Source organism: Pteronotus mesoamericanus, unplaced genomic scaffold (genome assembly GCF_021234165.1).
Source record: "Pteronotus mesoamericanus isolate MK-2021 breed Mesoamerican mustached bat unplaced genomic scaffold, CSHL_Meso_final contig_24, whole genome shotgun sequence".
In the NCBI taxonomy this organism is placed as follows: Eukaryota; Metazoa; Chordata; class Mammalia; order Chiroptera; family Mormoopidae; genus Pteronotus; species Pteronotus mesoamericanus.
Window position 1 is genome coordinate 8,099,868 of NW_026555100.1, and position 142,357 is coordinate 8,242,224.

General features: G+C 50.9%; 3 protein-coding genes across 6 annotated transcripts in view; 2 read left to right on the forward strand and 1 right to left on the reverse strand.

The window, feature by feature from the left end:
* The window catches only part of TBATA (thymus, brain and testes associated), a 12,020-nt gene extending 6,167 nt beyond the window's left edge, over positions 1-5,853 (forward strand). For all 3 annotated transcript variants that reach the window (XM_054572417.1, XM_054572416.1, XM_054572418.1), the window contains 5 exons: positions 1-71; positions 1,959-2,040; positions 2,843-2,987; positions 4,604-4,656; positions 5,717-5,853. The exon at positions 1-71 is cut by the window's left edge and continues 103 nt beyond it. In XM_054572417.1, coding sequence (XP_054428392.1) covers positions 1-71; positions 1,959-2,040; positions 2,843-2,987; positions 4,604-4,656; positions 5,717-5,799 — 434 coding nt within the window. In that variant the 3' untranslated portion in view covers positions 5,800-5,853. The remainder of the gene's footprint in view (positions 72-1,958; positions 2,041-2,842; positions 2,988-4,603; positions 4,657-5,716) is intronic.
* A 12,337-nt stretch (positions 5,854-18,190) lies between these two features.
* Positions 18,191-103,616, reverse strand: ADAMTS14 (ADAM metallopeptidase with thrombospondin type 1 motif 14). 2 transcript variants are annotated; one of them, XM_054572420.1, is made up of 22 exons: positions 103,535-103,616; positions 101,463-101,908; positions 75,299-75,455; positions 69,338-69,528; positions 49,068-49,151; positions 48,179-48,326; positions 45,542-45,647; positions 43,606-43,749; positions 42,884-43,016; positions 41,679-41,792; positions 39,737-39,885; positions 37,449-37,624; positions 35,039-35,172; positions 34,537-34,660; positions 33,147-33,227; positions 28,905-29,068; positions 27,071-27,239; positions 26,455-26,587; positions 24,624-24,831; positions 20,995-21,124; positions 20,747-20,857; positions 18,191-18,687 (listed from the first exon to the last, which is right to left on the reverse strand). In XM_054572420.1, the coding sequence occupies exons 1-22, from the start codon at positions 103,614-103,616 to the stop codon at positions 18,191-18,193; spliced, it is 3,681 nt and encodes a 1,226-aa protein (XP_054428395.1). The 2 variants fall into 2 exon arrangements, with proteins under 2 accessions (XP_054428395.1, XP_054428394.1); XM_054572419.1 differs by having other exon boundaries at positions 48,170-48,326.
* Positions 103,617-130,279: 26,663 nt separating this feature from the next.
* Positions 130,280-132,945, forward strand: PRF1 (perforin 1). The gene is made up of 2 exons (XM_054572421.1): positions 130,280-130,818; positions 131,703-132,945. Exons 1-2 carry the CDS (start codon positions 130,280-130,282, stop codon positions 132,829-132,831), a joined length of 1,668 nt encoding a protein of 555 aa, XP_054428396.1. The 3' UTR covers positions 132,832-132,945.
* Positions 132,946-142,357: the final 9,412 nt, after the last annotated feature.

A 142,357-nucleotide genomic window follows, 5' to 3' on the forward strand; every position in this document is an offset into this window, starting at 1 on the left:
GCCGAGGGAACTATCCTTCTGGCAGAGATGGAGGAGTCCAGGCCTATGTCCTGCAGGATCAGGAGCTGCTGGTGAGATCCTGGGAAGGTTGGGGGCTGCGACCCTAGAGAGGTGCTAGTCTAAGGACAGAAAAGAGGGTGGCATCGCTCCTAGACTTATAGCGATCCCAGCTAGGACTCCTGTAAACTACTAAGTGTGGACTTTCCCAGAGATACCTGCACTTAAGACTGTAAGACATGAAAACTCCAGACCTGGGAGTCAGGAGCCTAATCCCCTGCTGCTTCCAGGTTTCTGTGTAAGTTTTTCCCTCTTTTTAAAGTCCTTTCTCCTCTTGAGGCCTTAGTTTCATGATTCAGCCACACTGGGAGCATAAAATCATTATCACCAGGTTCTGTTCCAGCTTTGGCACTTGGCAAGTTAATGAAGGGAGCTTCAGTGGTGGAATGAGGAGATGAAATGTGTCCTCGGACCACGCCCTGGTGTGTCGTGCCCTGCAGCCTGCAAGGCTGGTCCCAGCCTAGTCTCTCCATGCTGGGAGAGGCGCCTGGTCTGCGCTATGACAAAGCACAAAACCCACCTCCTCCACATCCAAGTTTCCCCCTCAAGCCCTGAGATGAGTGCACGACTCATCCCAGTAGGGTAAGGCATTGAAAGTCCCTGTTAAAATGCACACGTGCTCTCCAGGAAAGGCCAGACCGTTAGCCAGAATCTCACACCTTCCCTATGACCAGTGCGTTCAAAACAGTCCAATTAAGTGAGCAGAGCAGACAGGGCCCCAGATCCCCATTTCACAGATTGGGAGGCAGGGGCCCTGCCAGGTGACCTTTTGTGGCCCAGGTCCTATAGAAGGAGCAGCATAGCTGGGACTAGAACACAGTACTTTCTCCACCATAGGGCGGCTTCACCTTGCCTGGAAATAGGTTCTCAGGTTCCTTGGGGAGGGTGCACAGGGCAGGTAAGTTGGATGCAGAGGGAACTGAGAAGGACCCTGGGACAGAGCGGGGCGCGGTCACCGCATAGGGTGGGTACCTGGGGGCAAGGGCGGACACCCTAGCAGGCACAGGCCTGGGGGAGCGGCAAGCCCAGGGTCCCCTCTGACCACCACTGGTTCAACTGGCCTCTCCTGAAAGAAGGAACCCCACTTTCCTAGGACCCCAGGTGCTCCACCTCCCATCGTGGGCTCAAACTCCAGCCACCCATAGACACAGCTGCCATCAGCATCGTGGCCTAGGGAGCCCTCGTAGCCCTTTCAAGGCAGAGCTGGATCTTTTCGCAATGATCCTTGACTGGAGAACGCAGGGAGGAAAGGGCCCTGAAGCACCAAAGATGGCAGAGGCCGAGGACACGGCAGCAAGCAAAGCGGGCGTGCTGCTCAGTGGCAGGAAGGAGCCCCGAGCTGAGCAGCGTGCAGAACCAGCTGGCCCCGACACGCGGGCTGCCCACTGGGATCACCCCACCTCTTCCCTAACATCTCCAGACTCTGAATATGGGAACTTCAGGGTGGGCAGGCTCATGGGGTCCCTGAAATCCCCACACCAAGGACTCGGGCATTTGGGACTCGGTGCGTCTCTGAGGAGCTGACTGTCCAGCTCTGACTTTGCCTTCCCAGGGAGGGACTTGGGGGAACCACCAGCCCAAGCAGGGCTCATATATCTGTGTCCACATATCTGATTCTGGGGGTTAGTTCTGCCTCAATCTCCCTGCTAGGTTTCCTCCTCTCTCAAGGCCTCAGATTGCTTAACTGTTCAGTGAGCAATATAAGAATCTCCCTCAGGGCTGTTGGGAGAGCAAGCCCTCTGTAGAGTGCAAAGTCCCGTGCAGAGAGGAGGCAAGGACCATTGAGGGGAGCAGTTTAGCCAAGCATGTGGCTCTGGGAGCCCATTTCGGGGGACAGGTGCCTGCGTTGCCGACTGGAACAGGCCGTCCAGCCCACTGACCCAGGTCTGTCCTGCCCACAGATCTTGGAGCTGCTCTGTCAGATCCTGCAAACAGACTCCTTGAGTGCTATCCAGTTCTGGCTGCTCTACGCTCCTCCCAAGGGTGAGACACAGCCCCATGCCGGGGTCATCCTCGGAGTGGGGGCTGCTGAGGGCCTTGTCTGCTGGTCTGCAGCACTCACATGTCACTCGGCTCTCCGCCCAGGGCCTTCTGCCTCAGTCTCATCTCCTTTTTGGAGCCCAAAACTAACATTTTCCAGCTGGACATCAGCCGCCTCCTCCCATTCCTCAGCCAGGTTTCCACCACCCTGCTCCTCAGAAGGGACCCCTCCTCTGTGCTGACCAGGCCTCGGCACCTGGGAGGGAGAAGTCCAAAGACCAGACTTAGCAGACACGGCCCCTCACCCACCACTGTGGGAAATGCATGCACACAAATGCAAACACACACATGTAAGAACACACATGTACATACGTGTGAGTGTATGAATGGATATACACACATGCACTGGGACGGGGGTAGAGGGCACATCTAAGTGGGAAGGTGAGGAGTGATGAGAGCTGACGGGGAGGCCTTCCTGATGGGAAGAGTGAAGGGGGAGGAAGAGGGGGCAGCTGCCCTATAGGCTTCCCAGGGTGGGCCAGAGCGTGTCGTGGGCAGGTGGGCCAAGAACCAGGTACCCACGAGAAGGTGTGGAAGGGCGTGGCACACAGCACACAAGGGACAGGGAGAAGTGGGATCTCCCCATGGGGCCCCATGGGCAGAATGTGAGACGTTTCGGGAAAGCTGCCCTGGGCAGGATTAGGCAGAAGGGCTGGAGGCCCTGCTTCCTGCGTGTCCAATCTAGGGACTAGACTGGGGCTGGGGTCGTGCCCCTGAGGGCTCTGCTCCCTGGCTCTGCTTACAGAGAAAGACTTGGCACTGGGGCTCCTGCAGGCAGCAGTGGCTCAGCTGTTTCCCCAGGCTCTGGTCTCCATCCCAACAGAAAAACTCCTGAACCAGCTCAAAGAAGTCCAAGAGCCACCTCAAGAAAGGCAGCAGCCACCCTACAGGTGGGCTTCACACCCCTCATTTGCCCCTCTGTTCCAAGAACTGCTCCCTCACATTCAGTACCTGTCCTCCCAGGTGGGGCTAGGGGGGCTCAGAGAAGGGAGCCTGGTACTGGCCGGAGCCTGGGCTGACTGAGCCCGTCCTGGAGGGAGAGGCCAGCCTCTCCCACGGGACCCTCCAGGGCCGCTTGTGCTGCTCAAAGACCCACTCTGCCAGGCAAGACTCCAGCTGCCGGCTGCGGGCATGCCCGAGGGGGTGATCTGTGTCAGTTGTAGCAAGACAGGGCTGGGGAAGCCCCTGCTAGCCCTCCAGAGGCTCTTGGGAAGACACAAGTAGAGAAGGAAAGCTAACACAGGCAGGCAGCTGTACCTCCATGTTAGTATCAAGGGCCCTGGATGGCTGGAGAGAAAGAGATTAATTCCAAGTGGGGAAGGGGAAGGTGAGGGAAGGCCTCACAAAGCAGGTGAGTAAGATCTGACAGCCAGCACTGGAGCCTGCAATATTGAACGCCCATCATATCTGCCTGACGTCACTGGGTGCTTTACATATTTCTAGTCCATACAACCACCCATGGAGGTCCCATCATCTCCATTTAACAGATGAGAAAACTGAGGCACAGAAATGGTTGAACGACTCCAAGTCACCTGGCTAGTCAGCAGAAGAGCTGGGATCAGACTTGGACTTGCCTGACTTACGTGCCTAGCTGTGCTCAGATCCACAGCAGAGCTTATTAAAAGTGAAAATTCCTAGGGAGTCTAAAACAGAAGGTGGGGTGGGAGCGGGGTACACAGGGGTTGTATGTTTTTAACAACCACCCAAATACTTCTGATAGAGCTTGGAGAGCACTGCTGGGTGAGTGGGATTTGAACGAGGAAAGGAGGGGGCAGGGAGTGTCAGGAATGGAAGTCAGGAATGTGCACACCTTAGAGGATGTTAAGTTTTGGGGCAGTTGCAGCGCGATGGGCCTGGGGAGAAACGGGCAGGTGCTTGTGCTCCCTTAGGTTTGTTGACGGTGTGGGTGCTTGCCCTGGCCCTGCACTTGGTTTTCTTTTCCACGTGGGGAGGCCAGGGGAGGCCAGGAGGAAGGCAGCCTTGCTTCACTGAGGCCTTGGTCAAGCCACCTCCCTGTGCGAGCCTCAGTTTCACCTCTCAAAAGCTCCTCTCCCATAGTTGTAGGAAGGAAAACTTACACCTGATGCATAAAAGGGCTTGCTGACGTGTACAGCTGATGCAAGATAATCTACGAGCATTATTCATGCTTATAAGTAATTTATCAGGGAAGCAGGCCTCGTCTTCTCTGTTAAGGGGGAAGACTTCCTGTCTGCGAGGAAGCGAGAGGCCAAGGGAGGGCCTGGGGTAGTGTCAGCACAGCGGCCTCCCTTACAGCTCCCAGGACAGGAGTGCCTCAGTTCCCTGTGGCCACAGCAGGCAATGGAGTCACAGTTGTCAGGGTCCTTCTTGAGGGATGCCAGCCACAGACAGACGCTGGTTCTCAGGGAGGACTGGCTCCTGCCTCTTCCTAGAGAACCTTCCTCACCTCCCCGCCCACCCTGCCGCTCTGCTATGACGCGCTCCAATCTGACCTTCCCAGACCTTCTTTCCTCTGTGTTGGTTATAGCCAGTCCCTGAAGATTTCAAAGACAACACCTCTACCAAAAAGCGAAAAACCAGGTAAGATTCCACATGGCAGGTCACCGGAGGCCTGCCAAGGCCCACCCTGGCTGGATTCCTTGGGGGACTTAAGAATCCTTGGAGATGGGTCTCTGTCCAAAGAAGCCGTTCATCTCACCCATTCATCCATTCACACATTCATTCATTCAGCACTTATTTAGCACCTGTGTGCCAGGCTCTAGGGATCGCTGGGGTAGGATTCAGACAAGTTCCTGCCGTTGTGGAGTTTGCATGCTAGGGGAGAAGTGTGCAGACAACAAATAAAAACCTCTGAGGGGCACACATGCTGTAAGGAAAATAAAGCGGGGTGATGTGATGGACAGTAAGAAGGACTAGCAAGGTGAGGAGAGGGCTCCTTGAACTGAATGACGGGAAGGATTCGGCCCTAAGCAGGCCAAGGGAGGGCCTACAAATAGGAATCCTACCTGCCTGGTGTGTTGGTGAAAGAGTAAGCAGATCAGGGTGACCAGAGGCTTGCGGGTTGGGGATAGTGGTAGGAAATAAGATGAGACAGGTGGACCTGCTGTGTGGTCTCATGCAGAGGACACGGGGGTGCACTGGAGGGTTATGGGCAGGGGTCCCCTGGCTTCTGGGTAGAGTATGGGACTCTTGGGGGCAGAAAGTCAGTGAGGGAGATGAGAGAGGAGGCTGCTGTAGTCACCCTGGTGTTTTAGACCAAGTTTGGGGGGGAGCGGGGCGTGAGGGGAGAGAAGACAGTATCCGCCATGTACTATATTCTCCTCTACTAGACTATAAAGGGTCCTGAGTGGCTGGTGGAGTGCCTGCGTCGAGTAGGCACTTCATAGATATTTATTACCTGGATGTAGAAAGAAGCGGGTGGTGGCGAGGCTCAGAGAAGAGTCCCTCTCCCAGCTACCAGCCGAGCCCAGAGCAGAAGCAGCGTTGACTCAGTCAGGCCTTCACGCGCCTCCCCCTGCTCTTGTACATCTGCCTGGGGCCTTGTGGAGACAGGGGTCTCCCAAGTCTCCCGGGCAGCTCCTAGGTAGGGGCCTGGTCCTTCCTCACCCTCTCCCACCCACTGTGTCTCCCCTTCTCCCAGAGCACATTGGAAAAGCACAAGTTCTGCGGATGCATTCAAACCAGAACGCAGAAGAGAAAACGTCAAGCCCAAAGGCAGAGTGATGAGGAATCTGCGCTGTTCTACCTGCCCTGCTCTAGAGGCAGCCCAGAGTTCACGCTTGTTTTTGCCTCTGCCACCTCAACAGCAATACATACTTTCCTATCACACAGAGTCTATTAAAATAGGGTCTTCCTTTTAAGAGGACAGTTCCACTCTCCTATCAACAGCGGGTCTGTGCTTGGGTTGTTTCTTCCTGGAGAGGGGGGTGAGCTGCATGGAGCGACCCCCAATCCCTTGGAGAATGCCCGGATGCACTGCCCACGTGCAGCTCACCTCGTTCTTTTATCTTCCAGGAAACAAAAGAGCAAATAGTGGCAGGTGTGGCTGGAGAAAGCTCTGCTCCTCCTTGAACTAAGGCACACAAGGCTCTGGGCAGGTTAGAGCAGAGGTCAGGAACCCGCAGGCCTCCCTAAAATAATCATCGATACCAGGCACGGAGGCAGAGACTTCAGTAAATAGCTAATGATGAACACTGTTTGCTGACCCAAAAAAGTCAGGGGGCTTTGGCTAAATGTAAATGACACAGGTTTACTCAAGGGTCTTAGGGTTTGCAAACTGGAAACACAACTAGGCAATACACAGAGTGTTTCAAAGGAGAAAGAAAAGCTAAGTGTTCATATAGCAAAAAGTACATTCAGTTCTGCACTCTTAGCCCCTGGGTTGATCTTAAAGGGTATCTTTCAGGTGTCTGGTGGTCTAGGCAATGGAATATTTTCTTCTTGAGGTCATTCAGATGGTTCACTGAAGGTTGGATGTTATGTCCAGGCATTAACGCATAATGCACTCACGTGCACGCAGGCTTTGACACAGAATTGGAAAGTTCAAAAGTGTAAGTTCCCAGAGTCAGTTAGAACAGGAATAGTAGTTTACTCATGCTTCAGCCTACTTAATTTTTATAATTTTGCAGCTTGACAGTAATGACTCCATTTTATTTCTTCACTCTATTCCTCAAACACTATGTGAATTGTTCTTTTACCATTGTAACCATTTTTATATATAAAATACCACATCCTTTATATATGGTACTATATTTGATTTCCCCAAAAGCTCTATGAAGTAGAGTATTAATATTATAACTCCCATTTTATAGATGAATAAGCTGAGGCTCAGAAAGGTGAAATAAGTTATCTGAGGCCACATAATAAGCAGCAGAGCCCAGATCCAAACCCAACACGCCTGGTTCTAGAATCCCCACTGCACTCTACTGACTTGCAAACAGCAACCCTCACCGAAAGTTGTGGTTACATCCCTGAAAAGCAAAAAGGTTAGTAAGATGATGGCTTGGCAAGATAAGGAGGAATGGGGCATCATCATACAAATGTGACTCAGATGCACCCAGGGTGTGTCTGTCTTATAAGACCTGGAGAAGATGGCTTTGACCCTCTTCCCGTGAGATGTCTGCAAATTCCCTGAAAGGTGCAGGGGGGGAAGGCACTGAGGCCTTACAATGCCAAGGTCACCTGTGGCTCTGAGCTCCTACTTCCACTGAGTTCAGTCCATGGATTGCGGCTCCATTCCACATTTGCCGTGCTGCTCCACCTCACATCAGCTCAGGGGGATTAAGTCCCTCTACGTTTTCCCAAACACCCCATTCACAGAAAAGTTTTGTGTGCAGTAGGCTTCAAAGGAGAGCAGGGCTGGATGGGGATTTGCTGTAAATCCAGCCAACAGCTTCATGCTCAATGTTAACTAGCCTTGGTTTTGAAAAGTCCTTGGCTACACTCTTACTGGGGATTTTTTCTTGGTGGCAGCCTCTTGCCATATCGCTGGACTTCTCTTTTCTCTCCCCTGACACCAGTTTCCCCCTGGAAAGCCCACATTTTATTTTTTTTCAATTTTCTTATTGTGGTAAAACATATATCACATAATATTTACCATTGTAACCATTTTAAGTGTACAGTTCAGTGGTATTAAGCACATTCACGTTGTGGTGCAACCGTCACCACCACCCATTTGCAGAACTCTTTATCTTGCAAAACTGAAGCTCTGTGTCCATTAATAACTCCCCATTCTCCCCTCCCCCCAGTCCCCGGAAACCACCGTTCCTCTCTATGAACCTGACTACTCTAGTATTTCATGGAAGTGGAATCAAACAATCATACTTATTTGTCTTTTCGTGTCTGCTTTATTTCAGTTAGCACAATGCCCTCGAAGCTCATCCATATTGTAACATGTCAGTGTTTCCCCTCACATTTATTTTTTTTTTTTATCGATGCAGCAGTTCAGTTTCCCCCAACCTCTCCAACCCACCTTGGCCCGTCCAACCTCACCATAGGTCTGTTCATGGAATAGTGTCCTTGCCCCTTGGCAGTTGTGGTTATGAGAATGTACCCCTCCTCCACTGCAAGTAATTTCACACAGCAAAAATTTCTAGAAGATAGCTACTTCCAAAATAAATCACACTTGTTTGCACAAAAAAAAATCTGGCTCTTTGGGTAATCCTTCTACCTCACCTTTAATTTTTCAGGAAATATCGCCATGAGATATTTGCCACTGCAGCTTCTCACAATTTTCTTATTCCATAGAGTGTACCTCTCATCAAATTTGCCTAGTCCATCCTTCAAATGTATGTATGTTGCTTTCTTCCCCTCTTGTTTGCTTTTGCAAATCCATGCAAAATGCCGGAGTTACTGCCTGGCTTTTGCACTCATTGTCATTGCACTTAGAGACCAGATGTTCTAAGGCCTGGCTTCTAACCTGAATATTTTGAGGGTAGATTGTGAGCAGATCTTTCTTAACAGCCCTGCAGTCTATCAGGACAAAGATAAGGACACTGAACTGAATCATGTACTCATAAAAACACTGTGGAAATAAATGTTGTGATATGCAAATGGGACGCTATTGCAAAAAAAAAAAAAAAAAAAGTAGGGCCCAACTATGGTTGGATGGGATAACTTGACCTCATCCAATGCTCATGACAATGCATAAGGTAGGTGTAATGAGCCACATTTTACAGTAACGTGTCAAAGTTTACCCAGCCAACAAGCAGTGGATTCAAGCCCAGGGTCAGGGGCTCTTCAGTCAGTGCTCTCTGACACACTGCCATCCTGCAGGCCACGCCCCAGAATCGACTGTCTCCAGACAAAGAAGTGGACTCTTCTCTCACTCCCAGCTACATCACCCCCTTTTTCTCTCAGTTCCTCCTTCCCACCTCTTGGATATGGGGATACTGTGGCCTCTGACTCCCAGGCCCTCTTCAAAGTCTCCCTACAGGAAAGCATCCTTTTTCCACGTCTTGAGTCATTGCTAAACTCCAGGGGGAGACAGCCTGCTGGGGGGAGTTGAAGGTTCCAGGCATCTGAATGAGCCCTGGTCAGAGTAGTCACTGGCCTTTCTGGAAATGCTGCCTTCCTCGTCACCTGCGCTGGACCATCTGTGCCCCTCTGATCTTGCGCACGTTTGTCACTAGGCTGTGGCCCGTAGGTCTGTCTGGCTTTGCAGAGTCTCTGTGCTCTGCTGAGCAGCACTCCCTGTCTCAGTGGCTCAGTCCCCATTTGACTTCTGCTGGGTGTCAGGACACTTCTGGGTTACTCCTAGGTTTTCCCTAAATCCAGGCCCTGGAATTTCTCTTCTTACCCTCTGCTTCTCTGCCTGAAGCATGAAGACAGATTTTCCCTTTCAGTTATATCCATGGCATCTTGGTCTTGATGTGTTATAGAATTTTCTCATACACAAGAAGATAAATAAAAATGTATTAAATCATTCCTCCATGTGCCACCTAAGCTCATCTGTTGTACTGCCAGAGCATATTCACCACAGTGCAAGAAACAGTGACTAGAACAGATTCCAACTTGAAGATGAGAGAGCCACCCCTGGCCCTTGGCTTAAGGACACACGTGAGGGTCAGCTGCCCTGTGCCCAGTTTGCTGGCTCAACAATCTCCCTGCCCCCCTACCCGCCCCCTCCGCCAGCCATTCCACTTCAATTGATCAGAATAGACTGGAGACCCATTTCAACAAAGGCAGGGAGGAGGTTGTAACCTCACTACTAGGACCTTAGAATCCCATTATTGAGATGTCCCTCAGAAGCTCTCTAGCCAGAGCTCTCTAGCTCTCTGAGCTCATGGGAAACCCCACTGCAGCACCTAAAACATGGAGCCCGACTTCAGCTGAGACACCTACAGTAACAGAGATCTCACCACCTTTCCTAGCTGCTCAAAATTTAGCTCAGCGGCAGAGCCACAATGATCAAGTCTTTCCTTCTTCCCCTGGCTAATTTTGCCCGTGTCAAAACTCTTCAGTAAATCTCAATTAGACCACCTGTCCTTTCAAATCTTTTATACCTTTTCTATTTTAATTTTTCTTATTGCATTAGCTAATACTTTCAGAGTATGATGTTAAGTAACAATAATGATAGTGGGCATTTTAATATTTTTAATGGAAATGTCTGTCATTTTTCACAAGTAAGCATAAGTTGACTCTGTTTATATATCAAATGTATATCAACTGAAATACATAAGTGTTTAATTCTTAAGTGTTTAATCCACATTGTAACCTTATGTGTTTAATTCTTAAATGTTTAATCCACATTATAGCCTTATAAGATAGATACTGTTACTACGACAATTTTGCAGATAAGGAGCTGAAAAAAGAAGTAACTTGCTCGAGATCATACGAATAAGCAGACTCAGGATTCAAACCCGGCAGCTCAAGTGGGCAGTGCCGATTCTCTTGCCCATGTCTGTCCCATAGTAACTGCATGTGGTAGATATTGGTATTAGCGCAACTTTATAGATGAGATGTCAGAAGAAAGGTTAAGTAGTCCAAACTCAAAGAGCTTGCAAGTATATCCTTCTCATGGGTTCACAGGGTAGTTTCAGAGTTCACCTCTACTGCACATGGGGTTAATTTCTTCTGCATGTTGTATGATTTTTCTGAAATCTGTCTTCCATTTCACTGCCTTGGTTTCCAATTATACCCTTGATATTACTCTATTCATTAACTCTGTGATGGTGTTATTTTTGTCCTTGGCTTCTTTTCTTAGTCCACACAACCTCCTTTTCAACTCACTCTATTCTCCACTTCGAACTCTTATTTCAAATAATTTATCTTTCATTTCTTGAGAACACACCACATTGTTTATGTGGTATTTTCTTCTATTCCTGGGAGCGTCTCCTTCCAGACTGTATACCTCATCTTTCTTTTGCATGCTATTTTCCTCTCTCCCTTTCCTTCCTTCTTTGATTCCTTCCTCCCTCCCTTTTTTCCTGTAGAATTTTTTTCCCATGGGTACAATATGTACAAACCGTGGCTTCCTGACCCTCCTCCCTGTTTACCTGTGCCCTCCCCTCTGAACACGAGCTTGAGAGCCGAGTGTTGCTGGTTTACAGTCTCCCTGTTTTCCTCGTCAGCTGCCTGGGACAGAGGGTCGGAGAAGGCTGGGTCCTGGACAACCAGGAAATCGATTGTGTCTCTGTTTTCTTCATCTACAATATTTTTTTAAGTAAGCTTTTATTTTAGAACTGTTTTCGATTTGCACGGAAAAAAATTGAAAATAGTAGCGTTGCCATATATCCCACACGCAGTTTCCCCTATTTTTTAAATATAACAGCTTTATTGAGATCTAATTCACAAACCATAAAATTCACCCACTTAAACTGTACGATTCAATTGTTTTTAGTATTCCCAGAATTGTGCAACACAGTCAGTTCCAGAACATTTTCATCACTCCAGAGACTTGGATACCTGTGAGGAACCCTCCCTTTCATAATAGTCCCGAGTCACTTCCCATTTGCCTTGAAGCTCCCCCTGCCTACACAACCACCACCTAGTTTCTGCCTCTAAGGATTTGCCTATTCTGGCCATTTCATAGAAATGGAATCACACAATATGTGCTTTTCTGACTGGCATCTTTCATTCAGCGAAATGTCTTCAAGGTACATCCATGTGGTGGCATTTGTCAGTATTTCATTCTTTTTATGGCCGAATAATATTCCATTCGGGATGGAATATTATTTGATGGACATTTGGGTTGTTTCCATAATACCGTTTGGCTATTGTGAATTGAATAGTGCCACTATGAACATTCATGTATAAATTTTTTGTGTGGACACGTGTTTTCAATTCTTGGGGGTATCTACCTAGAGTGGAATTTCTGGGTCACATGATTACACTATGTTTAATTTTTTGAGGGGTGGCTATATTGTTCCCCGAAACAACTGCACAGTTTTATATTTCCACTAGCAGTGTATGAGGGTTTGAATTTCTCCACATCCTGCCAACACTTGTTTTATCTGTCTTTTTAAAATTATAGTCATCTTAGTGAGTGTGAAGTGGTATCTCACTGTGGTTTTAAAGTGCCATTCTCAGATGGCACATGGTGTTGAACGCCTCTTCCTGTGCTTATTGGCCATTTGTGTATCTGCTTGAAGAACTGTCTATTTAGGTGTTTTTCTCTAAACAAAACGCCTGTTTTGTACATGAGGACTTTCCATCCTCTCTGGGACTTTCCTAGTTCTACAGGGGGTGTCCTGCAAGAAAAGCCTGCCACCCGTGTTGGTCTGAGGATCTCGAAGTTCTGTTTGCTTTTTGTAGCCAAGCAGCCTGTTCCTTCTACCCACATAAGCTTTTGTTTGCCATCAGAGATTATTTATAGAGTCGTTATTGCTGACATACTTTCTTCCTGCCAGCTGGGAGAGGGAAATTGCATATTAGTAACTCTTCTTCTCCACCTAGGACGCTCTCTACCCCTGAGGGGGGATAAGTACCAGGTGCTACCGTGCCTATCTGGCCACTCCCCAACCCACAGTCTCTTTTCCACCAGACTCGGGGCAAACCCACGAGGTCTCCAGATCTCTCTTAGCCCAACTGCTATCATTATACTACTGTCAGGGAACAAAGCATGTGTTCATTCCTAGAGCTTTCATTTGGTTTGGCCTCAACCGTGGCGTCTCTGGGTGAGCCTTCCTGAAGCACGTGGTTGGTTGATACCCTTCTCAGGTGTCTACATTAGTGACCCGTTCCTTGCTATTTTCATTTCGTCCGGGCCACTGAAATATGCAAAAAGAAATACCAATAACCACCAAGATGCTATAATGGTAATGGCATTTTAATTTTGGCTAACTTGGTTGTGAAGGAGTAAAAACCTGAGTAGGATACAAGCACAAAAACCAACTCAGACTGAAAAAACACACAGCCCTGCCATTCATCAGGCAGGCTGGGGACAGACGCAGGGACAGCCGCTGCAGAGTTAACCGGAAAGGCTGTTTTCCCTCAAGGTCCTGCAGTAGTTGTAAAATGCCATAATCACCCCCTCTTTTACTAACTGTTGCTTTCTTACCAGAGACCCCAGAGCCCTCTTGCTTTTTGATTTATTCCTGGATATCCAATTGCTAAACCACCCTTGCCTCCTGACAGCACCTGACCCCCAATTAACCCTCACCTCCCCTAATCCTGCCTCAGAGAGTCAGCAGTCCAGAACTGACCCCTTCAATGGAAACCTGAACCTTAGGAGACGCCCCTCCTCCCTCTTGCCCAGTGGCACTCGTGCCTCCTCTCCGCACCAAGTCAATAAATTTGATTTTGTTGAACCACAGGCTTGTCCTCTGCGGTCTTTGGCTGTTTAGCTTTTAAGAGCTGGTATTAAATTGTTGCAACCCAGCTCTGTTTTTTCCATTCAGCTCAGTTTTTGTTTGCCATCAGAGATAACTAACCCAGGGTAATGATTGCTTAAGCGTTTCTTTCCTGCCAGCGAAAAAGGGGAAAACTAGTGCTTATTAGCAGCTCTCCCAGATCTGTCTACTTCTTCTAGGATAGGGTGGGTCCCAAACATGGCTGCCCACGCAGGACGGTGGGCAGTCGTCCAGTCCCAGCCACAGACAGCGCTCAGATGAAGGGCCAGCGATCGGTGTGCACATCCCAGGGTCTCTCCCCAAACCCTGCCAGGGAACAGCCATGTGGCACTTGGCCCTGCCCCCAGCGAGCTGTCTGTCTCGGGCGCAGGAAGTCCCCGCTCTCTTTGGGCCTCCAGTCTCCCATCAGCTCTCCTAGGCCAATTCTTCTTACTTGGACAACCTGTGAGTCTATGTTCAAACGATACAATTAAGTGGGGAATCTCTGTAATAAAAATCACTAACATTTGTTAAAAGCTTTAAAAATTTTTTTAAAATTCTCACCCAAGGATATGTTTATTGATTTTAGAGAGAGAGAGAGAGAGGGAAATATTGCTGTGAGAGAGAAACACTGATCAGTCGCCTCCTGCATGCACACCAACCAGGGATCAAACCCTTTTGGTGTAGGGGGACATTGTTCCAATCAAGCCACCCAGCCAGGGCTGTTAAATGTTTTTGATGTCCCTGGCACTATGCTTAGCATTTAATACATACTATCCCATTTAGTTCTTATAACAAGATTAAATATCACTAGTATCACCATTTTTTTGTTTAGGTGAATAAACAGAGGCAAAGAGAGGTTAAGGAACACAGCTGGTAAGGGGCAACCAGGCAGGTAATCAGCATAGCATACTGTTTCCTCACATATCACAGAGAGATCAAAAAGAAACTGAGGCACAGAGCTAGACATGACCCCCCTCAGTCACACAGCCAGAACCCAGGTCCCCGGCTTCCAGGCCAAGGCCCTCTTCCGGCCTCTCTTTCTAGAGCTGCTAGCAGGGCCCCTCCAAACCAGGGTAGCCAGAGTAAACAGAGGGCTCTCCTTGCAGGGCCCTGGCCCTTTAAGTAACCTGACCAGGAGCTGCACATCGCAGACATGAAGAGAAAGGGGGAGGAGTTGGGGTCGAGGGGCTCCAAGCAGATGTTTGTGCTGGTGGCTCTGGGAGGTCCAGGCCAGCCCGCCTTGGTCCAGCTCAGCAGACCAGAGGTGGCATGCAGCTAGGGGACAAAACCCAGACCATTGGTAAATTCTGTTTGAGCTTTGGAGTATTTATATTTCCCCATCTTGCAGGTGATAGGTCAGGTGAAGCACTGATAGTCAGACATGAAGACATAAAGAATTGGGCTAGAGCCTGGATCTTCTGTCTCCAGAAACAAGGTTCTGCCCCTGCACCCTGCTGACTACTTAACGAGATGATCAGCTGGGATGATTCAGAAGGCCTCTCACATATCCTAGGCTCCTGGGGACTCCACTATGAATGCCAATTCTTGCCATGCAGACCACAAAATCAAAAAGTTCTGCTAATACCTGTTGTCTTTTGGGATGCCCAAGACTTCTTCTGTGAGTGTTTTGAGAGATGATGAAAACCACCATTTTTAAGATTTGGCTTACAGTACCATTACCCCATTGCAGAGACTAAAGTCTGAACAACTTTTCTGGAGGCAATTGGGGAATATATATGAAGTTTTACAATGTCTGTAAAATGTGGTTTTGGCACCTTTCCCACTCCATTTCACTTCTGGAAAGCTCTCTTAAGAAAAATCAGGTAAAAATGAAAAGTTTTACCTCACATCATTGTTTATGATACCAAAATTTAGAAACAATCTAAATGTATAGTAACAGGGATTTTGGTTAAATAAATGGTCATTTAGCTATAAAATGGGTACTATGTGCCATTAAAAATGAAGATGTAGCCTGGCTGGGCAGCTCAGTTGGTTGGAGCAGCGTCCTGTACACTGAAAGTCTGCAGGTTTGATTCCCAGTCAGGGCACATGCCTAGGTTTCCGGTTAGATCCCAGGTCAGCGACCTCTCTTCTCTCTTCTCTCTTCTCTCTTCTCTCTATCTCTCTCTCTCTCTCTCTCATCAATAACCATATCCTTGGGTGAGGACTAAAATAAAATAAATGAAGATGTAGACTAAAATAAAATAAATGAAGATGTAGCTTCACAGGTCTCAGGATGGAAATACTGTTTCTTATTCTGCTGTGGGGCCGTGGGGGAGGGAACCATAAGCTCCTGTTTCCATGTGTTAGTCCTGCCTCAGGCAATGTATCAAAACCGCTTTGAGGGGTACTCTTAGGGCTGCAAACCATGGCAGGGGCTGCACGGCACCACCTGGGACCTGCAATCCCCCCGTGCATCTCTTTGTGAGCTGCCTTCTGGGTACCTGGGCCCACAGAATCCAGGCCTGAACAATCCAGGATGCAATTCTAGGGCCTGTGCTAGCATCTCCCTAGGTCAGTCCCCCTAAGGTGTGACTGGGTTACCGTGTGTGCACCTCTAGGCTCAGGTGGTAGCTTTTTACAAGGGGTAGTTCCCAAGGGACGGTGGTTCGCAGAGAGATGTAAATGGAACTTGAACTTGCAGGCTACGATGCCCCCACAGGCATGTGAGGTCCCTGGAGGCATTCTCTGTGCTCCTGTCCTGGGCCCCACAGTATTAGGGAGGGACTTGTGACACACCAATCCACACACTCAGTGACGGATTAACAATGTCTGACACAGCAGAGGGTTAGGTGTGGATCGGTGCTTTTAAAATGTCCAGCACATGTTTCACGTCAGCCCTCCCTTCCCGATAAGATGCATCACAATCCTCCCACCACCAGGCCAGCATCCACGTTCCATTCAGACTTTTTCAGGGAAAGAGGACTCGCCACCTTGTACGTTTGAACAGTCTGGCTAACTAGAATGTTCTTCACTACGCAGACCCCGAAACTATCTCCCAGGCACTTCTACCCTTTGGATCGAATTCTGGATGGCGACTTGCCCAAGGCCACACAGCTACTCAGTGGCGAAGCCCGAGTGGGGCCCCCAGCCCTGTCCTCACCTCTGCACCCTGAGCGGATGCTCAGAGGAGCCCCAGAGCCAGTGAGACCAAGGCAGGGAGGCTGTGGGCCAAGCCTTCCCGTGTCCCCAGCCTCTCTCTGCCCAGCTCCCACCCCATCATCTTGCTACAGCCCCACCCCGCCCATGGGAGCTCTGCCTTTGTTGTCCCCGTCCTCTAGAACAGAGAGGAAAAAAACCACAACACAACATTTTGGGGTCCAAAACAAAACACCATGGACAATGTTAATAAATACATAAAAATTTAAAGATCTGGATTTCAACCGCAGAGTTTACAGCCCTTAACACAGGCAGGCTGGGCCTCAGGAATGATTCAGTGTGCGCCCCAGCATCGGGGCAGGGGGAGGGGCAGGCAGCAGGTGGCGAGGGCACCCGGGAGCCTCTCCAGGGCTCTCTTCTCCAGGCTCTTACGGGCCAACCCACTGTTCCTATGCCTCTAGCCTGGCTCAGAACAGCCCCTCACCCTCGGGAAGGAAGAACTAGCAAGCACCTATATCACCTGCTGGAGTCTGAGAGACTCTCTGCACGAGTCAGAGCAAGGGCCCCTTGGGTACGCAGGTGGCTTCCAGAGAGCCAGAGGGTCTAGGGAAGTTACCTGCCCTTGGAGGTAGGGGGAAAGGGGCAGCTGAAGCACCAGAGCACTGAGGGTCCATGTCTACTCCCCACCCCAGCAAGGGGCAGAGGCTCATATCCTGCCCTGGGGGGCCCCTGTCACCCCCAGGGCCCAGCTATGAGTGGACTCTGGTCCTCAGCCGTGGGGGCTGAACCCCGCACCCCATCAGCACCACAGACCTCTGGCCCAGCCGGAGCCAGCTGGGGGAAGCTGACCCCTAACTCCAGTAGGAGTGGTCTTTGGCAAAAGGGCAATGATTGAAAGGACACAGCCTGAGAACCCATGTCTTCCTCTGCGTCCCACAAAGTGCCCTTCCAGGCCGTCCCCGCCTCATGCCCTGGCCAGATGACAAAGTTGCCATTTCTGGTCTAGCCAGAGCTCGAGCACCAGTTGGGAAACCTCTGGATGGGGAAGACACGTCCTAGAGTGTTCAGAGCCCCATTCTCAGGTGAGCTGGGTGAGGCTGGGAGGCCCCAGCAGTAATAGAAAGTGCTGCCCGCTGTGGCAGAGGTGGCCACCAACACTGCCCTGCAGCCAGCGGAGGCAAGGCGGACTCCGCGCCTCGGCCTTGGCTGGAAGAGCTGCACGGAGCCCCAGCTGCAGAAAGCTGGGCCTGAGCTGAACGCGCCTCCCATCTGCCCCGGCCCTGCAGCCGAGGCCTCACGGCCACACTCACCCCCGGCTCCCTTGCTCGCTGACTGCCCTGTGGACAACCCTCGCCTGGCTCTGATTTGCCTCTCTGGCCAGGTAGATAGGGCCTCCACAGGGGCCCCACAAATCTGGCAAAGGCGGGCACCAGGGGCTGTAAGGACAGGGCATTCGCAGGCCCTCGGTCCTGGCAGGGGAGACAGACGGGAGCACCTGAGAGGTTCAACTCAGTCACCTGGGCTGCCTGCTGAGGTATCTCAGGTTAGGGCTTTCCCTGATTTTTTTCTTCCTTGCACACCCACTTCATGGGTGAAAAGTATCACAGACCAAAGCTAGAACAAGAAGGCAAATAATTTAAAAGGAAGCCTGTGCTTGCCCCTGGCCCGCTGTGTGTCCCCTGAGCCGGGGGTCTCGAGCCCACAGAGTGTAAACTTGACTGGCGGGATGGGCTGGGCAGGGTTCATGTCACAGGGGAGGTGTCAGGGAGGCTGGTGCCAGGATGTTTCAGGTCTTCCCTGAGCTGCCCTTTATCCTCAGAGGCTGGCAGAGGTGGGCCAGTGGTCCAGCCCCAAGGCAGCCACTGGGTGGCGCTAGGGGAAGTACCCCGGAATGTTCCAGGGCTCAGTTTCTGGGGAGTTAAGCGGCGCTGGGTCACTGGGGAGCTTGTGCCTAGGGGTCCCGGGAGCTGCGTAGGTCGACCATGCAGATGGTTGTCTGAGTCCGTTGGCCCCACAGTGGGCTCCACAGCATCTGGAGGGGCTGTGGCTTCTGGGGACGGGCTCCCCCGAGTGGAGGAGGGCGGTGGTGCAGCCAGGCTGGGGCCAGGGCTGGCGTCGGGGCCCGAGGCTTTCTTGGTACAGGACTTACAGCACAGCCGGTGGTAGCCAGGGATGGCGCAGTAGCGGTCCTGCATTTCCATCTGACAGAGAATGGACCTGTCCTCCACGCAGGGCTCTGCTGCACACACAGCACAAGGACCAACGCCAGGAGGATATTCATTAGTGGGCGACACCAGGACACAGCCCCCGACCTCCCACTCAGCCCACCAGCTGCAAGCCCTTCTCCTCCTCCTCTGGCTGGACTCACTATAAAGCTTTCTCCCCGATGGAGACATGAGGCTGCCTGACAGGAGAGATAGGACTGAGTAACAGCCCTTACTGTGCAGTGGAGGGACTATACCCCCGAGAGCACTGGTTATTAAGGTGGGGCCCCCACACCTGCAGCATCAGCATCACCTCGAAGCTTGTTGGAAATGCTAAGTCTCAGGCCTCATCCAGACCTCCCGAATCAGAAACTCTGGGGCTGGGGCCCAGTTCTGTGTTTTAATAGGACCTTCACAGTGATGCATGGGGAACTCGGAGCCACAGCTCTAGGTCATTAGTTGTCAGGCTTGGCTGCCAACTGGAATCACCTGGGGAGCTTCACAAACAGCCACTGCCCAGCTCCCACGCCCGGGAGGCTGGGCAGTCTGGATGTGGCCTGGGCACTGGGCGATTCTCACCTGCAGCAGAGCTTGGGAACCCTGTTCTAGATGGAAGTAGGAACCCTATCCTCCTCCCAGTCAACCCAAAGGAGTCTGATCCACTCCAGCCAGGACCAGGCGAATGCCAAGCTAAGTCACACTTATGACAAGCTGCTCAAAGAACCTGCCACAGACAGCACATTTGGAACACTAAGCTGTCCACCAATAAATTTGGAATCAAGCAGATCTAGATTCCAATCAAGGCTCCACCACTTAAAAGCTGTGAAGCCTTGGGCAATCCATGTCTCTGACCCAGTTTCCTCATCTGTAAAATGGGGATAATGCTGACATTTACCAATGAATAATAATGTTACAAATAACAGTTATAAAGTTCCTGGCCTAGAGGGGTGCTCACTATACTACTTTTGTTTGCTTTGGTTAAAATATTTTAAAATGTTTTTGATTTTCCTGTGCTAACAGAACGTGAAGGAAGGGGCTTTGTGGCCTCTAGATGGCGCCAGAATTCTAGGACCAGAATCAGAGACTCACCCTTTGCTCTTGGGAGGAAAAGGGAAAAAAACCCAGGAACCTGCGCAGCCTGAGCCTCGGCACAGAGGCAGAGAAGAGAGCAAAGCTAGAGCCAGAAAATCCTCTGAGGACATCTAGTCAGACCATTTTACTTTACAGATGAGGTTGTTGAGCAACGTTCGGGGATTTGCACAAAGTCACACAGCCAATTGGTCTTCTAGCTAGGGGTTAGGGTCTGTGATCTTTCTGCTATTCATCTTCTCAGACCCTGATGCTTGGGAGGGCAAGGAAGACAAAGAGAGGAGGAACCTAGGAAGGGCACATAGAACATTGATCTGGTACATAGCAGGTGCTTAGTCAGTATTTATTGATGGATGGGTGGATGGATAGATGGGTGGGTGAATGGATAGGTGGGTGGTGGATGGATAGATACATGGGCGGGAGGGTGAGTAGATGGACGTGTGGAAAGAACTGATCATGAAGCAGAGAGAAACTACTATTTTGGTTGTTGTTAGCCAATAGCTGGAGAGGAGTGCCTGCATTATCTCATTTAATTCTCTCAACAGCCCTGTGAAGGCAGCTCAGATCTACAATTGCTTATCCAAAAATCTTGGAACCAGATATGATTCATAATTCAAAACTTTTGAGGTTAGAAAAGTAATACTCACTGTATTCATATTATATAATATCCCCAGTGGAGATTGGGATATCACCTTCTAACCAAATATGGTAATGTTTTTATAGCAGGATAACTGATCTGTTAGTTCAAGTCAGATTTTGCTGCCAAATGAGTCTGCACCAAATTGAGGTACCCTTTTGCAGCTTTTAGCACTTTAGAATTGCAGGTAAGAGACCATGGACAACTACTAGCATTATCCCCACCTCACAGCTGAGGAATCTTAGGCTTTGAGGGGCTAAGGACACACGGACAAACTGGAAGCTGGGTCTGCCCCACTGCATGCCCCGTGTGTGTGACACTGACCGCTGGGAAGCTGGAGGGGCTGTGGGGCCCGGAGACACACTTACTTGATGGTATCTTGTTAACAGGATGTAGCGGCCCAGACTGTGGCATCCACTGGCCCTCTGGGGTCACAAGTTCCCGGACGTCAGCCCCCATTGTGGAGTTCTGGAGACTGCCTGTGAACAGAACCAGCAGCTTTAATATTTGCTATTTCTCAGAGGCCAGCACGCAGGCTGGGCTAGGCCTCGGATCAAGGCCACAGGGCCTGGGCCTGCCCGGCTTCTGCCCCCTCCTCGCAAGGTATCTGGCTCACCTCTGCAGGCAGGCAGGCTGCAGACCTGGATGGTGTCCGGCTTGTCCCCCTCGCACTGCCCGAGACTGTTGGCATTGGTCCGGCACACCACCTGCCGCTGCTGGACGCCCTCTCCGCAGGTGGCAGAGCACTGCCATGAGATGGCCGGGGCCAGGCCAGGCCACAGGGGCCCGCGGAGAGCAGATGGAGAGACAGAAGAAGCAGGCAGTGAGCTCCAATCCAGCCAATGCCCAGGATACAGAGAAAGGTGCTAAGTCCCCACTTGACCAGAGGGACAAGCAGGGAGCGCCTCTACATGGCCTCATCGGGACAGCACACCAGGGGTCAAACACTCCTGTCTTGGGTGGTAGGAGGCCACTGCCCTGACGTTAGAACCCCAGCAACCCTTCTACCCTCTCATTGGCTAACCCCATTCCGGCAGTCCTGCCTGCATCCACTCTGGCTGGTCTGAGCCTGCTCCTTAAATATTTTGTGTATCACCCTGGCAAACTCCCCTCAGTGATCCACCAGCCCTTGGGACTCAGGGCGGGTCCATTTACTTAATATCTTGGTAATAGGATCCAGGGAACTGGATTGAGGCATCTGCTAAACACAGAGCTGGGTGACAAGGTTGCCACAGATCCTTCTAGCTCTGACATTCAATGACTCTGAGGCTCAGTTTACCAAAACTCAGCTTGCAGCAGCGTGTTCAATGTGCCTTCTTCCTCAAGAGGAAAAGGCGTGGCTACAGGAGCAGAAGGCGAGGACCACTTGTAGGGGCTGCCGTTCGCAGCCTCTGCTGCACCCCACACACATCTTCCCCTGATAAATGGGGGCAGCGGGTGGGGCCTCCTGGAAAGCAAGACCACCCAACGTGGCCAGGCCAGTGGGTTTCAGGCCCTGACCACAGCCTCTCCTAGGGGGACGTGGGGGGGCCTGCAGAGGTCCGCTTCGCATTCTGGGCATGGGACAACCCAAGGGGCACGGGCCACACAGAACCATGGGACAAAGATGGCTCATCCTCCTGGGACGAACAATTATAAACAGTTGCTCTCAAGTGCTTGCCAGTCTTATAAGGGGCAACTATCGTCTACCGCATCACTTTTCTGTTAGATTTATCTACGGGGTCTTTTGTGGGAACAGCAATCTTTCTGTTTTATATTCAAACACATAAATCTATGTATCAGGAGAATATAAAATCTCTATGAGTTGTGTGGGGATTTTTGGTTATTTCAAAGTACTCTTTGTTACGCAATTTTCAAGCAAACAGAAGGGTATGAGGAAGTTGTCACGGAAACCTGTTCAAATACCATCACCAGTTTTAATAAATCAGCATTCTGGCATATTTTCAAATATGGGTGTTGTGCCTTTTTTAAACTTTAAGTAAATTGGAAGTGCTTTGTTTCTTCACACATCCATGCTTTTTCTCACCTAAATTTATTTTTCTGAGGTTTATGATGATATGTACAGTTCAAGCTTATTTCTTTTTCTCGCTATAGAGTATTGCATGAACAGACCATGATTTGTTTTCCCCAGCCTCCGATGGATGAACATTTAGGATGTTTCCTAATTTTTTGCAATTATGATAAGCACCATCGTGCTTCCCTCCTTGATCAAATCTTTTTATACTGTGGTTTTTTATACCGCGGTAAGTATCACATGACATCTGCCATTCCAACCACTTCCGGGGCGCGCAGCCGCAGTATAAGCACATCCACACTGTTGTGCCGCCCTCCCCGCCGCCGCCTCCAGGGCCCTTTGTGGTCCCAAACCACGCTGTCCCCGCAACCAACTCCCCAGTGGTCCCTCCCCTGCCCTGGAAACCACCATTCTCCCTTCTGTCTTTGTGAATTTGACTACTCTAGCACCTCATATAAGTGGAATCATCCAGTATTTGTGATTCTGTGGCTGGTTTATTTCACGTACATAATGTCTTCAAGGTTCATATCAAACAAATTTTTAAGGGATAACCCAAGACATCAAAAAAAAGATCCAATGGCTACTCGCAGGGCCTGCCCACAAGCCCCTGGGCTATTCCTCAACCTTCTTACTGTTTCCCTCTTTCTATCCTGATTCCCGACAATGAACTTTCTACCAAGTTGCCAGAGTGAGCCTTTAAACCTGAAATCAGGGTGTGTAACACTCACATAAAAATTCTGCAAGAGCTACCCACGGCTCTGAGGATACGTTTTAACTCTTCGCCAATCCTGGCCACCTTTCCAATGTCCTCCCGCAGCCCCTGCCCCTTTCCTGAAGCTCCAGTCCCACCGTCCTTTCAGTTTCCGGAAAGTGGCAAGATTGTTCCTGCCTCAGGGGCTTCCGGTGGCGCATCCCTCAGATCTCAACTCAAAGATCACCTCCTCAGAGAAGCCCTCCCAGGTACAATAATCCACTCACTTCCCACACAGCTCCAACCACAACCTGTAAATGCTTTTGTTACAGGTTTCTTTGTCCCTTATGTCTCCCTCACTGGACTACACGCTTTATAAGCACAAGAATCAGACTCTGACTAATGGATTCCTGCATTCCGAGTTCACTGTGCCTGGTATGCAGTTGGCACTTAGCAAATATTTCTTAAATGTAAGAATATGCTTTAATTTGCTCATCTGTGACATGGGGATATGAGCCCATGTGTCCTGGTGCTGCATAAAGGTCAAGGCACATAATGAATGACTGCAAAGGCCTAACCCAGACCCATGGCCCAGTGTACACGGGGGCTGTTCCACTTAGTTTTGAGAAAAACCAAATCAGATAATGATACAGAGATCTGATCAGATCACTGGGGAGAAGTAGGGAGGAGGCAATGGTAAACAGCTTAGGATGGGACTGACGGAGAAGCTGAAAGCCTCTGGAGCGCATGGAATTATGGGTTAGAAGATCTGAAGTAAAAAGGGCTGGGTCTCAGGCTCCTTGGCTCCTTGGTGGGCTCTCTCTGGCTCTCAGACTCTTCTTCCTAGAGGATGCCTGGATGATCATGCTGCTGCGGCCTGTGTTTCCTAAAGGACAGTATTTTGGATGGGAAGGAACTCTGGGCACAGCCCGAGATTGGACTGGTCTGGCAGCAGGTGGCAGGTTTATTCTTTGGGTGTTTTGGAGGGAATGAGCTCTGAGGCAGAAGCCTGCCATTCTTCTGAAATTGTGTAGCTTTTGTATCTTCCAAAATTGCATAGCTTTTGTATCTTATATTGTTTTGGTTTGTAAACTAACCCTATAGAATTGAGATACCGTAACTAAAAACTAACAGGGGGAATGCTAGGAGAACCCAGGTATTTAGAGTTTAGCCTTAATTGATATGCTTACGTGATTAAAGCTGTAACTAAAGAGTTAAAGAATTTAGCCTTAATTGATAGGCCTAAGTGACTAATTCTTGTGGAAAGCTGTTATTCCAAAACTGTGAAGCTTTTGGATAAAGACTCCTTTCCTTTATCACTAAGGCTTTGCCTCTAGAATTTTGCCTAGTGGGTGGCGGCGAGCAGCAGGACCCCTAACTTGCTGTTCAGAAACAATAAGGGGAGGAAAAGTCAGCCGGAAACTACCTACGAGCAGCGCCAGATCTCTCAGCAGTTCCCCTACCCAGACCAACCTCTTCCAACTCCCCAGAGAATGTGCCCCACTGGCCCAGCCCCTGCCACCCTCTGAGGACAACCCACCTGGGACCAGGCTCCCGTCCGCCACTGGGCTGGGCAAGGCACTCGGAGACAGGGCCGCCGAGCCTCGGGCCGATCTCCAGGGCAGGCTTTGGCTGGCATGGCCTTGTGGGTTCCGTTGGAGAGGGGCAGCAGGCACTGAACTCCCCGCGTCTGCACCCCCAGCTTCCCACAGCTCCGGCTGCAGGGGCCCCACTCCTCCATCACCCACCTGGAGACAGACAGGGTAGAAGGGGGAGGGGAGGTGGGACCATGGGGACATTTCTTCCCAGGGTCATTTTCACCCACTGAACTGCAGGCCTGAGCCAGAGAGTGGGTTTGGGCTTCAGAATGCTTGGGGCCAGGACAACTGTCCGTCTGGCTCTGCAGCTGCCAGCCCGTGTGGCCTCAAGGAGGTCACTTAATCTCTCCTCTGTCTCCTCATCTGAAAAATGGGTATAATGCATATTTAAATCCCAGCACCCTGCATATCCTTGGGCAAGCTATTAACCCCTCTAAGCCCCGGTTACCCCCTCTTTCCATCAGGAGCCTCTCAACACCTCATAAATGTTTGAGTGCCTACTGTGTGCTGGCACTGTCCTAGGCGCTGAGGTACGCCAGTGCACAGGACAGATGAGAGCCACAACTTGTCTAGTGGAACCCCCTCCCATGGGGCCCTAGGGACAATGAAAGGACTTGATATATGTAAAGCACCTGGCAGGGTGCATAGCACACAGTAGGCATGTAGTAAATGCAGGCTCTATTACTATCATCATCAGTGCCTGCAGAGCTTCAGCTACACTGGTGGTAAACCAGGGCTCTTTCAGCCAGCCCCTTCCTTTAAAGCCCCAAAACTTCATCGGGCAATTTTACAGACAAGCCGGAGTGGCTGACCCATTAGCCTTGTATGCTCTGTGATCATAGACATTTGTGGGGAAAGTGGCCTGAATAACACTGGACAGTAAGACATAAAAGGAAAGTGCGGAGGGCTGAGGGACTGCGGATCACAGCCTGGGCCGGGCACAGGGAGGCTGCGGCGGGCTCTCGCGCTGGCCACCAGCCCTGGCCCTGGCCCTGGCCCTGGAGCTCCCCTAGCCCGACGGAGCAGGGGCTGCTGTGAATCAGCTGCGAGCCGGCTCCTGACCCCCACCCTGGGCGGCTGCTGGGAAGGCAAGAGATTGGCTCTCTGCGGTTTCCCGCTGCCCAGTTACCAGTGCTGAGCTGGCTCTGAGAAAGGCTCAGAGGCCTGACCTTGAATCTGCCACAAGTCACAGCTCTTTCCTTTCCCCAAGGCTCCCTCCAAATAACCCCAAGAACATGACCCTGTGCTCCAAAGAGCCGGTATCCTCAGGCCGGGGTACCCCAGCCAGGGCTAGACCGCGGCTGGGGCTGGCAGTCCAGGCCAAGTCCATGGCCCAGAGGACTGGGCCAAGAGGTGCTGGGGGCCAGCATCCTGGCCTGGGGCGTGGAGCCTGGAAACAGCAAAATCTGCTTCACCTCCATGGACCTCCCAGATCATTGAGGGAAAGTTGTGTCTCCAAACTGGGCCTGTTTCCCACTCTGTGAAAGAAAGCTGGGAGTGACAGAACAAAGGAAGCATCTTCCCTCTGGGAGTAAAAGTTAATCTGGAAACCCAGGGGGGACAGAGGGACAGGAGGGCAGCGCTGGCCGTGGGCAGAGCCTGGTGTGGGCTGCCTCCGCTCAGGGACCCCTGCCTGCAGGTGCTGAGCCTCCAGGCCACAGGGCTCGGGGAGCAGGCTCCGCAGCCTCTCCTCCAAGGCCAGGGCTGAGAGCAGGTCTGCAACACCCCAGACGGGCGTGGGATCGGGCTCCTTGTCCCTCCCCGGGCACTCACTCAGGCTGGGGACACTGGTGCTGGTTGCAGCGCCGGCGGATGGGCTTGGGCCTCTTCTTGTGGTCGCACAGGTGCCGCTGTACCATGTGGTGGTCTCGCCTGCGCCGACAGCCGTATTTGGTGAACTGGATACCTGTGGAGAGGGCAGGCTGCCAAGGGACTGGTCCTGCCAGGCCCTCACTGGCCTGCCTGGGGCCTTGGGGACAGTCAGCTCTGGAGAGCCTGGAGGGCCAATCCCATCCCTCAGCGCCTTTGCACTCTGCATCTCCCTCCCTCCCCCACCCCGCCCCCTGTCACTTTCTAAGAAAGACTTCCTGATCAGCCTATCTTTCATGTCCTTGGGGTAGTGTGGGCGGGGACTGGCTGAGGATGGCTGCCTCTCTGCACAGAGACCCTGCCCTAGATGCTACTCCTGTCCTATCCCAGAGATGCTACCCAGGCAGGCTTCCATACCCTGAAGGTCTTCAAGGATAAAGTGAGACATGAGCTGGGGACGTGTTGGGTAGAGACAATGTCAGCCCTCTGGCCACTCCTGCTCCTCTCCTTTTGAGAGGCCTTGGGCTACCCCCAAGGACAGCTGGACAGTTGGGGCAGCCGGGCCCAAGCGAGCCAGTACCTCCTCCACAGGCCTTGGTGCAGGGGGCCCAGCTCTTGAGTGCCCACTCGTAGGTGTCCGTCTCCTCCAGGAGAACATTGTTGCTCCCGATGAGGGGCAGCAGGTCCTCGTGGATGACGTACTTGTAGGCCAGGTTGCTGCGGGGGCCACCCTCAGCCGGGGGGAGCACCTAAAGGGAGATAGAGGAGATGGCACAGGATTGGAGAGCAGAGAAGCAAGGCCAGCATCAGGGGAGGGTCAAAGGGAAGAATGTGAGGTCAGAAGCAGAACTGGTAAAAGCCAGCAGGAGGCCCTGGCCGGTGTGGCTCAGTGGGTTGGGCGTGGTCTCACAAACCAAAAGGTCATCAGTTCAATTCCAGGTCAGGGCACAGGACTGGGTTGTGGGCAAGGGTCCCTGCTGGGGGTACACAGGGGGCAACTGATTGATGTTTTTCTTGCACGTCAAGGTTTCTCTCCCTCTCTTTCTCCCCCCAATTCCCCTCTCTCTAAAAATTAATTAATTAAAAAAGCCAGCAAGAGGATAGCACTCAGTATCGCCTGCGGAGGCCAATCGGACCAGCGGCTACACAGCAAACTCAGCCTAAGCCCTTACTGTGTGTCAGGCCAGAGCACAGCCTGGCGCTTTCCCCTCCCACAGACCTAAGCCTTAACAAGGGCGCACCAACATGTCTGTTGGTCTGTCTTGCTCACCAGAGCACCCACACTGCCTGACTCTAGTAGAAAGTCAATGCATATAGACTGGATATTGGACTCTTACCAGATGTTTGATTACAAACATTTCCTCCTGTTCTATAGGTTGTCTTTTCACTTTCCTGATACTGTCCTTTGATGTGTGAAAGTTTTCAATTTCCATGAAAATCAGTTTACCTATTTTTTCTCTTGTTGCTCATGCTCTCAGTGTCGTGCCTAAGACTCCAATCTCGTCAGATTCATCCCTGTTTTCTCTAAGAGTTCTACGGTTTGAGCTCTCATATTTAGGTCTTTAATCTATTTTGAGCTCATTTTTGCATATTATATCAGATAGGGGTCCAGCTTCATTCTTTTAGCTATGGATTTTCAGTTGAGATTATTCTGTCCCCATTGAATGGCCTCGGTACCTTTGTTGAAAATCAATTGGCCATAGTTGTATGGGTGATCGATAAATACAGGGTGAATAGAAAATACGTGTTGGATTGAATTAACATGCTGACATCAGCAGGCCTTTGACCCCCGCCTCCAGGACCTCCTTAACAGTGAGGGCAGCACCAGGAACAAAGCCCGTCCATGTGCTGCAGCCAGCGGAGCCAAGGGCACTGTGGACAGAGCCCCTCCTGCTCTGCTGGGTTAATGGTCCCTATTCCGTAAGCACTGGCCTGTGGTCTAGGAAGAAGGGCTTGACAGAGAGGCCCCAGCCAGGACAGTGGTCCTGTTCCCTTCTCAGGAAACCAGCAGTGCCAGGCGGGGTCCGTTGCCAACTCACTTGTTGGCAATGCCATAATGCACGCTGACGCTGGACGATGCCAGGACAACACAAGGAACAAACCCAGGTCCCTCCCGCTCCTTCCAGGCCCCATTTCTGACCCTACATTAAGGAGAACAAACTCCCTGTGTGTGGCATCTCTGCTCTGACAGTGAGACACTGTTTCTTTTTCCCTTCTCCCTTGCCCTCCTGCCAGCCTTTAAGCACAAATGAGGAGCCGGCCTGGGATGGAGGGCACCTTGGCTCCTGAAGACAGTGGAACGGGAGGATTTCCACCAGGCTTCTGCTGGCTCAGCGGCGGAGACAGTGAGCGAGGAGGACCGGCCTGGGTAGCAAGGGGGAGAGCAGGGGCCCCAGTGCAGGGTTGGGGCTCACCAGGACAGCGATGGCTTCGGGCAGGGGCCCGCCGGTCTTGAGGCCCGCCTTAGCATCCTCCACCGCATACTCCCACTCCAGGCCCAGTGCGGTGAAGGTCTTGCTAGTGGCTTCCTTGCCCTTGGGGTTGAAGATGAAGCTGCCTGTGACCTGGTTCTTCACCGCTGGCCAGGGCGAGAGGGACACAGAGATTTCTGTTCCCCTCCAAAGAAGCACAGGCCAGACCTTTTCAGGGGCCTCAGACCTTGACAGGGGTCCCCTCGGGGCTCCCTATCTACCTGTTCCCCCCTGAGCCTTTTCCCAATCAAACAGGTGCCCACAGTCCCCCCCGTCCCCCGCAGTGTCATTGCCTCTGGATCCTGGCGGACACCATTCCCCTCCACCCTCACTGTGTTCCCTTCTCCCTGCCTGACTGAACTCCGCCCACATTTAAGGCCAACACAATTTCCCCCTCCTCCAGGAAATCTTTGATTGCCCAGTCCTTGGGGATTTACCCTCCCTAGAACTTCTATAGCAGAGCACAGGGGTTAAGAATACAGGTTCCAAAGTCAGATTGATCATGGGGAAGTTCCTGAGCCTCCCAGCGCTGCCTTAGTTTCACCCCTTGTAAAATGGGAATGACAATTGTACCTAGCTCACAGGGCTGCTGCCACAGGATGATAATCGAAGTCCCCCACCCCCACCCACCTTCCCTGGGGCTCTTGGGACAATGAAAAGAGCTCATACATGTAACGAACTAGGAAGAGAGCATGGCATGCAGTAGGCGATTAATAAATGATAGGCACTATAGCTCTCAACAGAAAAGCACCTGACTTTAGCACTGTAGTGATTATAGATGTCTCGTGTCTCCCACAGCCTGTCAGCTCATTCCTCTTTCTCGGTTTCCTCGGCCCAGCACATAGCCTGGCATGGAGTGAGAGTTTCTAAAATATCTGTAAATTTCTACTCCTTGAAGTCCTAGTCCATGAATAACTCACAACTTGCTACTAAGAGGCCAGTTGGGAGATGTGTAGGTGCAGACACTCTAGTAAAGTCCTGAGTTGCAGCCTCAGCTGCCCTGGAATCAGCAGGGGTGGGAAGGGCTGCAGCCTGGGACCTGAGCCCCTCAGCCAGGTGGGGCAGCAAAGGCTCCAGAGCCCTGGGGTGGCCCCTCCACGGGCAGATTCGAGCCATCCAGCATAACTATAACAGAAGAGCTAACACGCTTGAGCACTAACCACGTGCTGATCACTCGCTAACTGCCTCAGTGAAATCCTCAGCCACGTCCTGAGGTTGGTGCTGTTATTAATCCAGATGGGGAGTCAGAGGCTCCGAGACGGGCAGTGGGCTGGTGGCCCAGTTCTCTGGAGCAGCAGTCCCCAGCCATTTTGGCACGAGGGACCGCTTTTGTGGAAGGCAATTTTTCCACTGCCGAGGGGGGCAGGGCAGGGTGGGGAGACAGGAGGTGGTGCTCAGGTGGTAATGCAAGTGAAGCTTTGCTGGCTGGTCCACCGCTCACCTTCTACTGTGTGGCCTGGTTCCTAACAGGCCACAGACCCCTAGCGGCCCAAGGCCCAGGAATTGGGATCAGCCTCCCTGATGAGCAGGAGAAAGAGAGATGCCCCCTCATCTCTGATATCTCTCAGCCTTCAGAGTCACCAGAATGTCTAGGCTAGAGATGGGCAGGTTCTCGGGCCGGGCCCAGCCTCAAATCTTCCCGCCGACCCTAGTCTGCTCCCACACCTCACAGCAGCCGCCGTCCCCTCCCGCTACGGTACAATGCTCGTTCCAAGAGGTGGTGGGCTGGAATGAGCATGGACTCTACCATCAGGCCCAGCTCTGAGTCCGGGCCCTGCCGCTGACCCACTCTGTACCTTAGGCAACTACCTTAACCTCTTTCCCTAGCCACAAAATGGGTCCTAACAGGAGCCTCCATGGATCGTCCCAAGGCTTAAGCGAGATAATATATGGAAAGTGCCAGCTCAACGGCCAGCACACGTAGACATATAACAGCATACTTTCTCTTCCTTTTAAAGAGTCCATGTCCCTAAATTCCAGGAGAGGCTAAGCAGTTTGGACAGGGCCTTGGCCTTCATTGCCAAGGCTGCCACCTGGCTTGGGCTGCCCCAGAGAGCACATACCATCGGGGATACACAGGCTCATACAAAGGCACATATGCACACACACAGATAGTTTACACATCTCTACTGAGGGCCCGCCATGTGCCTCACCCATGAAGAATCACACAACCTGTGCCAGTGCCAAGTTCCACTCCTCTCCCCGCCCTGGCTCCGGCAGAGCCCCGACCTTCCAGGGAATGTATCCAATAAACACACAGGCGAACGTGCATGTACAGAGCCCACCCTGGTGCTAGAAGCCTCTGTCTCATCTCTACAGAAGCTTCCTGGATCTCTCCCTCCCTACAGAGGATCAAGACGCTTGACTTCCAGAGACAGGGGTAGAAACAACGGGAGGAGGAGGCCCGAGGAGCTGCTGGTATTAAGGAATCACCCATAGGGGAGCAGTAATAGCCTGTGAGCGCCACGCTTTTTCTGGAGTAAATGACCCTTCTCTCCTTGCTCCCTCCTCTCCTCTGGCTCTATTCCAGCAGGATTCCCAGGGCAAGTGGGAAAGGAGTTGCCTGAGCCAAAGCCCTCTAAACTTGCACTCCCTGTGCAGAGTGATGCGGCTGCCAAGGGCCCGGGGCAGGAGACAGAAGACCCAGGCCCAGGCTGGCTCACCCTGTAGGTTAATCAGGGCACACAGAGGGCCCACAATCCACTTTGGGTCTCAGTTTCCTCTTGTGCCTATTGCCTGTTCGGGCTACACCCTCTAGGTGCCTTCCAGACCAGTTACAGCAATGTTAATGAGGTTGTGCTTTCCAAGGGAGATAAGTTATCTGGAAGACTTTTAAAAATGTGTGGATTACTTTGAAGATAATCTAAAAATATAAATGTCAGCATTTTTGTGATATAAAAACCTGCTTCAAGAGGTGTTGTTTTGTGTTTCTGTTTATGATGAATCGGGGCCAAGCAGTGTGACTTGGTGGGCACAATATGTAAGAGGGGCCTAAGTGGCATTGTAGCCCACGTGCCTCTGGGAGGGGGCTGAACACAGACAAGTATGAGAGAGCCCGTCCATCGCCCAAAGTGCAGGCAAGAGCCCGCTGTGTACCTCCCTGCCAGGGCCCTGCTCTTAACCATGTTTATGATTTTTAAATTCAGGTATAACTCACAGACCATACAATCGAGCCTTTTAAAGTGTGCGATTCAGTGATTTTTAGTATAGTTACAAAGTTGTGCAATCATCACCACTATCTAATTCCAGACCATTTTCATCATCCCCAAAGAAATCTGAAACCCATTAGCAGTCACTCCCCATTGCCCCTCCCCTCAGCCCCTGACAATCACTGACCTGTTTTCTATCTCTATGGATTTGCCTCTTTCAGACATGCTCATTTTTTGACTGCCAACTTAGTTTCAGCAAAAACACAACAAACAAACCAACAACAACAACAAAAATCTCTCCCATTATAGTAATGTTTTTCATTTGAATTCTATTGATTTATTTGGAGGCCCTGATTCTTAATCTGCCTTGGCTATACAGTTCTATAACTGTTATAACGAGTAGGCACCTAGTTTAGTGACTATGTGTTTGTCATTATCAAAATAATTTAAGGGTCCATGTGGTGGGCTGTAAACATGGTACAGATTCCTCCTACTCCTGTATACCTGCCTCTTTGCTCCGTGACTCTACCGTGTTTCCCATCAGGAGATGGTCTGCTTCTACACCCTGAGTCTGGGCTTGGCCACAAGACTTGCTGGGCCAACAGGACAGTAGAAAGCATGATGCAAGCAGAGACTTAAGAAAAGTGCTTGCACACTGGGCTCGCCTGCTCTCGCCACTCCTGAGGACCATGTGACAGACACCACGTACATAACCTTGGGCTAATTCTTGGGGACACAGCCCTGTCACCCCCATGACCCCAGCTGACAGCCAGTACCAACCCAGTCCCTAGAGACCCACCCGCTGACCGCATTTGCATGAGTGAGTCCAGGCAATGAGGCACATGTGGCCCCCAGCTCAGCCCAGCCCAAATGGCAGAACCACGGGAAAACAAAATAAAAAGGGGTTCTCTGCCATTATTCAAACTTGAGACACCCTCCCTGCATTGGAATCCTCTCCTCCACTCTCCCAGCTCCCCTAAACCTGTGGGCAGGTCCCGGGGCCTGGCAGTCCGTCTCCCAGCACCCCGGTACTCACCAATGCGGTGGGGGGCCTTCTCCAGCTCTTCAATCTGGATGTGCCGGGCACCCGCAGGGATCTGTACCAGTTTGAGAGCCCCTGCCAGAGGAGGATCCCGAAAACCTGTGAGCATCGTGAGCTGGTGGCCCTACTGCCCAGCATCCCCTGCCTCGCCCCCGCCCCTGCAGGTACCCAGGAACCTCAGTTTCCTGATCAGTAAAACAGGCGTGGGCCCCTCCCCACAGTGATGACCAGATCTGCTGTAGCTAAAAATGCTCTGTGAACCCTAAGGGGCTCTGTGTGTGTGTGTTTCAGTTGCTATTATTTCCCACATTCTTGACCCTCCCCTTCTCTCCTGATATTCTCTCCTCCCTTTATGTTCACACCTTTAGCCACTGCAGGGATTTAGATGAAGCAGGCCATGAAGATCCCGCATGGCCGCCCTAAGCCCTCACGGCCCTCCTGGTCCAAGGCCTGGGAATAAACCTTCCTCAGAGCAGCCAATCTTCTCCCGTCAAGGAGAGGCGAGGTAGGGCCATAACATCCCCCAAGGAGAAATGGATCTAGTTCATACTAGAATGTAAAGGACTAATTAATATCTGGCCTTTCCACAGCAAGTGTGGCAAGATTGCAGGTGGAGAGGGAACCGAGGCACCCAAAAGTAACAAGGATTCAGAGCAGGAGGCACCACAGGTGCTTTTTTTTTTTTTTTTTAAATCCTCATCCGAGGATGTTTGTTGATTTTAGACCGAGAGAGGGAGGGAGGGAGAGGGGGAGAGAGAGAGAGAGAGACAGAGAGAGAGAGAGAGAGACAGAGAGAAACATCATTGTGAGAGAGAAACATCAACCTGTTGCCTCCCATACACTTTCCAACTAGGGATCAAACTCCCAACCTAGGTATGTGCCCTGACTGAGACTCAAACCCGCAAACTTTTGGTGCACAAGGCAATGCTCCAATCAACCAAGCCACCCAGCCAGGGCACCACCGGTGTTTTTAAAATGAAAGAGCAAAGAGGAAAAGATAATTCCCAGCTCAGTCTGGGCCACGCTTTCAGACCTGTCTGACCCCTCACTCCCACCAACAGCCCCAGAGCCAAGAGGTGGCTGACCTCCCATCACAACACACTGCCCAGCAGGAAAATGCTTCTGAGCTCCTGGCCCCAAACACAGGCAGCGGACCACCTAGAAAATGAGGTGGTCTGCTACTGCGTCTGGCTCTCCAGCCCTGGGCACCCTGGGAAGGTCTGACGACAGGCTTTAAGGTCCTTTCTCCCCACCGTAATCTGTGGCCCAGCTCAAGGAGGAAGGGCCCACCGGAGGGACAGCCCAGGCCCCCGGATCCTGGCTGGGCCAAACCCCAGTCATTCCCAGTCATTCCCAGTCATCCCTCCGGCCCCAGCCTGCTCACCTGACTGCTTGGAGGCCTTGCCCAGAGTCCCCTTCACAGTCCGGCAGTGGGAGTTGTCACCACCACAGACGCCACACTTGTCATCTGCCTTCATGGACCCCACCTCTTTGTCACAGCCGACGGGCTGAGGTCAGAGATGGGGTCAGTGGAGGAGGCTACCATGTCCTTATCACCGTCCTGGGGTCAGCAGCCTGTGGTCCCCTCCCTGGACCCCAGCCCCCAGACATGAGAGACTCCGAATCAAGAGGCATTCCTGGACAGGAGCTCTGTCACAGACTGCATGTGACATGGGCAAGGTCTTAAAGCCAGCCCACTCCTCTCCTCTTGAATGGGGCTGGGTGATAATCCCTTTCTAGCAACCCAGGGCTGTTGAGGACCAACGGATGTCATGGTGGGGACAGTGAGGCAATACTTGTTTTTGTAGGGAGCAGAAGGGGCAGGCAGTGGAGCCCTCCAGTCCCCCAGGGCTGCCAGAGTGGGTGGCCTGGAGGGCATCACCTACCACACACTCGCCGCGGGCACAGACGCTGTAGGGGTCCCGGTAGCTGCAGCGTGTCCCATCATGGACCACCTGGTTCATGAAGACCACATCCCCTGTGTCCTCTGACCTGCAGATCAGCTCGCACTTCTGAGTGTCTGTGGGGAGAGGGGCCTTGCTGAGCCCCCGCTGGGCTCAGAGAAAGTGGGCTGGGTCAGGATGACATCGCACGGGGACCAAGCAGGAAGCTCCGGGTCCAGCTCTGGGCAGCAGAAGGAGCACGGGGGCTGAGGCTTAAAACCCCTGCTGTGTCACTTATTTATTAGTTATGTGACCTTGAGCAAATGATCTGACCCCTTTGAGCCTCAGTTTCTTACTTATTATCCTTGATCAATAAAACGGCACATCAGGTTGTTGAGAAAAATCAAGTGATAACAACAATGAGCCAACACTTAGTTAATGCTTACTATGTCCCAGATACCTCCAAGTTCTTTACACGCTCTTGATATACAACTTTAAATGTTTTTTGTGAACTAAGTCATTTAAAACACTCAATACCCCAAGGTTCTAGCAAAGTAGGTTCTAGCAAAGGAGAAAACCAATGACCAGAGAGGTTAAGGAATTTGCTCAGGGCCACACGGTTAAGTGGAAGAGCCAGGATTCTAACCCAGGCAGTCTGGCTTGAGTCCTGCTCTGACCTTACAGACATTTCCCCAGTCATACATATGATAGTGTATCTTAACCTGCTTGTAAATGTTACAAGACTGTGTGGAAGGCAGGCACAGCAATAATCTGTGTTTGGGTTTGTAAATGGAACAGCAGTGAAGGGGTAAGGGGGTCCTTTCTAGTTCTAACAAGTAAATGTTCTATTCTCTATCTGGGCTATTGATGTCCTAAAAAGGAGGTCTCAGAGAAGATATAAACATTCACTGTGTTTCTTAGAAAAATGGGAGGCTGGGACTTAGCTAACTTCCTGGAATTTGTCTAAAAGTCTTGGGAAAACCCAAAGTCCAGTTGACCCATCCCCTCCACACCCCCAGCTACAGTGGCTTGTTTGGATTCTGACTGCATCTGTAAGGCTTTCAAAGCAAGCTGCTCACTCAGCAAAATTTCTAAGGAACCATCAGGCTCCCATCCTCGTTCCTGGGTTCCCAGGATGCCTAGCGATGTCGTGCTCCAGCACACAGGACTCGAGTCTAGAGCCACAACATCCAATACCACTTTGGATTTCATACACAGGAGCCAGATTCCTGGTGGGACCTGGTGAGGCCAAGGGTAGGGGCTCCAACCATCCCAAAGACAGGTAGGACCCTGACTGCTATGCCCTGGGCAGGCTGGTCTCAGGACAGCTGTGGAAGCCAGTCTATGGTGGCAAGGGAATGGTGAGCTCCCCAGAGCAGGTGGAATCCAAGCAAAGGGAAGACACTCCCTGTAAACATGTTCCAGAGGGCTGAATGCTGGCAGGCAATGGACAGGCTTCTGGGGTCCCTTCCATCTTGAAGACTGTCATTCTAAATGTGAGTGGAAGCAGAGGGGCCTACAATTGACACTCTGGAATCAGAGCTACAAAGAGGCAACCAGAGCTACAAAGAAGCAGCCAGAGCTTGGAGAGGAAAAGCTGTTCTAACCCACGGTATCGGAGGCCAAGGGCTGCGTGGCCGCAGTGAGCATCAGTCCGTGGAAGGGCCACGGAGGGAGTGGCGGGGGAGGTGGGCTCAGAGGACTGTTAAGGGCCCTTCTAGCCTGAAGGCTCGAGGGCACCGTGAACCCCAGCCCTTCCCTGGGTCCCCTCAGCCACTACAAGAGCCATCACTGGAAATACTCCCCAATAGACAGGCCCTAGTACTGTCTTGGTCCCCCTACGTGAGTTCCAAGGCCTTTGTCCCAGAGCAGCCTGGAGGGGTTCTGTATGAGGATCCCTAGGTTCCCATCCACCTGCCTTTCAAATCATTCTCCTTAACTGCTGAAAGGGTGGCATAATCAGTAGAACTTAAAACCATGGCCTATGACAGGACTGAACTTCTCAGGACGCTGGTTTTGCAAAGCCTGCACCTGTACTGTGCCTTTCCGTACAGGTGAGGGCAAGGGTGAAAGGCAGTGACCCCAACAGCCAGCAGAGCTGGCAGCCCCACAGCACCTCGGGGGGAGTGGCCTTGCTCAAGACATTTCCTTGCATCTCCAGAAAACAGTTATTGTAAGTATATAATTCAGGGATGACTGCATGAGGACAGAGGCCTTCCCGAGGTACCCACAATGTGATGGCCTGCACAGACGTATGTGGCAAGCCTGCCGACGGCAATCTCCCTTCTGGTGCCCCCACTCTCCCTCTACCTTCACTGGTGGGCCCAGGCCTGGAAGGCCCTGCCTGGCCCAACATGAACCCAGTAGATGCTCAAGGATATGGGGAGGTGGGAGGGGAGAAGGGCCTACTCACCGTCATCAGGCTCGTGGGGGACCCAGCTGTGCTTGGTGTTCTGATGGATGTAGTAGGAGTTGCGCTTGGCACACTGCTGGGCCCGGAAGTCCTCGTAGGGCCCCGGACACTCCTCACTGTTGCAGACCTGGTACTGGAACATGGGCCCGGAGCACGGGCGGCCTCCGTAGGCTGGGCTGGGGCAGTCACAGAGCGACCTGGTGACCTTGTTAGCTGGGAGGGCTGGGGAGGGCTGGGCTTCCCACATGGCAGCTCAGCCTGTTAGACTAGCTTAAAGAGGGGCTCTACTAACTGATAAACTGCAGAGGGTCCCCCACTGTGGGGACTGCTGAGTTCAGAGCCTGCTGGATCAGTGGCTCCATCCTTCAAACATATGCTACCTGTTCCACTAGGGGGTGGGGCAGAAAAGGGGGAAAGAGAAGGGGAAGGAGAGGTAGGTGAGAGATGAGGAAGATGGGAATGACTAATCCTCCCGACTGGGCTGGAAATCAGCCTTATTCATCTTTGTACTATATTCTTTCAACTGTTACACAGGGCCGGACATACAGTATGGACCCAGTAAATAACTCAACTGTTCCTGTAACCCCCAGTCCTGACTGCAATATTGGGTAAGTTACTTAGTTTTGCTATGCCTTAATTTCCCCTTTAAAGGAGGGACCATAATACTTCTTATTTTACCTACCTCCTGGTGTATCTGCGAAGAATAAATAAGAAAAGGTATTTTAAAGCAATCTGTCTCTGGTTGGGTCACTGTTCCATACACTAAAGGGTTATGGGTTTGATCCCTGGTCAGGACACATACCCAGGTTGCAGGTTCAATATACAGGGGCATATACAGAAGGCAACCAACTGATGTTTCTCACATTGATGTCTTGCTCTCTCTCTCTCCTGCCCCCTCTCTCCCTTCCTCTCTCTCTAAAATCGGTAAACATATCCTTGGGTGAGAATTAAAAAATGAATAAAGCAATAGGCACTCTCTTCTCCATTAAATTCAGAGGATCAGTTAAGATTATTAATACAAAGCATTCGAATGCACCAGGCTACTGGTACTCTGCTCAGAGGTGCTGGGAGGATTACGTGGGTTTACATAGGAAAGTGCTTCACATCCCACCTGGCAAAGAGAAAATGCTCCAGAGACTGAAATAATTACAGCAGATGTTCTTTATTAGTGCTTCATCTGTGCTGGGTATGGTGCTGAGAGTATACATATTTATTTCATTTAAGCCTCGTAAAATAAAAAGTTATTATTACAGAGAAGTCAATAAATGGAGGCTTTGATTAAGGGTATAACTATCCATCGTGACTGAAAGGTAGTTTACTCAGAGTGGGCACCACTGGGCCTTGCTCTAACCCCAGCTTCCGTACCCCCAACAGGTGGAAGTTACGAGGCAGTGCATTTTAGCTCATAGGCGTGAGAGGTCAGTCCGGCCATCTGACACAGGGACCGGCTGCTCCAGGAGGTGGTGAGCCTCCCATCACTGGAGGTTAACTGCAGAGTATGTAGGACCTATTCTGAGGATGCCAGAGCGGTATGTCTGCTCCCGAGCCACTGTGATGCTAGGACCCTGCCATCTTACAGTCCTCGTCCCATCGCTCATCGTGTCCCTGGAGCTAGCGGGCCCCCATGCCAGCCCCTGCCAACTCCCATCTCTCATAAGGCTGTTGTAGGCAAGGTGTTTCAGCCTGGGAGACGGAGTCCATGCAGAGCTGGTGCCCGGAAATTCCAACACCATGGGAGGGGTCCCCACAGAGGGGATAACAAGGGAGAAACAGAACGGTCCCTGAATGCTGAAAGTTGGGTGGGGGGACAGTGAGAGGGGCGATTTGATATCAGAAAGAGGTATATTAGGAAAATTAAAAAAGTTCTGTTTCATGCGGTAGAAAACAAACTTGGGGAATTTATTCTCCCAAGACATGACTCCTAAGCGAGTTAGATCAGTGTTTTCTCAAAGATTAGCCAGAGGAGACCAGGGTCACAGGAGGGCTTGTTAAACCAGTAGAGCCCTGGGCCCCAAACTCTGCAGGAAAACCTCTGCACACAAGTTTGGCAATCGCTGGTTTAAACCGATTCTCAGATGTCAGACCCCATGGGAGATGTTACTACACCCTAGTGGGAGTGATCCCCCCGCCCCGCCCTGACAATTTTGGGTCATCATGCATTAGAATGCACAGCCACCTGCAGCAGCCCTTCTCTCTTGTGCTCTGCCCCCCAGTGCCTTCCCCTCCAAGCCCCTCAGGCCTCAGGAGAGGGATCCCCCGCTGTGCCCACCCCAGCCAAGCATACTCACAAGGGATTGTCACAGTTTCGGCTACGGGATCGCACTCCGCCCCCACATGACCGTGAACATGACCCGAAGTTGGTCCAGGAGCTCCAGCCACCATCCTGGCCGTAAGTCTGCTCTGGTGACTTCCAGATACAGTGACCTTTGAAGCACCACTGTGATGGAGCAGAGGGCATGCGGTCACTCAGGGGCCACTGCCATCTAGCCTGCCATGGCGGTGCCCAACAAGGCACATGGTGCAGCTGGTGGGCACCACAGTTGACCCCAGAGAAAGGGGCATTAAGGGCACAAGCCTCGGGTTACACAGAATCCCACCCCTGCCGTGGGCAGAATGATCTTCAGCAAAAGGGCTCTCCTTTCTGAGCCTACTCCTCAACCGTGCCACGAGGATAATGGCACTTGGCCACAGCGCTGCTGTGAGCATTCAGTGAGATCGTGCCTAGTGCACACAGCCCTCCAGAAATGGCAGACAGCGCTATTAATTATGATAGTTATGTGCTTACTTATTCACCACATGGGAGAAACAAGGGACTGATGTGGGAGAGAAAGCACAGTCTTCCTGCACTTGGCTGTTCTAAGAACTGAAGGCAGTAACACCTACAAAGGGCTTAGCATAGGGCCAGGCACAAAGGGGCTCCACTAAGATTAGCTTCGTGCCCTTCTCCACTAAGGCAACTGGAAAGAAATAGAGCAGAACGCTCCAGGTCTTTCTCAAGAAACCAACTCAGTGGTTCTCAGCCTTGGAGTTACTGTGGAACCTTCAAAACCCTAGATGCCTTGGCTTCACCCAGACCCACTGAATCAGAATCTCTAGGGGAAGGAACTTTTTTAAAAGAATCCGTAATAAGATATATACTTGACATACCATAAAATGCACTCATTTCAAGTCTATAATTCAACGATTTTTCATAAATTTACAGCGTTGTGCAACTGTCACCACAATCCAATTTTAGAACATTTCCATCACCCCAAAGAGACAGCTCATCCCCATATGCACTAACTCCCTGTTCTGGGGGTGGGGACTTTTAAAGCTCCCCAGATGGTTCCAATATGCAGTCAAAATTGAGAACCACTGATGAACTGTTATGTGACATTTGACAGCAGAGGGCCTGGAAATTTGATAACAGGTGGAGCAGGCAGATTCAGTCTCCAGAACAACAGGCTGTGGGCCGGGAGCCTGCTGGGCCTGTCGGAGGCTATGGGAGGCCCCAGAGGTGAGTGGGAGGAGCCTGGTGAGGGCAGCGGGTGGAGCGCAGAGGAAGGACAGGCCTGTCGGGGTGGGTGCCCTGTGTTTGAGCTCACAGCTGAGGCTGAGTAATCATCACATCTGCTTCTTCCGAGCTCTCTCATTGGTTTGGGCATGGCTCAGTAGCTTTAGAAACACACAAGGGGAGGAAAGTGCATGTGGTCAGGGGCCAGCAGGGTCCAAAGAAGTTCAAGAAACGAGCTAAGGTCACAACACAGTGACTGGAGCAGGGCCGGCAGTAGAGCAGAGGTGGGATCGAGAAGCCAGCTCAGGGCTCTCACACCTGACTACAAGGCCCTTGACGAAGGAGGCCTGGGCCCGCACGTATGCACGAGGGAGCAAAGACACACCAGAAAAATACACGGAACGTCAAGCATGCAGGGGAGAACAGGTGTGGGAGGAACAGCACGGTGAGGGGTGGGACAGTAGGCAGGGTGTGAGTCCTCCCTGCGTCCCTTGCCAGCTCCCCTTTGTGACCTACACAAGTTGGACACCAAACCCTGCCAACTACAGAAGCACAGGCTGTCGTGTGGGAGAGAAGAAAGGGTGTGAGTGTGCGGAAGTTCATGCGAGGCTTCCACGTACACAGGGCTCACACCTGCTCTCTAGCAGATCCCCCCCACGCACACGTTACACACTCGGTGAGGAGGCAGGAGCTCCCCTGGGGCCTGAGCCCAGGGAGGCCACTCCTGCTGCAGGTACCTTGCCTGGCGCACACTCGGTGCCGTCCAGCGGGGGCCCCTTCTTGGTCTTGCAGAAGTACGGGTTGTCAGGGTGGCTGCACCACAGCTGCTTGCAGGGCTCAAAGGTCGTGAACTGGGTGGCAAGGGGAACAGGGTCAGCTGGCTGGACTGGCTTTCCAGCTCTGACAAGGGGGCAAAGGGCAGTGACAGAGGGCAGGAAGTGGAGGAAGCTGGGAGCGGGAGGGGCCTGTCCAGCCAGAGCCCCGCACACCCTAAGCCCAACCCTTCCCCGAGTGCCAGTGGCTGCCAGCGACCCCCCCTCTCCCCAGCAGGGCACCAAGAGGAAGGGGCCAGCCACAGCCCACACTCCCCTCATCTCCCTCCCCAGGCCTCCCTCCCTGCCCTTGCAAAAGGTAAACACTTTGTCACTGAGTGGGGAATAGGGTTTGAGACTCTAGGAAAGCTGGGCCCAACAATAGCCCTGAGCCCTGTGCATGTGGGTGGCATCGAGGGGGCTGCGGGCCCAGCCCACACCCTGCAGCACTTAAGACAAGGTTGGGACTGCCATCTCCCTCCAGGCTCACCCAGCCATGCCACAGGTCGGTAACTGCCTATTTCAGATTGCCCAGAAAGGTCCCAATGTCCTTGTCTCTCCTATAATCCCGTGCTAGCCAGACAGCTGTCCTTACACATAGAGCATTGGGCATTGAAATCCCATATCCCAGGCTGCTCCTCCACCCCCAAGCAGAGGCCACGTGTCCCAGGGTAGCCTGGGCAGTGCGGAAGGTGACCACGCACAGGGCCTCCTGGTCCTGCAGAGCTGAGGAAGGGGCTACTTTCCTGGACAGGGGATTTGAGGCACTCAGTTCAGCGAGTCACCAAGGCCTGATCCCTCAGAAAACCCCTGCCCTGGGACATCTCCTTCTCTGAGCCTCTGCCTGGGCCCTGGTTAGCGACCGCTGCCATCCTTCCCAGGGCTGAAGCATTCTCCGGCCACTGCACTTGCCCACCCCTACAGGCAGGACCGGGTGGGGCAGGTGTGGAGCAGAAGGTGGCAGGGCCTGGGCCCTGGTCACCCTAAATCTCCCTGATGGAACCGAGCCTGCGAGCCCATCTCCATACCACCAGCCTGTCTGGGAAGAAGATGCTCTGAGGATGACTAGCCTAGGTCACAGAAGGCCATGGTCTTGGTGAGCTGGCTGGCAGAGGCCCATGGGAACTCACCGCGGAGCAGGTATGGTACCCGGTGCCGAAGTCAAAGCGGCACTGCTCGTCCAGGGAGTAGTCAATGCCAGGAAGCTCCGGGGGCTGGGGCCAGGCAGGTGCAAAGGGGTCATCAAGGAGGCAGTCGTAGGAGCTGCCAGTGAAGACAGGGCAGTGAACCAGGCCGAGGCCATAATTCTCAAGGTTTCAGGAGCAGGAAGCCGTCAGAAACCCACCCGCTTCATCTCACACAGCCCCTCATGTCCACCACCGACTGTGTCCAGGGTGCTCCAGGGCTGGGGCACCCAGGGTTGGGGCTAGGAGCTCAGCGTGTAGCTATATTATGGGCCAGTTTGCCTACGTTAGAGGGACGCGCTATGGCCAAGGTTAAGGGTTGCTCCATGGACGATTTGAGGGCTTGCTGCCCTGAGGGTAGAAAAAAATGTCAGCCTGTCATGCAGGACACAGGATGCTGGGCCCTGGCCTTCTGCTGTTGAGGTTAGCGACAGAATCTCTGCCCACACCTGCCCCACCCAAGTCTACTCTGTGCTCGTCCTCAGTGTGGCACCCTCGAGGTGTCCCAGGCCTCCAGGGGCATGGAGGCCCATGAGCTAACCAGAAGAGCTTTGAATTGAGTGTGTTTCAGAGGCAGCATGGTATTGGGAAGGGGGATGACTTGAGGGAGATGAAGTGGCAGGCTGCGTGTTTCCCCATCCTGGGCCCCAAAGAGGGGGGTGACCTACGGGAGGTAGCGGCTGAGCTCCAGCTTGCTGCAGCGGGACCAGTGGAAGCGGTGGAAGGCGGCCTGCACCAGGGGCGCCATGACGCTGCCCAGGCTGGTCTCATCCGCACAGCCGTTCCCCTGACCGTCGTGTTCCATGCCGAGCCTGGAGGATCGGGGGAAGACAGAGGGGAGCCTTGAGTCATACCCAGGGAGCCCACCCCTGGGAAGGCAGGTGGGTGGGCCAGCAATGGGAAACCCTGCCCTGACCAGGCTTCAGACTGTGCCCCTTGGCCCGTTTCCCAACCACGCAGTGGGGAGGACCACCACCCTGGATGGAAGCTGAGGACGCACTCTGTCCTTCAGTAGAGCCGGACTCAGTCTTCCCTGAAAGCCTTGCCCCTGCTGTTCTCTATTCCCAGACACTCCGCCCCCTCCTCAAACCCCACCCATGTCTTCACAGCCTCCAAGGTCAGCTCAAGCCCCATTCCTGCCCTAAGGCACCCTCCCCTGCTGCCCAGCCCATGGGCTGACCTCCCACAGCAGAAGCCACCAATACCACCGTGGACAGCATTCATGCATGAGCTATCTTTCCCCCAGGCCCAGGACCTTCAAGTGCAAGGCCAGGTCTCATTCAGTTCAGTTGAACCTCATTTACTGAGCCCCTCTGGGCCGGCCTCCCAAGCTTCTCCAAGACCCCACAGTACTCAGTACACAGCTTTGCATATGGTATGCTCCTACTATATGAGAGTTTAAATTTTAAAGTTTGCTCTTCATACTCGATATTTGACACCAAAGCCCAAAGGTTCTAAATTCTTGAATATTTTCAAGTGCCTGCCTGTGGCCTTGACCACTAGACAGACACAAGATCCTCTAAGCTTCACCTTATCTTTCCCCAGGGAGAGGCCTCTCCTCAGTGAACAGTAGGCACTCCCTGCCCTGCCCCGCGCTGCTTCATAAAGGAAGACAGACTCCTGACTCCAGAACGTGTGAAACCATCGGCTTCCAGGGTGAGAAGGAACCTCAGAGGTGGCCCTGGTGTCCGCTTCCACATTGCAGATGAGGAAACCAAGGCCCAAGAGTAGGTGCCACCCGCCCAGTGAGGGGCAGAGCTGGGAGGAAATCCGCATGGGCCTCCTGTGCTGGCAGGGATGATGCAGAGAGGGGCACAGAGACCGTGGATGGCAGACCCCCCTCTAGGGCTGGCCTACCCCTCTCCCTCCCATGTCCCTCAGGCTGCAGAGAACAGCTCTCACCCTGTGTGTGGGCTGGAAAGCATGTCCCTTAGCTCGGCCCCTATGGACAGACAAGGCTGGGAGGCAGGAGGGTGGCACATGCATGTCACCATCTGACACATTGGATGGAGGTTTATTGGCTTTCTCCCAGTATGTAGCTTCTTGTCTGTCCTGTTCTCCACTGAGGCCCCAGTCCTAGAACTGGGCCTGGGACACGGTAGGTACTCAGGAAATACTGGGTGAATGAATGAATGAGTATGCTCTATACAGAAATCCAGGCTCAAAGATCCGGCAAGCCAGCCACCAGCCTGGGCGGGTACCCTGAGTCTAAGCGTGCTTGTTTATGGGCTCAAGCCAGCACTCCAGTGTGGAACAGGTCTCAGAAGGGCCTCAAGGTGTGGATAAGATAAAAGGATAGAGACCACCCAGAACGCTGACTACTGCCTATTGATGGGACACTGCCGCTGACCTGCCCAAAGACAGGGCCACATCTGGTCTCCAGCCGCCCCGGGATTTGGGAGAACAGCAGGGGCCCCCAAGGCAGGCCCAGAACGGCTGTCTGAGCCCCTGGGCTCTCTCCCCATCGAGACAGAGCCTCACGGAGAGCAGCTCCTCTGGCATCTCCCAAAACACTGGGACTAGGACCCAAACTGGACAAAGCCTCCCACACCCGCGGACCTCCTCAGAGCTCACGGCACAGCCCACCCCCTCCGTGCCACTTACACGTGACCAGTTTCATGGGCCACCACGAAGGCTGACGAGAAGCCATCCTCATGGTTAAGGGCACAGCTTCTCAGGGGGTGGCACATGCCAGTGACAGGTGCATACCCTGTGGGGAGGGGGAGGGAGGGCAGAGAGAAGCAATGCACAGTGAGATAAGACACGCCAAGGTCTGTGCCCAGCATTCCCACGGGGACATCCTGGCCACTGCTAGCGGGTCCCTGGAGTAAGGAGGATCCTTGCCAAGTCCCACCTGCAGCAGAGCAACCTAGGCCAAGCTGCCCCATATTCTAACGCTGAACAGCAGGGGTGTGCAACCTTTTGAACTCTCTGGGCCACACTGGAAGGAGAAGAATTGTCTTGGGCCACACATTAAATATACAAACACTAACAAAAACTGATGAGCAAAAAAAAAAAAAAAAAAAAAGATCTGTGCATAATTTTCGTGATATCCACCACCGCAGATAAGCCAAAAAGTCCTCACGTAATAGCCCTAATTATGTAGCAGCAATAATCTTTTAAAATCATCAAGCAGGTCCCAAGTTTGTGATCACTAATATAGAAAATGTACATATCTAAATAATAAAACATGGTATAAAACCTAGTAATAATACTAAGTAACATTTTAAGTAAATTCACGATTTTTGTGTCGGGCCGCATGCATGGCCTTCCTGGGCCGCACGCAGCCCGCAGGCCGCGGGTTGGACACCCGCCGCCCAGCTTCTCTCCTGGCCTGCACCCTCTCTGCACCTGTCAGCCCCTGCTCTAAACCAGACGGGCCCAAACCTGCTCATGCCCGACTTCCATGTCCCTCCAGCCAGCTGGTCAGTTAGTCAGTCAACAAATAAACTTAAAAAAAAAAATGTGGGGATAGGAGTGGCACTGTGTTAGATTCTATGGGAAAAACAAAGGAATCAGGTCCAAACCCGCCACCCCTCCCTGCCACACAGCCGCACATGAAGGAGCAGGCAGCATAGCGGGGAGTCTTGGACTTGGACTTGGAGGTTAGCGCAGCTGTGGCTTAGCAGGGCCAGTTCCAGGAGCACAGGGGGCAGTGCAGGGGTGATCTGCAGGAAGGGGACAGATTCAACTGAAGAGCTTGAGGAGGATCCGGAATGACTCAGGTGGCACAGAGCTGGGCCTGGAGGACAGGTGAGACGATTCTCCAGAGATGGGGGAGAGGGCACATGGCAGGGAGAACACAGGCAAAGGTGCAGCAGGCTGCGCAGGCCTCCGGGAGCAGTGGGGAGCGCAGCGGCGCTGGTGCGGACCAGCAAGCGCCGGGCCAACCAGCATTTGCTGAGCTGCAATTGTGGGCGAGGCCTGTGCTGTAAGTGGCCTGCTTCTCAGCCTCCCCTTGGGGCCCAGTTATGGGCTAAGGGGACAGACTTGACTAGGGAAGGCCTTCGAGGAGGGGACGACGGGAGACAGTGCTCCCCGCCTGGGCCTGCTGCCGACCAGACAGCGAGGCCCTGTGTTCAGGACTGCTGAAGTGCTCTTTTATCTGAGATGGTTTGGGGGCTAGTGATATTATGATAGGCTGCAGTGGGGAGGAGCGTCCTGGGGTCTCTATTGTCCTGAAGGCCTGAGATGTCTCCACACGGGGGCAGGTAAACACATGTACAGGTGTATGTCTGTGCCTGTGTGCATGTGTCTGCATGTGTGGTATGTTTGTGTGTGCACATACATTGATGTGGCTGTATATGCGTGCATGTGTTCGTGGATGTGCGGGCATGTTTCTATGTGTGTACATGTGTCTGTGTTTGCCCATAGGCCTGTGTATGTGTATGTGTGTGTTTATACATGTGTGTATGTGTATCTGTGTGTGTGTGCGTGCAAGCTCACATTTGGGGCTTTAGGGATTCAGACAAGGAACACTTTGGGCAGAGGCAGGGCCGGCTGACTCACTTCTAGCATCAAACCAGAAAAAATTAGAAAGCCCTCAACTTGGAGCCTAGACATCCTGGCTGAGTCTTAGGTCTGCCTCCTCTCTACAGTGGGCCATGGGCAAGCCTTTTCACCACTCTGTGCCTCGGTTTCTCCATATGGAAAATTGCGGGTAGTCAAAGCCTCATGTGTTTGCAGAGTGCTTACAGTCACACTCTGTCACAGACATTTCACATATCCCCTTGGCCCTTTTAGCAGCCCTGGAGTGGAGGAAGGCAAATACTATTATTTTCCCCATTTGTCAGTTGGAAGAACCCAGGGAGATAAAGTGAGCTTGGGTCACTGGGCTAGAGAGGCGTGCAGCTGCGGGGAAAGCATGGACTTCCTTTCCCAATTCCACATGTGCCTCCCTAGGTGCCCACGTGTGTGAAGACAGATGAATACAGTGTGGGCAGCGCACCTTGAAGATCACAGAGGGTCTTCCAACAGCCGGGCCCTGGGATGGCAAGCCCAGAGCCTGCGGCAGGCTCAGCCAAGACAGCAGAGACCAGAGCAGAGACCCCTTCACTTCTCCTGGTCCCCAGGAAACCAATGCAAAGCTTGCCCACCTGTCCGTCCAGGTCCTGTCTCCTAAGTCCCATGGACCCCTTTGCTGACAGGGAAGCCGGCCCCAGAGCGAGCAGAGCCCCGAGCCTGGGCCTCTGCCCTGCAGCCGCACACACCTGGCCAAGGCCAACACAGTACCTGGCCTACCTGAGGGCCCGAAGTCCTGCCGGGTGAGGAAGATGACGTGGTCGTGGTGCTCTGCATGGCCGGGGTCCTGGCGCTGCTGGGAGTGTGCCCAGCGACACACCTGCTCCAGGCTGCGAGAGGGGTTCCCACGCTCAATCAGGCTCAGGGACTGCGGGGAGCCGGAGAGTATCAACAGCAGCGTGGACGGTCGGAGCCCGCAGACCTCAGTGGGCGTCCAGCGCTCCCTTCCCCCTGGCAGTGGGGAATACTGAAGCCCACACGACTGCAGTGCCCGTCCCAAGGTCACTAGCTGTCCCAAGGTCACTGCCTCTGGCCGCGGCTGGCACATAGCCCCCTGTTTTAGGGAACATTGAAGTGCCAAGCCCTGTGCGGGCACACCTGTCTGCTAAGAACTGGACACACGTTATCCCTAATCCCTTAACTAACCCACAAGGTGGGTGTGGTTCTGAGCATTTCCTCTAATGCATTCACTGTCTTATTTAATCTTCACAATAGCCCCTGCGGGAAAATTTGGTTGTTACCCCCATTTGGGGGAGAATAAGCAGCGGGTCTAAGATGGCAGAACCCAGGGCCCCCGGGCCCGACCATAGCAGGACTTGGTCACTGCCCCTCTCTAAGCCCCACTTTCCCCATCAAAGAGGGGGACCTTCAGCGGTTAGGATATAGGATTGTCCATGTGTCAGATTGGAGGGAACCCAGAGTCCCCGTTTTCTATCCCCAAATGCCTCTGCCACTGAAGCCTCAATTTTAATGGTCTCGGGTCTCTGATGCAGGAGATCAAATGTTCCCTAGATGCTGCCCCTGCCCCACCCCACACCACAGCTGGGACGATGCATTGGCCCCACACCCCTTCTCCCTCCAGAGCCTGCCTGCTGAGCGGGGGGCTTACCTGTCGGTAGCCCACCATGATCAAGCGGACAAGGGCAATGTTAATGTGAGCCCCCAGGGACTCGTCATGGTAAATTTCATTCACCTGCAAGGAGAGACAAGCATGTAGTTTTAACAGACATAAATGTTCATTAAGGGCCTAATATGTAACAGGTACTGGGCCAGGTACCTGACATACCTCGTCCCATTTTATCCTCACCAGCCTTATGAGCAGGCATTCTTCTCTCTAACTTATGGGTGAAGGAACTGGGGCAGAGAGAGACAAAATGACCTGCCCAAGACCATGCAGCAAACAGGCTACAGAGCCGGGATTCAAATTCTAATTCAAACTGTGAGCTCTCTCCCCAAAGCCGAAGTGTGAGGGGTCTAGTCTCAAACTCAGCCACTCTGATGAAGACTCTTATCTTTCCACATCTCTAAGGAGACCTTCTAGAATGTCATGGGTCAGGACGCTCATTCTCACACTCTTGTGTACCTTTCCGAGTGCCACCCGAATCATTTATCTGCCCTGTAGTGCCTAGGCTCTCCGCCAGGGAAAAGCCAGGGGGAAGTACTCCAGGACTTTGGACCAGCGGCTTCAGCATCCCCTGCAAACGTGTTAGAAATGCAGTCTCAGGCCCACCTCCCAGGTCAAAGTCTGCATTTGAACTTGATCCCTGTTGCTCCTCAGGCACAGTCAAGTTTGAGGAGGACTGGACTGGGTAGCTCCCTTGTCCCATAGCCCAGGGACCTATGGGGCAGTGCTTCTGCGGTTGATTAACAAACATAGTCCTTTCCACTCCCCTTTCTCACCACTTCTGTCTCTGCATGCACTTCAGCTCAGGAGCAAAGTAACCAGCCTACAACCCACAAAGGGACTGCTGTCCACCAGTGGAAAGGTCCGGTGAGGCCAACCTCCATGCGAGACTCCCTCAGGGACTGCAGGGCCAGCAGGGGGACGGGAGGCCTGCCCCTGAGCCAGCACACCCCTGCTGGGCCAGCCAAGGGCAGAGCCAGGCTGTGGGCGCAGGGCTGCAGCAGCGAACGCTGCGGGCAGCGCGCAGCCCCCGCCCACTCCCCCAGGGCCCAGAGCTGGCAGCTGCCCCGACTCACGAGTGCGAGTGCGTGGGCTTGAGAGCTGCGAGCAAGAGGCTTCCACCAGGGTCTGCCTGGCACCTGTGTCTGGACCCGAGTGAGATCAAAGACCACTGACACTGTGGGACAGCAGGTCCCCACAAAACCCCGTCACAGGGAATGATGAGAAGTCCAACAGGAGGCGGTGCTTCCTTCCACCCTCCTCTTCTCCCCAGGAAAGAGGAAAGGCATCATGGAAGCAAAGTGCTCAGACGCATAAAGTCAGGGTGTCCTTCTCATCCCACATGCTCCTGACTCACCCTAAAACTGCCGGGTAGAGAGTGTGGGGTCCAGTCAGACACATGCACATTTTTCTCCCTAACAGAGTTCCAACCTAAGGATTCTGTGCTGATCTGCAGAAATCATCACTGATCTGCAATAGAATGACTCTTAAATAACCCCAACATCTCAGCCCCTTCCACACTGGGACAGGGGGCAGGGTCGGCGTCTCGGAGCTCCCTGACAGGCCCTGTAGGCATGCAGACCGAGGATGGGGTCGTGGGCAGCACACACTCTCCATAGCCACATCCGTGCCCCACACGTACACATGTAAGCCCACCAGTCGCCCAGGGACAAGGGAAGAGAGTGGCTGTTGGGAGCCCTTGGGGGGCACACCGGCAGGGACTCTGGTGTTTGGAAGTACCCCAGGGCCACTGCCTTCCTGTCTTCAACTCTCAAAAATGGACCAGGCAAGCTGCTGTCAGAATGCTATCACGTTATTCACTTCTGTCCCCACGCTCAGCAGGCCAAATTTACCCTCCAGTGACCCTGCTCCAGTGGCTTCAATCTCCACCCCGGGACACTGGGAGGTCCTCACCAGGGGACTGAGGAGGGGGCAGCTGCACCGTCCTGAGCAGCCTGAGCAGGAGGGAGGATCAGAGCCTGAGTGTCCAACCCTGGGGGCAGGTTGAGTGGGGCCTCCTGACCCCACCTCCCGCTCCTAGGTACCTGGACTAAATGTAAATCCTGAGCAAGCAGAAAAGGACGTGCCATCTGCAGTGACCACTCAGCTGTCTGAAATAACCTGCAGACCAAAGGCTTCTGGAGGCTAGTGTACCAGGCTCTGCGGCATCTGTGCCATACTCCAGGAGCTGGAGGAACAGAAGGGGGCGGTGTGTGGCCTGCAGGGATCAGGAAGGGCTCCCTGGAGGAGCCGGAGCGAGAAGGTCATGGACCCTCTGAAGGAGAGGGGCAGAGGCCAGGTGCAGGGGGGAGCAAGGCAGAAGCCACTAAAAGAGCTCCAGGGTCATCGTCAATCAAGATAACTGAGGCAAGCCCCCCACATGACAGGGAATTTCTTACAGCCTGTGCTCACACACTCCCAGTAACGGGCTGCCCTCTGTGCCATGAGCACCACTCAGCCTTCCCATCCACCCCCTCCTCTGGCCTCGTCTCCCTCTTGACGTTTCACTGTGCACAACTATTCCATTTCTGGGGACAGATAGTGGCCAGTAGCTCCAGGACCTCGGTCAGAAAAAATCTTACAAGCAGCAAGAGAGAAGACAGATCACTCACCATGGAATGACAATTGGGTTGAGAATAGGTTTTCAACAGTAACATGAGGAGACAATGAAGTGACACCATCAAAGCACCAAGATTCTTTTTAAAAAACCCAAAAAAATTGTCAATCCAGAATCCTGGACCCAGCACACCATTTTTTAAAAACCATGATGAGCCCTGACCGGCATGGCTCAGTTGGTTGGGCGTTGTCCCACAAAGAGAAAGGTCGCCACTTCGATCCCGGGTCAGTGCCCATGCCTGGGATGTGGGTTTGGTCCCGTTGAGGCACATGCAACCAATCTGTTTCTATCTCACATGGATGTTTCTCTCCCTCTTTTTCTCCCTTCCTTCTCCTCTCTCGAAAAATAAATTAAAAAAATCTTGAAAAAAAAGAGAGAGAACCACGATGAAATAAAGGCATTATCATATAAAAAAAAACAAACCAACTGAAATAGTTACACAGACCCCACTAAAGATCTGCAGAAAGGAGGAAAGAAAATGACTCCAAAAAGTTGGCCTAAGGTACAAGAGTAGATGAACAGTTTTGAGGTTCAGGATTCAGCAATGAGATAGTCTGGTCTTTTCTTATACTAAAGAAGGATAATAAAAGTAAAGCAGTTCTATTTTACTCCCTGGTTCCCCCATTGAAAATAAAGGTGGGACTGGCCCGGCCATTCCGAGTGCCCTGGTCTGGTCTGCCTCTGGGGCCCTGGCACGCTGATCTGCACGTACCCCTGTCAGCACCAAGCTGGTGCTGGAGCCACAGCTAGGAAATGCGGCCACCTGAGAGGCCCCGGCCCAAGGCCTCTGGCACACACACACAGGCAGCTCCCTGACAGGCTCCCGCCTGGCTGTGCACCCAAGGCCTGGCTCTGTCAGCTCTGCCTCCCAAACGCCAGAGGTGAGGCCAGTGAGCAGCTCAGGGGGAACAGGAATTGCTTCGCATGGCAGTGCGTGCAAGCATGGCAGCCTCGACACACACCCACAGGGCAGAACAGAACAGTGGGTCTGGTCTCTTCGCTGCCGTGCCGCAGCCAAGTTCAGGGTAGTTTGCCAAGGCCCCCAGGTTAGGGTTCAGCATCCCATGTTGGTCTAGGATGGCCACTGGGTGTATAGCAGAGAAACAAGCAAAGGTCAGGACCCTCTCTGTCCAAGGGGAGACAAAACAGAAGAAGAGAGTGGATGGCTGGGAGAGTGTTGAGTTGGCGGGGCGAGCTACTATTCTCTGAACATGTACTGCGTGCCAGGCTTTGCTGTGCTGAGGGCTTTGCATACAGTCTCCCAGGACAGGAACGATTCCCTTTTCATAGGTGAGATATCTGAGGCTCAGAGAGATTAAGCAACTTGCCCAAGGTCACCCAGCTGGAAAGTGGGAGGATCAGAATTTGAACTCAGATCTCTGTGACTCTTAGCGACTACGCACAGCTGCTGTCCAGAACCAGCTTCTGTGGCAGGCTGGCTGGGGTGGCTTTCTCGGGGCTGGGACAGAAGATGAGGGAATTCACAACTCAAAGGGGGAAGGCAGGCTGCGGGCACCTCAGTCACCTGAGCCCTTAAGACTGGCTCAGCTGACCATGGCGTCAGTGGGCAACAGACAGAAACTGAGCTCCTGGGGGCCTGGGGTTTGCCAGGCAGCCCTGATTGTAGACACTCTGTCTCCATCAGCACTCTTGTGCCCTTCGATCCATATTTCTTCATCCTTACTTCAGAAAATGCCGTCCCCCTTGTTAGGGTAGGAATATGAAAGAGGCCTTGTTCTCAAATAATTTACAGTCTTGCTAAGAAGATATGAGCTGCTCTGTAAGATCTGAAGACAAGGTTCAATGGAGGTAAGATTAGAGCAGGCCAAAGGAGTTGGGGTAGGAGAACCTTAAGCAGGGCAGGCTACGGAGGGGCAGGGAGCAGTGGGGTATCATCTAAGCCAGGGATGGGGAAGGACAGAACTGCCCAGCAGCCAGGAAGCAAAGGGCTAGAAGCAGCTCAGCAGAAGAAGGGGTAGAGAGACTGGCCTTTCTGATGTCTCAACAGCATTCTCTGCACTTTCTAGAACCTACTTACAAATATTCCTCCTACATGCACCCTAACTTCTGAATCACAAAAAGGCTTTGTTGGGACCAAATGCAGGATGGAGATGTGTTTCCACAGCTAGTAAACAGCAACGCTATCAGCCAGGGAGTCTTTAGAAGAACCACTCCCTGTTCTGGGACCCTGCATGGCCAAGCCTCCTGAGGGCCTTGTGGTCAAGCCCCCGGAGCAGGAGGAAGGGAAGGAGGGACAATTGCGGTGGGAGCTTTCAGTCTGCTTTCCTGCCCACAGGGAAGGTCGGCCTCTGGGTGCCTTCGGCAGGAATGCCCTGCCCCCCAGCCTGTGGCTGGAGCGGGGAGCCAGGCCCCCAGGGAGCTCATGGGAGGACAGTGGGCAGACCTCCCTTCAGGACCCAGACAAGACGGGCTTCTCCTTGGCAGGGAGGAGCTGGGGAACCCAGCAGAAAACGGTCCCCAGCCAACCTCAAGTTCCTCGCTCCCAGGGAGCACGGTCCCGAGGAGGTAGGGAGCAGAGTGCCCATCTATTTCTTGGCAGGCAGGTTCAGGCAGGTCTCAAACGGGTGGGGCAGTCCTGAGAAAGCGAGGCCCTGGGGTCTTAAGACCACCCTGCGCTCAAACAGGACAGATCACCCGCTGTCTGTCAGGGCTGGCGCAGCCCCCTGTCTCCCTGCATCTCCCCACCACACCCTCCTAGCACCTGCTTGGGAGGAGGTACTATCCCTTCTTTACTTTTTAACTGATAAACTTTAAAGTTCAGAATAGCTTCAGATGTACAGAAAAGCCGCAAGGGTAGTCCAGAGGGTTCCCATATGCACTGCGCCCACTTTCCCCTTTTGTTAACAACTGCCATTTCTATGGTACATTTGTCACAACCTATGCACCAATATTGACATATTACTATTAACTAAAGCCCACACTCTATTCAGGTTTCCCTCCCTTTTGCTTAATGCCTTTTTTTTTTTTTTTTTTTTTTTGCCCTGGGATCTCACCTAGGACACGTTTAGTCATTCTGTCTCCTTGGACTGCTGCAGGCTGTTTCTCCTCCTTAACGTTCCTCAAACTTTCCTGGGTTTTGAGGACCTAACTGTACTGGTGAGGCATTTTGTAGACTGTCCTTCAACATGGGTATGTCTGAGGTTTTTCTCGAGGCTAGACAGGGGTTGTAGGTTTAGGAGAAGAAGATAGGTGAGGTGCCATTCCCATCACATTATATTAAAGGTGCGCGCTTACCAACGTGACTCGTCACTGAGGATGTTGACCTTGCTCACCTGCTGAAAGAGTGTCTGCCAGGTTTCTCCACTATAAAGTTACTCTCTCCCCTGTCCCCTTCCTGTCTGGGCTCTTGAAAAGACAGTCACTGCCCTGACTGGTGTAGCTCAGTGGGTTGGGTGTCGTCCCACAAACTGAAAGATGCTGGTTCGATTCCTGATCAGGGCACATGCAAGGGTTGCAGGCCAGGTCTCCCACCCCCCAGCCCCCTGTTGGCGGCATGTGAGAGGCAAACAATCAATTCTTTTTTTTCTCTCACACATTGATGTTTCTCTCTTTCTCCTTCCCTTTTCCTCTCTCTAAAAATAAATAAAATCTTTAAAAAAGAAAGAAAGAAAAAAAAGAAAAGAAAAGAAAGAAAGGAAGGAAGAAAAGAAAAGAATGCACAGCCCACACTCCGGGAGTAAGGAGCTGAGATCTATCTCCTGGAGAGCAGATTAGCTCCATCAGTTATTTGGAATCCTTCTGCACAGATTTGCTCCTCCTCCACCTTCTATTCAATGTTCCATTATTTATTTTGTTGGTCAAATTGTCTCAGCTTAGACACTGGAAGCTCCTGTGGTCGGCTCCTGTGTCCCTTTAACACACCCCAACCTTTTGGGATTGTTGTTGGTGGTGGTTTTTGGTTTTTTGAGCCCTTTCTTACTTTCTGGCACTACAAGATGCTCAGCCTGGATATGCCCTGCCCCAGTTCTAGGGTCAGCCATTCCTCCAAGGAGTTCCAAGGAGCCTGGACCGTGATGTCTATTCTCATGGCGAGAAAAGCAGCCCATAGTTATGGAGGAGCTGCCTAGGAACAGCAACCACAGTGAGAGTTCAGGCCCAGCCTCTGCTATTGCACCCTCCCCAGACCCTCACTGCCCTTGGACCTGGACGGAATGGGTGCTGCACTACTTGGAGGCAGGGGGTGGCCACAATGACCTGCCTTGCCCTTTCTCAGTCTCAGACCCTGGGGCCAGCCCTTCTGTCTCCCCAATCCTGAAGCCCTTCTAAAAAACAGGGCACGTGGTGACTGCAGTCAGGTGCTCCAACACCCTGAGGCACACACTGCATTTCCTGAGTCTAAGACACTCCTTTTCCCTATTTACGATTGCAGTAGACCAGGTGGAAGTTATGGGGTATTGTCACTCCCTCTGCAAGCAAGAACCTCTGTTCCTTGTGTCTCCCCAGGACAACTGTAACCCCTTGACATTACAGACAGTGAGTCATTCAGGGACAATCTGAGGAAGGAATGTGTGTCTTCATTGTCTGAAAACCTCCGTTGCCATCTTCCGGTAAGATCAAGTCACCCACATCAAAGCTTGCAGAATGGGTGTCTGTGGCTGGGACAAAATCCCAGACTAAGAGCAGAGCACTCAGCAGCATCTCCCACACTCTTGATGGCACAAGGGACAATACTATGCAGAAAAGCACAGACTGATGGCCCTATGCTGAAAGTGACCTGGATGAGTAACACTCTGAATGTGAAGCAGTTATGGGAATTCCTTGAGTTCTCATCTTGCCATATGTATGTATGTACAAGAGTAATTGCTGATAAAAATCAAAGTCTAAATAAGGCAAAAAAACCTCTGTGACAAGTGAAGATGCAAGTGATAAGAAAACCACATCAAAGTTCAGTTGGTAGTACTTTTTCTCAAGCACACAAAATAAACAAAGCATCTGACAATCAATGGGGGTCCTGGATTTGATGAAATATGCTAGTATGTGTTCACAGATATGTGTGAATTCCTGTGTGCACACCTAATTTGTTCTGGTACATGCAGGTGTATGCATCTATGCACACACCTTTGTGTTACACATATGGCGACTAGATGTGTGCGCATGTATATGCATGTGTGTGAACACACGTACTATTAGTATATGTGCACACATGCACTGTGTGGGGGTGTAAATCACAAAATTACTGTTGCCTGCAGCCTGGGATCCCTCCCCTCCCCAGGCCCTCAAAGGCTGACCAGTGCAGCAGCCAGAACTGACCGCTGGTTTCCCCTGGATCAGAACACTGACACCTCACCAGAGTGTGACACTCACAGGCCATGTGGGCAGGCCCTCCCTCTGAGGTCCCCTGTGAGATCTTGGAGGCTGAGGCTGCTTTTTGGGTGCTGGGTGGACAGCGCCAAATCTCCTGACCCCTTTCAGTTGTCACAGGCTCAACTACTCCATCTTATCCCCACAAGATAATGATCACGGCCTGTATTTCAAAGGGCTGGTGTAGGCTACAGGCAGGCACCTCAGGCTGCCTTCTGAGCACCACGCTTCAAGGTGTGGCGCTCTCGGGGACTCACTGAAGGCTGCACGCTGGCCTGGCTGGTTCCCTGGGGCCCAGCTACTCAGCCCTCCTCACGCCCAAGCTGCGTGTGCAGGGTGGTTCCAGAGTGCACAGGAAGAGACCACCCAGCCCAACAGGGTGCCTCTCACGCACCCACAAGGCTCAGCATTTATCCCTCGTGACCCATTTCCAACAGGCGGCAGCCTTGATGTCCTAGGTTGGCCTGCCTTTGTGTTAAGAGAGCTGTGTGGAGGCGTGGAAAGAGGCAAGCTCTGCCATGTCATCTCGCCCTTTGGGCCCAACTCTCCTCTCTGTATGTGGGCGCACAAACCTTGCAGAGGCCTGAGAACGGAAGGTGAGCAAATGTCAGTCAGTGACAGCTGCCAGTTTCGAACTGCTTCTTCCCATTTTGGGAGCTGAGGAGTGGCTTCTCGGATCACCCCAGGAATAAGATTTGGGGAATCTAACCAAAATGTCTAGTGTGATGCTGGGTACGAAATTGTTTTGTGAACTGTAAAACTCTCTTCACACAGGAGGGTTACTCATTATTGTCTCTCTGCCAAGAATCCCAGCATGAGTCCTTCTGTGTTAGATGCCCAGGGTTCTCTGCCCAGTGGGCTTGCTCTGAAATGTAAATACCTGTGTGTGGCAAGGAGCTACCCGCTTAGGGCAGGCTTCTTAGACTGGCCCTGAGGGACACTTTGACGTTGATGATTCTGTTTGGGGTCCGTCCTGTACACAGGGATGGCCTTCCCCTATTATATGCCAGTAGCAGCCACCCTCTCCAGCTGTGATAACCAAAAAATACCTCCAAGCCTCCCTATATATCCCCCTGGGTAGCACAATTGCCATCAGTTAAGAACCACTACCTTAAAGTGAGTGAGTTTTTACTTTGTTTTGGGGTTCTCTGAGTGACCTAAAAGCAGTGGGGAGCTTTTTTAGGGAAAAATTTAAAAAGGCAGAGGGTCAAAAAGAGGGAGGAGGAGGGTGTGCCCATCCAGTGAGCAGAGCAGATGGGCTGCTTTAGAGGCTCACGTGCTCCAAAAGGAAAAGGTCTGGCAAAGCAACAACCTCTGATACCAGGAAAGCAGTTTCTATGGTATTCCAAGTAGTCTTTATAAGGAATATTTAACATATGTTATGTGCCAACAGAATCCCACCCTCCCAGGCTGAAGCCATCAAGGTCCTCGTCTGACAGGCGTTGGCATCCAAACCTCCCAGGTCTAGAAGGGACACAGAGCTTTTCCAGGCAGGGCCTCTGGGAGGCCTCAGTGCTCTAAAAGGGGCCCTGAGGTGGGTCAGAGCTGGGAGGACCCTCGCAGCCAAGCCCAACACCTTTGAAGTGTCAGCCCAGCCGGGCGGGCGGGGTGAGGAGCAGGGTAGGCAGGGAGCCCACCACCAGGGCAGTGGGCTGCCAGGAGGGGTCAGGCTGTAGACTGGCTCTGTGGGGACTGAAGAAAGAGCCTCTTTGTCTCTTCTCACCCTCCCCCTGCTCCAGGCCCTAAGAGGATCCTCATATCCTCGCCCCAGTGACTCAGTGCATCGCCCCCTCACAAGGAGAAGATTCTTGCCCTGCCCCCTGCTGGCAGGCCCAGCCACAGGGGAAAGGGTGTGAAGCTTCAGGACCCGGATCCTGCTGGAGAGATCCATCGCAGGAAGAGGGTCCTCCATTAAGGGGCAGCACTCTTCCCACCTCCTAGGCTGGGAGCCCAAGGACCACCGTCTCCTGCTTCCCAGAGCTACTTACCAAGTTCTGCCGCAGTGGCAGTGGGGGGAAAGCAAAGACTTTGGAGTCAAACAGATCTGGGTTCAAATCTTGGCTCCACCACCTATTACCTGTGCAGATTCTGAGCAAGTCACTTGGTTTCTCAAGGCCACAGAGGTCAAGGAATGTCGCCTGCATAAGGGTACAATGAGGATTCAAGGAGTCCGTCTGTCAAGTTGTCAGCCCTATGCCTGACATGCGGTAGGTAATGGAATGATACTGTGATATTTGAGATATCCAAGATAGATCAGAGAGTCCCTGCTTCCTGGGCCTTTACGCTGGCCCATCACAGCTTCAGCTGGGCTCTGGTGTCCACCCTCTCTGCCCCCAAATCCACCTCAGATGCCACCCTCAGGCACTGTTCTTCATACATGTTTCCCCACACAAGAGCCCGTGCTACTGCCTGATGGCATGTCCTGCCATAGCTGTCTCTGAGATTTCTCTGCACACCCAGGACAACCCTCCCATTCCTGCATCCGCAGCCCTGCCCCGCCACCCCCCAGCCCGACCACCACACTCCCCCTGCCTGCTCTTCACCTCCCCAAACACCCCCTCCCCCAAAGGCTGGCTCAGCTCCAACCCCCACCAGAAAGCTTGCCTTTCCCCCCAGGGCACAGAGACGGCCATCTCTTCTCAGCTCCTTCAGCACTGTTTTCAACGGTTCCCAAGTTATTCCACAGGACTAAAGCTTGTTTTTGCAGCCAGGCCAAAGCCTCTAGAACAAGAGCCTGTCTGAAATACTAGGCACACACCATGCACTTACTAAATGCTGAACACACCGCTCTCATATGTCAAAGCTCTCAAATGGCTCCCTAGTCCTGAAATTTGAAGAAGCCTAAGGAAAATGACCCAGTGCATGTGGGTAAACCAAGGCACAGAGAAAAACAAGTGTACCCAGAGCCCACCAACCTGTGAGGGAGGGGTGAACAAGGAGTACTTGCCCACCCTCTGGAGCTGCATGAATATTTATAGTGCATCCCAGGTCAATGCAGGGAAAAAAGATAGAGAGGTGGGGAAAGAGTGAGAGAGAGAGAGAGAGAGAGAGAGAGAGAGAGAGGGGGGACCCTCAAGAGCTATAGTAACGAGGACCTGCCATCTTTTTGATTCTTTCACTGACAGCTTCTGCCCCCTCCTCCCTGGGTTAGCACAATGGGGCTCTCCATTCTGGGAACCCGATCTCCTCTCTCTAATCCCCTGAGCCAGCTTTGGCCCTGGAAATCAGGATCGGAAATGGTCACAGGCAGGCACCGATGGGAGAGTAAAGGAAACCCTTTTACTGGCTTCATGAAATCCCTAAGGAAATTAGTGCTTTAAACATCCCAGACAAATAAAAGTTCCCAAACAATGCCTGGGATGAGCTGCTGGCCCCCTGGGAGGGAGAGGCTGTCGGCCGCCCATCCGCTCATCTCCACGGGCCGGAACTTGGGCTGGCTGTCCTCTGAACGTTGGGAAGCCAGATGCCGCCTGCCAGCTTTTCCTCTGTGGCAGCAGCAAATTTGCAAGGCAACAGCTCCCTAAGCGCCCCGGCTCAGGGCTGTGAGCCTCTCTCCCCGAGAGGAATGGGCCGCTCTCATGGGAAGCTCTACCTCAACTGCACCCCTCACATATCCAAGGCCTTTTCTGTTCTCACATTCACAAGGGCAAGCCAGCAATGAGCACAACCAGCTTCAAACACCCTTTGGGAACCTCTGAGCACAGATTTACTCTCCTCCTCTCCTACTTTCCAGTAGGCTGTGGAGGTAGGAGGGGGGAACCAACACTATGGGAACAACAGTTCCCAAGGCAGGTGCTCCTGGTAGTCTTTGGTGAGGATGAAATGGAGGAGCTCCCTGGCCAAGACTGTCGGTCATGGATCAAAGTTCAAGGGTCAGAAGTTGGAACACATTAATTTGAATTTGAAACAGGTCACAGGCTTTCTCTCTTCCTACAGTAAATTTCAAGGGACATGAGGAGGGACTCTAGGGACTGGAGGGCAACTGACCTCCACATTGCACACATCAAGAACTTAGTAGAGCTTCCCACCTGCTCCCCACCTCCATCCACATGGTCTCTTACAGCTCCAGGGCTGCGGGATTTAACTAGATCCTTCTGAATTAACCGCATTTCAATCTGGTCAAAGCCATGGGATACCCAGCTCCAAAAACACACTTTTCTCTACAGAAAGAACTAGCTCCTTATGCAATCCACCAAAATACCTCTTCTAAGTTTGCAAAGGAAGGCCCCGTATTCTGTTTGGGGAACAAGATCTTATTGACTCTCCCCATCACCTTCTTAACTTCACTGCCTTCAACCCCACACCTCAGGGTCCAGCTTTTGCCAAGGCCCCAAAGGGAAGCCCCTCCCACCTCCAGGTCACCTGAGCTGACCCTGTCAGAGGTTCGGACTAGACCAGTCATTCGGTCTGGTGGGCGCCTTGCCAGGGGCTCTCAGTGGCCCAAAACGCACAACAGGTGGGTTTCCACCATAAACAGGGACTTCAGGGACTGGCACGGGGTCATGGCCGCTCTAGGACATGCACACACACAATCCTCATTTCCTGGGTTGCTCCTGAGGTCCTGGCCCTGGCCTGTCTAGGGAATGACTCAGAACCCAGAGTTGGTATGAAGTTATCATAAGCTGACATCATTTGAGATTTAATAGATACAGAAAGAAGCTTTCTCAGATATTCTCTCATGTGACAAAGCAGCAACTACTGGGGAACAAGCTACTATGAACCCTTTAGCCAAGGGAATTTCAGGGCCATAAAAAAGAATGAAAGACCACTTGTACCTGCTTAAACAAATATTATCACAAACTTTCTTATTTCCTGTTTATTCTCCTAAAACCCCATTTGTCTTTCCTAAAGAAACCTATTCGTCCTTCCCATAGAAGACTCTTCTTGCCCTTATTCCCCCTATTAAGTTAGACACATAGGCCTCAAATTCTTACCCTTTTGAGTTACTCATCGGTGATCATTCCCATGGGTATGCACCTTGCACACATACGTGAACTCTTTTCTCTTGCTAATCTGTCTTTCTGTCAGTTTAAACAGCAGGTCCCCAGACACTGAGCCCACGAGGGTAGAGGAAGAGTTGCTTTTCTTCTCTGTGACCTGAGTCACCAGCCATGGGCAGCACCACCTGGCACGAGGCTACAGACCTCTGTGCTGAGGCTGTGGGGAGAGAGTGGGCTCTGAAGCTGGCAGAGCAGCACTCGGACCCTAGCCCCTCGGCTGACCAGATGGGAGACCAGCAAGTTACAACCAGCTCTCTGCGCCCCAGTTTCTGTATAAGGACACTGGGATACTCAGAATTCTCACAGGGTTATGGGGAGACATGAGTAAATGAGGTCATACTTATAAGGAGTCTGGCTCCAAGTGGTTGCTCAAAAACTGATTCTAATGATTTCTACGGTGATGTCACTTATAATTGTTTGTGGACACACAGCAGCATAAGTGCTCTGAGGGCAGGGACTACGTTTCCTACTGAGCCTTTCACTGCAGAAGCTACTCCTTTGTCTACAAGCTTCTGTGAACAAAACGGGGGCCACATACTAAATCTGACAAGCTCAGGGGAGGCTTGCATGGTGGCCTTGCAGACGCAGAGACCGAAAGCAACCACGTAGGATGGTCTAAATATAAACTTCCTAACTAAAAGTGAGTCATTGTGGGTAGTCATGTCCTGGCCTATAGTTCCTTGACAAGGTCAATTTTTACTTAGTGAGCCTGTCTACTGTCTTTTCACATCTAAGATAACATGCCTTCGAAATGTCAGCGTCATCTCCTTTTACAGGCCCCTCAGGGCACACCCACCACAGCAGAGCACAAGACCACAGAACCCCTCAGTGTTAGCCTGTTCCCAAATACCATCTCTGTGTGTTGTTAATGTTCATTGTTAACTGTCCTGTGCCCACCAATGTAAAAGATGCATCTCTCCATGTTATTTTTTATCCAGTTTCAGAGATTTCTCCGCTGTGCTTTTCCCCACCCCTTTAACTTACCACCATTGGATTCTATGTAACCCTCTTTATATTACGTCTCCTCCTTTGATTGTAATGTATAAAATAAGCTGAAAAAGAGCCAATCTCCAGAGCATTTTCTCAATTAATTGAAATTTTGCTCCCCAGGAATTGTTGTCAGTTGGGCTCAAATTGGCTCATAAAAATTATCTACAGGTTTATATATTTTTTCAATTATATTTTATTGTTTATGTTATTACAGTTGCCCTAATTTTTCCACTTTTGTCCCCCTCCCCCCAGACCCCCCACTTCCTCAGGCAATCTCCATACCATTGTTCATGTCCGTGGGTCATGCATATATGTTCTTTGTCTACTCTATTCCCTGTGCTATACTTTACATCCCCATGGCTATTCTGTAGCTACCAATTTGTACTTCTTAATCCCTTCACCTTTTTCACCAATCCCTCTAACCCCCCTCCCATCTGGCAACCATCAAAACATTCTCAATATCTGTGATTCTGTTTCTGTTCTGCTTGTTCATTTATTTTATTTTTTAAATTCAATTGTTGATAGATATGTATTTATTGTCATTTTATTGTTCATATTTTTTATCTTCTTTTTAAAGAAGACCCTTTAACATTTCATATAATACTGGTTTGGTGATGACAAACTCTTTTAGCTTTTTCTTGTCTGGGAAGCTCTTTATCTGTCTTGATTCTAAAGGATAGCTTTGCTGGGTAGAGTAATCTTGATTGTAGGTCCTTGCTTTTCGTCATATTGAATCTTTCTTGCCAATCCTTTCTAGCCTGCAAAATTTCTTTTGAGAAATCAATTGACAGTCTTATGAGAGGTCTGTGTGGGTAACTAACTGCTTTTCTCTTGCTGCCTTTAAGATTCTCTCTTTAGCTTTAACCTTTGACATTTTAATTATGATGTGTCTTGGTATGGGTCTCTTTGGGTTCATCTTGTTTGGGACTCTCTGCACTTCCTGGACTTGTGTCTATTTCGTTCACCAAGTTAGGGAAGTTTTTTGTTATTATTTTTTTCAAATAACTTTCCAATATCTTGCTCTCTCTTCTCTTTCTGATACTCCCATGCTAATGTTGGTATGCTTGAAGTTGTCACAGAGGCTCCTTATACCGTCCTCATTTTTTTAGGTGTTTTTTTCCTTCTTGTTGTTCTGATTGGTTGTTTTTTGTTTCCTTACTTTCCAAATTGCTGATGTGATTCTCAGCTTTATCCACTCTATTATTGATTCCTTGTAAATTGTTCATCATTTCAATTAGTGTATCCTTCTTTTCTGACTGGATCTTTTTTATGCTGTTGAGGTCCTCACTAAGTTCCTTGAGCATCTAAACCAGTTAAAACCAGAGTTCAAACCAGTGTTTTGAACTCTGCATCTGATAGATTGCTTATCTCCATTTTGTTTAGTTCTTTTTCTAGAGTTTTGTTCTGTTCTTTCATTTGGGCCATGTTTGTCTCTTCAAACTCTTTGTGTTTGTTTCTATGCATTAGGTAGAGCTGCTACATCTCCCTGGCTTGACAGAGTGGCCTAATGTAGTAGGTGTTCTGTAGGGTCCAGCAGCACAGCCTTCCCTTTTACCCAAGCTTGGTACTCAAGGGGCACCCACCATGTGGGGTGTGTACGGTTTGGATGTTTCCTGCATGGACTCCTCACTGCCTGCTCTGCAGGAACAGATCCTGCTCCACCTTGCCCCCACATACCACTAGGCTCCACTGGGGCCCCAAGCCAACCCTCCCATCTCAGCAGTTAGTTCAGAATGTCCACATGACCCAACCTAGGCCAATCCTCCCTAGGAGAACAGGAAGGATCCCTTTGCCTTTGGGTCTTAAGAGCAGAAGTATCAGAATCTGGGGTTATTAGGAGCCCCATCTCCCACCATGGGTAGAAATCCTGGCTCCTGTCAGTTTATATCACCAGGCACAGACAAGGGGCGGGGAGAAGAGGAGAGAGTGTCCTAATGGGCCTGAAACGCTAGTTCCTGTGGTCCCTAAAGCTGCCCTGTCCCACAACTCTTGTAGGACTCTGTGGGCACTATCAGGGCATAAGATCACCTCTTTGGTTTAAGTTAGTGTGAGTAGGGCCTCTGTCACTTGCAAACACAGATCCCCCACAGATACATAATCACCCCTACCCAATGCCTAACACTGCAGGGAGCCCACTAAGGCAGGACCATACCTGGCTTTAAACAAACGAGTAAATGATAGCCAAGACTTGGGGATGAGGCCACCTGATGAGGCTTCAGGAGGTCTATTCCACCCTTCCAGAATGTGAAGACCTGCTCACACCAACCAAGAGACATATGAGGAGAGGCTGAGTAATAGAATGCTCAATGGAAGTGCTCAGACAGGAGGGTTTTTCTAAAAGATATGAGAAAAAGTGAAGCATATGACCCAAGAGAGTTTGCTCTTGCCCAGACTGCCCACCATCAACCATCCCAAGCCTAGGTCTTCTCTCCGCACCCCGACTCCCCAGCCAGAATCTGGAAAGAGAGAGGTGGTAGTGAGGCTAGCTCCTGGGGAAGGGAGGGCAGGGGGGAAGGACCCATCATTTAGTTGCTTAGCACTGTCACACAGCCAGAATCCAGGGTATATCCTGACTGAGGCTGCCATCCCTCTAGCTCTAGGAGCAGGATGGAGCCTGCGAATTAGATGGGCAGTCGGGTGCCCTGCCATCCATTGAAAAGGGCTCTCAACCTGGGAGCTAGTCCAGGCCTAGCATTCAGAGAATAAAAATTTGTGCTTCCATGGAAACTACGTATTGTCCACAGCACACCTCTTAGCCTCACTTGAATCTGATTCTAGGAAACTTGTTTACAAGTGAGAGCACTACAGATAATAGCAATGCAAAATTCTTGTCTATAGGCATGCAAATTCTGTCTTCCCTTCCACTCTGTGAAAAATGTCAATATTGTCTCTACTTGCACATTCATTTCAAAATTCCTGATCTATAAATGTTTCTGTCCTTTGGTTCTCTTTGAACAGGTTATAACTTTGCCTGCTTCCCCCATTAATTAGTGAGTAAAGCAAAATCTTTAACACACACTGTTTTTATTTTATTTTTATTTTAGGCTCTTTAGCCCCACCTTTGGACCCAGGCCCCCAGCACCAGAGGGCCTCCTTGCCCCCTTCCCCTCTCCTGCTCCTCCTCCTCTTCCACCTGCTGGCTACTGGGGCCAACCTGGCTCTCCCACTAATGGGATTAGTACTCAGCTGTGTGGTCAGCTGTGTGGTCTTAGGTTGAGCCAGTTATTTATAGAGTGTGGGTGGGTGGTCCAGTGCTCCAATGAAGGAGATGTGTTCCTAGCATGGCCATCCTGCCTCTCTCCTTCTCTCTCTTTCTCTAACAGCCCCGCACGGTAGTTTTTGCTCTTTGAGTCCCAAACCACATGCTCTGTAAGGGATAGAAGCATTAATATCCAAACAAAGAGGTGGTAGGGGCAGACTTTCTGGCAGCCCCTCTACTCCCTGGGGCTCCTGTAATTGGAGCTGATTTCTACCCCTGCCTTTTGCTAATGCTGGCATTTCAGATGGAAATCTGCTCTCTTCCCCTTTTCCCATCTCAGTGGATGCTGGCTCCCTGGCTTCTCCCATACACACCATTAGCTTCCATACATACTGATCACCTATCAGGTGCTGTGCACTCTGCTGTGTGATGTTGGGGTTCAAAAAAGTAGAAGAAAAGTTCCTACCCTCAAAGGCCTCACCTTCAGACCCTTAGACAAAGAATGACTTATACACACATACTAAGAACAAATATATGGTTAGAACAATGGAACACCTAACCTGAGTGCTCGCTATGTGCCAAGAGTGTGCTAAATACTTTATACATATTTAACCTTCACAAAAAAACCAACAGCAGCTAGTATGAAAATATAGAGCCTTTTAGAAGATAAATATTGTAGCTGACACAAATTGGGCTGTGTGGCCAACCCAGAACAATTTCTCCAGTGGCCATCCTATGTCTAGTCCCCTTCTTCCTTTGAAAAACTCTATCTCCTTCTCCAACATAAAGTGATTGGTCCAAAGGGTGGTCATGTGACCCAAAGTTAGACCAATCAGAGTCCTACCCTGGGAATTTTTTCCTGGGAACCAGAGAGGAAACTTCTTTTGTCTCTGGCCACAGATCTGTGGAGATAGGAGTCAGCCTGATGTCATTAAAAGCCAGAATCTGTCACTTACAAAAGTTAGAGAGAACTAGAATGTCACAGAGAGAAGGGAACCTTAAAACAGCATCCACATAAGCCTCTAGTAATAGGTACACTTACAACCAGCTCCATCATGGCCCTCCCACAGATTGGCCCATGAACCAATAAATTACCCTGTTTTTCTTAATCTAGTTTGAGTTAGTTTTCTAACATTTACTACCTACAGAGTCCTAAGCAAGGCAGGTCTCTTGTGCAAGGTCACACAGCTAACAAGGGAGTGGCTGCATGCCCTCCTGGCAGTCAACTCGCCTACCATGTGGCCAGATTATGGACCCCAGATAGCACAGGCAGTGTTGTGCTGTTTTATCATCCTACAAATGTTTCCGGGGGCTGGCATGACCATGGAGTTGACACTTCTGTTCATCAACTGTTGAGTTTCCAGAAATGTGTTACCACTCCCCTCATGAGAGTCACACCATTATTATCCCCAACCACTTTTGAGAGCTTATGCTATGCAAAGTACCATGCTATGTGCTGTTTAATCTCCCCAAAACCTTGCATGGTAAGTATTGTTAATGCTGTTTTACAAGTGGGGAAAGGGACACTCAAGAACTTGCCCCCAAGGTCAAAAAAGTCAGACAGTGTGACCCCAAAGCCCATGCTCTTGGCCAATTCACTAATGGCCCTCTCTGTGCCATACTGTGATCAGTTGCACGCCACAGCCTCCAAGAACCGCCCATGTGAGACTGAGTGTAGGGTGATTCTATCCCAGCCCCGGCTCACCTGCAGTCATCTTTTGGTCTACATGAGAATGCAGCTGGCCAAATTCCTCACAGGCCTCAGGTCAGAGGACCCCAATCTTAAGGCCAGTAGAAGCCCACACAGGAGTTGGAACCTTTGGCTTTTGAAAGAGGCCCCGCTTGAATTATTTGGGACCCAATATGTCTATGGATCTTCCTTCTCAGCTCTTGTGTTCTGGATGAGTGTTTATGTTGAGCCGTTAAGCTGTCACCTGCAGACTCAGAGGTGAAGGCCCTGTCCTGTTGTCTCCTATTGATGTGGCATCTGCCCACCCACTCCATTGCTCATCTCCTCTGCCTGGACTCCACAGTGCCTCAGCAGGCTGAGCTGGGCCTGGCCCCGGCCCTAGCGTGCCACCCCCTCTACCCAGCTTCGTAGGAGAGAACCTGGGGTCCTGCCCACCTTGCCCAGCATCTGGCTGTGGCCAGCACAATGTCCACTGTAGGCCCCATTTTCACCTACATCAGCCTTCATCCTTCCCAGTACCTCAGCCACAGGCACCTCTGACAGAGGCCTCGTGCCAAAATAGAAACTGGGGGGCCCACCTCTGGCGCGTTCAACCTCCTTCCCTTTCTGGTGTCTGTTGTCTCCAACACTTTAGCGCAGAGGTGCCCAGCTCTGAGGTGCTCACAGGCCACGTGCGGCATGTAGGTAGATTCTGTTCAGCACTCACAATAGTTTTTATTTTAACATTTAACAATTGGCATATTTCACATAGATAACTGGATTTAAATTTTCCACAAAAGATTTTTAAAAAGCACTAAAAACAACCACATTTCTGACTTTCCTTGAAACACCTTTCTGTGACCAGAGCCCTGCCTGTCTTCATGAGAGCCACCAACAGCTGCTAAGTAGCCACCACCCACCTGGGACAGGGCACGGCTCTCCGCTTCGCCAGCCTTAAATTTGCCTGTGACCCTCATTTTCTCTGCTTGTCGGGTCTCTGTGAACACCCGAGGCCAACACTGGGGGCCTGAGACCACCCTCTGTCCACCCACTGGCAGATTGAGAACACTGGCCAGGATCCCAGCCTGGCATGGCAGCATTTCCTCCAGATGAGAAGTCTCAGGCAAGTACCAGCCATTCCTGACCTAGACTCTGAATGTGTCCAAGTCCGGAACCCACTGTCCAAATGCTCCAGCTTGCCAGGGTCCTGCGTGGCTGGCCTGCAGGCGCCCCAGCACAAGCATGTATAGCTGAGGTCAGGCTGGGATGGGTGCCAGGCCAACTCGGGCCCATTTCACCACGGAATCCACTGTCCAGCTGGACCAAGGAGCAAAGAGAGACTCCCCGAGTCCACCCAGAAAACACAAGCTGGAGAGAAACGGTGCATTCAGACCAATTCCAGTGGTCGCACCCTACCCCCTGCCCAACCTCCCTGTCCCAAGGCTCAGGGACACTCACGATGTTCATGAGAGTGAGGACGTAGTTCTGTACGTGCTCCTTGCCGTGGAAGCGTACCACTGAGTCGTCCACTGCCAGCAGCACCTCGATGCTGTAGCTGCCCGGCTTGGCATGTCGCCGCTTCCGCTCCACTTCTCCCAGCTGGCCCCCCACCAGGCCCAGCAGGTTGGGAAGGTCACTCAGGCCAAAGGCTGGAATGAGGATGGAGAGAGACCAATGTCAAATCCACATAAGGGGCTGTCACTGTGACACTGTCCATCAACCCACCCCTGCCCCTGTCACGTGTGCCCCTGTTCCCACTTCTGTAAACCAAGGCAGCATGAGGGTTTGTTCTGTACCAGGTCATTCATGAGCAGGAGCCCTTTTCTGGCACAGGGCACGGCTGTCTTTGAGGCAACGAGTAGCAGAGAAGTGAGAACTGACCTGGGTTCCAGTTCCTCCTCGGTCCTATCTCACTATGTATCCCAGCCAAGGCCTGCCCCCTCAATTCTGTGGACCTCCAGCTCCCCTCCTGTGACATGCGGATGGATAACCCTCGCTCTCTTGCCCCACAAGCTTGCTATAAAAATCAAAGGTGACAGCGGGTGGAAACATTTTGATTAAAAAAAAAAACTGTAATATTACTGTGGCCGATGCATGATACGTGAGGCACCCCTGGAGTATGTCCCAAGCCTCTCAAAACCCAGTCACTGACAGCTTCCCAAAATGTCACCAACACAGCTTTGGCCTTTTGGCTAAAAAAAAAAAATATTTATATAACTAGGATTTATTAACTTGTATTATGTAATCTAGGAGCTGTCAGACTTTTTCTGCAGATAGTAAATATTTTAGGCTTTGTGAATCATACAGCCTTGGTCTCTGCTATTCAGTTTGGCTGTTGAAGCATAAAAGATAATTCATAAACGAATGCGTGTATCTGTATTCCAATAAAACTTTATTGACAAAAACAAGTGGTGAGCCATTTTTGGTCCATAGGCCTTCCTTCTACCCAATCTACTATACCCAATCAAACCTAATCTAATCCAGTCCTTACAACTCTATCAGTTTATTGTCCCCATTATACAGGTAAACAAACTGAGATTCAAAATAGCTTGTCCAGGGCTGTCTGAATCAAAAGACCATGCTTTAAAACATCACTATGTATACTGCTACTTATCAAGGCAACACCTTAAACAGTTATCTGTCGTCTACACCATAGTATGAATGAAGATTGAAGAAACACTTGTTGGGACAGTGGAGTGAAGGTGCATGAGGACACTATAGGGAAAGCTAAGAAAGCAAGAGAGAAGCCTGGGGTCTCACAAGAAAGCTTCAAAGTCTTACCTTTTAATGATTTTCCTGCCATCCCACCCTGAAGTCCTGACACTGGTATTATTGATTTCTAAGGGCATTCATTTTATCTACAGCTATTTGAGAACCTCACAGAGAGTGGGCCAGGGGCCAAGGCTATAAAGATGCCGCCCCTAAAATCCTAGAATGTATCCAAGGACGCAGCTACAGGAGGGGCCCCAATACTTGTAAGTGGATGGTGGGAGCTGATGAACAAAGGGCCCTGCCCTCAAGCCCATCCTCTAGTGCAGGTGACAGATAAGATACCAGACTGTAATAATACAGTATGTCAGGGACTAAGTAGGACTGACTAGGAAAGGCTTTTACACCAAGTCGCAGAGCAGGACCAGGGTGTGGAGGGAGGCTTCTGGAGGACGGGACGTCTGAGCTGGGCTGGACAGGGAGCAGGACAACCTGCTGGAGCATAGGGAGCAGAGGGTCCTAAGCAAATTGTCCCTGAAAAATCCATTGTGTGCAACTTCATGAAGACATCATCCACAGTGCAGGTGACCCTCAGGGATGAATCAAAAGACACCTTTGCAGAGACCCACGTTCTGCCTCTAAGCCTCTGTAGACAGGGGTTCTTGAGGAACTAAAATCTGAGGACGGGGCCACAGGAACCACAGGACTCGGCGCTACTGTCTTTTTATCTTCCCTTTGGTTATGGAGCTATAATGCAAAGGGGAAAAAGCACTAGACTTAAAGATTGAAAAAAATGTGTGGCCACTGTCCTCCTGGGGAAACCAGAAAAGGGCGGCCCATCCTCTGCATGATCACAGTGGGTGAGCAGGGCTCAAGCTGGTGTCACTCTCACTTGCCCCTGAGCACACTGTGTCTTTCTTCGCAGACTGCACTACAGAAGAGCTCCTGGCAGCCCTGGGGCCTGAGCCCAACGGTAACCCACAGATAAATTCCTGGGACGGGGGAGGGAGGACCCCCAGGAGGAGAGGAGAAGGGACGAGGGCTCTCTCCATGGAGTGAGGGTAACAAGTAACAGTCACTCCCAACTTGTGAGCAGTGCCCAAAGGCTCAAATATGGCAAGTGAAATGTAGAACTTGACCTTCACAGCTCTCCCTGCCATGTCCGTCAAAGGGAAGCTCAGAGAGGTTACCTGACTCATCCCAGGTCACACAGCAAGTTAATGGCAGAAGCCCAGAATGTAAACTCAGACCTCCCACTCTCCCATTATCACTCCCTATTAGGGCACATCTGATATCTCTCTCAGCAAAAACAGCACGGGAAATTAGGGAGGGCCTACTGACGTCAGCGATAGGCCCTGGAGATGTTCCACCCACACCCTCTGCTATGTGTCTCTCATCGTTCAGGCCAAAATAGGCGACCCTCAAAATGTGGAGGGATGGGGGCAGCGGGCCACTCGGAGGGTTTTAGGGAGCCCACCCAAGAAGCCTCAAGAGGCTATAAAATGATGCAGCTGCTTTGAAAAACAGTTTGGCAGTTCCCCAGAAAGTTAAACATAAAATTATCATAGGACCCAGAAATTCCACTCCTAGGCATATACCCAAAAGAATCAAAAACATATGTTCCACAAAAACTTGTACACAAATGTTCATAGCATCATGATCATAGTAGAAAAATATGGAAACAACTCAAACGTCTATCAACATAAGAAAAAACAAAATGTGGTGTATCCATACAATGGAATACTACCTTGCCATAAAAAGGAGTGAAGTACTGATACAGGCTCCAACATGGAGGAGATGTATGTGCTAAAGGAAAGAAGCCAGTCACAAAAGGCCACATATTATATAATTTCATTTGCATGAGATGCCCAGAATAAGCAAATCTATAGAGATAGAGGGAAGGTTGGTGATTGATTGCCAGGGCGTTGGGCCAGAGGGAAATGGGAGTGGCTGCTAATTAATGGGTACAGAGGTTTTTATGGAAATTATGGAAATGTTCTTGAATTAGATAGTGGTAATGGTTACACAACATTGTGAATACAGCAAGAAACCACTGAATTGTACACTTTAATTAAAATGTAAATATGGTAGATTTCATCTCAATTAAAAAACAAAAACAAAAAACAGCAGCCCTGAGCCCCAGCCTGGCTGGCTGCCCTGGCATCTGGCAGCCCCAGCCTCTGGCCCGAGAGCCGGAACGCTGGCCACAGGCGCACATGGCCGACTGGCATTCAGGAAGGAAGTGGAGGGTGGGAAGAGGTGACAGAGAGCAGGACCATGGGTTACAGAAGGAAAGGGCTGCGCTAGGAGTATGAGAACATCCAGGGCACACCCTCTAAGGCCAGGGCAGAGTCCACGGGGAAGCCCCTGAGGGGCTGGGGTGAGGCCCCCTCACCCCTAGAGAGGTCCAGCTGAGGGAGTCTCTACCCAGGACGTGGAATGGTTTAGATTTCCCACCACAGCCCTTGAGAAAGAATCACTTAACTCTTCTTTGGAGCCCATCAAGGGTGTCGGGGGTAGGGTGAGTATGTGACTGTGGCGGGTAAGTGAGCGGGCAAGTGTCAGTGTGTGAGACATGTGACTGTGCGTGGGGGTGAGGTGAGACTGGTGTGCGTTGCATGTGAGGGAACGAGTGTGTACAGGTCACCGTGTCGGTGGGGGGGGTGTGCGTGCCCTCTTCGGGAAGCAGCGGCCAAGGCCATACCCTGAGTGCCAACGGGAAGAGTCCCCTCCACCTCCCCGGTTCGCCAGTGCCCCTCACACACCTCTACCGAGGGGCAGCTGGGAAAGTAGTCCGACGGGCCCCCGATGCCTCCATTCCCTCCACGAGGAAAGCTGGACACACCCCACGGAACAGCACAGCTCACGTGAGCGACTCTAACGTCACGAAGACTTGGTGTCTGTCCTTTAGGACACCCCCACCCTGGCTGGTTTGGAAGAGGGGGACAGTCTCAGGAGAAATCTAGGGGGCTGAGGGATCCAGGAGAGGGGCCACCTGAGCTGGGCTGACACCTGGGCAGGATGGGGACAGACAGAGATGGAGGAAGGCGCACAGTTGGGGGAAATTCCTCAGAAGCCTGTTTCTGGTGGCTAAGCAGGCGCTGAGCCACTGGCCCAGGCCTCTGAGGCGTTTCTCTGTGTGCCAACAACTAAACCCAAAGACCTGAGGTAAAACCTTTCATCTTCATGAAGAATGGTAAATGGAAGACAGGCGCACCCAGAAACGCTTCTCCACACACTGGGTTCAGACCCACTGGTGGTCTAAAACAACAGAGTAGCAGTCACAGGTTTCCAAGAAAGTCTTCCGGTGCCCCTTGTCTTTCTAAGAAAGGACCCAGATGGGCCCAGGGCAGGGCAGCACCCGCAGGCCCGCAGGAGTTCCAGCGGGCAGCCTGCTGAGAGGGAGTCACACCAGAGTCCCCGGGCCTGAGCTCCAACTCCGCCTGCTCAGCGGTCTCTGCTTCCCAGCCACCGACTGTGGCGGGTGATGGGGTTGGTTCCAGGCTCAGAGCTGTGAGCAGGACTTCCCTAGGGTCTCTCCCTGAAAGGGGATTTATGGTCTTTTGATTCAAAACTGGCCTCAAATAAAATGGATCCCAATGAGCCTAGTGGTTCCTCCCAGTCCTGATGTAGGGAACGGTGCCGGTCCCCACCCTGCCCCTGTAATCCACCCCAGCCCTCAAGGCTCCGCCCAGCCCCTGGCCCCCCTCCCCACACCCCAGGCCCGCAGAGCTCTCCTCTTGGTTAGTGGCGGTGCTGCGGCTCCTCGTATGAGGAACAGGGAGAGCAGCTGGAGCTTCAAAGGAGGCACTGTATGTGCGGACAACTGGTTTCCAAGCATTCCTTCACGCTATGCTCAACCCCACCAGGGCCCTGGCTGGAGGGTGTGGTTGCTCGTGGCAGGATTCCACCCAAGGTCTTCTCACGTCCTCTTGGCTGAGGTCGTCATGACAAGGCTAACTCGGACTGTGAGGTTGGCCATAGGCCCAGGACCAGCACATGTGGCATCCACGGGCTTCATTCGCTCAGCCATGGGTCCTAAGTACAGTGCTGGTCACCAGCGTGCAGGGATGCCCCTGCTCTCAGCGGTTCTCACCTTAACGTGCCAGTAGTCAGCCTAAAAACAATCCTTCATGGAGCACCTACTATGTGCCAAGCTCCGCTATCACTGGTACACACACTCTTAGAGGTAAACAGCGATCACCCCCACTTCACAGATTAGAAAATGAGGCTCAGACATGTTAAGTAACTTGCTTAGGGTCACACACTAGATAGCATTGGAGACAGGTCTCCAATGGTCTAGTGGACACCAAGCTGACCCTGATGTCCTGACACAGGGCAGATTCCCTACAAGTGGCCTAAGGACTTCCTGTGGCTTCAGGAGGTTGAGTTGAGTGTTAGGGAAAAGAGCTAACTGCAGCCATTCCACCTGCTACTTGGGCAGAGAAATGGCCTTGCAAAGCAATGCTGCAGTCCCAAGTTCCATAGTTCAGGGGGCTCAGGTAGCTCCCCTGGCCCCCAGCTGCAGCCAGTCATAATAGCCTCTAAAACCCACCGGGTACAGTAGGACAGTAGGTCTGTGTGGCCCAGTCCCGTGTTACAGATGAGAAGACTATGGCCAGGCATTGGGAGGTTTAAGGCCTGAAGTTACCTAAAAACACCATGGAAGTATGGACAGAAGCAGAGCTTGGGGTCCCGCCCCCAACCTACCTTCGTTGTGAAGGTCCCCTCCAGGCTCTGCCCACTCCTGCTGGGCGACTTCCCGACGGTACACCACGTGTGTCCTCCCGCTCGCCTCCTTGTCCTGCTGCCCCCGCTCTAGGGGCTCAATGAAGTAGTCGGTGACATCTGTACGGATGAGGCCCGCCTGAACCGGCCACACAGTACGCAGAAGGGGGAGAAAGAAGAAGCATGAATACATAGCACAGTAGAAGCGAGCATTTGTGAAGGCACACGTATGCGACCACATGTGTGTGACCACCCGTATGCAGTGTCTTCTTCCAGGGCCTTGTGGAGCTCTGGGATCTGGCAGGCAACTGGGAGGGGTTGTAAGGAGCCTGTGCAAGGGAGCCCGTGCCGATTTCAGGAAAAGCAGACCCGCTTTTACAGTGTTGGGTCCTCATGGGGCTCTACATAACGCTTCATGTAAACAGAGGGTTCCGGTGCTTAAAGCGGGGAGCCGCTGCCATGGGGGACGTGCACACACACCAGGGCACCACCCTCCACCCTGAAGCACTGACACTATCACACAGGTTTGCCTTTGCCTGCAGGCCGAGGGGGAAACCCTACCAGAAAAGCTTCATCATCTCGAAGGTGGGAGCTGGTCCCCGACTCTGGTACAAAGTGCTGTTATTTCAGATTTAGAGCATGTGTATACAGGCCAGGGAAAGCAGCTGTTTGCTGACTGTAAATGAGCCAGCGTAGCGCCCCGGGAGTGCGTGCTCTGTTTTTAATCTAATTTTTTGCTTGCATCAAAATAGTCTCTTTAAAAAAAAAATCAGGTATTGGCCTTGGAATACAAACACATAGCCTTAGCCAAGCCAAGCCCACATATTATTAGGCCCCAATGAAGGCAATAATCCCCGGGGCAATGAAAACTATAACTAGGTGTATGTGAACGTGTGGGCAGCAGCCCAGCCCTCCCCTCAACACACACATGTGCATCAGCCCTGTAAAAAGAGTAAGACCAGCCCTGCAGTGCCTGCAAAATGGAAGGCAATCCTTCATAAATATAAGTATTTGTTGAATTCCCTCACTCCTTCAGCAAATATCTGTTGAATGCCTACTGCATACCCACACTGCTTCAGACACTGGGAATACTGCCGTGAACACGAGACAGTGAATAAAGAGATTGTTTTTATAAATCTGCTGGACCTTCCCCGTCCAAAGAGGAGCGCGTCCTTTCCAAGCAGCCACTTTATGAAACCAAAGTCCACCGGTTTTCCCGCCTCAGCCTGCTTGAGATTGCGTCTTAGGGAACCCCCTCCAAGACCTATAGAGCACTCCCCACGGAGCCTCCCAGCAACAGCCAATCTTTTTCGTGTGCCTTCCAGCTAGAGCTGTTGGTCAAACTGAAAACACCATTTTGGATCAAAACCAAGATGGCTGCCTTCTGCGTCTTATAAACTGACCCATCAGGAGGCTAAACACGTTCTAGGGAAAAAATGGCAGCATTATACCTGAATAAGTTTGGGGCTTCCCCAGGTAACCATTTCGTGAGGCAATACTCTATTGTCTGCATAAGTTTGGGTCTGATTCTTAAAATGTCAACATCAAACCTGCTATTGTGCATACTTTCCTTTCATCCAGAGCGATTTTACTTTTTTACTTTGGCACCTAAGTGCCAAGGGCGGGGAGGAACAGATAATAAATAAAGCTGAGCTTTTGGCTGTGAGTTGCTCACCACCCAGAGGGAAGGACCCGCAGAGGAGCGGAGCATGGCCACATGCTGGGCTCCATGCTATGGCGGGTGGGTCTGACTGAAGGGTGCGTTTCCATCAGGCCCTTGGGTGCAAGGGGCAGACATTCAACTTGAACCCTTTTGGTCCCCAGGGCAGTGTACTGGCCCCATGACAGACCATGGCAGGGGCCGGCACTCAGCTCCCTTTCCACCCCTCCTCTCGGCACCCTCTGCAGCAGCTTTGTTCTCCCAGAAAAAGCTCTGTAGCCCACTCTTGTGGACACATCTCCACCCCGCTACCAGAAACAAGGAGACTCTCCTTTCATAGCCCCATCTGCAACAGCCCAAGGGAGACCGTGGTTGGTCCAGCCTGAGTTGCAGGGTCACCCTGGGAGTCGCAGTCCCTGCTACACCCCCATGGCCAGCAGAAGGGTGACGACTGCCTCAGAACGGTGAAGCTGTTAGGGAGGCAGAAGAAGCCCACCTGAGCTGGAAAGGGATGCCAGGTAGGGGCCTGGGCAAGAGCGCGGAAGCATGAAGGCCCTGTGGGGACCCAGGAGGCATTCAGGCTCACTGAGCCGGAACCTGGACAGCGTGGTCAAATCAAAGGGCCCCTGCCTCTGCAGCCCAGCAGAACCCCCGCGGGAAGGCTGTCTTCCAGGGAACACAGGGCCATGAGGCGGAAGCACCCAGAGCATCCCCTACAAAGCTACTGCAGCTCTGTGGCCACGAGACTTGTGAGGGGACCCTCAGCCAAGCCCCACACCCATCCTATCCCCCTTGCTGTACCCCGTTCTGATACCTGGCAGGATTGTTCTGCCTCTGTTCAAGGCCCAGCAGAGCAAGAGATCCTCACAGCACAAGTCAGGCCTGTGCTTCATCCAGGCGAAAGTCACACAAACCCAGGCTTGCCAAGCGCTGCAGCCTTGGCTGCCTCTGCCCGTAACACCTCCAGAAGCAGCCTGACAGTAGAATTCTCCAGGTCAGGGGGCAGAGGACCCCATTCAGCCACCCCCCGGCACTGGGCCACCTAGCATGGCCCTCCTCCGTTCTGGGACTTGGGTAACCAACCACACAAAAAGGATTCTTCAAAATCTGGCATTTCCTGCCTCATCACCTGGTGACTCGATTTAGCCACCAGCTCTCAGTACTTCATAGGAGGGATGCAAGTTTCAGAATGATCCACATGGCCCTGGGGTGGGCTGCAAGGCCCTGCCTCCCAGCCCCCTGGCCCCCGCCACAATCATAAACCACACCAACCTTTCAAGATCATCATGCCTGTCCCGGTTTGTGGCTTCAAAACCTCAGTAACATGGCCAGCTAGGGGACCCCTACCTTTTGTTTGGATGCCTCTAGTGATAGAGGGCTCCCTCCCTCAAGGTATAATCTTTTCTGTGTAAGGACACTCACAATGTTTATTTAGCTGAAACTTACCTACATGCTACCCTTTACAGTGTTATAATAACAGGATCTGCCACTTATATTTACAGATCTTATTTGGTCTTTACAACAATCCTATGAGGTAGCCACAAATGTTAGACCCATTTCATGGATAAGGAAACAGAGGTTCAGAATGGTTAAATAACTTGCCCCTAGTAGCCTAGCCAGCGATGGGACCAGAACAAGAGCCCAGCTCTGTGTGGCTCTTAACCACTAGGCTGCTATTACCTCAGGCCACCCCGGGGCCCTGCTTCTGCCCTTGAGGGCCCCTTGGAATGAAGAAACTTTTCTTTCATAGTCCCATTTGCAAATCCCTGGGCCTCTGGTCTGGTCTGACATTGCAAAGCAAGCAAGATGTTCACTTTCCACCTCTGGACAAAAAAAAGCACAAACAAAAATACCACTCCCCTGGACGCCACTCCTCCCCCCACCATGGGCTGAGGCGGGGGAGAAATTTCAGCACAAGGCCGGCCAGGAAAGGAGCAGAGCGCTTTCGCCCCCCAGGTGACCTGACCCCAACCGGAGAGGATTCTCACCCCACACACCATCCTCATCACACCCTCGGCGCTCCCCTCCCCGAGCAGAAGTCCCAGGGCTCCTGAGCCTGGTCCAGCCCCCACACTACCCACCGACCTCTTCCCAGAGAGGGGTGAAACAGCCTCTATTTCCCCACCCCGGTTTAACTGTTTAGGGCAAAGGCAATCCAGTAATATGCAACCTGGAAAATAAGTTTCAAGCGCCTTTGTGATTGTGGGTCCAACCAGCCCCCACCCCGGGATCAAGGACAGAACTTCCCCAGCAATTTTCCTTGTCCATTTTGTGCATCGTGTCCGGTCTTGACAGGCAGTTCTTATCCAGGCCTGGGTGCCCCTTCAGCCTCTGAGGGGATGGGAAGGCAGGCCCAGCCACCAGATCAGGCGGCAGGCTGGGCCAGTCCCTCACACGAGGCCCTCGGCTTCCCCACCTACAACACGAGGGGTTTGGCCCACGATCCCCTCCAGCTCTGGCCTGGCCAGGAAACCAGGCCCCGCGCAGGGCAGACAGACTGGCAACGGGAACTTTCTGGCTCCCTGCCTCCTTGCCAAATTACTCCCGTCTCTCAATTTATGAGATGTTTATGTTTCTGAAAAGTGGTGGCTAATTTTAAAGCTCTAAAATCAACTCAGGTTTCTGTATAAGAAGCACAGGAGGGGTGAGATTAGTTCTGGTTAGTTGGAAAAGAAATGTCAGCGGTATCTGTTTCACCCTTACCTTATTCTTTTGGAAATAATAAGTAGAAAATATATATTAGAAAGTCTCTTTATGCAATACAAACAACAAAAAATAGCTGGTCACATCCCATTGAGCCACGCACTATTCAGGCCCTCAGTTCTACTTCTCTAAGTGGAAACTCTCCAACAGGCAGGCCTGGAGAGTTGCGAAGGTGACGCCTTCTGCTGCCTCTTCCTGCAGAGGCCCCCAGGCCACGCTAACTGAGGTTTTGCAGTCCTGCTTCCCCTCAGGGGAGCTCCCAACTCCAGAGTGCATTTGCAGGGCGAGTGAAGGCAACTTGTCAGGAGTCACAGGAGAGGTGCGTGCTGGCTTAGAAACCACCTCGTGCCCCGCCGTGGGTCATGCCTGAACAAGTTCAATTGTCACCAGTAGCTATCATCAGGGGGAGGTCCCAAATATTTTAGCAGATAACTGAAGCCATATTATTTTGGAATTAGCATGTACGTGCATAAACAAACATATTTATTCTAAGGTTGCATGTAAACTGCGAGGCAAGGATACAGAGCCAGCAAAGAGATCTTCAGGGAGATCCCAGGAAGACATCCCCCAAAACTGGAACACATGTCCTTGATGCAGAAGTCTAGGCTTGGACAAGGGCAGGGCTCCATTTGTGCTGAGTCAAGTGCAGAGACAACAGGCAAGGACCCAGACTGGGGCCCAGACAGGGCAAGTGGCATGGCTCTGAGAAGATAGCTGGGCTCTGGGACGGGGGGGATCCTGAAGCCACATTTGTACCTGTGGATTCGCAAGCCCTTGTCGAATGCCCAGAAGGAGGAAGCATTTCAAGATGGCAGCTCCAGGGGAGCCAGGTCTCCCGGTCCTTCACCTTCCAAGACCGGCCTATGTGGGTCCTCCCAGAAGAGTAAGAAGCAGGGCAGGCCTCTTCCAACCCAACCATCCCACACCTCCCAAGGAGAGCGCACTCTCGGGCCTGAACTTGTTCTGGAAATTCCATTACGAGAGTTTTACTGCCTGCTGTGCTGTCTCAGGTTCTAGGCTTCCAGCAAATTCAGCTTGAAACTGTTCCACTGTAGGAAATGAAAGAAAACCCAGCAAGTGGAGTCTGCAGCAAGCCACACGACTGGGAGTGGAGTGAGTCAGAAATGGCTTCCACCAGGTTCTCCCCCAACCCAGCAACCTGCTTCTACCACAGCCACTGTCAGCCTTGCTCCCTCCCTGACCCCCTCCCGGGACTGCATCACCTGCTCCCACCTCCGAAACCTCAACTTCAGCAGCCTCCTTCCCTTCCACCACTGCCCTGCTCACTTACCCCTCCAGCATGCTGGCTCCACTACTATTAAACTTCATCAAGTCCTCCAATGTGTGACCCCGCCACTTTATCTGTCAACCTCCAGCCCCCTACCAAGTCCTCACACCCTTTCTCACCACTTGGAACTTCTTGGTCTAGATACATAATAATTCCCCTGCAAGCATGTATAACTCTCTCCACCTTCCCCTCCACCCTACTTTCCCAGAGAGGCCTCTGCCCTGGCTCAACCCAACCGGCCACATGCTCCGTGTCTGCACCCTGATGGAGAAAACGCACACGATGCCCATTGGTCTCAATTGAAATGAGCGGCCACAACTCTCACATGAGCATGAGGTTGGCTGGGGATCTGCTGCGCCTCCCTGTTATGTCTGCATTCCAGCTCTCCCAATGGCTTAGACTTCCAACACTGCCTCACCCTCCTCTGTTTTCAAAGAGAAAGCAGACGCCATCAGGAGGGCTCTCCCCTGCCCTTGTACCACCCTATGCTCAGGATCGCCTCCCTTTCACCTCTTCAAGGACTTAGCTCTGGCAACGAGTACGCCTCTTTCTGGCATCACCATGCTTGCTCCCTCTCCTCACCATTCTCACTGACACACAGGTGCCCTCAGGGATCCCCCACCTGTGAAACTCTCTCCCTCCCTCCCTCCCAGCCCAGTGCAGCTACTGCCTGGTCTCTGCTTTCCTCCCAAGCAGAAAAAGGGATCTACACTCACTGCCTCCACCTCCAGGCCTCATGCCTCTCCTCAACCCACCCCACTCCTCAAAGCTTTCTAAAGCCACAACTTTCTGGAAACTGCTCTCGTCCGAGCCACCTGTGACCTCACGTAGCCAGAGCCAGCAATCAATTCTTTGTCCTGGTCTCACTCAGCTTCTCCAGCCACATATGATCCCTGGAAATTTCCCCTGATCCCATGGCTTTAAATACCATGTATATACTTTCAGAGAACTCGTAAATTACATCTCCGGCCTTGGCACCTCCCAGAATTCCATGTGGGATTGTCCAACAGCTTTCTTGATAGAAACCCTGTGCCTCCACTGGGGACAACAAACTTTAAAGGAGACCTAAGAGCAGTATGGAGATACCTCAAAAAATTAAAAATGGATCTGCCTTTTGACCAGCAATCCCATGTCTGGGAATAGATCTGAAGGAACCCAAAATTCTAATTCGAAAGAACATAAGCACCCCTATGTTCATTGCAGCATTATTTATAATCCCCAAGATATGGTAGCAGCCCAAGTGTCCATCAGTAGATGAGTGGATAAAACAACTATGGGACATTCACACAATGGAATATTACTCAGCCGTAAAAAAGAAGAAAATTTTACCCTTTGCAACAGTATGGATGGACCTGGATAAAATTACGCGAAGTGAAATAAGCCAGTCAGAGAAAGAAAAATACCACGTTTTCACCCATATGGGGAATCTAATGAACATACTGAACTAACGTGGAAAATGGGGACAGACTCATAGACAGAGAGCAGGATGACAGCTGATGCGGGGGGAGGGTAGGAGGTGGACGGATTGAGCAAAAAGGAAAAAGGACTCATGGGCATGCGCAACAGTGTGGTGACTGCTGGGGGAAGGGGAATATTAAGGGACTAAAGGGTAGTGGGAAAAAACACAATAAAGATTAAAGAAAATACCAAACACACAAAAAAGCAGACGTATTCCTCCCTAGCCATCCCCACCCCAGAAAGTGGCATCGTCATGTTCCCAGCCACTCAAGCTAAAAATCAAGAGGAGAGGCGGGCCCAGGGATCAGGGTTTTTCCCCAATCCTTTCCCTGTCTCCCCCACCATCCATCATTCTGTCGACGTCAGTTCAGCTGAAAGCCATACCCAACATAACCTGCAGGTACTAGACCCTCTAACGGGTCATCCTGAGCCACTGTCTCTGAGTCACGACAGGTGAAAGGGAGCCAGCCCCATCCCACACACCCACACACCCCCACACCCTGGGCCCACCGCTCCTGCCAGGACTCTCTGAGGTGGCCCAGATCCTTTCCTCCATCAATATGTCCTTATGTCTTCATGAAGCATCTACGGCAAGGTAGACATGAGGGGGCTTGGCACATAGATAAGGTCATGAGGGGCCAGCCTATGCTCTTCCGATAAGGGCGTTTTATCTAGAACATAAAAAGAACTCATACAACTCAATAATAAGAAGATAAATAACCCAATTTAAAAATAGAAAAAGAAGCTAAGTAAACGTTTCTCCAAGAATACATACAAACAACCAATAAACACGTGAAAAGGTGTTCAACAACATTTGCCCTTCGGGAAATACAAATGAAAACCACAGTGAGAGACCCCTTCATACCCACTAGGAGGGCTAGAATCAAACAGATAATAAGTGTTGTCAAAGACATGGAGAAATTGGAACCCTTGTACGCTGCTGTTGGGATTGTAAAGCGATGCAGCCACTTTGGAAAACAGTCTGGCAGTTCCTCAAATATTAAACAGAGTTACCATATGGCCTAGCAGTTCCACTCCTTGGTATATACGCAAAAGCAATGAAAACATATGTCCATACAAAAACTTTTGTACAAATGTTTGCTGCAGCACTACTCGCAAGAGCCAAAAAGGAGAAACAACCCAAATGTCCATCAACTGATGAGTGGATAAACAGAATGTGGTATATCATGCAATGAAATAATATTCATCTATAAAAGGAATGAAGAGACTCTTCCGGTCAAGATGGGGGCATAGGCAGACACGGCTCGCCTCCTCGCACAACCACAACAAAATTACAACTAAAATATAAAGCAACCGTAACTCAGGAATGTCAGAAATCAAGTTGAATGGAAATCTGACAACTACAAAATTAAAGAAACCACATCCACCCAGACTGGTAGGAGAGGCGCAGACACAGAACAGGCTGGTCCAACACCCATGAAGATAAAAATTTGGGAGGGATATCTTGGGAGCAAGGAGTCCCAGACCCACACTAGGCCCCCCAGACCAGGATTCCAGTGCCAGAAAGATAAGTCTCTACAACTTCTGGCTGCAAAAATGAGCAGGGATTGAGTCAGTGGAAGAAACTGCTGGAGCCTCCAGAATTTCCTCTTAAAGAACTCGCACACAGGCTCACCTATTCAGACTCACTCCCTCTGAGCTCCAGCACCAGGGTAGCAACTTGAAAGGCACCAGTGGTACCCAGGGAGAAACTGAAGTGTATAACATCAAGGCAAGCAGAGGCCATTGTCCCTTTTCTAAACCGCACCCCCCAGAGCTGGTTAGCTGGTGCCACATCTGAGACTCCATCAACATGGCTAACACTGTTTGACCTGTCTTGGAGATCCCCAGAGGCTCTGACCCATCCAATTTACAGGCCCACCCAACCTCCTTTTCCATATGAATGGCTGGTCTTGGCTCCTAAATCCTATCAAACAAGCAACAGCTGGCTTCAGTGAGCCCTACTAGCAACCAGATTAGAGTCACTGCTTGGCTTCCCTGGGAATCTCTAAACCCAGCACAAGGAGTAGCCATCTCAGATTGCTTAACAGCTCAGGCAGGGTGCCCTGGGCAAAACACAGGTGGGGGCTGACCTTGGCCTGCACCACCTGGGAAACCCCAGGGCCAGTGCACCCAGTGGACAGCTATAGGCCACATCGGCACCATCACCCTGCCCCTGCACAGCTGATCCTCCAAAGACCATGGAGGTTGGTGGTCAGTGATCACAGCCTGTTCTTGTTGCTGACTGGCCTGGGTAAATCCCTCCCATTGATTCTAACGGCAACCAAGGCTCAACTACAAGAAGAGGATGTACTCAGCCCACACAAAGGGTGCAGCTCAAGTACCCAGCTTGGGTGATAGGGGAGGCTGTGCCACTGGATCCTACATGACACCTACTACATTAGGCCACACTACCAAGACACAGAGTCAAAGCAGCTCTACCTAATACATAGAAACATACACAGGGAGGCTGCCAAAACAAGGAGACAAAGAAACATGGCCCAAATAAAAGAACAGATCAAAACTCCAGAAAAAGAGCTAAACAAAATGGAGATAAGCAATCTATCAGATGCAGAGCGAAAAACACTGGTTATAAGGATCCTCAAGGAACTTAGTGAGGACCCCAGAAGCATAAAAAAGATCCAGTCAGAAACAAAGGATACACTAATTGAAATAAAGAACAATTTATAGGGAAACAACAGTAGAGTGGATGAATCTAAGAATCACATCAATGATTTGGAACATAAGGAAGCAAAAAACAGCCACACAGAACAAGGAGAAAAAAGAATCCAAAAAAATGAGCATAGTATGACAGCCTCTGGGACAACTTCAAGAGGTCCAACATTTGCATTATAGGGGTGCCAGGAGAAGAGAAAGCAAGAAATTGGAAATCTATCTGAAAAAATAGTGAAAGAAAACATCCCTAATTTAGTGAAGGAAATAGATGTGCAAGCTCAGAAAGCACAGAGAGTCCCGATTATGATGGATGCAAAGAGGCCCACTACTCCGAGACACATAATTAAAAGGCCAAAGGTTAAAGATAAAGGGAGAATCTTAAAAGTAGCAAGAGAAAAGAAGTTAGTTACCAGATGGTTGCCAGATGGGAGGGGGAAGGGGGAGAATAAGGGAAGAGGTGAGGGGATTAAGAAGTACAAATAGGTAGTTACAAAATAGCCAGGGGGTTGTAAATTACAGTATAGTAAATGGAGCAGACAAAGAACTTATACGTATGACCCATGGACAGGAACAGTGGTGGGGAGATTCCTTGAGGGTGTAGGCGACAATGGGTGGAGGGAGGCAAAGGGGGAAAAATCAGGACAGCTGTATAGCATAATCAATAAAATATAATTTAACAATAAAAAGACAATGAAGCATTAAAAAGAAAAAAGGAATGAAGTAGTGATACATGCTATAACATGGTGAATCTTGAAAACATTATGTAAATGAAAGGCAGTCACCAAAAGCCACATGTTATATGATTCCATTTATACGAAATACCCAGAATAGTGGGAAATCTATAGAGACAGAAAGTAGATTAGTGGTTGCTGGGGGCTGGGAAAATAGATTAAGGGGGATTGTTCCTGCTCTGTTCAAGGCCCAGCAAAGCAAGTGACCCTCACAGCACATGTCAGAGGGCCTGTGCTTCATCCAGGCCAAAGGCACACAAATTGGGCTCGCTGAGGGCTGCAGCCTTTGCCGGGGGTAAAGGATAGCTAAAGGGCACAGAGCTTACTTGTGAGATAGTGGAAATGTTCTAAAATTGTATGTGGTAATAATTACACAACTCTGTCCATATGATAAAAAGCCACTGATTTTTAAATGGGTGAATTCCATGGCGTATGAATTATATCTCAATAAAGCTATTAAAAAAAACACATGCAGGGAGATGACACACGTGCACAAAGATGACACACATACAAATGACACACACACATGCTGAGACAACAGACACACAGCGACAACACATGTGCAGGCAGACAACACATGTGCAGGCAGACAACACACACACACAAGGGCGCACAGGCTACCCGCTACCACGAAAGCATGAGTCAGCATAGCTGGGATAAAAGCCTGCGGATGCTGAGATTCCATATAATTCAAACCTGATGTGGAAGCCCCAAGCCACAGGAGTTCTGCTGGGGAAGCTGGGCAGCCAAGGCCTGGGTCCAAGCCAAGGAAAGTCTGAAAGCTGATTCATCTCAGGCTGCAGCCTTGGGGACAGGCAGGAGGAGCCCTTGAGGATGGAGCTGAGAATCGCCAGGCTTGTCCTCAGCTGGCGCCCCCTGCCACGCCCCACACAGGCAGCGTTAGAACTCCCAGAGCAGGCAAATGGTGAGAAGAAACACCAGCAAGCCGAGAGCCTCCACCATCTGGAGGAAGTTATCTGGGATGACCCCTTGGCCTCACTTCCTAGGGTCATGACCTCTGCAGGCCCCACACCCAGAGAGGTACTGGGTGAAAGGATAGAGATCTGCTGCTCCCCATCCATCTGCAGCAAGAATCCTTCTCGGGGAAGAAGTGTTGTGGTGGGTACGTGTGGTGGGTAAATGCAGAGACCCTAGAGCCAGAATCTGGGCTCTGCTACTCGGACCATGTCGTCTTGGCAAGTCGCTTAACTTGCCTGTGCTCCAGGGTTGCAACACGCCTATCTTGTGGGGTTCCTCTGAGAAATATACACAGAGCACCTAGAAGGGTCCTACCTGACAGCAAGGACCATGCACGTGTTTGAGTTTGCTGCATGGTTATCATGACTATCGTTCAAAGTGTGCCTGGGAGCCCCACTGGCTCATAAAGAAAGTGCCAGGAGCAACATTCTGGAACCACAAGACAGCTTGTCTCTAACTCCTGGCTCCGCTGTGGCCTGGCTTTGACCCACTCAAATCCCCTGCCTGTAAACAGGAAAAAATACCAGTGGTTAAGCATCCTTAAGGGGAAAAGTCCTTACCAAGAGAACAGGCTGGTTCAGGATTATTTTACTTTATTTTTTATGGTTAGCAGGGTTACCTTTATTTTTTTAAGTATATTTTATTGATTATGCTATTACAGTTGTCCCAACCTTTTCCCTTTTATCCCCCTCCACGCGGTAGCCCCCCCCCCTCCAGCAATACTCCCCCTTAGTTCATGTCCGTGGATCGTGCATATAAGTCCTTTGGCTTCTCCATTTCCTATACTATTTTTAACATCCCCTTGTTTATTTTGTACCTACCAATTACACTTCTTAATCCCTGTACCTTTTCCCCTATTCTCCCTCCTCCCCTCCCTACTGATAACCCTCCAAATGATCTCTATGTCTATAATTCTGTTCCTGTTCTAGTTTGCTTAGTTTGTTTTTGTTTTTTAGATTCAGTTGTTGATAGTTGTGAGTGTTATCATTTTAATGTTCATAGTTTTGCTCTTCTTCTTTTTCTTAAATAAGTCCCGTTAACATTTTTCATATAATATGGGCTTGGTGATGATGAACTCTTTTAGCTTTACCTTTTCTGGGAAGCACTTTATCTGCCCTCCCATTCTAAAGGATTGCTTTTCTGGATAGAGGAGTCTTGGTTGTCAGTCCTTGCTTCTCATCACTTTGAATACTTCTTGCCAGTTCCTTCTTGCTTATAATGTTTCTTTTGAGAAATCAGCTGATAGTTGTATGGGAACTCCTTTGTAGGTAACTCTCTGCTTTTCTTTTGCTGCTTTTAAGATTCTCTCTTTAACTTTGGCATTTTAATTATGAGGTGTCTTGGCGTGGTCCTCTTTGGGTCCAACTTGTTTGGTACTCTGTGCTTCCTGGACTTGTATGTCTATTTCCTTCACCAAATTAGGGAAGTTCTCTTTCATTATTTTTTCAAATAGGTTTTCAATTTCTTGCTCTTCCTCTTCTCTTTCTGGCATCCCTATGATTCAGATGCTGGCATATTTGAAGATGACCCAGAGTTTTCTTATTCTCGCCTCGTTTTTTTAATTCTTATTTCTTCATTCTGCTCTAGTTAACTATTTATTTCTTCCTTATGTTCCAAATCGTTGATTTGAGCCCCGGCTTCCTTCCTTTCACTGTTGGTTCTCTCTGTGGTTTGTCCTTTATTTCGCTTAGTGTAGCCTTTGTTTATTCCCTTATGCCTTTGCCGTACTCAGGGAGTTCTCTGAGCACCCTGATCACCAGTGTTCTGAACTCTGCATCTGATAGGTTGGCTATCTCCGTTTCATTTAGTTCTTTTTCTAGGATTTTGTTCTGTTCTTCCATTTGTGCCATAGTTCTTTGTCTCCTCAATTTGACAGCCTCCCTGTGTCAGTGTCTGTGTATTAGATAGAGCTGCTTTGACACCCTGTCTTAGCCACACCTGTTAAGTTGTATGGGGCAGAGCCTTAGTTATTCACCAGGGTGGGGCAACACATTTCACAGTTTTGCGGCTCTGTACATGGGGGAGGGGTCCGAGAGGGGACAATGCCGCTGCCTGGCTGCTGGAGGGTTGCTCGGCACTCGCCCCACTTCCAGTCACTTCACCCATTTTCTGTATGCAACTGGAGCTCTGCTAGCTCTTGCCCTGGTCATGGTTCCCAGAGTGGGTGAGTCTGCATACTTTCTAGGACCACATGGGCTCTTTAAATGTACTCTCCTGAGAGACTGGCAGTTTCTTCCGCTGCCCCAAAGCCCACTGGTTTTTACAGCCAGAAGTTATGAGGCTTTATTTTCCCAGTGCTAGAACCCTTGGGTGCACAGTCTGGCCTGGGGCTGCAATCACTCACTCCTCAGGCTTCCCGTGAATGTGGGGCTGCCCGTTCTGCCGGCTGCCACCGCCACCACACCGCACCTCTCTGCCCTGCCTCTCTACCCAGCTCCCCAGCTCCACCCCTCCTCCCACCTGGATGAATATGGCTTCTTTAAATCCTTGGTTGTTGGACTACCATACAGTTAGATTTTTCTGGCAGTTGTGGGTGTTTTTTGTTTTGAGGTTAGTTGTGATCCTTCTTATGGTTGTGTGAGGAAGCATAGTGTGTCTACCTACACCTCCATCTTGCCCAGAAGTCTGGTTCAGGGTAATTTTAAAAGTAAGAAAGAGCATGCGCAAGTAAAACATTGGTGGGAACACACCCCATTGTTTCAGAGTTGTTGCTGTGTGGCAAAATAGTAGGCGAGTCCTTCTCCTTAAGTTTTTAGGTCTTTTCTAACTTTTCTATAATTCCCCTATCTGAAAAGGAAAGCCAATCCTGCACAGAATGCCTGTCTGCCTGCTATAATGAGCAAATCATAATTGTATAACAATTATTATAAGCAAAGTTTTTTAAAAAGGAGACAAACAACATGTAACTCGCCTTCTGTCATCAACCTCCCTGCAAGGTGGTGTAGAGGCCGCTTGGGAATGGAACACTTGGGGCTCCACCCAAGCCGCTCCTTCCCAGCTGGTGACGTGAGTCCTCTCCAAGACTCAGTTTCCACAGCTGAAGCCAAAGTATTGTTGGGAAGATGGAATAAAACAATGAAGAAGAATGTCCCTCCTAAGACCTGGCCGCAGCAGGGTGGCAGCCTTTTCCTTTCCTTCCTTCTCTGATCTGCCTTTCCTGGTCCCCCATGATGGGACCCCAACTGTTTGTCAAACCCAGGAGGCTATGGCAGTGGGTCTCACCCCTAGACACCTATTAGAATCACATGAGGAATTGGCAGAACTACTGCCATACCCTAGGCCACACCCTAGACCAAAGAATAAATCTCAGTGAGTGGGACTCAAGGATAAGATTTTCTCAAAGCTGCCCAGGTGATTCCAACGTGCAGCCAGGGCTGAAACCCTCTGGGAGCTTCCAAAAATATGGAGCGGTCAAAGGCAGTGATCATCCAAGTTTCACAACGAGCGGTAGCAGCACGGAGTGTCGGACCACAAGAGTTAGTCATAATGAAGTGGGCAAGGAAGACAGGGAGGGAGCGAGGCGACAATGGGCGCATGCCCTGACCGAGGAGGCAGGGGAGGCAGTCTGGACCAGCTGGCTCACTGCACACCTGTTCCCCAGGCTGAGCATGACCAAGGATCATCTGGACCACATGTGGTCTGTGCCTTAGGTGCTGTCTTAGAACCTACCCATCCCTCCCCTCAAGGTGTAACTCAAAACTGTGTGTAAAGAATAATTTGCTAAAATTTTCCTGGGCAGGGTGGGGGTCTGGCAGGTGGGGGAGGGGGGCAGCCAGGGGCAAATTAATAATGTCACAGCCACCCCAGCTGGGGAGTCCCCAAGCCAGTACCTCTACGATGATGCTGATGATAATGAAGAGGAAGGCGGTCATTGATTCTGTCCTCTGATCCGTGGATAACACAGTTGCTTAGGTCTTCAAAAGCTCGGTAAACATTCTCAAAGGAAAGGTGCTCCCTTTTTAGGACCCCACCCCCTAGTGTCAGGGGCCTGCCGGCCCAGGGGCAGGGCAGGGCCTCACACTGCAGGTGTCGGCGACTCCCCTTCTGCTGCAAACCCCCACCCTCAAGCCCAAACAGAGTCCAGGGTAGACTTTGCCAGGCTGGCAGCCGCCCCCAATTTCCATTCACCGTGCCCAGGAGCCACGTGGCTCTGAGGCTCCCCCTCTGTCACCACCACGGCCCACCAAGCTCGGGCTGGGAGCTCTGCCTGGCCCCCTCCTTGGCCCAGAGTCCTGGCAGCAGTGGAGGCAGCTTCAGGACGAGGAGACAGGAAGCGTTCCTCACATGCCAGAAAGTGGGTGGCTGCCAGGCCCTGCGCTGAGGAGCAGCCGGCCCCCTGCATTGAGGCCCTGCAGCCTGAGCTTTGCTCCTCAGAAGCAAACCAGCTGATGGCGGGGCGGCTCTAAAGAAAAGATGCAGCCAGTCCTCCCATGGCTGAGGTCACCTGTCCCAGGTCAATAGTCCAGCCAGGCCTCCCCTCTGATCCATGAGCCTGGCCCAGTGGGGCACTGACGTTGTTTTAAATCCCCGTTCAGGTATGTCTGTCTGTCCCTCCACGAGATCAGGCATGAAAAATGTTTCCCACTTAGTGTGATACATGGTAGGTCTGCAGGGAGTAATAAATGAGAGATGGGGGTGGGGAGAGGTTCCCTACAGAAGATGGGTGAGCACGGGAGGGTGGAAAGGAGTAGACCCGGCCGCCTGAATTCCTGTGCCAGGCCCAGCTCTACAGGGTAACTCCTGACAGCACATCCCCTTCGGGCGTTGCCACATCCTCTGCACGGTGGGGAGGAGCCGTGAATCCTGGGAATCATCATCAAACCAGGCGCCTTACCATCCTTAATCCTGCTCAGGGCCCGGCACCAGTAGCATGATTTCCAGATTTCTCAGAACTCAGACACTTCATCAAAGCTCGTCTGTGCTAAGCCCTCAGTTACTAACAACACGTCCCGGCCGCTCTGGCCAGTCACCAGGTCCTCTACTCACTTTACATGTTCACACACATCTCTGCAATTTTACCTCTCCTAAACCTCTACCTGCAATACTAGGTATCTATTCATTCATTCATTCATTCATTCATTCATCAGATATTCACTGAGCAGGCCCTGTTCTAGTTGCTGGGGACACAGCCAAAAATTCCTCCTCACCTGGCACTAATATTCTACCAAGGGATGAAATAGGTAAAAATACGTAAACAAATGGAAATAGCCATGCAGAAAAATTAATCAGAGAGAACTGGGGGTTGAAATTTTAAATAAGGGAGTCAGGGAAGATGTCACTAAGAAGGTAATATCTGAGCAAAGGCCTGAGGAAGATGAGGTGCAGGTGCCGGCAGTATCTGGGGAGGGGTACCCCAGCAAGAAGGACGTCAGGATTGGGGAGGAAGGAGTAGAGGGGGTCTCAGGAGGACCGGGAGGAGGGACAACTCCCAGGGCCTGCTTGGCTGCTCCCTGACAAGTATTACGGGAGGTCTTGGGGAAGAGACAAAAGGATGGCAGCAGGGGAGTCAGAGAGGCTACGACCATCACCAGGAGAGAGAGCAGGGTGGTTCGGACCACCCCCGCACTTGTTATTCTTGTCAAGCCCTGTTGGTTTCTCTTTTGGAATTAATAGCAACAAAAATCCCCCTACCTCCGCAGGGGACCAGTTCTGCACCCTGAACCACAGGCGTTCACACGGCCCCAGGCCTTTGCCCCTGCTGTGAGAGCTGCCAGGAATGCCCTTCCCTCCCATCAGTGCGCCCTCCTCTGTGTCCCCAGCGGGTCTTGGTGGGTGCTCTACCCCCCTTCAGGTATGTCTGTCTGTCCTTCTTCCAGATATGAGCTTTAGGAGGACAAGTACTGATTCACACCATAGGACCAACTTCGGAACCAAACCACGTTAAATAAGGATCCTTGGCACCAAACCTCCAAAACGACCTCCCCTGGGCATGTGGCCCTTAATGAGAGATCTGCTTTCCCACAAAAAGTGGCCGTGGCTTAGGGGACGCACGTTTTGCCTAGGGCCTCCCCGTCCAGAGATTATAAATCATGAGGTGACAAAGTATTAAGCCCTCAACGCACCCGGGCGGCAGCCTGCTGGGCTACGGAACACAAGGCCTCTTTGGGCTGGGGGAGCTAATTGGGAGTGTGAGCTCCTGCCAGTCTCAGGGGCGGAAATGAACCTCTGCTGCGGGCCGGGCTGGCTTGGGGGTACGGGTATTTTCTGGACACATCAAAGGTCTAAATGTTTGGTTGGCTTAGAAGCAAAAGCTGACAAAGGGCTTCAAGCGGCCCACTGGGAACAGGGCTTGCATTCAGACAACCTTGTCCTGACAAACGTTCCCACCTTCAGAGGTTTCTCTAAAAGGGGCCTGTTCAGCTGTGTTGCAGAAAGCAGAAGAAAATGAGACTGCAGGTTTTGTAATGTTCCATGACAAGTAATGTGTACATAAGCGCAGCCTGCTGCCCTGCAGTATTTGGAAAATGGATAAAACTTCAGCAGTGCTGACTTGGGGCTAAGAAACACCAGGGTCCTTTTGAGCTTCAAATCCCGCTAACTGGGCTGTTGGCATTTGTATTTTCTTAGCTGGCTTCCCAGTTTGAGGGAAACAATGGCCCTCACAGTGGCAGCCTTGTAAACACCTCCACCTGGGGCCCAGCCCCGGGGACTCCCAGGACACCCCCATAGGGCAACCATTGGACCAATCTCTTCAGCATCCATGTTCTCGAGCCACTGCCAAGCCACCGCATCACTGGCCATCACATGGTTTATGACCTTGAGTCACTATTCACGTTTACTCAGGCTTTTCCACCGACTCCAGAGAAGCCATGAGGGATCATGGGGGGACCACTGGACCTGGAGCCAGGCACCAAGACTCCATCGGCCCTGACAGTCTCCCATGGCATGATCCTGGGTGAGTCTCTTCCCTTCCCTGAGCCTTGGCTTTCTGGTCTGGAAAGTGAAGAGGGGACCGAGAGGCTACCACAGCCTCTCCTGGCCACATCTGTGCACACTCAGGCCACAGTCCAGTGAACTGTGAGGACGCTGAGCGGGGACTTGCCACGAGGCCCCACGAGGATTATTTGTGCTGACAGGAGCTCCTTAGGGCTGCCAGGGAGGAGGTGGCCTGCAAGCATTACTATTATAGTTGTTGTTGTTGCTTTAAGGCTTTGAAGGCAGGGCAAAGCCCACATGCTGATAATGGAATGCTGGGCCTGCCAGAGGGTTTGGGAATGTCCCACTGCAGGGCCCGGGAAATGCAGACATTTCCTGGGTGCTCACCGAGGCCCCACCCTGGGCCTCTGCCACACTGCCACTGGGAGGCAGGCAGAAGGCAGGTGCAGCCCTCAGCACATCGCCAGCGCTCCAGCCAGCCCGAAGATGCCGGGGAAGGAAATAAAAGGTGCCCCCAAACCAGACCATCCCTCGCTGGCCTGGGAGGCCAGCTCTGTTCAGGAGGAGTGGCAGTGAGGTGATGTCTGGCTTTTATTCCATATCATAAATAAGTTATTAATCCAGCAAGACACAGCTGTGGGGAGTCGAGGGAGCTGACACTCTGCAGGATCAGACGACCTCGAAGACGGGAAAACTGTCCAGGACCCAGACAACCACCCAGTCCTCTCAGGCAGAGGCCTAGACAGGACGGGGCCTTCTGGAAAGCAAGAGGAGCGCTGGGCTGGGTGACCAGGGGTCTGGAAACAAAACATTGTGTGCCCTGCCTCAGTGTCCATACGTATCCTGAGGGATCAACAATAATAATAGAAGCCCCACTTACCCATGGCACTGTGGCTGCGCACGCGCTCTGGACCCTTCTTTCCTTCCATCCATTCCCTCAGACGCAGCAATAAATCCACACCATTTAACGGTAACAACTACAGCTGTTGCATGGATCGAGTACTGAGCTAAGCCCTTTACACATGACAATTCTATGAAGTGACTACTATTACAATCCCCGCGTTACAGATGAGGAAATTGAGGCATGGAGAGACTCGGAAACTGCCTACGGCCACACAGCATGTGAAGGGCAGAGCTGGGATCTCAGCCCAGGCGGTGTGGTTCCGGCGGTCACGCTCTCCTGCCCCGCACAGACTGCCTACCGCAGCAAGCCTGCTGTGTTAAAAAAAAAGAAAAAAGAAAAAGAAAAAGAACAGTTTGCTTAAAGAATAGATCATTTTCCTTAAAAATCCATATTTCTGATTTCTCCTTAAAATGCTCAAACACACTGTGATACCAAATTGGCACTTGCGTTAGAGGACATTGTCCTCTCTCATTTGCACAGACCCACCTCCCCCCGCTCATACTGACCCTCTTCTCTTTCTTGTGTTATTCCCTGCTCATGGAGGCATGTAAATATTTTGTGTGTGTGTGTGAGTACGTGTTGTAATGTATTTAATGGGTGGCCCAAAACAACTCTTCCTCTTCCAGTGTGGCCCAGAGACGCCAAAAGGCTAGCCACCCCCGACTATTCTTCTCTTCTCCTTACAGATGAGGAATCTAGGCACAGAGAGATTTAGAAACTTATGCAAGGCCACACAGCGAGTCTGTGTCAGAACAAGGAGACCCCACACTTTCTGGAATCCTAGACTGTGGCCTCCTAATTACTACTAACAATGACTGCCATTGGCCTTTCCACGGGTCAGACACTTTCTGTAAATTTCACTGGGATATAATTCACATACCATAAAATCCACTCATTTAAACTGTAGAAGTCAACGGATTTTAGTTATATGCACAAGAGCTGTGCAACCACCCCCACAATCAATTTTAGAACATTTCATCACCCGCTAAAAGCAGCCCTGACTTTTTAGCTATCACTCCCCAACCCCTCCAACCGCCCCCCACTCCACCACTGTAATCCCATTTTAAAAACTGAAGGACAGGGCCTCAGAAAGCTTCTGTGATGTGCACAACATTAGCCAGAGGTAAGAAGCAGGGCTGGGACTCAGCCTCCCCTGCCCCTGCCCACACCATCTGCCAGAGGTGTACTCAGCATAACCTGCTAAAAATGCACCATCTGCAGAAGGTGGAAAATGAAACCAGATGGTGACAAACCTTACACGTGTGGCTACTTCCGCACCAAGACGGTGACTCACAGAGGCGGCAGGGCCAAGCCCCCATCACCCCAGAGCAGGGCAGAAAGGCTCAAGACCCAGGAAGGCATAGAAACCTGGTGGTCCAGGTTCTAGATGGGGACAGTGAGCACATGGCCCCACCGAAGCAGGGACCCCGCTCTGCTCACCTCATTTCTGTACCTCAGAACACCTGCAGGGCTCGCCAAGAACTGACCTCCACCCCAGGCCTCCATGTTCCTCCCAGGAATTCAGAGGCACATTCAGTAGCAGAGGGTCTGTTCTGCACCTGGCCGCCAGCCGGGGTCCTACGCAGGTGCTCCCTGCCCACAGGCCCTCAGAGGTTGGGGGACAGGAGAGCATTGGGAGGACTGCAGCAATGGCTGCCCACGCTCCCCGAGGAGTACACGGTGCCACTGCTGCTTGGGCACATTCTAATCCGGAACCTTGGGTCTGACAGCCACCCCTGCCCCAAGAAGAAACGCTGTAGTAGGACTTGGCCTCCCCACACCCCTTACTATGTGAGTCAGTTCTCTCTGCTGGCCATGGCCCCGCACTTTCTTCTTTATTTACAATGTGTAAACAGTCTTGAGCCGATGCTGCCTCCTCTGGGGAGCCTTCCTGGATGTCCTAACCAAAACAAATGGGTCCTTCCGTGCTGCCCCACACAAGATTTTAATTTGTCAGCTTTTATATCTGGGCCCCCATTAGCCTACAAACTCATCCAGGGCAGGGGTCCTGGCTTCCTCAGTCCTGGATCCCTCCCAACCCCCTCCCCCAGCTGTGACACCAGACCCATCAGGAGAGCAGGTGGGAAGTAAGGCCAAGTACCCATTGCTCAGTTTTAGGCGTGAATTAACCACAGTGCAGAGAGTCCTCTCAGTGTCTGTGCCAGGAGCTCACTGGTGAGTGGTGCGGTTGATGGCAGAATTGGAAAGGGGCGATGGCCACTGCCCCCCAGTGCAGATTCCAGTTGAAATGAGGATCAAGCCACCAGTTTAGAGACAGTGCTTCTCACCAGAGCAGCTAAAATGCCACACAGCTGCAAGACTGGCAAGAGGGCTTTGTTCAGACAGTCTTACAACTGACAGGTTTGCTCGGCTGCGAGGGCCAAGTTCAGGACTGGCGTTTTTCCTCTCTGCACCTACAGCCCAGCCCAGTCCCAGCAGGGAGCAGGCCCCCAGACAGATGGGGAGGGAGGAGTCAACTATGGGTTTACAAGGGCCTTCACACCCCTGCCCCGTGTCACAAAGTGCAATGCCAGAGCTGGAAGGGGCTCTGAGCTCGTCCATTTCCGCCTCTGCGATATACCTAGGAGGCAAGTGAAGCCCAGAGAAGGCAGGCAGCTTGCCCTGGGTCACACAGCCATATCTCCCAACCCCCAGCCAGATTCTTTTCAGATAGCAGCACACTGCACCCCTGCCCTGGGCCCCCTCTCTCATCCCACCCTTCCTTCCCGGTCAGACCAAGGCCCGCCGCCCAGTGTATCTCCTCAGACCCCCCCGCCACTGCGGCCCCATCCAGCACGGTGCCCCCTCCCTCACTCGCTCAAGCTCTTCCTTCTGCCTTACCCTCCAGACCTGGCAAACTTTTACTCATCCTTCAAGGCCCACTTCAAATATCATCTTCTCTGATACCACAGATAATAATCAATCCCATTTACTGAGACCCCACTGTGTTCTGAAAAACCAACAAGGTAACGGTGAATATACTTTTGGGATCCCCACAGCTTGGCACCCAAGTTCTTTGAGGGCAGAGACCTGACTCTGTGCAAAGCGGGGTAGTAACAATATCTGCCCACACAGCGCACATGACTAATGGGCTTTGAAAACTATAAAGTCTTATGCTACTGGAAGCTGTCTGCATTATTTTCAGGTCTCCTCCCCATGGCTCAGTTTCCCCGTCTACACAGCACAGCTTCATTCAGGTAATGAAGGAACATGACAGTACATGTGCTGGGACAGCACGCGTGCCATGCCTGGGCTGTGGGAGGGACTCATTCCTGTTCTTGTTGTTACTATTTGTGTCCCTTTCATTTTCTTCCATCTCCCTGTGGGCCGTGCTCACAGCCCATGCTCAGTACATCTTTTCTTTGGAACGAATGACTTCGGCTTTTGAGTTGTTAAAGAAAATGAGGTTAAAATCCAGAGGCCACATGAAGGTGCAGAGTTAAACCTTATCATTGAAATGCTGCACTGTAGCCCTTGAGTCCAAAGGTGGCTCAGCTGGGTCACTGTAAACAGCCCCTCACCCACATAGGGCAGGTGCCTGAAATGGGCCAGGAGTGAGCGACTCTCTGCCCTGGAGAGGTCGCGGCGCTGGGCTGCCTCCCCTGTCAGGACCCTGGGTGGGGAGGCGCCTTGGGATTTAGACTGAGGGACAGGCCTCTGGAGAGAGTTGAGGGCACAAGCAGTGGCCTGGCGTAAACAAGGGCCCCACCTGAGGCTCAGCCCTGTGAGGTGTATTTTCACCCCTCACAAGGGCAGGGGACCCAGGCGAGCCTCCGTTCCGGAGGGAAGCCCATCCACAGAGCAGCCTCCGAGGCCTGATTCGGCTTCTGCAAATATCACGTTGAATCGCTTTCCATCTGCCAGGGAGTATCAAATGCAGTCCCTCTTTGGACAAATGAGAAGAATAAAGCCCAGAAATGGGCTGTGACTTGCCCAGGTCGCACAGCTGATGAGAGCATTTACTGAGAGGCCTCCAAAAGTCAGCAACATCGGCTGAGCGATATCTGGCCCCAGGCCCACCAAGAAGCCTCCCACCCCGAACAACCGGAGGAGAGCTGGTCACTGTGGCCATGTGATTTTGCTTCATGGGTGTTGAGACTGGGGTCAGGGTCCTTTGTGAGCCCAATCCCTGCATCACCGAACGGTCACTAACCACTTATCAATAGGCTGCTGCTCTAATTTAATGACACGGAAGTTTTCAGGGTGTGAAGGGTGTGGACAGTTGCTTATTAATGGTGATGACCATCCACTAAGGCCTTTGTTTAGGTCCCCAATGCACATTTACAGAGGCGGTCAAAGCAGCGGGAGACCCAGCCCCATCGCTGCACAGCTGACAGCCTACACGGCCGATGACTTTAGAAAGAGTTCACGTCACTCAGCCAAGCCACCAGTTTGCACCAGCGCTTTCTCTCTCCACCTGCCAGGACCCTTCATCTCTGGGCGATCCCAAACATCACCTTGGATTTTCAACCAAAATCTAGGGCCACAGCACAGCGCTAGCCCGCAGGCTGACTGAGGACTCCTCCTGCAGCCGAGGCTCACCCGGGCCCCAGGACAAGGTCTTAGCCTTCTCAGCTGTCCTTACATCCTGGGTTTCTCAAAGTCTGCTCCCCGGAACCCCTGCAATCCTGGGGATTCCAGCACATGCTCAACTTTGAGAACCAACTGCTGCCTAAGATCACGCCTCTCAATGGGGGCCCAACAGGCAATATCTGGTTCTTTGGAAGGCAAAAAAAAATTATTCTTTACATAGGAAGCGCAGATACACATACAGTTCATAAGCATATATTCAGTATATCTGTGGTATTAAAATTTTATGAAGGTGGTAATTAGGAAAAATGTTTAAAAAGGCTCTTTGGCCACAGGGGTGGAGGGCATGATGAAAGAAAGATTGAGAAGCACTGGTCTTGACAAAGGCAGCCACGATATTCGGCAGTAAGACACCTCTGAAGGATGGGAGTGTTGGGAAACGCCCTGTCTGGTTTCAGGGACTGTAGCCTCACCAACAGATGAGAGGGCCCCACGGCTGGAAATAATCAAAGAGGCCTTGGGAAAACAGGCCACTGAGGAGATGAAACCTGTCCCCTAGGCAGGGCACAGCCCCTGCCTCCCTCACATCACCCTGCTCGGCCCTGTGATGGTTGGTAGTCAATGACGGGTAAGATTCCTCACGGAAGGGATGATCTAAGACAGACAAGGCCGGTATGGCAGCAGACAAGGACTTGGGGCACCCGGAGTAAGACAAAAAGGCCCGCGCTCCTCAGCTCTGCTTGGACATGGCCAGAGTCCTCATTCTATCTGAAAGAAGTCTCCTTACCTCTTGGCGGCTCTGCCCTGCCGGCCTGGCTCAGGCTTGAAACAATACTAAAGGCAGGTACAGCCCTAAACTGGATCAGGCAGTTCCCCGGGACAATCAGGTCTAGAATTAAGTTCTTCTAAGCATGCTTTGTTCTTCCCTCAAAAGCTATGATAACTCGCTCATAGTGGGAAGGAGATTTACATTATTCATAGGCCCTGACCTGAGGCAGATCTCTTCTGTTCCTTCAATTGTTATCTATGATCTCTATTTGTTTTCTGTAAACATAGCCTTTTGATATTGATTTATGAGTTTTGCATCCTTACATGTCCCCTCTCCTGGCAAACAGGGAAGTGTTTGCAGGGACTCGTGTTTATTCCCCCCATCCGTGACAACCCCCGACAGGCTCTGCGGGATTCAGAGCCCTGCTCCCTCCTCAGCTGGCTCTGGACAGTGACCCTCAGATCCAGGAGCGGCCAGCGCGGCGCTCCCCCTGTGAAATGGGAGGACGGTGAGAAGAGCTCCCAGCCCTGCCAGTAAGGAAAGACCCCCATTCCCATCCCCCATGCGACTCATCCCACTCGCAAAGGTGAAGGGCAGAGGGGCAAGCAGGTCCTTTCCTGGGACACATCAGCTCATATCTGACTAAGTACAGACCACAAAAAGAGTGCCCACTGCTCCGAGGCTTCCACATAGGCTCCTGAGGGCCTGACACACTGAGGAAGGGGCAGTGAAGGGACCAAGACTGAGCAGGAATTGAGCATGAGAAAGAGAAAAGCCGCTCCCCGCTCTCTGGTTTGCAATGGGATGCTGGGAGGAGGCAGCAGATCGTAAGAAAGGAACTCACAGAGCAGAGCACTGGAAAAGAGCAGGCTGGCTTCGGGGACCAGAGGCAGTGGGAGGCATAACAGTAAGGATAATAGCAGCTAACACTGACAGAGGCTTGACCTCACGCCAGGCAGGTGCTGACCTACTCACCACCAGCTGTGTTGCCCAGTGAGATATGTCACATGATTATCACGAGCACATCAGCTCCAGGAGGTCAGGGACAGTGTCTGCCTCAGGCTCTGCTGTAGCCCCCAGAGCCTGAACAGAGCCGGGCAGAGGGGACACACGAAGTAAGAATGTGCAGAATGAATAAATCCTCACCTTGCGCATAGGAAAGAACCTCAGGGAGAGTAAGGGACTTATCCAAAGTCTCGTGGCTAGTAAGCAGCACAGCCAAGAATCCATCCCAGCAGAGCCTGCCTTACTCACCCCTGCATGTGTCTGGGCTCAGAGACCCCCGCCAGGTAAGCTGTGGTCCTGATGTGTCGGCGGAGGGTGAGGGCATGAACAAGATAAGGCATCATCCAAGCTGGGCCTCTGCCCACCTGGCAGAGCATAACCCTGGTGCCACTAGGGCATGCAGGGCTCTCTGTGGAAGCAGCACAGCCCAGACCACACAGCTTGCCCACAGGAGTCCCAGACACAGGGGAGCTAAGGAGAAAACCAGGTCTGCCCGCCTCGGGTACTGGAGTTAGCCAGGGCCTGGAGAGAGGGGCAAAATGAGGCTTGAGGAAAGGCTAACCCTTACCAATCCATCACAGTTGCTGATGGCGACAGCTGCCCCCGGCATGCCTGTGACACTCCCGGTGTAGACACACTCTTGCCGCAAGGGCTGTCGGAAGAGCTCCCGAAAGTCCTCCTGCCACTCTGCAGAGGCTCCGGGCACCACCAGCCGCCGGCTGGGCCGCAGGCGCAAGTGCAGTTCCTCCCCAAAAACAGTAACATTGAAGTACAGGGAGTAGCGCCCCATCCGGCCAGGCGGTGGGGTGGCTCCTTTGCGGCGGCGCAGGGGGCTGCGGGCCACCCGGAGGTGAGCTGAGTGGGAGGGTGGTGCAGGTGGCCTGTCCACTGCCACACTCCCTGCAGAGGCTGCTGCTGGGCCAGACACCACGTGGGAGAGGAAGCGTCCCCGAAAATCTGTGCTGCAGGGCACTGTCACACCATAGTCACGGAGCCTTCCGGAGAGGCGCAGCTCTGCTGAAGGTAAACAAACAGTCACTTCAGTACAGGCTGTGCAAAGGGAAGGGAAAGCCAGAAATCCCACTGGGGCAGGGAGTGATCTGCAACTGTGAGTGTCACCTTGAAGGGAGCCCTTAGCCCAAGTGCACCCATTTTCTATCTCCTGCTTCCTGAGCCCCTGGATCTCTATGCCGGGATGAATGGTGATCAAGCACTTTGTGGACATAAATTGTTTCCGGGAGTCCCCAGGTGCTTTTTCAACTTAGCAGAAGAAAACAAATGATGCCAAACAGAGTCCTGTCACTCTAGCAACAAGCCTTCCAACCTTGGGCGCTGCTGAGGAAAGCACTGACATTCCCCGAAAGCCCCAGGGCACAGAGAGGGTCTGCCCAAACATTCCCAATGCGCTGAAGTCACCAGACCAGCCTGGGGTAGGACCCTCCTTGCCAAGCTCCCTGAACGCAGCTGGGAAAACAAACACACCTAGAAACCCAGGGGATCCTGGGCACGTGTCAAGGAGAAAGGTGGAGCTGGAGAGGGAGGGGAGGGAATACAAGTTCTATATTTTTCCAAGTTTAGAAAGAAAACTTTTTTAAGCAGCACGGTGGCTGCTGAGATTTCTACATGGCCCAGCCCCGAGCTGGGTAAGTATAGATCTTCAAAAATAAAACAAGATGCACAGGGTGACCTGCTCACTCAGACTGAATTAAGTGTGAGGTCATGGCCCCATGCTCCAGGCTGCACGCCAGCGCCCCGTCCTCACACAGCTCTCCCCAAGCCCAAGCCAAGCCAGGCAGAAATGACAGTTCCCTGGCTTCTAGGCCTGGTGATTCATGGATACGAATTTGGGAGGAATTTTCATTTCCACACAGCTCTATCTCCTGCCTCCCCAGCCCCCTTCACAGCACTGATAAAACCTGGAAAATGATGTGTCCTGAAAATCCCCCATGTCCAAGGCAGGTGTGGGCGGGGGAGAGCCAACTCTCCTCTGGTTTACCCACTAGAGCAAGGAACCCCGAGACTTCAGCTAGAGGGATCCATCTGGTACATGAACAGAGCTCACAGACAAGCAACCACCCTGCCTGGAGACTGTGGAAGCCACCTCCCCATGCTCAGAGCCACCAGGAGGGCATCTCACACTGCAAGGTGACGGTGGAGTGCGTGTGGTCTGTGTGTGGCAGGGTGTTTGCACAGAGCAGGACAATGCTGTGGAGAGAGAAGTGTATTTCTGTGCAGCAGTGTTCACTGGGGTGTAGGGTAACCACCTGCCAGCCTGATTCTGTGTGTGCAAAAGACACACACAAGTACACACAGGCGCGCACGTGCATACTAGTTGGAGGCAGAGAAGACACTGAGAGTGAGATGGGGGGGCGAGGGGGAACACAAAGAGACAGAAGTGCAACTCCTAAAGGAGGCTCCATATTCCCAGAGCCTCTTCTGGGGTCTCTCTTCACGTTTTGTGCCAGAAAGTTAGACAAGTTGCGGGACAGCGTCGGTGGCACAGGGGAAGACAAGAGCTTAGACCCGCTGCGCGCACCGACTCCCACACTCGCGCTACCCAGTTCCTCTGCACCGTCGGATCTCCCGGACCCGCGCGCACCCCATACCCCACGCGCTCCCGCGCGCCCGACTCGCACGCACCTGGGGTCCGGCTGCCCTCGGCGGCGCACAGCGCGCAGTGCAGGGGCAGCAGGCAGGACAGCAGCGCGCGGAGCCGAGCCATGTGGCCACGCGGAAACGCGGGCCGGGCCGGCGCCGGAGCCCCGAGCTCCGGGTTGCGAGAGAGGCTAGTGCTCACCCGGGGCTGCCTGAGCGCCGGCCGGCCGGCCTCCGCCGCCGGCGCTGCCGCCGCCGCCGCCGCCGCCTCCTCCCGCCTGGTCTCCTCCCGCCTGGTCTCCTCCCGCCCTCCCGCTCCCGGTCCCCGGAGCGGCGCCGCCGACTGGACAGCTGGCTCCGGGCACCCGAGGCTGCCGGCGGGAGAGCGAAGCAGCCGACTTGCCATCGCCTCCGGTGCCAACTGTCGGTGGATCAGTTTGCCCGCGCCGTGACGCCCCGGGACTCGCGGGAGCCGGACGGTGGGGCGGTGGGGCGGGCCAGGGGTGGGCACACTGGCGGGGCGGGGCCGGGCGCGGGTCGGAACTGGGGGCGCAGCGCGCTCGGGGGCGGGGCGCGGTGCTGGGGAGTGCAGCTGCATGCTGCCCCGCCGGATCGGAAGTGCCACGCGGAGCCACAACTCGGGCTCTGAGCGTCTTGGGCGAGGGTCCCATCAGCCGCCCGGGCTCCCCTGAAGTGACAGCCTGTAGCCGCTTTCCCTGGCTCCTCCGCTCCTCTTGTTTTGACCGGAGGACGGCTCTCCAGAGCCACGAGGCAGAAGGGGTGTCCGACTGCATTTGAGTGGAGGGACGGAGAGCACTCCCTAGAGAATGTCAGGGATGTTCCCACTGCCGTTCGGACCCCGTGGATCTACCTATTTTACAGACTACAGCTTCCTAGGCCCCAAGTACAGAGTAACTGGGCTGGGTCCCAATCAAAAAGGTTAGGGCAGAGCGAGGTGAGGGAAGAGCCCTAGCTTTACAGTCAGGTAGCTCTGATTGAAACCCTAGCTCTCAGCCTCCATTTCCTCATCTGTAAAATGGGTGTTAATTATAGCACATAGTCGGTGTTGAATACACAACTGTCCTCTATTTCCACCTCTGGCACCAACAGCACCTGTCACACAGCCATAGGTGGGAGAAACCAAGAGCCAGAGAGATGAGAGTGGACGCTGGTTTTGCGATGTTGCCAAGGCCAGTTCAGTAGTCAGGCAAACAGCCCAACTCCTGCTCTGCTCTCCTGCTTTACTCTATAAATGTGTTTCTAATGATTTGCAAATGAACTGTATTTCAAGAGATTCAGAGGAGGGAGTTGGAGATTTTTTTTTTTTTTTAAAGAGCTGTAGAATAAAGAATCTTTGTGTAAAGTGTATAAAGACCCCTAATCTTTCTGCTTTTGAGTTCAGACATTGTGTTGTAGGGCTTTCTTAAAGGGAGGCCAACTTGTGGATGGAAATTCTCTAACCAGACTTCTCTTGGGAATCCCTGAGTCCCCTGAGAAAGGACTTGGGTTCCTGCCCTCTTCTCCCAGGGAGAGGTATCCCAGTTGACACACTTGCCTGTGAGACAGGATAGTAAGAACCTAAGAAAATTCCTTGGCAAGTAGAATAGAAAAACTAAGACAGATAGTTGAACAAACTGGCCAAGCAATTTACAGGCCAGGTGAGATGGTCAAAACTGGCAGGGGACAAAAGTGGGAAAACAAGGACCCCACCCTCAGGGGAACCTCTCCTCCCACTGGCCTTTCCTCCTTGGAGATAACATCTAGGCCTCGGCTGTATTTCAGCTACAGGCCCAGAAAAGTAGCAAAACCAGGTGGGCAACACCAGAACCAACCAAAGACACCCCTGCCCTGTCACTGACCAATCAGAGGAGACCATGACCCTGAAAGGGCACACCTGGAGAACTGCTGAATATTCTGCTGAACCCTCCCCTGAGACCTCCCCTAGGATTCCCGCCTGCAAGAGAGAGGTAAAAGCCTCAAAACAAAGGACGCAGCGTGTGCATTCTCCCTCCAGGAAGCAGGCAGCCGCCATTCCCTTCTTCCTCCCCCATCTCTTTCCCCACATGTCTTTCCCTCGCCCAGTAGCCGCTGGGCTCAGCCTATGCTCCTGCCTTGTGGGCAGAGAGCTGGAGTCTTCATCCTCGTGGCCCCAGCACCAGGTTCAGGGACTCCGAAGAGGTAGCGCTTGTGGAATGAATGAAATAACATCGCAGATTTGGAGGGCCTGTGCATTTATGAAGCAGGTTCAGGCAGCTGAAGTGAAGTGTCCCAGGTCACAGAGCTCATTCATAGCAGAGCTGGGATCAGAACCCAGAGTCTAGTGCTGAGTGTGAGAGAGACTAAGGTTAGCAGTCAGGAGACTGTTCTAGGCTGGACTTTGCCAAGTACAGGCCATGTGACCGAGGGCTAGTCATTTCCCTGTGGGCTGCAGCATGTCTCTGTCAAAGGGAAAATCATGAGGATCACTGGAGTCACAGACATAAACTCTATAGGGTCCTGTGGAAACGCAGAGCGCACAGCATTCCAAGCAATGTGAGAGCATCCAGTTATCCCCTCTGCATCCTCGGGCGATGGTTCTAGGACTCTCACACCAAAATTTTGGATGCTCAAGCCCCTTGTATAAAATGGCATAGTATATGCATGTAATCTATATTTGCATACAGGCTACAGCTGGATATGCCCGCACATCACTTCATTCACATGGATTTCAGTATAGTGCTCAGCACGTGGCAAATTCAGGTTCTACTTTCGGAGCTTTCTGGAATTTTTTTCCACTTTCAGCTCAGGGGCCTGAGCCCTTCCTCCCCAGATTCAGCCAATTGCTTCCTCAGATTTGGTAAGTCAAGAGGGACAGATCACAGCTGGGATCCCAGGAGCCTGACTCGTGAGCAGTGGGGCTGGAGCCTTCCCTGGAGCCTGTCTTGGCAAACAGAGAGCAAAACTGCACTCTGATTCTCTACCCTCCCCCTTCCCTGGGGCTACAATGGTTGCTTTTGTTGGCAAGTATTGTATGTCCAAGTTCTTTTCTACTGAGAAAGCCTTTGTTAGGAAGAGGGGACACAGGAACATAGCTCAGAGTCTGGGCCAGAAGGTGGGGAAAATGGCTAGGTGGACATCCCTTCTCTGGAGAAGAACGGGGGCAAAGCGAAGAAATCTACCAGCATCAGCTGGTGGCCATTGTAAACAGGCAAGTTCTGGGTCCCAGTTGCTCGCCTTGGGATTCCACACAAGGGGAGAATGGCTTGGGTGTTTCTCTCACTGACCGTCCTTATCCAACACTTAGCCAACACTCACCCAACACTCTTTCGGTCCCTGGCCCTGGCAGGAGAGGGAGAGATGCAGTTTGCCCTGCACAGTTAGCAACCAATTGGAAGGTATGACAGGTGCGTGGGAGAGCCTGAAGACCAGAAAAGAGAGGGAGAGAGAGGCATGCTCTGCATGAAGGGGCAAGGTCACCCAGCATATGGCGATTCGGAAGGAGAGGGAGAGAGGGGCTCAGGAGAAAGTTCCATGGCAGACGTGGGTCTGCGCTGAGCCCACAGGAGAGGGGGAGAGGAGTGCCCGAGCCCCTGCCTGGAGGTGGGAACAGTCTGAGTGAGCACCCCCCTGAGGAGGAAGGCAGTCCTGGCCTGAAGCACATTCTCTTTTGGGCCAAACAAAAACCCAGAGAGCTGGAACTAGAGGTTCTGGGAGACAGTCTCCAGCCCAATGTTCACCCCAGTATACACATTAGGTAAACTGAGGCTTAGAGAGGGAAAGGGACTTGCCCCTGTCACACAGCTACTTTAGAGTAGGGCCAGACCCCCTGGCTTCAAAACCAAGGCACCTGCCCTCGCACCTGCAGAAGCGCAGCCCCTCCCGCACGCACCAGCCATCTCCCTCTCTTGCTCAGCCTTCCAAGGGGAAGAGGAGGTGGCTGGAGATTGAGACAACAAAGTCTCCCCACCCCAAGGAAGTAAGAGTATCAGCCTGAGACAGGCAAGAGGCCAGGAAACCTGAGGGACACAGTGGCAGGCACAGTGTTGTCACAGCTCAGGGGGCCCAGCAGGTGGCTGTCATTTGTTGAGTGCCAGCTGCTCCGCTGCGCACTTCACATGTTTCCCTGAAATACACCCAGAGGGTCCCTTTCTTATACCCTCCGCAGGAACAGCGGCCAGCTGGGCGCTGACATACTCAGGAGAGGCGAAATGGAATTCCGCCCTAAGTCAGGGGAAGCCGCCTCCGTCCGTGCACGCGGTTAGGGAGCCATGCAGCCAGGGCCACCCTAGCCACCTCTCTCCCGTAGGTGGTTGCTGGACTTCCATGCAGCTCGGTTTTCTGGCAGTTCTGGTTATTTGTTGTTTTTAAATTTGTTGTTGTCCTTCTTTTGGTTGTGCAAGGATGCAAAGTGTATCTACCTACGTCTCCATCTTGGCCAGAAGTCAAGAGTGGCCTTTGTATCCCCCAAGCCTTGACGTGATACTAAAAAAAGCAAAATTGGTCACCATAGCTGCCACTTATCAACCAGACACTTTACACAATTACCTCCGTTCTCACAGAAACCTCGCAAGCCGGTCTCCTTATCGCACTTACAGGCTCTGCAAGAATATGCCATTTGCCCAGGATTCACAGCTGGTTAACATCAAAGTCGTGCTGATGCCCAAGTCAGATGCTAACCCACAGCTTCTGGGGATGCTGTGGTGCCTGCATGAGATTCTTCCACCTTTGCCACCTTCATTTTGTCTTCCTATTTTATTTTTTAAAAGCTTTTTGTTGCAAAAACTGTAACACATACAGGAAAGTCCTTTTTTTACGAAGGGGTAAACTGAGGCCCAGAGAGCAGATGTGACCCCCGAGGCCATGCAATGATATTGTTGAGGGGCAGGATCACACCCCAGGACTCCTGGTTCCTCATCCGATGATCTTAGAGCATCATCACTCTTGGTTCCTCCTATGCAAGGACCACAGGCCCCTTGACCATTCATCATTGACCTCCACTTCAGCCCAAAGAAGAAAAGTTTGCATCTCTTCCTCCTGCTACCTGAGAGCCACAGGCCTGCTAAGAAATCCTAGGCCAATAGTTCTTGATCAGCGTCCGCCAGGTCAGCAGAATCAGCATCACTTGGGTGTTCATTAAATTCGCAAATTCCCAGGACCCAGGCCTCCTCAGTCAGAAACTCAGGGGCGGGGACCCCACAATCTATGTTTGAAACCCTCAGGGGATTCTGCTGCATCTTCAAATTGAAGAATCATTGTTCTGAGCAAAGCCTTGAAAATAGGGGCCAAGTCAGGACTGAGAACAGACTCACTGAGGACCTGTGACCTGCTCCGAAATAAAGGCTTCCAAGCTCACCTCCCACCCAGTCTCCTAAGCCTGGGCTGAAGCTGTATTTGAACTCTTGAGTCTGGGCAGAGCTCCAGGATCATCGAAAAGAACCAGAGACCATGCCTTGGGGCCCTTCTCCACGTCCCCCTTCTCCTCCCCTGCCCCCCAGCGTCCCCTCTGCACATTTTTTTTGGCAAGTGTCTAATGACCGTATCTAGGAGACTCACACGGGTTAAGTTAACCACAATGACTTGTCATGCATTACAGAACAGCTGATACCCCTGAGACCAGCTGAACCATGAGATCAGTTAGAAACAATGCTGTTTGTACCCTGTGTGTGGAGGTTGTGTGGTTGTGATTACTGCCTGTTGAAGGATTCGGAGAGAGGAGGTCCCCTTGTCCTCTTAAGGAGGGATGCCAGAAAGGCCAGCTGTCCTTCAGGAACTCTGCTTCTGCCATTTTCTCTTCTGAAACTGCAGGGCTATGATTGCAACATGAGCATCCGTCTAACCCAAGTCCAGTGCAGCCCCTGACATTGGCCCTTCAGGGCTCAACAGAGGTAGGCAGGAAGCAGAGACCTCTCCCATTTCCCTGAGCCCCAAACGTGTGTGATAGAAGGACTCAGAGGGATTTGTCAGGGACCCCTTTCTCACAAGCCTTTCTTCTAACGCTGGTGTCCTGTTAGGGGCCATGCGTTCATCCTGCAGCAAAGAGGGGCCTGGCCTCCATTCTTTTCCTTCCTCTAGATCAGTTAAGTTACACACAACAATAAGGCAATACGGCCTACTGTATTGCCCCGCATCACATGGAATACGGAAGCAGGCCTGTTCCAGCCTGGTTGATGGGACAGCCCAACAGAATCACCCAGCACCCCAGTTCCTTTCTGGTTCCCACTCTGCCATGTTTGGTGGCCAGTCTCATCCTCAGGCTCGTCCCCTCTTAGTCACAAAACGGCTGCATTAACCCCAGGCAGCATATGTTGACCAATGCAACAAGGACCAGAGGCAATTGGGAGAGGGAGTTCTCTCTTGTCCTCTCTTTTTGAGAATCTTAAGCCAATTTTCAAACATATGCCAAAGAAGACAGAATAGTGTGAAGACTCCCCCTACTTACGCAGCCAGCTTTAATCATTACCAACACGTGGCCAGCTTGGTTCCCTTTAACCTCCTCCCCTCCACAGCCTGTTATTTTAAAGCAAATCTCAGGCATCGTTTCTCATTTAGTAGATAATAAAGACTCTCTTCTGTAAAACAAAACAACATTGACAACAAAACTGTAATTCTCTGTCACAGCTAACAAACTTAACCATGATCCCTACTATTATATTCAATCATTGCTCAAATTTCCCTATCACAAAAATGTTTGTTTTGTGTAGGGTTTTTTTAAATATTTTTTTTAACTTTCACCTGGGGATATGTTTTTTACCTGATTTCAGAGAGAGAGAAACATCAATGGGTTGCTTCCCGTACGCACCCTAACTGGGGCTTGAACCCGCAGCCTAGATATGTGCCCTGACTGGCACATATGGGAATCAAATCCATAACCTTTTGGTACATGGGACGATGCTCCAACCAACTGAGCCACCCAGCCAGGGCTGTTTAGTTTTGTTTTTAAGACTTAGTTTGTTCAAATCAGAGTCCAGACAAAATCCACGCACTGCATTTGGCTGGCGTGCCTCAGAAGAATCTTTTCATCAAAAGCGCGGGTGGGCAAACTACACCCAGGGCCAAGTCCAGCCCACAGCCTGCTTTGTCAATACACCCAGCCACTGCCACCTGTTTACATGATCTTTGATTCATTTTGGGCTACACAGGCAGCGTGGAGTGGCTTCTTCAGAGCCAGTAGGGCCAGAAAGACTGAAATATTCATTACTTGGTTTTTACAGGAAAGGCTTGCTGACCCCCACAATAAATGATTTTCCCCTCTTTTTTCTCCTCTCCATGTTCTTGGTTGAGAAACCAGGACATTTGTCCTATAGAATCCTGCATTTTCTTGTGCCCTTTTTGAAGAGCAAAGCAGAGGTTTTCCAAGGCCCTGCCCGTGCAGCAAGTGTCAGTGTCCCAAACTGCCTTCAAGTGTCAGTGTCCCAAACTGCCTTCAGCCCACTCCTTAACCCATCCCTGACAAGGGCAGGGGCCCTCCGTGGGAGCACTTGGAAGCACGTGGCTGCTCATGAGAAGATGAACCAAATCTGGTTTCTATCAGAAGGAGGGAGGGGCGTGAATGGTCACTAGGGGAAACCAAGGATGATTCCAACCTTCCAAAATGGGTCAACTCAACAAAATGCTGGAGACTGTCGTGTATCCCTCTGCTGGTCAAACCAGTCAGGTGCCCCTCCCACAGGACGCAGATTCTCCCTGCTCCACCTTCCAACTCGAGGTCCACATCCATCAGGGCCTTGCGCGCCTCCTCTCCCAGCCCTGCGCTCCATGGACACCTGGGGTCCAGAGGTGATTGTTCTGATCTCGCTGTCGAGTAAGGGTCCCGGATAAGGGGTTGGGCATTCCAGGGTTGGACCTGCCGGGATGGCCATAGGTGCTTTCACAAGTCCCAGCTTCAAAGAGTCATCAGATGTTGTCATCTATGTGTGTCCTCCAAAAGAGGACCCAGCCGTGGAGAAGGCCGCAAACACCACCCGAGCACCAACTATGTGCCTGGCCCTGTGGACAGCACCGCGCAGGCCCCAGCGAGCATCAGCCCCCTGGTTCTGCTCTCCATTTACAAACTTTGAACTAAATTCAGATGGCCTGCAGAGATACCTGTTTGTGATTCAAGGGGTGAAGATGATGGTTAGTGTGATGTTTGCCATTTTCCCAGCAAGAAAAAAAAAACAACACTTCAGCTGGGAAGTTAGGAGGCCAGGGTTCCGGTCAAGATTCTGCTGCTACCAGGCTCAGTAGCTCTGGACAGTGCTTTCCGTCCTCTGTATTGTAAGTGGGTGGATGATGTCACCTCTTTGGTGCCTCCGGCCCTGACTCTCCATGACTCAGCCCCAGACCTTTGCACAGGCTATTTTCTCAGCCTGGGGTGTCTTCTCCCCACGCCTCCACCTGGCAAGCTATCACCCTTCCTCCAAATTCTTTTTCAGTGGTTAAGGATTCCCAGACACTCCCAGGCGCAGAACTGCCCCCACTCTCCCACCAGCAAATCATTCAGTCGCTCCCTCTTCTGCTCCACATCTGTACCTTGGAAGAAAGTCTGCAGGACTCCCTGTCTAGCATACAGCCTGGAACACTGCAGAGGCTCTTAAAATGTTTGATGAGCCAATGAAAAAAGGCATGAATTAGTCATTTTTCTTTTCCTAAGCCTGATGCAATGTTAGGAGAGTGCTATTATGGTCTGGAGGAAGATGCACGCTTCTTGTTGAAACATTTCTCATAAATCTGTTACAGGCAGGGGCCTTCTTTGCTCAGGCTTTGTCTCACCAGGGCTTGGCCCCCAGCAGGCGCTCAATTAAAACGTGTTGCGTTGAACAGCAGTGAGGTCCCCTCCCCACAGCCCTTCACACTGGGTGAACAGCCCTCCCCAGGGCAGTAAATTATTCCTTTGAGACTTTGAACCCATCGCCATGAAGGGCGTGGATCTGGGATTTGATTAGGATAGAAAATATCTATGTGGGCACCAGTGCAGGGGCTGCAGGCCAGGCTCCGATCCACAGGGCGGCACTTGCAAAGAAAGCCCCTCCGGCTCCAGGAGTGTGCCCAAGAGGACCACCACCATCATGGTTTATGCACCTAGGCCTGGAGAGCACCTCCCCTATCAACATAGTGCAGTAACCACGATATGTTTGTAGAGCAAAGTGTGGGCTCTGTAGGCTGCTGTCAAGGGCTGGGCTTGGTCAGTGGAGCTTTCAGCCAGGGGGTCTGGACATTGTGAGTGTGGCCCATCAGGGATAACTTCTTCTTTCCTTAGGACCCACTATCAGGTTAAAATGATTTTACTATATTTATGTAACCCTTATGGGTTAGGTATTGTCCCCATTTACAGATGAGCCTTAAACCGAGGTCCAGAGAAGTTACGTCACCAGCCCAAGGTCATGCAGTCAGAAAATAGAAGAGTCTCTTCAGGCCCCCAAACCCATGCTCTCCGTGCTCCTGTATGGCCTGAAAGCACATCATTTCTCACCGAATTGGTAGCTTCATAATGATTCCTCATAGGACATGGCTCCCCAGAGGGAGCCCAGAACTAGGCTGGACACACAGCTGGCTCTCAGGAGACTGTGAGTCACTGATGAAGTCCTGTGCCCTGTGCTCTGGTTAGAGATGGCCCTGCGGCCCAACTACAGGGTGAGAAACGCTATCAGCCTGCAGGGATGCTCAGGCCTTGGGAACTGAATGAAGCTTGATATCCATCATCTCACCCAACAGCTGGCGGCTATACCCACCGTGGTCACCATCCGTCACCCATCTGCCACAGGCCTCCAGGCCCTAGAACTGCCCCACATTTAAGCTCCACGGGCCTCCAAGATGTACTTTTTGGCAAGGCTTCCAGATGAGTTAGCCAAGTCAGTGCTGGGAAGCCGGCAGGTTTGTGGCGTGGGAACCACGTCAGAAATCTCTCCCAGGGCCCCTGACTCAGGCACCAGATGGCTACTTAGGGTCAACGGAGCCGAGCCCCGGGCAGAGGTGTACAGAGAGCCACAGGAATGCAAGGTCACGAAGAGAGCAAAGCATATGGAGAATTACAGTGTGAAGTCCTAAATCCAGAGTGAGCTAAAAAAAGAACTCTAGATTGTATGTTGCAAGCTGCAAGACCAGGGTTCCTGAACTTTGTGCTTCCCTGATTCCACTCCAGCTGGCCAAGGAAGCATCCTCACCCTCAGAAGTGACTGACCTCCACCAAATGTTCAAAATAGGCCCATGTCCCTTTGCAGCTCTGTGGCACTGAGAACGGCTGAGAGGTGAGCCCTGTGGAGGCCGCCACACCCAGTGACCTGCCTGACTTTCTGAGGCGTGAGCGCGGAGGGAGGCAGGAAGGCAGAGCTCTCCGTCTGTCCCTGGGTCGTGGCTTATGGAAGGCGAGCCGCTCTTGAAGTGCAAACACCAGAAAGCCAAACACAAGACAGATTAGTGTCCAGGGCCATGTGGGTTTATGAGGCATCTGAGGAAATGTCAATAGCTGGCGTCCACCCTGCACTTTGGGTTTCAAGTGGCCCTCTGGCAGCCTGGGCTCAGATTGGCTGCACCCAGAGCTGTCTATCAGCTCTGGGGGCTCCTTGGCCCTTCCTCCTCTTGGCAGCAGGAATGACAACCAAAGTGACAAAAAGCAGCTTGTTTCCCTCCTCCCTCCAGCCCCACAGCATCATTAACAGGAAGGATAGTGAGGGACCCTTGCTCCCAGCCGCCCCCCACCGCTCGTGCGGGAGCATCTGCTACCCCCTCCATGGGGTTTCTCATATCCCACCATGGCCTCCATCAGGCTCTTGTTCCTCCCTCTTCCAGAAAGCCACCTCTCCATCAGCACTCAAGCTTGTCACAAAATTGTAAATTGCTTTGAAGGACCTGCAATGTCACCCTACTTGTAGGCTAATCCAGTTTCCTGGCAGAAGATGCGAAGCTTCTGGGTGAGAGAAGGACAACTTTCTTGCTCCTGGCAGAGCAGGAAGCATGACCTTCACGTTTCCTTGCCCCCAGGTCCCATGGGGCCACGTTAGAGGTGGCTCTGCCCACAGTGGGTTTGTGTCACAGCTGAGGTACCCCGAGTTCAGGAAATTCCAATCTTGTAAGGGGGCTACTAACCAACCTGCCTAATTACCGCCCTCGGGGGACAGCAAACAAATCTACCCCGGGCCCCAGAGGGAGAGAAAGCTCTTTATCTTCCAGGGCCAGTTTGCCATTCAAAATCCTCAAAAACATAGTTAGGAACAGAAGCTGTAAAGAGACATAGGAAGTGTCTTCCAAAAGATACTGCAGGAGCAATGCAAGCCTGCAAGCCGAGCGGGGAGCGGCCACCTGTCTTCATAAGCACAAGGGCGAGCAGGGAGCCACATCCTTCTTCCCTTGGCTGAGTCCTGATTGGCAAGAAAGCATCTGGAAGCAGAATGCGAGATGGTCCAGATGAGGACCAATTGGGGAGCCAGATACCTGGGTTCCAGGAGAGGGAGGGAGGCCAGGAAAGGACTGGGCACTTCCAGGACAACAAATGTCAGTTGTTCTGACCGCATCCAGTATTATTGCTCTAAATGAGGATTACAAAATACTCAGACATACAGGGGTGGAGACTTTGGTAGATTCTGTGCTCTGTAAAAGAGAAACTGAGAAGTAATAAAATGATATTGTGCGTGGCTGTGAAAGCCCTTTGTAAAGTGTACAAAGCTATGCAGGTGAGAAAGGTGATGCTGACCATGATTAAATGGCCACAAATATGCTCCTATAAAAAAGGCTTGGAAGCAGAGCTTGTAAATAGAGCTGCTGCAAAGTAAGGGCATGGTGACCATATGCTGGGCTCAGCTTTCTAAGCTACACCTACCAGAGTGAGAACAGGGTGAAGGTGACCATAATGCAAGCAGCCACCTGTCAAAGGTCCCCACTAGGTTTTTTCACATTCACAAAGAGCCTGTGTGATTTGCTGAGCAGGTGGGTATTAATTCTCCCGCTTGTAGATGTGAAAACAGAAGCAGAGACTCTGGCCCGTGGTCACAGAGCCAAAACTGGAACCCATTCAGCAGGGCACCCAAAGTCCCAAAGATGCAGAAGCCACAGTGTGGCCAGAGCCAGGTGGATCTGCAGCATCTAGAGGGCCCCTGTCCTACTTCTCACAGATCAGATTAAGCGTTAGTTAGGTGCATGACCAACTCACCCTGGTCTGCCCAGGACTTTCCCAGTTTTAGCGTTTAAAGTCCTTATCCTGGGCAAACTGGGACGTTTGGTCATTTACCATGACCAAGACCCATTGGTTGCAGAATGGGACCTATTTCCTTCCAGAGAGCCCCAGAGAACCCTCAGCTGAGCCAGCCTCAGCTCCTGCTCTTCACCCCACACGAGTTCCACTATTGCCAGGGAACTTGCATTGTGGTTGAGTCCAGAGTGGTATATGAAGGGGTGGAGAGGAGGGAAGGAGGTGAGATGCTATAGAGACTTGTCTCTTACACTTCCTGCTCAAGCCCCACTCCACACGAGCTAGCGCTGCCTCTCCGCACCACTGCGGCCACGCGCGGGCTCCTTCCCCGCATCCTCCTCCCCCTGGTGCCCCTGCCCACCATGGTCCCCAGCCACACAGCCACGCTCCAGATGAGAGCGCGTGCGCTGGTTCGCCCGCAGCTAGTAGCTGGCAGGGGAGGACGTGGATGTGACCAGCCTCCTGCACGTGGACCCCTTTCCAGGGGACACACAGCTCCCTTCAGCCTGACAGCACCTGCACCCACTGCCACGACACCTTGCAGCAGGGTGCCCTCCGGCGCCTGCCCCTGTGCTCACTGACGGGCTTACTCGGGGCTCAGGCTGCCAGCATCACCCTGGCCCCAATCCTTCTTCATAAAATAACCACTCTTCTGATCTCAGCCTTCATAGATTAGTTTTCCCTGTTTTGTACTTCATGTACCACAGACTTATATAGTTTGTATTCTTTCGTGTCTGGTCTTCTTCACACAAGATTTTACGTGTGAGATCCACACATAATGTTTCTTGTATTAGTTGTTCACCATTTTTTGTTGCTGCGTAGAATTCTGTTGCACAAATACACCACCACTAACTCACCCATCTATTGTTAGAGGACAGTCGGGTTGTACCCCTCAGCGGGGAGAACGGCAGGGTTTCTCGGCCATGATTCATGACTCTAGGGCTCCCTCTTCTGTTGTACTAAAAAATGTCTTTCAAGTGTGGCTTAGGGAAGTTTGATAACTGCTTCTTCTGTTACCCTCCCCAACAGTTAGCCGGATTTTCTCTGGGCTCCTCACTGTCTCATTCAGTTTAGATTCTACTCCCAGCCATTCCTCCCTTGGGGCTTCGTTCTAGAAGGGATATTTGGCTGGTAAGTTTTAACATTTCATAGGGAGATTTCATGTGCAATTGGGGGAATTACTTTATACCACAATTATAAAGAACTTCCCAAGGTGCCTGGTGAATGTAAAATCTGGGATATTTATAATTGTGATTATTAATACCAATCTATTTGGGCCCTATATAGTAGTCCTACCCATAAACACAAGCTACTTCCTTGATGTGGGTCCCTCTTCCTTGCCTCCATATCTTCATTCCTGCTGTTCCTCTCCCTGAAGACCTCTGCGCAGTTTCTGCCACCTACCAATCCTTCAAGAGCATCCTATTCTGGTGACACCAGTGGGTTAGCCAAACCCGAAACAACCACTCTGGACTGCCGTAGCTCCTCATTCCTAAGCCATACATCCCAAACCTCCTTTAAGGTTGTATGCCAAAAACCTAACTTTTATTTAGATCTTTTACTCTGTGCCACGCCCCTTAGATACATTACCTCATTTAATCTCCATGTCAATTCTGTGAGTTACAGAAGCAGATACAATTATTGGCCTTAATCTATAAAGGAGAACACTGAGGCTTAAAGAGACTGTGAGTTGTGACATAGCCAGGGTTTTGACCCGGCAGCCTGGCTTCCAAGGCTGTAAGGTTAGTCATGGTGCTACGACTTCTCTGGCTTGGGTCCCTTTAAGGATAGAATCCTGTCTTGTGTGCTTTTGGAACTCTCTCCATAATCATCAATACCTGGCAGCACCTGGCACATGATAGGTGATTAGTAAAGACTTCATCGATGAGTTACGCAATGGATGAATGTCATAGTGCATTGTGCTGGTCCAGTGCATGGGGCTGTATGGTTTTAGGAGAAACTTTTCTAGCTGAAAGGCAGATGTTAAAGTCTCAGACACTGCTCAATTTCTTCCAAAGGGTCATTAGTCAGACTCTTACTCAGAGCTTATTTTTTTCCTTCAGGTTTGAGCTCAGTGAGACTTTGATGTTTTTCTCAAGCCCTTGGCTACTAGTAAGCCATCACAAAACCCCCAGATGTGACCAAGCATGGCCCTCAGGACATTCACAAAATCTACACCAATTTTTAAACTCTATAATCTAAGGCCACAACTCTCACAGAGGAATCTCAGACCTCCAGTTCTTTAGAAATATCAGAAAATTGGGAGCTCACTGAAGAGTTAGAGATACAGTTTTTCCAGATGTTGGAATTTCCCTTGGATGTGAATTCCTGAGGCAGCTGTACGTGAGCTGGGCTCCTGAGAAAATGCTGGCCTGGAGCCAGAAAACCCGGGACTGGTCCCTGCTGTGCCACTGGTTAGCTGTGTAATGTTGAGTACTTCTTGCCAGCTCTTTTTTTTTAATTAAAAATATTTTTTTTCAATTCTCTTTTTGTCACAACATTGTTAGGCATAGGTGAAATAATGCATGTGAAGGTCTTTGTAAATAATAAAGTCTATGCTATGTAATACCAAGAGGGTGAGCCGTGGGGGTCCATTAGGAAAGCTGGGCTCACATTTTTCGACAGTCATGAGGGGGCCATTGAAGCAGATGAGCGAGCCAAGAAGGCAGCCTGGCGAAAGTGAAGAATGGAGCAGAGAAAGAAGAGGAGATGAAAGACTGTGAAGCTGGAAAGAGAAACACAGGTCCAGAGAGCGGTGGAGCCCAATGTTCTCTGAGTTCCTGTAAGTGCCAGCATTCTCGGGGATTCCCGCAATAAACTATTCTTATGGCAACCCTCATTATTTAAAACAAAACCAAAAACAAAACGATTGATTGATTTCTTTATTTCAGACAGAGAGCAAGAAACATCAGTTTCGTTGTTCCACTTACTTTTGCATTCATTGGTTGTTACCTGTATGTGCCCTGACCAGGGATTAAACCTGCAACCGTGGCACATAAAGATGATGCTCTAACCAACTGAGTTACCTGCCAGGGCAACCCTCATTATTTTAAATAATAAAAAAAGCAAAACACTCTGCTGTTACTACTCATTTTCATGATATACACTTTAGCAATCTAGATTCCTGGATTATTAATCAATGGAGATTACTGTGGGAGGTAAACCTCACATCAAGCGTGTTACAAATGTCCTCTTAATGCTACTTCAGCTGAGTGAATCTCATATAAAAATATTGTCGGCATGGATTTGTAACCACCATAAATCTGTTCATCACCATCATCCACCATAGACTTAGATCTCTTTATTAGAACTGGAAAAATTTTCCCCTTCATCTAACGCTTTGAGAATTAACTGTTGGTTGCTATACTTATCAGAGCCTTTTGAATTTTTTGGAATAAAATAGAAAGAATAGGACAGACCAGTCTGCTACATGGTGGGCAGTCAATAAACATTTATGTCATTCAATACTTATAATAAATATTGAATTAAATATGTATTGACTAAATATTTATTGAATAATATTTGTGAGATCAAATATTATAGAATACTTACCCCTGAAAGTCTCCCCTACTGCAAAATACCTAGAAAGCCTGCATTAAATATAATAGCATGTATCAGGAAGCATAGATAAAATTGAAAATAAGTAAGAAAAATCCCAAGGAGCCAAAAGTCAAAGAAGTAAGAAATAGAGAGAGATGCAGGCAGGCCAGCCCTGAGCGCCCAGGGAGACCCGGGCCCCGAGACCCTAAGTTATAATAACCACAGGAGTAAAAGACAGTGATGTTTTGGGGTGGGAGGTGAAGTAGGGGAACTGAAGCTGAGCTCATCCCACATACAACCTAAATACATTCTCAGAGGGCTAATAATATCAATGAAAGGGCAGACTAGAAAAAGGATCTATTTACTGGGAAAGGGAGTCAAGAAAGACACTTGTTGTCTTAGCCTCAGATCTGAGTGGAAGGACAGAGCGTCTCCTAAAACACCATAACCACAGACCTACCTTCCCTACATCTGAGCTTCAAACATACACCACTTGTATGGGTCAGAATGTGCCAGGCCAAAATACAAACTCAAATAGATGGGTGGGTGAAACTGGGAGGTGCCTCACAAAAGCAAATGCAAACCTGCTTTGGAGGAATATTCTCAACCCAGGCTTTGCGGTATTGCCACAGACAAAGAGCAGCCAAGCATGAGCTCACAATCTAAACTTAAAAGGAAAGCACACATGGATACAACACACCAAGAGGGGAGCTTCAGCGGATACAACAAGGTGAAGAGTTAGGTGCGCCAAAGGCTCCAGGTATGGGCTAGATGTAAAATTTTAAAGGAGTATGTTTGAATTTTTTAAGTTTTAAAATATAAACATAGAAAACATAATTATGAAATTCGAAACACAATGAAACAGAGAGTATATAAATAAAAAATAAACTCCTAAAAGTAAAAATTAACTTAACAAAAATCTGGAAGACCACACTCTCTGTAAGTAAGACTGAGGGAAAATAGGCCCGTTCATGGACTCACGGTAAAAGCGAAAGCCGATGCCAACCCTATAGGTGGCATTCGTATATAATATGTATATATGCATACATACTGTATATGTGTAATGTGTGTGTATATATGTATGTAGGTACGTAACTTATAACAAAATTGAACGTGCTTAAAGTTCTGACCCAATAAATGAGTATGTACAAGGTTATTTAATTGCAACATTGTTTGTGAGGGCAAAAGACTTATAAATAACTCAAATGTCTCTCAGTAAAAGGGTGGTCAAATAAATTCTATTTCTCCCAAATATTGAAATACTATACAACAAGTTGGAAAAAAAAATGAGGAAACTCTATTTGCTGATACAGAAAAATCTTCAAACTATATGATTTAATAACAAAATCAAAATACAAAGCAAGATGTATAATACGCTTCCTTTTGTGTGAGCAAAGGAGGAAATAAGCCAATATTTATGCTAGTATTTGCTTATATTTGTGTCCAGAAATACTCTGAGAGGACCCCAAAGAACCCACAAAAGAGAAAGAAACAAAAAGGAGCCCCCTGTGGAGGTAAGTTGAATGGGGGAGCAGATGGGGAAAGGGGCAGGGGCGAGATTATTCATTACACACCTTTTTATATTGATTTGATTTTTGTATCTTGGTAAATATATTACCTAAATTAAAAATTCAGTGAGTGGATTAAATGGCAGACTACACACAGCTAAAGCAAGAATTAGTGAATTACAACAAAACTGGAGAAAATAATGGGAACACAGTACAGAGAGACAAAAAGTAGAAAATATTTCTAATTGGTATTCCAAAAGGCAAGCAGAGAATGAGGGAGGCAGAATATATGAAAGGATAAGAAGGGCCGAGGTGTTTTCCAGAAGGATGAAAGATGTGAATACTCAGATTCAGGAAGAAGAAACCCCAAACAGGATGAATTAAAAGCAATTTACACCTCGGGAGACATCTGGAGACACCCGGGGTGTTACAAATCTCAGACTAAAAGTCATTGCACTGAATGAAGAAGACCTTTACAGTGATCCAGGCATTTGAGGGGAACTCAGAAATGCTTACACTTCAACTCTAATCCAAATCCTGCCTCTCAGATAACCTTTTCTTCCTCTGGTTTTTATAAGTATGCAAGTCATTTTTCCTATTTGTGATCTAAAATAAGTATTTGCTATAAGTCATGATATAAAGTTATATAATTATGAAATTTTTAAGACAAACCATGGCCAAAAATTCATCACTGCAGCAGAGTCAGGTCACAAAATCTGAGAATAGTCTTTGGGAAAACATAACACTGGAAATTCAAGAAGGCAGTTCCATTGGGAATGGAGAAAATCACTGTCTACGCTCATTGAGGGCTTAGAGGGGCCTAACCTTCAAACAATACTATCGAGATTAGTAAGTGCTGTGTGTGGGGGAAACACTGGTTCCGTGGAACAATTGACACTAAAGTACTTTATTTAGGTCATTTCATTTCAGTTGTGTTTGAATCTATCATAGTTTTTAGCAAATAAGTAAATAAAAAGTAAAAAAAAAGAAGCAATTCCTGTTTAGATACATAGTTTGTAGTAAGTTTTCAGAAAATTGGAAATGAAAAGATCTTAACAGTCCCTCTTCTCAAAAGAAGACAAATTCTCTGTAAAGGAATGACAATCAATAATGGAAGCTAAAACCAGTGAGCTAAGTTCAAAGTCATTTTAAGAGGTGCCAACGAGCCATAACTTCAGAGTGTCAGCTAAAATTATGATTCAAAAACAAAGGTGAAATAAAGACTCTTCAGGCAAACAGAAACTGAGAGTGTATCTGCTGCCAGAGACACCCATTGAAAGAAATTTGAATGCATGTACTTTAAGAAAAAAAGAAAATTATCCCCAAAAGAAACTCAGAGATAAAAGAGTAATGAGCAAAATAATTGGAAGACACATGGGTAAATATAAACAAATATTCACTGTATTAAATAATAGTACCAATGACTAATTTAGTAGAGGAAAAATAAGCTGGAACTAAAATACTGAATGAAAGTAACCTTCAGAATGAGAAAGGGTGATATTAGTTAATAGCACTTTAAGTATCCCTAGAAAGGAGAACACGAGTAAACAATGTTAGACCTTCCAAGAAGGAATATTAGCATTTGTATAGATAATCATTAAAGAACCAGAAAGACTTTAAGATCTCAACAATTAGAGAGAAAAAAATGTATTTTTTTAAAAGTTCAGTAAATCTGAAAGAAGGACAGGGTAGGGAAAATACAGAGAAAGCCAAAAAATGGGAAAAAATACATGATAGAAATAAACTCTAATAGTTCAGTAATCACAGTAAATGTGAATGGAGTTAATGCACAAGATATATAGATAGTTCGATTGGATGATAAAACAAAATCGAACTAGTTATGTTTTTCAGAGGCCCACCTAAAACATAACACAAGGAGTTTGAAGGTAAGATAGATCTCCAAGGTGAGTAGTAATCAAAAGAACATTGGTACACTTAAAAATTATTAAGATGGTAAAGCTTATGCTGTGTGTATTTTACGACAGTTAAAAATAATAACAAAAGAGAGAAAGTTAAGATAGCTCTATTAATATGAGACAAAACTGCATTATTCGGAATTAAAAGGGTTACTACATAAAGAGTTAAATTCACTGGGAGACAAAACAATATTGAACTTGTTTAATAAGATAACCTCAAATCATAAAGCAAAAATTGACAGAACTCGAGCTGTAGGGAAAAATGTATAGCTCCTGAACAATCTATCTTCACAATGAGAGAGATTTTAACATGATTCTCTCAGTAATTAATCTATAAGAAGACCATGGGCTTGTTTGTTTTTTAATCCTCCCCCAAGGGTAGGTATATTGATTGTAGAGAGAGGAAGGGAGAGAGAGACAGACTGGCAAACAGTCATCCATGTGAGAGAGAAACATTAAGTCAGTTGCCTCTCACACATGCCCTATCAGCTGCAACCTTTTGGTGTATGGGACGATGCTCCAATCAACTGAGCCAACCAGCCAGGGCAAAAGACCATAGATTTGAACATAGAACCCTGGACCTCAAAGTTAGCAAATTATAAAATAAAAAATATTTTAAATTATAGAATAAAATTATTCTTCTCCAGTACACAGGAGCATTTACAAAACTGAACACTTAGTAGACCATAGAGAAAATTTCAACATACATCAAAGAATGGTTGTCATATAGACGTGTTATGACTACAATGTAACTATGTTAGAAATTAGTAGCCAACAGTATTTAAAACTCCATTTTCTTAAAAATGTAAAAAGCATACTTTAAAAAAATAACTCAGAAGTCAAAGAGAAATCATAAAGAAATTTAGAAAATATTAAGAGACAGCAATACTGAAAATGCTTCATATCAAAAATTTACAGATGCAGTTAAAAAGATTCTTAGAGAAATGTATAGTCTTAAATGCTTACATTAAAAAAAGGAGAAAGGCTGATCCAGCAATTTCACTTCTGGGTATTTAATCAAAGAAAACAAAACACACAAACTTGAAAAGATATATGCACCCCCATGTTAATTGCAACATTATTTATAATAACCAAAATATGAAAACAACTTAAGTGTCCCTCAATGGAAGAATGGATAGAGGAAATGTGACATATATATGTGTATACATATACATATAGACATCTACATATATACATACATATACAATGAAAGATTATTCAGCCATTAAAAAAAAGAAAATCTTGCCATTTATGAAAATATGAATGGATCTTGAGGACATTATGCTAAGTGAAATAAGTCAAAAACAAATACATTATGTGAAATCTTAAAAAGAAAGTAAGCAAGTTCATAAGGTAAAAAAAACAAATTGGTGGTTGCCAGAGAGAAGGATTGGAGAGTGGATGAAATAGGTGAATGGGGTCAAATGGTACAAACTTCCACCTATAAAATAAATAAATCATGAGGATTTAATGTACAGTATGGTGTCTATAGTTAATAATATTGTACTGTATATTTGAAAGTTCTAAGAGAGTAGATCTTAAAAGCTCTTAACAAGAAAAAAGAAGATTTTTTAACTATGGTGATAGAAGTTAACTAGACTTATGGTGATCATTTCATAATATAAACAACTATCAAATTATTATGTTGTACACAAACAAATGTTCTATGTCAGTCATATATCAATTTCCAAAAAAGAAGACTGAAAATTAATGAGCTAAAGATTCAACTCAAGAAGTTAAAACAAAAACAAAAGAAGAAGCCAAAAAGATATAGGAAAAAGAAAATAAAAAGCTAAGAATGAAATTAATAAAATAGAAAACACAATAACTATGTCTGGTTCCTGGTGAGTACTAGACTTATTGGGGAATCACTTTGTAAATCATTTAAGTGTCTAACCACTATAATGTACACGTGAACTAATAAATATGAATGTTAACTGTAATTGAAAATTTTTTTAATAAAAATACATAAATAAAATGAAAAATAGCGATGCAATGGTGAGAATCAATAAAGCCAACAGCATGTTCTTTGAGAAAATTAATAAAATACACAAAAATCTTCAGTAAGACTGATTGAGACAAAGAGAAAAACCATAATTTATATATCTGTAATTAAAAATGGGACAACACTACCGCCTCATGAAGATTTTTTTTTTTTTAAAGAGAGAAACTGCATGCCCTGGCCGGTGAGGCTCAGTGGATTGAGTGCCAGCCTGTTCAAAGGGTCACCAGTTCAATTCCCAGTCAGGGCACAGGCCTGGGTTGCAGGCCAGGTCTTCAGCAGGGAGCGTGTAAGATGCAACCACACATTGATGTATCTCTTCCTCTCTTTCTCCTTCTCAACCTGTCTCTCTAAAAATAAATAAATAATATCTTTTTTAAAAAAAGAGAGAGAAACTGAGGTAAATAACTTCATACCCACATGTGTGAAATTTTGGACAAACTAAGAGTTCCTAGAAAAATGTAACTTGTCAAAAACTTGATGCCAAAAAAAAGAAAAAACTGAATAGAGCTATAACTATTGAAGACATGAGTTAAAAATCTACTCAATTAAAAAACTGAGTCCCAACCTTCTAAAAACTCTGCCACAAAATGGAAAAAGAGAAAAAACTCTTCAACCTATTTATGAGACTAAAGGTAAAAACTTGAGCATAACTCTGGGTAAGTCATTTGAAGGGTGAGGAAGAAGAACCCCAAAATTTCACAACCCTGGAAAGAAGAGTGACTAAGGAATGATTGCAAGATGAAGGGAACAACACCTGTGACTGCATTTTGGATCCTAAAATATGCACAAAAATTACAGTCTAAACACTCGTTTTGCGGAAGGACCTTTTTGATTACAGTTCATGTCTGTTGTTTATGTATTAGATATAGAGTGTGTAAGCAGCCACAGTCCTGATCAATATGTTCCTCGTGCATTCTGTGTGAGGCATCTACGGAGCTTTTCTGCGAAGAGGAAATATTTTGTAACCTTAAATACACACACACACACACACACACACACACACGCACACACGCACGCACATGCACCATATTCAAATGCAAAATAATTAAGTTGGACTCCTTTCCAGACACAAAAATAAACTTCAAGTGAATCATGGACCTAAATGTAAGAGCTAAAACTACACGACTCTTTGAAGAAATTACAGGAGTAAATCTTTATAACCTTGGGCTAAACAAAAACTTTTTGGATATGACATTAAAAGTAAAAGCAACAAAAGAAAAAAATAGGTTAACTGGACTTCATTGAAATTAAAAACTTTTGTGCTTCAAAGGATACCATCAAGAGAGTGAAAAGAACTCACAGAACAGGAGAAAATATTTGCAATTATATATCTGATTCGAGTCTAGAATCTAACATATATAAAAAACTATTATAAATCAACAAGTAAAAGACAACCCAATTCAAAAATGGACAAAGAACTTGAATAGACATGTCTCTAAAGAATATATGCAAATGACCAAAAAACAATTGAAAAGATGCTCAACATCAATAGCCACTGGGTAAATTCAAATCAAAACCACAATGAGATATAATTTCAGATACACAAGAATGTCAACAATCAAAACGTCAGGTGGTAGCAAGGATGTAGGGAAAGTGGAATGCTCACACACTGCCGGCAGGAATGTAAAATGGTGCAGCCACACAGTAAAGCAGTTCCTTAAAAAGTTACCATGTGACCCAACAATTCTACTCCCAGGTATTTACCTATGAGAAATGAAAACACCTGTCCACACAAAATTGTACTCATACGTTCATAGTAGCATAATTCTTAATAGCCAGAAAGTGAAAACAACTAAACTATCCATTAACTGATAAATGGATAAACAGAGAGGTGCATTCATACAATGGAATATTATTCAGTCATGAAAAGGAATAAAGTATTGACAGATGCTATAACTTGGATAAACCTTGAAAATATTATGTTATGTCAAATAAGCCAGACACAAAAGTTCAAATCTTACATAATTAAATTAACATGAAATGTCCAAAATAGGAAACCCATAGAGACAGAAAGTAGATTAGTGTTGGGAAATTGAGAAGTGACTGCTAAAGAGTACGGGGTTTCTTCAGTGAGATGAAAATGTTCTAAAATTGATTGTGGTGCTGGGTGCACAGTTCTGTGAATACACTAAAGAACTACTGAATTGTACAATATAATTGTGAGTTATATTTCAATAAAGTTGTTGATAGCCCTGGCTGGTGTGGCTCAGTGAATTGAGTGCCGGTCTGCGAAGCGAGAGGTCACCTGTTCGACTGGGAGAGCACATGCCTGGGTTGTGGGCCAGGCCCCCAGTGGGGGGGCATGCAAGGGGCAACCGATGGATGTATGTCTCACACACTGATGTTTCCCTCTCTCTCTTTTTCCCTCCCTTCCCCTCTCTCTAAAAATAAATAAATAAAATATAGTTTTAAAAGTTGTTAATAAGCCATATAGATGGGATCTGACAGTTGAAACTTACATATCCAAGAAAAAACTGTGCTTGAAGCATTTGAACTGTGCTGTAGCTCCCACTGTGCTACAGGCCGAAGCCAATGGCTATCAGACTCGGTGCCAGCCCCGCCCTCCAACGGGCTGCCGCCATGAGCACCGGATGCTAGCTACTTCACACGTCATGCAAAACCTGCCAAACACGCGCTCTTCGGCATTTAGAATCTAAGGATTCTTAGAATCCCTAAAGTGCCCCCTTGGATTTCACAGAGGAGGGAACTCACTCAGAAAGGGCTTAGAACTCTAATGCCAAGAGTCACACAGCAAGTTCTCAGCACAACTGAGATTAGAACCTGTTCCCTCCACCTCACCTCTCTCTTCCTACAGGTACTTTGCAGAGTCTCCATGCCCCTCAAACTGATCTTCCGAGCACAGTCAGAACGATCCTCCTCACAGCCCGGCCATCTGAGTCAGGCCCTGGGCAGGATCTAGAAAAGATCAGGAGCCCACAGTTTCTAGGAGAGGGCGGGGGACGCTGTGGGGAAGAGATGGGTCAGGGCCGAGGAGGTAGCGTAAACCCCTCTTCCCGTAAGAGCAAGGAACACAAGGCGGGAGATGAACTCAAGGTGTGAACCACCTCATGATGTCACATACTGTCTGGGGTCTGTGGCTATCGTTCCCATCACTGGGGCAGCTGGAGGGTAAATCTGTGAGAACAGTTCCCCACTTGACCAGCTGTCCCCATCTCACATCAGTGTGATTTTACCCCCCTCCCCCAGAAATTGTCCTGTGAGTCAACCAACCTGTGGAAACATTACTCACTGTGGCCTCAAGGAAGACAAAAAGATGAAGTCGACTCTGGGCCACCAAAATTTCTCTCCCCAGCGGGGCCCCACAGATGTCCGCACACTCATCCTGTGGCCACCAACCACAGGCCAGGGCTGGGGAAGAGGCTGGGACCAGTGTGGCCACTGATTCTGCTCACAAGGGTAGGGGCAGGAGACCGTGCGCTGGGGTATATGCTTGGGCCTCAGAACTTGGGTGGGGCTGGGATGTACGTGTGAGCAGGAAGTGGGCAGGGAGGTCTGAACAATGTTTACTCCCCCAGACACGTACACGCTGCTCAGGAAGGAGGGAATGGTCACACGTGTTAACACTGGCTGAGGTCCAGGCACTGTTCTAACCACTTCGCACGTGGTAACCCCCCAAATCTTCACAACCTATGGGATCTACACTATCGTTATTCTCATTTTTAGTCGAGAAAACCAAGGCACCGAGAGGCTAAAGAATCTTGCCAGGCCACATAGCTAGTGCAGAGCCGAGCTGGCCCAAGCCTGGCCCAATGCCGAGCCCATGCTGTGAGATCCTTCTCTGGACGGCCTTTTAGGTCCCACACCTGCCATGCTGCGGGTCAGAAGCAGGGAACTCACCTCTACCGGCCTGTTCGTTAACACCAGGGTTCAACGTGGGAGTCCTCAGGCGCCTGTGCTCACTCCACACTGAGCCTCACTGTTTGTCCCAGGCCCCCACATCCCAGGCTGCTCTGCATGGAGAATGAGCCTCTGGCCTTCACAGTTCGCTTCCTGAGGGCTGTCAGAAGGGCCGGATGAGGAGGTGAGGGCAGGGTAGGTGCTAGTGGGTGGGTGGAGAGCGAGGGGGACCTGTGACCACAGTTGGGGGCAGGGCAGGAAGCAGAGGTGATATGAACAGTGGTCTAGCGATGAGCTGTGTGGTGAGTCTGCCTGGAGGGCTGATGCTGCCACTTCAGGAGCCTCCTGTGAAGACAGGCAGCCTGTGTCGGAGCAACTCGACATAGAACTCCAGGTACGGAGAGGGCAGGCAGCCAGGGAGGCTGGGAGTCCCTGCGTGGGGACAGAGGGACGTGAGGGTGGGGCTGCTCCTTTGGAGGAAGAACCTGATGGAGCAGGAAGTGCTGTCAGACAAGAGGCTTGGGCTTCAGACAGTGCTCATCGCCGTACTCACTAGGCGGCACCGGGCTGACTCTGGGTCTCAGCTTCCTCATATATAAAACTAAGAGGTTAGAATACATAGCTCAAGACCCCTTAAAGTGTTGACAGTTCTCAGAAAGCCGGAAACAGGCTTCCTGGAAGATAATAGGATGAAGGCCAAGATGGAGGCTGAGTTCCTTGGATTAAGGATAGGAACCGTGCTGGCCTCCTAATTGGGATAATCCAAGGGCCTGTGAAAGACTCCCCTTCTCCCACTTACCGCCAAGGGCCTGCCATGCTGCCTGGAGCTCCATCATGCAAGTCACTCCTTTGGGTGCAGCACAGGGGGCCAGCTGGGACACAGGGAAGTTCCTGCCCTCCATTGTGCCCCGTGTCTCAGAGAAGCCGCTGGCCCGGGCAGGTGCTGGAGGGGAATGGCTTCCCAGGAGCACGGTGTGGATAGAGGTAGAGTGAGGAGATTCCAGATCATAAGCAGGCCCAGGTGAGATTCCAGGGCCACCTCAAAAAGAGGAAGAACCTTCTAACTAATTGTTGTCCAAGAGTGGGCAAAAGGTAGCTGGTAGTCATGCCCCAATTCCACAGGCAGGGAAGGCCAGAAAAGGAGACTCGAGCATCAGGAGATCTGGAGAGGAAAGTTAAAGGTCCTTCCCCACACAGGATCGAAGGGCATCACCTATGGACAGCTTTTATTCTAGACTTTAGGCTGATGATCTTCCATGAAGCTCAGAGAGAGGGCTCCAAAGGGAAAATGGAAGAATAATGGTGATGCACCACCTCATGTCTTTTCCGTTTATGTTAAAGTCTTACTGGGAAAGAGGGAGAATGAGGGAGGGAGAATGTGGAAAGCATAGCTTGTTCTAGGGCCCAGATTGGCACTTCCCCAGAATGCAGTCTTCTCTAGAGTTCCCAGGTCCATTCCAAAATCTGCCACGGCTACTGTCTGTTTCCCTGGTATGCACACAGAGCCCCTCCCCACCAGCAGCCACTGCGGGGACAGGGCCATCAGTCTGGATCCCCAATAAGCCTTAAGTAGTGAAATCCTAGCAAGGGGCTCCTTCTAGCTATGTGACTTCCTCTCTAGGCCCATTTGTACAATGTGGGAGGTGATCAGGTTTGTAAAGGCCATTCCAGCTCTGGCATTCGATGACTTAAGAGATATCTCATTCCCTCCCCCATTCTATATGCCCTGATCACCCACAGTTGCGGGGAGGGTCGGCCGTTGTCCATGCCTCTGCACCCCCAGCTTCCTGGAGCCCAAGCGCCCTCTGCCTCCACAGTTCCATGGCGACCCGTGTGCCCTTCTTGGGCATCCTGCTCCTGCTGCTGCCCACGCCGGCCCCTGCCCCCTGCTACACTGCTGCAAAAGCTGAGTGCAGGCATGTTCGCAAGGTCGTGCCTGGCGCGTGGCTGGCAGGAGAGGGTGTGGATGTGACCAGCCTCCGCCGCTCAAACTTCTTCCCAGTGGACACGCAGCACTTCGAACGGCCTGACGGCACCTGCACCCTCTGCCGCAACCCCCTACAACAGAACGTCATCCAGCGCCTGCCCTTGGTGCTCACTGACTGGCGTGCCCACAGCTCAGTCTGCCAGCGCCAAGTGGTCAAGGCCCAGGTCAGCTCCATAGAGGATGTGGCCAGGGATGCGTCTGCCAACATCCGCAACGACTGGCGAGCAGACCTGGAAGTGAACCCCAAGCCCAGCACCAGTGCTCGTGTAGCAGTGGCCGGCTCACATTCCTTGGAGGCCAACTTTGCGGCCCAGAAAAGCCAACAGGACAAGTACAGCTTCAGCACTGATTCAGTGGAGTGTCGCTTCTACAGGTGCGCTCTGGGGATGGTGGCAGAGGGGGCTTGGAGAAGTTACGGGAAATTCTGGGTGGTCTGGGAGCCCTGGAATGGCAGAGTGGGGACTCGAGGCTGCTTCCACCAAGAGGAGGCCGCAGCTCAGGTTCTCACACACCAGGTGGTCCAGTGCCCTGTGGCCCTGGCCTGGAAGAGCCCAGGGAGGAGACAGGTGGAGAGGAAGCAAGGCTGCGCTGAGAGGCCCAGCACGGTGTCTTCAGGCCTACTGAGTGCTCAGCTCCCTCTTTCCTGGGCATTGCCAGCCTTCTGTGGGCAAGAGACCTGGCTGGATCCCTCCCATCCTGGGCCTCCTTCCATCCAATCATGCCTACCTTGCCAAGCTCTGTGCTGGGAATTAGGACTCCTGTGCTGAGCAAGAACAGTCACACCGCCAAGCCCTCAGGGACCTAAGTCTCACCCCTGAGAAATGCATGGGTCCCATGGGCAGCCCTGAGTGACCTGCCCAGACTGCTCACACTGGGAGGTCACATTTCCCCCACAGCGAGACACGGCACCGCCTGCCTGCATGGCCAGGACTGTCAGGAGCCCGGGCACATGGGGCCCAGTGAAAGGGACAGACAAACAAAGGCCCCAGGACTAGGGTCCAAAGCTAAAGGGATCCTGTCAGTGCAGTATCATTGCTTTTATAATTAGACAACTAAAAAGAAAGAAAAAATCTTTATTTTGAAAGAGAAAAGAGAAAACAGCTCAACAAAGTAGCTAGGTTGCTGAAGGGCTATAGACAAAGGGGGTTTCCTGGGTTCTGCCGCTTACAGGTGACTTTGGGCAATCTTGAGGGACTCACAGACTGGGGCAAAGACGACGCACTGCTGGGACCAACTGACATTTTTCTCTCCCTCCAGTTTTCACCTGGTGCACTCTCCACGGCTCAGCACTGATTTCAAGAAGGCCCTCAGGGCCCTGCCCGCCCACTTCAATGCCTCCACCCAGCCCGACTACCTCAGACTCATCTCCAAATATGGTACCCACTTTATCCACTCCATGGAGCTGGGTGGCAGGATATCTGCAATCACTGCCCTGCGCACCTGCGAGCTGGCCCTGAACGGGCTCACGGCCAATGCGGTGGGGGACTGCCTGTCCGTGGAGGCCGAGGTCAGCATAGGCAGCCTCAGCAGATCCTCAGCACAATTCAAGGCCTGTGAGGATAAGAAGAAGGAGAGCAAGATGACAACCTCCTTCCACCAGACCTACCGGGAACGCAGCTTCAAAGTCGAAGGCGGCCACCACGCCTCCATGCCTGACCTGCTGTTCGGGAATCAGGCTGGACCCGAGCAGTTCTCAGCCTGGGTGGACTCACTGCGAGACCACCCTGGCCTGGTGGACTACACCCTGGAGCCTCTGCATGTGCTCTTGAATAAACAGGACCCACAGCGGGAGGCACTGAGGCAGGCCGTCAGCCAGTACGTGACACACAAGGCACGCTGGAAGGACTGCAGCCGGCCCTGCCCCGAGGGACAGCAGAAGAGCCACCATGACCCCTGCCAGTGTATGTGCCATGGCTCAGCAGTCACCAGACAGGGCTGCTGTCCCCGGCACAGAGGCCTGGCCCAGCTAGTGGTTATGAACTTCCAGGCAACAGGTCTGTCGGGGGACATAGTTACTGCCACGGATGCCTATCTAAAGGTTTTCTTTGGTGGCCAGGAGCTGAGGACAGGCACAGTGTGGAACAATAACAACCCCCAGTGGAATACACGGCTGGACTTTGGGGATGTGATTCTCGCCACAGGGGGGCCCCTGAGGGTGCAAGTCTGGGATGCAGACTATGGCTGGGACGATGATCTTCTCGGCACCTGCGACCGGGCTCCACAGTCTGGCTATCAAATCGTGCAGTGTCCCCTGAATCACGGCTGGTTGAAATTCTCCTACCATGCCAAGTGCCTGCCTCACCTGGCAGGGACAACCTGCCTGGATTACGCTCCCCAGCCGCTCCTTGCGGAGCCTCCTGGAAACCGGAGCGGAGCAGTGTGGTGACAATGGTGGGCCTTGAGAGGACCTGTGTACCTGGACTGAAGGGGTCCTCACAGAGGGAGCCAGGGTCTGTCTACCTTCATGCCCCCACTGGAAAGGTAGAAAACGGAGGCTTTTTTTCTTCAGCGAGGCAGCTGGATGTATAGACCAGCCCTGGGTCTCCCTGTTCAAACTGCCTTGGTCTCCAACATTTTTGAGCCCAGGAGACGAGCTGGGGCTGGGCCCAGCCCTACAGTCACAGCCACACAGGCGTAGTCCAGGCGTAGTCCAGGCGCAGCGCGGCAGGCCGGGCGGCCGCTCCCTCCAGGCTGCTTGGTGCCGCTGAAGCGCCTCCCTTGCCGTTCTGTATAACATGGTGAACTGTTCACCGTATTAGATCAAACCCCTTCCGTCCCCAGTGGCTCTGTTTACCGTCTCCTTGCCTGCCTACTTTGCCTCTCAGACAACCTAAGGGCTATCTTGACCTGTCTCATTGTGTATACAACCTGCCAGAGGACCAATAAACATGATGCGATGACAACTATGATGGTGGTAGTTGTGGCGAAAGACGGCATGGGGACCAAACCCAGCCCTGTAGATAAACTTGTACTCTAGCAACCCCACGCAGCAGAGCAGGTGGCTCACCCCAGGGGCACTTTGGTTGAAAATGTGGGGACCCAAAATATTTTACTTCCCACGTAACTCTCTGATTGCAGAAACAGCAGCATAAACTTGGTGATAAGTGGCAATGGCCATTCAGCTCCCAGCCGGGAGACAGGAGGGGGTGGTGAGGACTACGGTGAACTGCAGGGCACGTGTCTTAACGAGAGGGGCTGTAGCTCTGACCCAGCCAGACATTCCCAGGCAGGAACGTGAGCCCAGCGATGCTCAGTGTTCTGGGATCTTAAAGCAACAAGAAACACCAATTTCATTCTAATTGTTGACAATCCATTTCACCTTGTAAAAATAAACCAACGTGGGAAAACATGGTACAAACCAAAGAGAACACGTTTGCAGGCCACAACTGATCTGAAGCAATCGGTTTGGAAACTTTGACTTCAACAGAACCTGTTTGACAGGCCAAAGGAAAAGGTAGTGTTGGAGATTTTCCTGGCCTTGGTGTGAAGCAAACGCCAGAGCCTCGGGGTCTGATATCAAATGAAATGGTTTTTGTTTCATGTGTCTGGGACTCGGACCTCAGAACAGGGTGGCAAGATTCAGGGCGGCCTCCTGGATGTGGTGGGTTCGGGCCGGGCAGGGCTGTGGTCAGAGGGGCTCCGAGCTGCGGCGCAGCCCTCTTGACTCTCTTTGAAACTCTTTATAAATTAAGCCCCTTGGGATTCATGTGGATCCCTCGGCTCTGAAGTCCCAAAAGGACACCGACCCTGAGTGCCGCAGTGGGGCAGGAGGGACTGGTGAGCTCTTAAAGCCAGCTTAAAACCACCGTGCTTAACACGCTTCCGTTCACAGCCACACACACAAACAAGGGCAGAAGAGAAATCTTGAAAATTCACACTGGCCACAGCACTAACTGAAAACAAACATGGGTGGGAGCTATAACCGCCCTGCCCCCTGCCACCTTGAGAGAGCAGGGACAGGACAGGCCTGGCTCAGGGAAGTGCCCACGTGGTCAGTGACCTCCGCCAAGTCTCTCTGCTCCCTGAGCCTTGGTTTCCCCGAAAGGACAGTCTTTGTTTTACTTCCTCCTCAGGGAGCCAGAAGCTTTTCTAGAAGGTCAGTGCTATGAAAGGGTCCTGAAAAGTCATCTGGTTAACCCTTCTGGTAGCCCCTATAGGGAAAGTGCGGCCCAGAAGGAGAAGGGATTGAACTGTGGTTACCGCAGTTAGTGGCAGAGCCAGGTCTCCTCGAATCCTGACGCCGCGCCAAGCACAGCTTTGGAAGGGGCAAGAGGGCTCAGACAGGCGGGCTCCTGGGGGAGCTGGTGGGGTATGACCACGGAGAAGGAAGGGCCCGCTCCTGTTGAGGGGCCGCTACGGAGCCCTCAGCCCTCACTCAAAACTCAACTTGACATTTTTATTTCCATCCCTCATGGACTTTGAGACACTTTGTCACACCTGAGGCCCCTCATTTGTTCAGGAAATTTCCCGCTTTACCAGAAATCTTCCATTTGCCCTCCAGGTCTTGCCTGCCCCCTGCTCCACCCCGCTCTGGCCCAGGGGGCTGACCTGTCTGAGCCTGTCTGTCAGGGGGCAAGCGATGGCAGGGAGTGGAGGGCAAAGGGGTTAGGCATTTACTCCCCTCGGTGTCTCTCAGTGAGGTGGCCTTGGGCTGGCTGTGCCCATCTGCCTCTCCGGGTCCCTCTGCTCAGCTCCCTCCTTCTTCCCGGATTCCAGCAACCGCCTCTTCCCTCATCCCTTTAGACCTCGGGGTGGTCACAGCTCGAAAGCTATGAATCCCGAGTCCCTGCACTGTCCCTCATGCATCCCCAGCCCCCCTACATCTTTGGAAATAGGCCCTTTATAAACAGCCCCCTGAAATTATTATCATTTGAATATGCCATGGGCTTTTGCTGCAGTCTGAGTGTGTCCCCTCAAAGGTGTTAGGAGGTGGGGCCTTTGGGAGGTGACCATATGGGATCACTGCCCTTATGAAAGAGGGCCCAGAGAGACTACTCGCCCTTTGCTCCATGCGAGGACACAGCGAGAAGGCGCCACTTGTGAACCAGGAAGTGGGCCCGCTGAATCTGCTGGCACCGCAATCTTGGTCTTCCAACCTCCAGAACTGTGAGAAATAAATGTCTGTTTTTTCTAAGCCATTCAGTTTGTGGTATTTTGTTGTAGCAGCTCAAACGGACTGAGACAGCCTCCTATGGGGACCCTGGTGACATACCACCTACGACTCCGACTCCGGGTGGGAAACAGGGAGCCCCTCCCATCCAGAAGCTGAAAATGCCCGATTCTTGCTTCTCCAGCCTCTCCTGAAACTAGGAAAAGACATATGGCTGGGTCTGCTGGTTAGATGCACCTGTCACAGGTGTGGAGTCCCTCCAAAAGAGTCAGGATCTGAGTGCAGTGGTTTACGTGGGAGGCAGCTACAGGGAGCTCCAGGAAGGGAGCGGGGAAGGGAGCCGGAGAAAGGACTGCGGACCCTTTAAACGTGCATTAGCAGGCGAGTCACAGCTGCAGGCAGCGGAGTGCTCGGACCTCAGAGTTATCAAAGCTGGGGACCGAAGGAGCGGGCATCCAGCCGTCACCTCCCATCGGTCACTGGTTTCTTTTTCTACTTATTTCATCCACCCTTGGATTCTAGTGCTGACAACTCTAAACCCTGGCTGATGACACCATCCCATCTTCTCTCTCCCTGCTGCAGCACCCCCATCCCCTTTTCCAACCACCATCCCACCCACCCTTGGGAGCCCTTGTCCTTAGAATCACCAATCAACTGTCCCCAACACCTCCCTCCCCCTCTCTCCCAAGGACATGGAGCCCAGAAGGGCAGGGACCACTCACAGTTCCGTCATTCAGCAGACGCAGGACCTGCTGTGAGCTGGTCCTGGGGGGCCAGTGAACAAGCCGTGCAGACCATCTGTTCTTGTGAGGCCAGATGGGACACAGATGTGGGCATAAGGGAAGCTACAGGGAGCAGGGTGACATTCAGGGTTGGGGGTTTGCCTGGGGTGCACTGCTCTCATTTTCACATTCCTACACACACACACACACACACACACACACACACACACACACGAGTCCTAGTGATCTCTTCCAAGTCTTGGGGCCAGCACCGACGTCAGCCCAGCCTGTGTTCTTAAGCAGTTGCCACAGCACCTTCATCCCCCTTCAAACATGCTTCGTGGTCTCTGGGCCACGGCGCTGGCTGCGCCGGGCCTGCGTCAGCTCTCAGACGCCTGTAACGGAGGAGGGCCTGCGGGAGAAGCAGCAGCAGCAGCGCGGGGATGAGGGAGAGCCTTGGGGAGGTGTGAGAACCCCTTGTGGCTTCGAGAGGCTTCATTCCCCTACATTTGTCACCAAGGCCAGCCATCTCTGCATCCTGACATTGTCCCCCTCTGCCCATAACCACAGCTTCTCCAGCTCAGGCTACTAACATCCATTGCTTGGATAAGCCTCCCTGTTGCCTCCTCACGGACCTCAAGGCTCCTGCCTGACCCTCCCTGTCCCTCCACCTCATAACCACAGTGGCACCAGCACCCGGCCCCTGTCCCCGGGAGCCCCGCTGGAGGCCAGCCCCTGCACCTCCGCCCAAAGGCCCACACTGCGGCCTGCTCCGTCTGCCCCATTGGAAGGCCGCAGTGCCGGGGCGTGTCTGTGCCCCACCCAGCCCAGAGCAGTCCTCAGTGGCCCATGGAGGTGATCTATAAATACCCCAGCTCCCTCCCCTTGAGGGGAATAACTCTGAAGGGAAATTCTATGCTGGCTCCCAGAGTTCCCCAGCTGGGTTAAGCTCTAGTACCCACAGAGGTGAGGTTGACCACACGCACTCTCTTGGCTGACTCCCTTCCCTCTCTCAATTCCCCGCTCCCCTGCCAGTACTTCCTGGAATCACCTCCCACATAAACTACCTGCCCACACATCCCTGTCTCAAGATCTGTCTCTGGGAAAACCAGCAGAAGCCCATCTCAGCACTTCGTTGTCTCACTGAAAACCTTTCATTGGTTCCTTGTGGCTCTTGGGATAAAAGCTGAAATCTCCTGATGTGTCACACATGCTGACCCCACTCTCAACTCTGCCCCTCCCTTCACCAAGCCCTGCCCCACTGAGCTTATTGGTTCCCCTGCTGGCCATGCTCTCTCCAGCCCTTCACACGTGCTGCCTCCTCTTTCTGGAACTTTTTTCCTCTGTCTGAGGTCCTCCTCATCCTTCAGGCTTTAGCTTCTAATGGGGCTTCCTCCAGGAAGCCTTCTCATGGTCCCCACTACTCTGCTCCTGGAATTCCCCTTATTTCCCAAGAGCCAAAGGCCATTTCTATCTAACTCATAGTTAAATCAATTAGTCCAGCACCTGGCATGAGTTTGATGCTTGAAAAATATTGGATGGATGATTAGATGGGTGGGTGAATGAAAGAAAGAAAGAAAATAAGAAAGAAAGAAAGAGAGAGAGAGAAAGGAAGGAAGGAAGGAAGGAAGGAAGGAAGGAAGGAAGGAAGGAAGGAAGGAAGGAAGGAAGGAAGGAAGGAAGGAAGGAAGGAAGGAATTCACTAAGGAATCTTCCAATCTCTGAGAGCTCCCTCATTACCTCTGGAGGGAGCCATTCTACATGTGGAAAAGCACGAGCCATCACGTTACACTGCCTCCTTATAACATCCAGCCGTGCTCATGGTTCAGGGATTCTGTGAATCTAAATCTCTGGCCCCATCTCAGATGTGATTGGGCAGAAGGACCACGGGGCTGATTCCAGTCCAGACAGCCACTGCCCCTCACTCCTCCTGTGAAGGAGCCACAGAGGAGACACACACTCCCGGGGTAGAGGCGAACGTGGGACGGGGCCGACCCCCTCCTCTCCATCACTGACCACAGAAATGAGAACCTCTCACGGAAGTGAGGGATGCCTCTTGACTGTTACCCACACAGACCTCTCATTTCTCAACAGACCCAGTTACCAACTGAGTCAGTTCCAGCTCAGGCAGCTCTTTCTCTGGGCACAGTTGGTGCTGTACCCACTTGGCCTAGGAAGGCTGTGACCCCAGACTTACCACCTTCTCATGCTCATTGGGTTCCTCTCCCTCTCCCCTCCTCTGCTGTCTGATGAGGTCCTTTCCAGCCAAGATTTCCACAGCCCAGGGGGCTACCGACACCGGCAGGAGCAGACTGACCTTCTGCCTGGCTTTCCACTGTCCAGGATGTGGGGGTGGGGTAGCTCTGGTGCAGCTGAGACCACGGGCGCAGGTGAGATTCTCACACAGTGTTTAGGGTTAATGTTGCACAGAAAGGGATGAACCCCTCATACACAGGACTCTCAAGAGCAGCCAAAGACTGAAATCTAACCCGCGAATGAAACGACCCTGGCCATACATTCACCCCAAACTAGCCATAGAGACCTATCATGTAAACCTTGATTTTGACCTGAGACTAAGCCCCAACCTCAATCAATTCTCTTAGAACGTTGCAATCATATAGAACTCCCCCTGTAAATGCCAGAGTACCCCACTATGAAACAAAGGACTAGAGCCCTGGCTGATGTGGTTCAGTCGACTGAGTGCTGGCCTGTAAACCGAAGTGTCGCTGGTTTGATTCCTGGTCAGGGCACATGCCTGGGCTGTGGGCCATGTCCCCAGTAGAGGGTGTACAATAGGCAACCAAACATTGATGATCCTCTCCCTCTCTTTCTCCCTACATTCCGCCCTCTCTAAAAATAAATAAATAAAACCTTTTTTAAAAATAAAATAAAACAAGGGGCTAGAACACTGATTTCTGCACTGCGGTCCAGCTCAAAGGGGCTAGCCCTTGATTCTACACACATTCAGTGTCTGACCCTCAGCAGAGGTGCTGAATGAACCCAACAGCCCAATTGCCCCGAATCTGCTCGGCAGGCATACCCGAGGAGCTCCGCTTTTGTGGTGCTTGAACAAGACCTGCCCCATTTGCCTTTCTCTTCTCAGAGATCTGGATACACAACCCCGACCGGCCAGCCCAGAACAGCTGTCGTATAATCAGGATTTGTTTACTGTGAGGCTTTGAGTGATCCTCCGGGCTCACAGTTAATCTCCACGACAGCTGGTTCCTGGTTGCATCTTAAAAAGGCAGTGATATCAGTTTGCTGGCAGGACACTGGCCCTTCCCCTGGGAAACCCAAATTCACTATGATACTCACCAGCCATGCAGTGACGCTGGCCTCCAGGAAAACATCTATGTCTCCCATTGGTCTTTGTTCACAGGAAGCATCGCCTCTAGGACTGGGAGCTCTGCCCAAGGTCCTCCACCATCGGGAGGAGGCCATTAAGGGAGGACACCCTCACCACCCATGCCTCTCCCTCTCCATGGTAATGTGGGACTTCACGTGATTTTATTCTGTCAAGCACTTTTCCAAGTGAGAGGAGCTGAGAGAAACCTCATTCCCTTTCCTTGCCTCTCCACTTCCATCATTTTTCTCTCACTAACAGCACAAATGGAATACTAAGGAGTAACAGTTCTTGTGTGCTTCGTGTAGTGTTTGAAGGACTGCACGTGTCTCGGCGCCTTTAATCTTCCCGACGACCCTGCGAGTGGTGGTACCCATGCCCATTTTAGAAACGAGGTATCTCCCTTGTTCAGAACCTTCTCCACCGGCCCTGTGGTCTGACTCCTGGATGTCGAGAGCGTACTGTGCCCTGTGTCTCCTGCATAGTCCTCCCAACAGGGTGCCTTCGAGTGGCTGACAGGCCCCGCTTCAGGGGATGCTCTCAGGAGCAGCAATCTGCCCAAGCCACCGCGCCGTTCGCTTTTTTAAATGCGATAAAATACACGTAGCATAAGATTTATTATTATAACTATTTGTTAAGTGTACAGTACCTTAAATATATTCACAGTGCTGTGTAAGTATCACCCCTATCTATACCTGATGCTATTTCATTATCTCCAACAAAAACTCTGTGTCCATTAAACAATAACTCTCTCCCTGACCAGCTTCTGGTAAGCTCTGTTCTGTTTTCACATACTTATGAATTTGCCTATTATAGGCACCTCATATATGTGGAATCAGACAATACAGGGTGGGGCTAAAGTAGGTGTATAGCTGTTCATGTGGAAAATAATACGATAATTATAAATAATAATACAAGAATAAACTCTGTTTGTGTACTCACAACTGTAAACCTACTTTTACCACACCCTGTATTTGCCTTCTGGGTCTGGCTCCATTCGCTTAGCACCATGTTTTCAAGTCCATCCATGTTGTAGCATGAGTCAGGGCTTCATTCCTTCTATGGGTGTGTAACATTCCATTGTATGGATGTATCATTTTGCTCATCTGTTGATCTGTTGATGGACACTTGGGTTGTTCCCACTTATGGGCTGTTGTAAAAATGTAGCTATAAACACCAGGGTACAAGTAACTGAGTCCCTGCTTTCACTCCTTTTAGACATATACCTAGGAACGGGATCGCTGGGTCATATGGTAGTTCCTCTTGAGAAACCACCGAAGTGACTTGGCCTTCCTTCCCCGCCCACCTATCACCTTCCCACCTGTCAAATCAAGACTTGAACATGAATCCGGCTCAACTCTCCAGTGTCAGGGAGACATCCTCACACTCATGGCCAACCACAGTGACTCCAAGCCTTCCCGGCACCTGCCCCCTCTTCTGCCCTCCCTCTAGGGATTCCCCCACCCCGAGCAGTGGCCACTGCCTGGTGGAGTAGGGAGCAGGAAGAAAGCTGAAAGGGTGGGCGCCTGTTACGGGGTCTTGGAGTCCTCTGGTAGACTATCTCATTCTGTCTTATTCATCACTGTCTCCACAGCCCCGAGCATAGGCAAGGCCTGGCACCTAGTAAGCGCTCAATAAACATTGTTGAATGAATGGTTGAATGAATGAATGAATGAATGAATGAATGAATGGTAACGTGTATTAGCCACCCTCACCCCTTCTCCACACACACACAGAGGACTATATGGGCTCATTGAGGGCAGGAGCCGTGGCCTGTTTACTTCAGTATTCCCACCAAGCTGGTCTGAAAGGGAAATCACAAACAAGAAACTTTTTTTCTTGTTTGGTCCATTTATTGGACCAAAGTGGATTGACATGACCGAGAACTGAGAACGGGTTGTTTGACCTGGGGTGGGGTAGGAGTGGGGGGAAAATGAGACTGAGGAAGGAGGGAGAGGAGAGAGAGATTGAGAGAGAGAGAGAGAATACATGTGAGCCCCGGATCCCTACTCCTGGGAAGAGCCCCAGCTGGACTGGAGGGAAAGCTCCTGGCTCCTCCTTCCCTACCTTCCCCTTGCCCACGAGCAGCCCCCCACGACCCCTACCCCATTTAGAAAGGCTGACTGCACCTCAACCGTTCCCTCTTTTACCCCAAAACAATTTGAGACCCACAGCCTGGGGAGCCCACATGTTTGGAGGAAGGGGCTTCCGATCGGAGCCAGCCCGGGTGCCCCTGCCCTCGGGCACTTGTGCATGGGAGGCACAAACCCATAAAATGTGGAAGCGGGAATGAGACTGCAAGGTTCCTTGTTTGTTTTCACCTTTACTATTTCTTAAGTGCCTACTGTGGGATATGCCCTGCATAAATATGCATTATTTCATTTAATTTTCCTAAGAGCCCCACTTTACAGATGAGGAACCTGAAGCAAAGGAGGGTTTGATAACATACCCAAAGTCTCCCAGGTGCTTAGCGCTGGGAAAGGTGAGGTTCAAGCCAGGTGTCCTGCTGCCAAGGGCCCCACGTATATGTCCTGCTCCTGCTCCCAGTGCACACCCCGCCCCCATTCTGCCTTCCCTTGGCGTCTACCGCCAGCCACTGCAGACCTGAGGTGGTGCCTGGTGCCCCAAGTTACTCCCGTCCTCTCAGCCAAGGCAGAGGCTCTCGTTAGGGCCCTCCCTTCCCTCTGGCCCCTACCCAGTCCACGCTCGTCCATCTTGCACTGCAGGCTCTTAGCCG

Bases quoted from the DNA above. Each gene is read 5' to 3' on its own strand.
- ADAMTS14 (XM_054572419.1), bottom strand. From the start codon at position 103,616: ATGGCTCGGCTCCGCGCGCTGCTGTCCTGCCTGCTGCCCCTGCACTGC. The intron at 35,173-37,448 runs GTGAGTAGGCCC...CTCTCCCCACAG, and splicing joins CCCCCACGAGCCTGATGACG to ACACTCAGAAGTGCGAGCTG. The intron at 20,858-20,994 runs GTGAGCCAGATA...TTCTGTTCACAG, and splicing joins CAGCCTGCCTGCCTGCAGAG to GCAGTCTCCAGAACTCCACA.
- PRF1 (XM_054572421.1), top strand. From the start codon at position 130,280: ATGGCGACCCGTGTGCCCTTCTTGGGCATCCTGCTCCTGCTGCTGCCC. The intron at 130,819-131,702 runs GTGCGCTCTGGG...CTCTCCCTCCAG, and splicing joins GTGGAGTGTCGCTTCTACAG to TTTTCACCTGGTGCACTCTC.